This window comes from Heloderma suspectum, chromosome 7 (genome assembly GCF_057233095.1).
Source record: "Heloderma suspectum isolate Gila_16-S chromosome 7, 16-S_ref, whole genome shotgun sequence".
In the NCBI taxonomy this organism is placed as follows: domain Eukaryota; kingdom Metazoa; phylum Chordata; class Lepidosauria; order Squamata; family Helodermatidae; genus Heloderma; species Heloderma suspectum.
This window is the reverse complement of record NC_139464.1, coordinates 69,209,818-69,353,996: the sequence shown is the minus strand read 5'-3', so window position 1 is coordinate 69,353,996 and position 144,179 is coordinate 69,209,818. Positions and strand designations below refer to the sequence as shown.

General features: G+C 42.7%; 3 protein-coding genes across 16 annotated transcripts in view; all 3 read left to right on the top strand.

The window, feature by feature from the left end:
- Positions 1–23,012: 23,012 nt before the first annotated feature.
- RAP1B (RAP1B, member of RAS oncogene family) lies at positions 23,013–86,981 on the top strand. Of its 9 annotated transcripts, XM_084810546.1 has the most exons (11): positions 48,965–49,530; positions 67,866–67,922; positions 69,301–69,364; positions 71,810–71,996; positions 73,626–73,712; positions 76,142–76,210; positions 77,812–77,868; positions 80,251–80,391; positions 81,579–81,722; positions 83,089–83,204; positions 84,745–86,981. In XM_084810546.1, exons 5-10 carry the CDS (start codon positions 73,656–73,658, stop codon positions 83,173–83,175), a joined length of 555 nt encoding a protein of 184 aa, XP_084666672.1. In that variant the 5' UTR covers positions 48,965–49,530; positions 67,866–67,922; positions 69,301–69,364; positions 71,810–71,996; positions 73,626–73,655; the 3' UTR covers positions 83,176–83,204; positions 84,745–86,981. The 9 variants fall into 9 exon arrangements, 8 of the variants coding, with proteins under 8 accessions (XP_084666675.1, XP_084666670.1, XP_084666673.1 ...); XM_084810544.1 differs by lacking the exons at positions 48,965–49,530; positions 67,866–67,922 and adding an exon at positions 48,639–48,712; XM_084810547.1 differs by lacking the exons at positions 48,965–49,530; positions 67,866–67,922 and adding an exon at positions 48,639–48,785.
- Positions 86,982–90,413: 3,432 nt separating this feature from the next.
- On the top strand, positions 90,414–125,019 carry NUP107 (nucleoporin 107). Of its 6 annotated transcripts, none has more exons than XM_084810539.1 (29): positions 90,414–90,515; positions 91,132–91,180; positions 92,097–92,183; positions 92,477–92,592; positions 92,943–93,004; positions 95,818–95,950; positions 96,598–96,701; positions 97,493–97,620; positions 99,720–99,768; positions 100,166–100,237; positions 102,064–102,152; positions 105,377–105,455; positions 107,015–107,128; positions 108,248–108,338; positions 109,085–109,161; positions 110,422–110,481; positions 112,271–112,416; positions 112,523–112,571; positions 113,520–113,589; positions 113,988–114,106; positions 115,087–115,125; positions 115,480–115,630; positions 115,987–116,093; positions 118,141–118,243; positions 118,379–118,539; positions 119,082–119,207; positions 122,059–122,172; positions 122,624–122,791; positions 124,264–125,019. In XM_084810539.1, exons 6-29 carry the CDS (start codon positions 95,866–95,868, stop codon positions 124,369–124,371), a joined length of 2,409 nt encoding a protein of 802 aa, XP_084666665.1. In that variant the 5' UTR covers positions 90,414–90,515; positions 91,132–91,180; positions 92,097–92,183; positions 92,477–92,592; positions 92,943–93,004; positions 95,818–95,865; the 3' UTR covers positions 124,372–125,019. The 6 variants fall into 6 exon arrangements, 5 of the variants coding, with proteins under 5 accessions (XP_084666665.1, XP_084666664.1, XP_084666663.1 ...); XM_084810538.1 differs by having other exon boundaries at positions 91,101–91,180; XR_014784402.1 differs by lacking the exon at positions 92,943–93,004 and having other exon boundaries at positions 91,101–91,180; positions 118,379–118,568; positions 124,264–124,615.
- An 8,378-nt stretch (positions 125,020–133,397) lies between these two features.
- Positions 133,398–144,179, top strand: part of SLC35E3 (solute carrier family 35 member E3) — a 15,730-nt gene continuing 4,948 nt past the window's right edge. The window contains exons 1-4 of the mRNA XM_084810541.1: positions 133,398–133,920; positions 136,872–136,982; positions 139,441–139,599; positions 141,317–141,399. Coding sequence (XP_084666667.1) covers positions 133,531–133,920; positions 136,872–136,982; positions 139,441–139,599; positions 141,317–141,399 — 743 coding nt within the window. The 5' untranslated portion in view covers positions 133,398–133,530. The remainder of the gene's footprint in view (positions 133,921–136,871; positions 136,983–139,440; positions 139,600–141,316; positions 141,400–144,179) is intronic.

Genomic DNA, 144,179 nt, shown 5'->3' with positions numbered 1-144,179 from the left:
AATGTCGGAATATCAGCTATGGAGCTCACAATACAAGATGCAGTTCGGCTGTAAGTCTCACAGTTACAAATAAAACACTGTTGCATATAACATTACTAGTTATTTTTGTTTTTACTTTTAAAATTAGTAACAGTTTGCAGACATATTTATATGAATGAGCCTTCTAAAAATCTCTTATCAAAGTTCACCACAAAGGTTATTTCACTACAATTTTATAAAGAGGTCTGAACAGAGAAGGAAACCCCACTATTACTATTCTGAAGAGACACAGTGTTTGTGGAAATTTAATTTTAAATAATTGCACTTTTATCACTGATATTTTGAGCAGATCTTTAGAGAGTGCAAGACATTTAAGGCAGATTTGGCTTATTATACAAAGGAAGCCAAAATTAAGAATGCCGCTGTTGACAAAAGTGAAACCAGTCACAACCTAGGAATTGGACAGCACTTTTCTGGTGGTGGCCCTCAAAGGAACTTGCTTGATACCCAGACAGACAATGACCTGGTTCGCATGTAACAAGAAGCCACCATGGGTGAATTTCTCTGCAGAGTTCCTCATCACAGTGACAGCCACCATTTTGAATATTCAGGGCACGATGGCTGCACGCCGTAGTTTCTCGTTACATGTGAACCCATGAGCTGTTTTAAGGTTGCTGGTGGCTTGCCAACCACCCCAACAACCCACTTTCGCCAGGTTCTCACGTAATTAAAGCTACGGCATGCCCTCACCACACCCTGAACATTCAAAGTGGTGGCTGCCACCACAACAAAACCCCCACAGGGAAATTCACCCACAGTAGCTTCGTGTTATGTGCGAACCAGGCCCATTTGTCCATCTAGCCCACCATTGTCTACCATGTCTGGCAGTGGCTTTCCAGGATCTCAAATAGAGAAATCATGCAATCCTTTTGACCAGAAATCCCAGAGAATGAACCTGGGACCTTGTGCGTGAAAAAATGTGCTCTACAACTGAGCTACAGCTCCACCTAATCCATCGGAGATAATTAAGAAAAAAAAATAGAGAGGAAAGGAGAAATATGGAGTTAGGAAAAGCAAAGGAGAAAGAGAAGTCCACATCTCATCAGTTAATACATGTACTAAATAATAAACAGTAGTTAACAGTTAGATCAAGGCCCAGAACAGACATCATGTTTTTGATCACCTAACCATGGTTAGGAAATCAGGAGTGTGCCACCGGAAGAAAGGAACAGTTAAGACAACTAACACTTTCATTGAGCCATGCAGATATGGTGCAGCTATGCTTGAGGATGAAATATGATATCAACATTAATACCAGTAGCTCGATTTAAATTAATAATTGTCACATTGCTATAACTTCATTTCAGGGATTATCATCACTCTATAAAACAATTGTTTCTGACACATAAAATCCTTCAAGACAAGAGACTGCATTATGAAGTGATTGGCATAATTTGCAAGCAATAATGCTGAATAATTCATTTTAAAGTGACATGCTGATAATATATGGCGGTTGCAAATAAGTAGCAAGTAGACTTACACTTCCAAAACCAGGGTCAAAAATTTTTGAGCATCCTGTATTGTGTTTAATAGACAATATACATATAAGTATATGCAAGTGATAATATTAAGAATACAAGATTGTATTTCATATATAATTGTGTGCAATGGTTTTTGGAAGCATAGAATTTAGTTACAAGAAAGAGAAAAACTTGCAGTTCGAAATACTGTGTTGCAACATTGCACTAAAATGGAAAAACTCGTGTATATGCTATAGCTTTGCTTGCCTTCGGTTTTGAAAATAAAAGCCATAGTGATTTAATCAACCCCCTAAAATTATTAGTCTGAGATTTTTCTGCTCTAGGACACCAGGTTACCTGAACTTGCCTTATCAAATAGCTTAAACTGCAGCTATTATCAACTGATGATGATCTAGGAGAATGGAAGTACAAAGAATCTGGCATGCACATATTAAAGCTATTGTACCATACTAATTAATGAGGTGTAGAGACTGCAGAGAATAAATAATTAGGCAATAGCAAAGGCAGACAGTTCCTGTACTGTTTTACATGCCTTGGATCAAACTTTTTTAAAAAGGCCACAGGTCAGGCATTTTAACTAGAATGTCAAATAAATATATGCCATTTGAGCCAATGCACTAGGGTAATGCAGCAGCAATACCATAGCATTAATATTATTATGGTTTCATATCAGATTTCTGTGAATAGGAATAGAACTGGGGGTTACTTTAAGGCAATACCTGACCAGAGTCTTGGACTTGACAAAGGAATGAATAGTTTGAGATATTCAGGTGCTTTGTCTCCATGGGAGCTCATTGTTAGATGATTGCTTCTTGATACAAGACCACTCAAGAATGTTTTGAATAGGAACCAGAGAAAAGGGGAGGGAGCATATCTTTCCTCTACCTAGCTAAGGACTGTGGAATCTAAGTCTATCTGGATGTGTCTGGGGAAGGGAACAATATAAGCAGACTGCAGTTTTTGAGTGAGACAGGCTGGGTTGTTGGTGTCATTAACAAACCACCCACAACCCTAAAACAGCCTATGGGTTATAGATCATATAACTCATAGAATCATAGGGTTGGAAGGGGCCTACAAGGCCATCGAGTCCAATCCCCCGCCCAATGCAGGAAGCCTGATTCCCAGGCGGAATCCCATCCAAATACTAACCAGGGCTGACCCTGCTTAGTTTCCAAGATCAGACGAGATCGGACGTATCCAGCCCGTTGTTCTCTGTTGTGCATGGTTTATTAACCACACCAACAACCCACCCTTGCCATGTTCAGATATCAGTGGCTGGGTTCAGATGACATGCTAATCCACTGTGGGTCAGTTTGGAAGTGACCCATGAGAGGTTAGTGTGTCATGGGGGGGTAGCACTTGTCCTGGTTCCCTTACCCCTCCGCGCAGCATGGTTCCACTATCCCCCCCCCCATGATCATCTGAACAGGCCCACTATAAGCCATGGTGACTGGCCGCCGTGGTTTGAATATCCACCAGCATGCACTGAAGCCCACCATGGCTTAAATAAGCCATGGTGGGCTGCAGTAATCATGCCAACTGGATCAGAGAGAGCACTCTGTAAGGTGCTGGCCACCTCTGAGGAAATCTGATGTAGGCCAGTTGGTTAGGCTGTCTGTTGGACTGTTTAAGCTGTTTCACTGCTTGTGTTTAACCTGTGTAGTTATAAATAAACTCAAATATTACAAAATGTCATGAGCCTCCAGTGACCTCCTTCCAAAGGAAACCAAATCCAGATAAGCACTGCACCCCCAGGACCTCTCACCGCTCAGAGAAGTAGGGAAAGCATAACAGTGGGGCTGCTCACACAATACGCTAACCCACACTTAGTGGTTAAGTGTGGGCCGTTGTTGAACCATGGGTTATTTGTTGAACCATGGGTTAGCATGTTGTCTGAACCGAGAATGTTTTGCACAGGGTAACTTGTTAACCGCAGTATGGCTTGTTAGGTCTCAAGGTGGTTTGTTTGAGAAAAATAAGGCACACTGCATGGTTAACAAGCCACCCTGTGGAAAATGTCCTGGGTTCAACAAACAACCCACAGTTCAACAACAACCCACACTCGATCACTGAGTGTGGGTTAGCATGTTGTGTGAACCCAGTCAATGTTCAGAACACCAAATAGTGCTTGAGCCAGGAACTGGAGGACTGAGTAAAATCTATAGTGTTGGCTTCAAGCAGTTAGTCCAGCTGTCAACTGACAAACCAAAAGGACCACTACCACTGCTCTTCAGTGATCACATATTTGTTTCTGCTCATCGTTGATCTACTGCTGGTGGTAAAGACGGCAAAGGATCATGAACTGTCCAGGGTCCCATTGGCAGTAACAGCACAACTTGTCAGAGTACAAAAGTGACCCTTGCCTTGCAGAATACTATCCTCAAGAGTATTCCTCCCTTTTTTTTCTTTTTCTTTTTTTACAAATTAAGCACTCAAGGAGTATATCAACATTGGGTTGGATCAAAGTTCTCTTCCTCTGAAGAAGGAAGGCTCCTTTTGTCAGAAGAAGGGAATCCAACCCATTCACTTGAAGATGTTTGCACACCGCCTATGCCCTCTGCTCTCAGGAATGTGTGTAAAAGGAGTCTTCCACTACAGCCAGCAATTTGTATTGTGCCACTTGGACTAGTTTGCAGATGTCAGTTGCACAAGACCAATGTAACTGACACTCATAAAACCCTCTGCCTGGATATGTCCTTTGTGGTTCATTTCTAAAAGAGAAGAGCTTTGTACCAAGCTTGTCACATACCCTCTGACCTTGAAGCCCTTTTCTCCATTCTAGCAAGTGTGTGTGGACTGGGGAGGAGTAGTTTTGGTGACTCAGTAGCAAAGAAAATGCAGTCTGCACATACTCGAGGATATGTCTCCATTGTTTAGTCCATGAATGGATAGAAGGTAGATCTCCAGATGTTTTGGACTTCAACTCCCTTATGTCTTGAATGGCCAATGGGCAGGAATGATGAGAGTTGAAATCTAAAACATCTGGAGATCTATTTCCTGCCCACCCCTGGTTTAGACATTCTAAGGTGGAGCTCTAGCACTAAGAACAGATTCTAAAGTTGTGCATCTTTAGTTTTCTGGATCCTTTCTCCAGATCTTTTATTTTATTTTTATTTTCAATGAACACAAGTAGAAATAGGCTTTTCTCCTTTCAGCTAGCTCAGTTTATGTGTTATCTGAATAGGTGTTTTTTGATAACCTAGAAAAAGGCCTGCATATGCACAAATAATTGTGTTTGCCTCCCTTGAGAGTAGCACACAACACACACACACACACACACACACACACAGAGTGCACCAGGATGTGCTGTCTGCAACATGTTACTCATTGGAATGGGCACACATTGTTTGGTTCCTTTAATTATACCTTTAAGCTAGTTGTCTTTCACACTACACTGTGTAAGCTTACTAAAATTTAGCCTTTGCCACCGGCATCTTCTACTTTTTTTATATTAGTGTTTTATCACTTTTCCTTTGGGTGCTTGAGTTTCTACTGTCCTTTTCCTTGTACAGATGAAAATAGAAGGTGAGGAAGTTCACTGCAGCAAATGTACCTGTTTTCAAGCTTTTGAAAATGGTAGTGGGAATAGCCTCACAATGCTAAATTACTGATTGCTAAATTGGCTTAACTTTATAAAAAAAATATTGTTCAACGTTCTTATTATAAGACCATTTTAGCTTAAGTTTTTGTTGACATTGGAACCCCATCATTTCACATTTTAGCTTTGAAATTCAACCATCAGAAACTTTATTATATTGGCTTAGACCTAAAGAATCATGAGTAGAAAGAGAAAGTATATTAGCACTGATCCATGAACATTTGCACAAGCACCAGTGGAAAAGACTTACCACGGTGTATTGGGCATTGTGTTGCAGTATGTGAAACACAACTAATAAGGAAGACACAGAATGTAGCATATAAATGTGGTCAAGTATTAAAAGGTTGTGAAAGGGGCTTGTAGTAGACTGCACAAAAGGAAGAACTTCTCTAGATTTGGAGTCACTTTTCTCATGCAACACTATTCTGCTAGGTCAGAAAGAGCCCCTCTGTGAGAGAGAAATAGGCCTTCTGCTGGAGCTAGGCTGGGAAATGGGTGGCCTTCCAGAATTTGTTGGACTGTAACTCCCATCATCCATCACCTTGGCTATGCTGGCTGGGATTGATGGGAGTTGTAGGGTAAAACATCTGGAGGGCCACACATTCCCCACCTTTGTGCTAGAGACTAGAAGGGCACCTTGGGATCCAAGGTCTTGTTCAAGGATTTTAAGGAAATAATGTTAAGTACTAAATTACTAAAATCAGTACTTTAACTTCTTATATTTTGTATCATCCCGCAAGCTGTCCATGTACAGAGGGGATTTTGATCATTCATTCCACTTTTTATTCACCCTTCTTCCAAGAAATGTTTTTATCCTCACAACAGTCCTGTGAGGTAGGTTAGGCTGAGAGTAGGTGACTGGCCCGAGGTTAACCAGTGAATTTCATAGCTGAATTGGGATATGCATGTATGTTTCAAATATTCTAGCAGATATAGTCTAATTAGATATTAAGAAGATGAGAGAACTACAAGTTGGGAGAAAGAGCAAGGAAGTCCTAGAATTCTACCCTGGATTTCCAATAATTAACTATCTCTTCCAATGTACATCTCTTAAAGATGGTACACATCAAGTAATAATCTTTTCTTGACATGCATATGTTTAATTTTTGAAATGTTAATAGCAGTCATTGCATATATAGCACATGCAGAACATTATTTGTCTCAAGTGCATCTTCTTGCATTTGGATATGGATGGAGTCAGAGATTCCCAATGTTAAGCAAGTTTTCTAACACATCAATCTACAGACATATGTAAATTGGGCTGGCTAACAACATCTTATTATTTATAACTCATGTGTGGCTTATGATAGTTGAAAGTCTAGCATATATTGCTTTGTAGAATAAATACATCTCCATGATGCATACTTTGCTGCTCACAAGTGGATAGTGTCATCTTTATTTGGCACATCTTTATTTCTTAAGTTACTGCTGTAGAAAGATTCTTGTCATCATATCAGCAGGCAAGTTAATTGGTCATGAATCTGCATTTCTGGATGTCACTTAAATCCTGCCTTTAAGGACCATCAAGTCAGTCAAGCGACCCAATTCTCCTAAATAAGAAGAAACTCTTCATTGAATGATAAAGAAGATCTCTGGGTTTGAAATGGAAAACTCAAGCTAATCATGCTGTCCATATGGCAGAGGATAGAAGCCTTGTCATTTCCTTACAAGTTGTTTTGGCTGCATGTCATTATATTCAGTATGTGCCTAGAGATTATGGCTTCTTTCCTGACTTGACACTTCTCCTGGAATTAGAAAGGATATGGTTAAATGACTTGCAAGGAGAGGAATGTTTCTGATGCAGAATCATTGTCAAGTTTCATGTTGAGTTCCCACACACAAACATTCAAAATGCATTAGGTGTACCATTGATACTAACAAAGGAACCTACTCTTTAAACTCACAGTGTAATCATATAGCATAGAAAATAAGCTTTGGAGTAAATGTTTAATAAAATGAATTTATTGGGGCAGATTATACTTCACGTGACACACCAGAAAGAGTCCTGATCTGTGTTTATGACAATTCAGTTTAGGAACTCTTCACTGTACAATTGGGTGACGACTACTTTTATACTGGATGGATATGATGGGAATTGTAGTCCAAGACATCTGGAAAGCACCCTGTTGAGGAAGACCACACTAAAGTCTTTAAAAGCATGAGTGAGAGTCATACACAAACTCTTTTCTCTCTGAATGTTTGCCAGGCTGCTAATAACATTGTTTGGGCTGCAAATCCTAAACTTACTATGGATTCAGGCTGCAATCCTATGCTCTCTTACCTAGGAGTAACCCCATTGGCCTCAGTGGGGCTTCCTTCTGAGTAGTAAAGCAAAGGACTGCAGTGTCAGTCCCACTGAACTTATTGGGGCTTTACTACTTCTGAGTAAGCATTCATTTATTTATTTACTAATTTTGTATAGCCACCCCATAACACAGGTTCATGAACTTGAGCACACTCCGGGAGAGAGCGGAGGACAGGAAGGCCTGGTGTGCTATGGTCCATGGGGTCACGAAGAGTCGGACAAGACTTAACGACTGAACAACAACAAACACAGGTTCTAGGAGTGGCTCACAAAACAATTACAACAAATAAATACACATAGGATTGTACTGTTAGTACATTTAAGTGAAGAGAAATTCAATTGTGTTTTGCAAGCTCACCTAAAATCCTCTTGTCCTTGGCTTGTGAGAGAACCAGTGAGTTCTACATGGCATCTTTAGTGTCTTCATCAGACAGCACGGAACCTTGTTCTTGCCTCCACTCTGCTTTACTGCTTAGTTCAATTCACAGATGACCTCAAATTTATGTCTGGCTACTACAATTAAAAATCAAACACAGAGATCATTTTAAGAACAGAAGAGGAGTTCCAGCTTTGACCTATGGTTTTTCTCCAACAGGCGAGCCTCTTTGTGAGTACTTCATGTATATATTTCTAGTATTTATTAATTGCTTTTCCACTAAAAGTCTTCAAAGCAACCAACAATAAAAAGAACCACCAAAAATTAGAGCACTAGATAAAAAATGAAAACAATAAAATTTTAAAACCAGTTAGCACAACTAAAACAGATAGGAAAACAAATAAAGCAGCAGTCCATAAAACCGACAAAACCAGGAGGACAGTAGGAGCGTAAATCAAAGCAACTCTGTGTATGTATGAGTGAAAGTCATGATTGGGGTGGGGAATCTATGCTGTTGGACCACAACCCCCATCATCCCTGACCATTGGCCATGCTGGCTGGGGCTGATGGATGTTGGAGTCCAACAACATCTGGAGGACTCCGCCCTTGCTGTAAATTGTTTGGCATATAACTTTGAAGACAGGGAACTCAACACCAGTGGTGGCTGGTGGCTCCAATTTCGGTGGTGCTCTGAATCCATTCTGGGTTTCAGTCAGAACCAGCCAGAACTCCAAAGGAGCTATCCGAAGTTCTGAACCCTATCAGGTTCAGCACCTTGGATAGCTCCTTTAGAGTTCTGGCTGAAACCCAGAATAGATTAACAGCCCCACCACAATTGAGCCACCAGCCTACACTGCTTAACAGATGTCCGTGGCCTGAGGGAATAACGATGGAAGAGGAGCAACATGGGAAAACAGAGTTCTTTTTACATGTCCTGCACCACCAATGAGAAAAGGGGGAGGAGATTCTTCTATTGTAAGTAACTTGAAAACATTTCAACAAACAATATATAATATTTTTTAAAGGTCTTAACCTGGCACCTAAATGACAGTAATGTCGGTGCTTCATGAATCCGGCTGGGGAGAGTATTCCAAATACACTGAACAGGCATCATATTGATTAGCACTTACCTAATCTCTGAAAGCAGTGGCACTTGGAGAATACCCTCTGAAGTCGATCTTAAAGACTGGACAGGTTCATATAGGATTGGAGTGACAAACGTGTGGCCTTCCAGATGTTTTGGCCTACAGCTCCCATGATCCCTCACCATTGGCTATACTGGCTAGGGCTGATGGGAGTTGTAGGCTGAAAACATCTGGAGGGCCGTACAGTGCCCACCCCTGATATAGGAGAAGGTAGTTCTTTAAATGCCCAGGTCCCAAGCTGTTTGGGATTTTAAAGTTCAAGGCAGGAAATTGTGCCCAAAAACAAACTGGTAACCAGTAGAGATCAACCCATACTGGCAATATATGTTCAAGCCTGTGCAACATTTACTTCTATTTTATACTGTAGTTTTAAATTTTTAAACTTTTATATTGTATCTTATGTTGTATTTTGTGGTTTCAATTGTTGTGAACTGCCCAAAGAGCTTTGGCTATTGGGTGATATAGAAATGTTATTAATAATGTAGGGTGCAATCCTATTAAGGCGGCCGCCTCCGAACCTGGAGGCGACCACCTATCCTAAGCAAGGCAGGAGAGGCATGGGGGGGATGATTCCCTCCACGCCTCTCCTGCCTTGCTATTTTTCACTAGACAGCTGTTTTCAGCGGTCTAGCGGTGGGGGGGCCAACCAGGAGAGGAAGCTGCCGTATGACACATTGGATGTGTCATATGTGCAGCTCCACTCTCCTCGCCCCAGAACACCCCCTGGAACGCCCCTTTGCAGTCACTCCGCGCTCCTCTTATGAGCGTGGAGGATGGGGCTTCTCCGCACTGCCTCCGGGGGGGGGGGTCAGTTTCCCTGGAACCAACCACAGAGCACGGGCTCCGAGGTCGGTTCCCAGAAATGAGCATACCCTATGACCCTCTAGACAGTGTCTAGTGGCCATAGGATTGCTCCCCAAATAAATAAATATTCCGCTTAACTGTCTAGCTGCCTTATTTTATTTCTGCCTTACCCAGAAAACCTCCCTCATCCATGACATGATCCTGGATGAGGGTGCAGACCTGGCATGTATTACGGAGACTTGGCTGGCCGAGATTGCTGCTCCAACCCTTGCAGCCATGAGTCCAGCTGGATTTTTGTATGCACAGCAGCCGAGCGCTGGGGATCGGGGAGGGGGAGTGGCTGTTATTTACTGAGAGTCCTTGGTCTTCACCAGACCCCCTCTCTGGGAGACCAAGGTTGCTGAGTGCATGTACTGGAGGTTGGGCCCAAAGGGCAGTCTGGGGATTCTGCTTGTGTACCGTCCACCCCGCTGCACGACTGACTCCCTGGCCGAGGTGCTTGAGGTGGTCTCTGATGTGCGTGTACAGTCCCCTAACTTATTGGTGTTGGGGGACTTCAACGTACATTCGGAGGCCATCCTCACAGGAGCACCTCGGGACTTCATGGAGACCATGGCCTCCTGGGAGCTGCACCATATTCTAACTGGGCCCACCCATGTAGCCGGTCCGCCCCAGGCGTCTTATGGATCCAAATGGATTCCTGAACGCGCTTGGGGATTCTCTGGGGCACGCCAACGGCCACTCGGTCGAGACCCTGGTGGGTGGCTGGAATGCCGCAATCACTGGGGCATTAGATCAGGTGGCTCCGAAACGCCCTCTCCCCCTGAACAGGGCTCAGACTGCACCATGGTTCAATCCGCAGTTACGAGCTCTGAAACAGGAGGTGAGACGGCTAGAGCGCCGGTGGCGGAGGTCTCGCTCCAAAGACGATCAGACACAGGCTAGAGCTATATCTTCAGCCTATCACGTGGCGGTGAAGGCAGCAAAAAAGGAATATTATGCTGCCTCCATCACGTCTGCAGATTGCTGTCCCAGGAGGCTGTTCCAAGTGGTCCGGAGTCTGGTTGGTCCTGTGGCTCCGGAACCACTGGAGCATTCTAAGGCCTCCTGTGAGGCCTTGGCAAGGCACTTTGCAGATAAAATTGATCAGATTAGGTGTGTTACTCTGCACGCTGCAGATACAGTTAGTGAGCAAGAGGCGGCCTATGGCAAACCGGTTTTGTGGGATCGGTTTCAGCTTCTTCCTCCTGATGATGTGGACAAGGTGCTTTCATCTGTACGGCCGACCACCTGCTTACTTGATCCTTGCCCATCTTGGCTCATTATGGGCTGCAGAGAGAGACTGGGTGAGGGGATCAGGGCGGTGGTGAACGCCTCCCTTGAGGAGGGAGTGATGCCATCAGCCCTCAAGGAGGCAGTGATAAGACCACTCTTAAAGAAGCCCTCCTTGGATCCTCAAGTTCTGAATAACTTTCGCCCAGTCTCAAATCTGTCATTTTGGGGCAAGGTGATTGAGCGGGTGGTGGCGGTGCAGTTGAAGGCACACTTGGAAGAAACTGATTATCTAGACCCATTTCACTCGGGCTTCAGGCTTGGGCATGGGACAGAAACGGCCTTGGTCGCCTTGGTAGATGATATGAGGAGGGCTCTGGATAGGGGTGAATGCTCCTTCCTTGTTCTTCTCGACCTCTCAGCGGCTTTTGATACCGTTGACCACGGTATCCTCCTGGACCGCCTGGAGGGGTTGGGCATTGGAGACACTGTATTGCGGTGGTTCCGGTCCTTCCTCTCTGGCAGGTACCAGAGGGTAGCACTGGGAGAGGAGGTTTCGGACCTGTGGCCACTCACTTGTGGGGTGCCACAGGGTTCCATCCTCTCCCCGATGCTATTTAACATCTATGTGAAGCCGCTGGGGGCTATCATCAGGAGGTTTGGGGTGCAGTGTCATCAATATGCGGATGACACGCAGCTCTACCTCTCATTCAAATCTTCACCAAGGTTGGCCGTAGAATCCCTGTCCAAATGTCTGGAGACGGTGAGTGGCTGGATGGGGAGGAATAAGCTGAAGCTGAACCCTGACAAGACCGAGGTACTTTTGGTGGGAGACAAGAGGAGGCTAGGGGATGTTGACCTGGTGTTGAATGGGGTACGGTTACCCTTGAAAGACCAGGTCTGCAGCCTGGGGGTCATTTTGGACTCCCAGCTGTCCATGGAGGCTCAGGTGTCAGTTGTGAGCCGGACAGCGCTGTACCAACTCCATCTGATACGGCGGCTGCGCCCCTTCCTTCCCGACCATCTGCTCCCATCGGTAGTACATACCCTGGTCTCCTCTCGTTTAGACTACTGTAATGCGCTCTACGTGGGGTTACCCTTGAAGACGGTTCGGAAATTGCAGCTGGTACAGAACGCGGCGGCTCGCCTGATTAAAGGCAGCCGCCAGCGAGATCACATCACTCCAGTGCTGAAGGAGTTGCACTGGTTACTAGTTGTTTTCCGGGCCAAATTTAAGGTGTTGGTTTTGACCTTTAAAACCCTATATGGTTCCGGCCCAGCCTATCTTAAGGAGCGCCTCCAGCAGCACCAGACAGGCCACTTAACAAGATCAGCCTCAGATGGCCTTCTCTCTGTCCCATCAGCCAGGACAGCTAGACTGGTGGGGACGAGGGAGAGGGCCTTTTCTGTGGTGGCCCCCACTCTGTGGAACACCCTCCCTAGGGAACTCCGTCATGCCCCCTCTTTAATGAGCTTCCGTTGTGCATTAAAAACGTGGTTGTTCAGGCAGGCATTTGAGGTGGGTTAGGGTATTTTAGAAAATGTTTTTATGGTAGAATTTTATTGTTTTAAACTGTTTTATTTTATGTTGTACATCGCCCAGAGTGGCTGGGTGACCAGCCAGATGGGTGATTAATACATTTAATAATAATTATTATTATTATTATTTTGAACCAGCTGAAATTTTCAAACGTAAAGGCAGCCCCACGTACAGCAAACAAAAGTTGTCTCATGTGGATGTTACTAAGTATGGATAATGGTATGGACAGGCTCTCTCTGTCTAGGAAGGGCCTCAGCTGAATGTTCTGGAGTAAGCATTAATTCCAGCATGGTGGTTCTCAGCTGAGTAGCATTAGACGCTCCCATGCAGAGAATCATTATTGATTTAAAAAAAAACACAACAGACCTGTTACATTTGCATACACTTGGTGTTTCTCTTCTCTTATTATTATAAATTAAAAGAATGCTTCCTTCTAATTTGTGGAAGTGTGATGGTAAATCAAAGCATTGTCACAACGAGCAGAGAAATTCCTTAAGAAGTTGGGAGTTTTTGAAGATGTAAGGAAGAACACATAGAAAAAACATCAAAGCTAGCCGAATAAAAATAGCAGGGTGAGGAGGGAAACAGCCTTTTAAGCAAAGACTTGGATTCTACCAAATGATCCATGGGTTTGCAAAGAATAAGCGATAGCAAAGAACTTCAGGGGCTGCAAGGAAGCGCAGTGGATATGACTTAAGCATGAGAGGGCATTAATGCAATGCTAGCTACAAATACAGTTATGTAAGAATAGATGCTCAGGAAATGGCTGGAAATTGAGTAGTGTATGCCTTGTCTGTAGCAATGTTTGCTTGTCAGGAAACAGTGAATTAGGAATAAACATTTACAAGTGGGGCCCTTTCAGCAAAATGTTGCAATATGGAGTGCTTCTGTTCAGGGTTCCAGACACTCCATTCCATTCCATACCCCTTTCCCTTTTGTTCCTCCTCGCCACCTCCAATAGTCACTCAGCATTTCATGCCCACTGAGCATGCTCAGTCCTCATTGACCTCTTTTGGGGTTCCTTCTCGATTTTGGAGTTGGTGGTGGGGGTGGACACACATGTCCAGTCCCAGCTACATTTAATTATTTGATTTCTCCACGGATGTCTATAGGCAGCTCTCTGTTCCATTTTTTTTAGGACATTTTAAAATAGTAGGCCGGTTCGCATGACACACCCAGGACCTTGTGGGTTATTTAACTCATGATGACCAGTGCTGAGTGTGTGTGGCTGACATTTTGAATATGCAACCCCTAATCAGGGGCTGCACAATATTGTGCGAACCAAGCCACCATGGGTTATTTGAGGGTTAAACAACCCTTGCATAACCCTATTACTAATTAAGGGTTATGCGAGGGTTGTTTAACCCTTGAATAACCCATGGTGGCTAGGTTCGCACAACACAGTGTAACCCCAGATCGCCTCGATTGCAGGCTGCATATTCAAAATGGCAGCCGCACATGCCCAGCATGAACCACAGCTCATTATGGGTTATTTAACCCCAATAACTCACCGTGTTGTGCAAACTGTGTCGGTTTCTCAGTGTGAATCAGGAAGAGACCTATCTGGACAATGAGATCCTTTTAAATATCTATGTTTTATTGTCCCTTTGTATTCTATGTTTTAAATTACTGTCCAGAGAATGTCTGTTATTGGGCAGACTAAAAGTGTAATAAACAAACAAACAAATAAATAAATACAGGGTCTCTTTGTCTTTTAGTTGCAAAGGAGCTTAGAACCAAGAAAGAACTTGCTATTGTTTTATTATTATTTATATAGTGATTACAGTGTTTTCAGTATTTGAAGTGCTAAGTGCTCAGTAACATCTCAAAGTAAAGTTGTGTTCCACTAATTTTTCCCTATTGCAAATGACATCAAAGTGGAAATTGAATCAAGTACCAAGCAACCTGTATATCCTTGAAAGAAAGATTACAGACACTTGCTTTTTGCCACCTTAGCTCATTGCAGACAGTACATTCAAATAACACAGCCACTCAGCTCCACTTGGTGCCCCCTCAGCTCTGCTCAGCAACCCCCTGAACTCACCTTGGTGCCCCCCTCAGCTCAGAGCCCTAGGAAACCACCCAGCTCACCCACCCCTAAGGCTGGCCCTGAAGGTGGGGATACTGAAGGAAGGCCAAAAGAATGAGGGCATAGCAGGCTGCCTCCGGCCTGATGGGGTTTCCTGGTGGTCAAGTATGCTGAATTAGAAGCAGAAGAAATAGCTTCAAATAGCTCCTGTCTGGCTGCTAAATCTTGTTAGTTGGCTTAACACCTGGTTATTTGTTTGTTTGTTTATTTTATTCATACCCCACCTTTCTACCACAAAAGGCACTCAAGGGCTGGATCTACGCTTACTGCCTTTTTTCGCTTCCAATGAGGTTTCACCGCCCACCTTTCACACTACGCAGTAGCCGCCTCGAATTGGAACCAGAATTTCCCACTTCCGTGCTCCCGCTTTCAATACCCTAATATCCCGGTATTTCCCCTTAATATGCTCTGATTTTCCTCCTTCACTACCGTATCCTGTCGTAGTCCCCTCCCCCGCCTGTCCATATGCAGCAGTGTTTGTATTTCCCTCCTGTCCAATCACAGCTCTCGACGGCCCCATGTCTTCTTCCTGCTACTGATCACATACCTTCCTCAGCAGCCCCCGTTTCCTCAGCAACAAGCAAAGGGCTGGATGTGCACGCGCTTGTCTGATCTCAGAAGTTAAGCGGGGTCGGCCCCAGTCAGTAGTTGGATGGGCAACCAACAAGCTTCACAACTTTGAATCTTCGATGATCATGCCTGAATTAGAAAAAAAAAAAAAACATCGCGGAGAAGCCCCAATTCTGTGAGGATAACGCCTTAATTTAAAAAAAAAAACATCCGGAGCGGGGGATAGGAGGGGGTAAAACTTAGTCTCATTTGAAGGGATAGAATAACCCCCTGCTCAGTGCAGGAAGCCTGATTCCCAGGCGTTCACCCATCCAACTACTGACCGGGGCCGACCCTGCTTAGCATCCGATCAAACAAGCGCACGCAGGAAAACAGCATAGCGCTCGAGTGTGAACCGAGCTCGCGCATTCGCTGAAGCACTGCAATAAGGAAAATGGGTCAGTGTGAATAATCACGTTTTAATGCGAGAGCGTTTAACCCGACAGGACACTGAATTCATTGTGATGGCGGGCGCAATGTAGATTGGCCCAAGGTAGTTTACAGAACCAAGTAAAATGGACTAAAACAATCCTGCACCCACCAGCCCCCCGTCCTGCTGAAAATGTTCAACCTCACCATTCCCCACCCCCCATCAAGCTTGTTTCTGGTTTCAGAGCGTGGTGGTGGTGGGAAATTAAGAACTATCCGGAGTGATTTTTCAGGGAGTAACAGTAGGCTAGGGGGAAGGTTTGCCTTCCCACCCCACTTATTGATTCTCTCCTGTAAAGGTACCCCCAGCCCTACAACAGCTTTGCAAGGGAATATATGGGCTTGGGGATCCTATGCTTTCTTCAAAACATCTTGTTTGGCCCTCAAACATACATATGTAAATGCAGTTGTGTCTTTAACAGCACAGTTTATTCATGTTTACTTGGAAGTAATTCCCACTTATTTCAACGGGACACCCTCAACTCTAGTGAGAGTGCATAGGATTGAAGCCTAAGTATCTGCATTTTATCTCTCAGCCATTTTCATGTTCTTCCTTTGACCACAATAGTTTCAAGTGCACTGTTTCCCCTCTTTTTATTGCTGTTAAATTTGGGCACAATGTATTCCAGATATGAGTGAAGAGTAGAAGTGAGTTAAAAATCACCAGCGAGATAAAATCTTAAATCGTAGTACTCCCATTTGATCACATTTTCAGTCACACAAATGACTAAGAGTGTATTTTTGGTATTGTCCCTTTATGATGTATACATACAATTCAGAATCATCATGTGAAGGATGTCAGGAGCAGCCCTGAAGAATGATGGAGCTTCGCTACTGTTTGGAATTGGCTGTTTAAATTCTGCCTCTCTTTCTTTCATTATAAAGCCTAGATATATAGTTGCACTTCATATCCCAAGAAACAGATAGTTTAATGTTGTTGGTGCCTATAAACCCCTGCATTCTTTCATGCAGGAGAGGCTGGGAGATTTGGAGGATTAAGAATGGTAAAGTGGTACATGCAACACTAGACCAATACGCTAACTGAATATAGTTCTATGGTGCAACTAACATCTCTACTTTTGAACTGATTCTTCTCCAAGTCTGCCATGCATCAAAGATTTTATTGCACTTTTAAAACTCACACAGGTTTTATCATCCATAAGTGAAGCAAATAGTTCTCCAAGACTGATTAACCCAGACAATCAGGAAATTGTAACTTGGCATCATTGTCTAATCGGCCATCTTTATAGTAATTAAGGTCTGTGCTGCTCTCAGTAACAATTCAAGCTACTCCATATGCAGAAAGGAATCAGCATAAAACTGATGGTGGAGGCAGTTCTTGCCTCCCCAGACCTGCATGAAAATATATTTCATACAGTTTATTGCCACAAGTTATTTTCCCACAATTAAAACACACACAAAAATGAATACAGAAAACCTGCTACATCGGGGTGGGGAAAGCAGTTGTTTTATTTCATGCTTACATAGGAGTATGACTGGAAAACTGTATATGCCTGTCTATATATTAATTTTTATTCACAACAAAAATAGTCAAGTGCTTAAGGCCAAAGGGGCAACTACCTAAAACCAAACATTCAAACTTTGCTCTCCTTTATTCCTGAAACATAAATTGAACCAAATCTTTCCCATTTTTTTATATTTCCCTTTGAATTCTAGTCTCTACTTTTCTGCCCAACTCGGTACATGTATCAACCCTAATTACGTTTAAAGCATCCCTGACAGATGGCTGTCCAGTCTCTGCTTGAATGCCTCCAATGACAGACAGCCCACCACTTCCCTAGGGGTTGGTTCCATTGTCTGACTGCTCTGACCATTAGGAAGTTTTTGCTGATGTTCAACCAAATTCCGCCTTCCTGTAATTTATGCCCGTTATTTTGTGTCCTACAGTCTTGGATGATAAAGAACAGGTTGCAGCCCTCTTTTGTGTGACAATCCTTTAGGAACTTGAAAAAGTGTTATCATATCCCTTCTCAGTCTTCTCTGCTCAAGGCTAAACATACCCAGTTCCTTCTATCTTTCCTTGTAGGACTTCGTATCTAGTCCCCTGATCATCTTTGTTGACCTGTGAACTTTGCCATTTTATCTGAATCCTTCTTAAAGTGGGTGTCCAAAACTGGACAGAGCATTTGAGGTAAGGTCTGACCAGAGCGGAGTAGAGTGGAACTATCCCCGTGAGTTTGAAACTATACTTCAATTGATGCAATCTAAAACTGCATTTGTGGTTTTTACAGCTACATCATACTGCTGACTCATATTCACCTTGTGATTGACTACAACCCCAAGATCTTTTTCACACATACTACTGGGGTATCCTCCATTTCATACCTTTGCATTTGATTTCTTTTTTCAAAATGAAGAACTTAGCATTTTCTGTTATTTGCTGCCTAGTTTTCTAACCTATCAAGATCATTTTTAACTTCGTTTCTGTCTTCTAAGGTATTAGCTGTCCTACCTAATTTTGTGCCGTTTGCAAACTTGATAAGCATTCCTCCCATCTCTTCCTCCAAGTCATTAATAAAAATGTTGAAGAGTACAAGCAGCACCCCACTGAACACCTCCCTCCAGTTTGATGAGGAACCACTGATGAGCACTCTTGAGTATGGATCAGCCAGCCAGCTGTGGATCCACCTAGTAGTATTGCCATCCAGCCCACACTTAACTAGCTTGCTAATCAGGATATCATGGGGCCCTTTTCCAATACATTGCTGTAGTCAATATATATTTTGTCCACAGCAATTGCATGATCTAAGGAAGTTACTTGATAAAAAAAATGAAATAAGACTAATCTGGCAGGACTTATTCTTGACAAATCTATGTGGGCATCAAGGTGCATACAGATTGAGCACTTTATAATCTGCTCTAGAATCTTCCCAGGTATAGTTGTTAAAATGAGTGGTCTAAAATTCCCTGGATCTTCCTTTTTACCCTTTTCCAAGATAGGGACATTTGCCCTCCTCCAGTCTTCCAGCACTTCACCCATTCTCCATGATTTCTCAAAGATAATAGAGGTTCTGAGAGTCCATCCGCTAGCTCCTTCAATACCCTGGACCTGGGGACTTGAACTAATTTAAGGGTGCTATCCTATCAGGAGAGTTGGCCGCCCCCAAACTCGGAGGCAGCCAACTATCCAATGTAGGGTGAGCGGAGCATAGATGGGATCCTCTCCTCTGTGCTCCGGCCACCCTGAATTTGTGGCTAGACAACCAATTTTGGCTGTCTAGCTGGGGACTTCGGAGAGGGAGTAGGGGGAGGCTGCACAGTGCAAAGGAAGAGTCATAACAATGCTTCTGCGGTCTCCTCCCTTTCCTGCCCCCGGGAACACCCCCTTTTCTCCTGCTCCATGCTGCAGATATGAGCGCAGAGATGGGGAAGAACCATGCCGCCTACAAGGGGGCAGGGAGCACCGTTTCTAGGAACCGAGTTCAGAGCTCCGGCTCCGAGTTAAGTTCCCAGAAACTGAAAAATCCTATGGCCATCTAGATGCTGTCTAGTGGCCATAGGATTGCTCTCTAGGGGCCTTAGATATTCCCTGACCATCTTCTATCAACCTCAAGCTGCACTCCATAGGATATACTCTAGTGTATTAGCCAACGGGCAATTTCGACGGTGCTCAGAGTTTATTATTTATTTGGGAATAATTATTCCTAGAGATATATCTCAAATGATTAGTTTAAATGTAAACAAGTTGATTAATGATATTTCCTGATATATAGACAGATGGGCATCTTTAAAGCTGAGTTTATGGGGTAAGGTGAATACACTTAAGATTAATACTATACCCCGAATTATTTATGTTATATGAGGGATCCCTATCCTTATACCTGGAAAATATTTCCAAAAATGCAATGCTTTGTTTCATAAATGTGTTTGGGGTTCCTCTCCACCAAGAATATATTTAAAGAGGATGCAATTTCCAGTTAATGAAGGCGGGTTCAGTTTTCTGGATCTAGCTATGTACCATCAGGCCTATTTGCTGACCTCTACTAAATTTTGGACTTTTCCACTCAAATTAGATTTTCCTCCGTGGTCAGTCAGTATTGGAATCTTCTTGTCTGGAGCCTCTCTTTAAATGGATGGCATTAGGTTCTCGGCATATTAAGGTAGACAGAGCTCCTCCCTCAATTTTAGCAGTTAGGGAAGTCTGGCATATAATGTCACATCAATTATAGTTTAATCCATTTTCCCATGCTAAATTAACTTTATGGGGAAATCCAGATTTAAGAATTGGCAAGAAAATGTTTTTATGGCGGACCTGGACAGATAAGATGATCTTTACTTTAGATCAATTAGTGGGGGTTGATTATGAGTTTCTGGTATTTTCAATTTTGTGAGATCAATTTGATCTGCCGGCTTCAGCAGAATGGCAGTACTTGCAATTGAAATGTTTCTTGGTATCTAGATTCGGTCCTGCTGCTTTTACTGCCTTGGAGTCTCTTTCGTTATTGGAAATACTTATTGAAGTTGATCAGATATATCGACCTATGATTCATGTTTATAAATAATTTATTATCAATGAATAAATATGACACAAGTGGTTTACAGCAGGAATGGAACAGGGATTTGGAACGTCCTATTTTGCTTAATCAATGGACTGCCATTTTGGCATCTATATCGGATATTTCAGTGGATCTTCGGTTACGCCTTACTTAGCAATAGCTCTTGTTTCAGGTCTATTGGACACCACAACATCTTTTTAGTAAAGGATTGTCACATTCGGCTAATTGTTGGAGGTGTAATGCTGTCAATGCTTCTTTTATTCATATGGTTTGGAAAAGCTCAATGGCCACCTCCTTTTGGGAGGAAGTTATTGTATGGATAAATTTTGTATTGGAAAGCTTTTTAATATTTACTGATATAAATGTTCTTTTAAATTACTTACCTGCTTCTTGGAATGTAACACATGGTCAGCGTAAATTGACTTTTTGTGCCCTTTTGTTTGCTAAAAGACTGATACTACGATAGTGGAAGGATAAAAGCTCACCGCCTATAACGCAATGGATTGAAGACTTAACAACACTAGCAACATTTGAAATAGTGATATATAGGCGTAACTTACAAATGGACTTATGTGCAGACATTTGGTCTGCTTTCACTGAAGTTTATGTGCAATCCCCCCACACACACACTTTTTTTCTCAAATATTGTAATGTTAGAAACTGAGGATTTTGAACATGTTGTATTTTTATTTTTATTTCATTCTTTTTGTTTAGGTTTTGTAACGTGAGCAGTTTGTTTTGTTTTGTAAAAATTCACAATTTTATATATATATATATATATATATATATATATATATATATATATATAAAGCTGCACTCCTACTTTGGCCTGTTTCTCACATATGCCAGATGGGATGCAGTTCCTATTTTGGGAGAAGACTGAGCCAAAATAGGAGTTAAACAGCCTTGGGATTTTTTTGGTCAACCTGTCAGCATTTTGCCATCTTCACTGAGCAACTGGTCTACCATTACTTTTGTCATCCTTTTACTTTGGTTCCAATCTTAAACAATTCTAGAGAGAGCTCTTAATCCTGATGGGCTTGTGACACAATTGTCCATTAAATAACTTTTTTCCATGATAAGAAGTAGGTTTTAAAGGTCATCAGTTCCTTAATGGTGGACCAATGTGACACGCATGACTTCTTTGCCTGGCTAAGTAAAAGAAAAGCCTTTAGTCAAAATATGTTTTTGAAATAATACAGACGAGAGACCTAAGAAATTTTGGAAAGATGCTTGAATAAGAAAGGGGTGCAAAGAATTATGGTAGCTTTGGTTGATTCCACACAATGCGTTTAGTATGGAAAATAATGCCATGGTTCATTCACTTCCTTAAGGAGCATTTACATGACGTTGCCATCACATTGTTGTCTTCCTTATGTTTTTTCCATTTTTCCTCAGCCTACAGAAATCAAACATTTTGGGGGGAAAATAGAACAGTGGTGCAATCTCCCTCAGATGTGGATTGTTTGTTGAACTACTCTTCCATCTTTTCCAGCAGCATGGTTTTGATGTGTGCAGTGACATATCTGGGCAGTGGACTTATCGCCACTCAAGCGTACCTTCACTATTACTTTTCCAGTCCCTGCCATTTCATCACCATTTTAAATACTTGGGAATCTATCACAATTTATACATATAGGTGCACATTTAGAAATAATTACTATAATTTAAATAGAAATACAACATGACTCACTGTAGCCAAGACTGTGACCAGGTGACCTGGGTGCCTTCAAACAGAAGACTGTTCTTTATAATGTAGGATACATGGCCACCCTATCTCTGGGGGTTTAACCATTTTCCTCCCTACTTCCTCACTTATTTAGTATTTCATTCAATTTTCTCCCATCAGGATGCATAACATCTCAAAGTGCTTTTCAGTTAGACCTCAATACTCCTCTAAGATAAACGTGGCAGGGAATCATGGACGATTTCACGACTCATAAAACAGGTTGCTAGCCAGAGATTCTATCAGTTGCTGAGGTGCTTGTCTAAATACCATTCTCTCCAGCTGACTAGACATTTTTACTGTGCTTACAATATGATGCTCTTATCTCTTTATTGCAGGGCACAGCCAAAATCCTTCCCTTTTCACATCTCTTCATTTAGCAGCAGCAGGAAACCTGAGCTCCTGAAATGAACTGATCAAGGCCTGTAAACTTAAAGTCTGTTTTCTAAACCACGACAATTGTTTAAATGGTGCAGCTGTACAAACGCATTTGCATCATCCAGAGTTGCTGCACTGGACCATATCCTGGGTGTTTGGATGCATTATTGCAGTGCCGTAATGTATATATGTTGCAAAGGTACAACAGCTCTTGCATCCAATCATATTCGCTTTTCATATTGCCTAGAACTCTATAGGGGATGACCTGTTTGTGTTTAATTTCTTAGGGCCAAACTGCATGTTATATAAGTCATGTGAATACTTACAGGCTCCCAAACACATAACGCTCTGTGTTGACCTGGCATGTGGTTTTTGTTTGTTTGTTTTGCTCTGTATTAACATGCAAGATCTGCGCCTTTCCATACTTATCTTACTGTTTGACTGACAAGAACTGAAAAGTAGCTAATTTCAACTACTCTTTACATATATACAAATATTGAGCTCAATTCTCCAAATGCCAGTTGCTATGTAGCCAAAACAGCACCCTCTGCACAAAAGAGGGAGGTATCAGCAGGCTTGGGGAAAACACAAGTTTTGCAGAAGTACCAAAATAACAACAACAACAACAACAACTTCTAGAAAAATAACCCTAAGGTGGGGAAACTCCAAAACAGCTAAATGAGAAGGAAACATACTCAGTTGGCACAGAATGCTGACTCATTGTTGTGGGGAAAACCAGGAGGGAGAGGGATTGGAACGAAATAACCTGGAAAAGGGCATGGCTGGCCAACTGGAACACTGAACAGGAGTATTAAATATTAAGTAAGTATGCACATGCATTGTCACAGTGTGGCTAATATAATGATCTTTAACGTGAATGTTTTATTTAAAAATGTTTACTTATGTGTCTTATTGTCCTTTCTTCTACTGAAGAAGACCCAGATATATGGTACAGGGCTGAAACATGTTGGGCTACTTCATATTCAGCATCCTGAGACTTCGTCTCTTCATTCTCTTGGGTTATTTTGGATGTTCTCCAGTTTTGTTTGACCCTGTACTCCACACTGCAATATTTTATTTCAGGTTCCATTTGTCCTCTATACATTTCCAGGCTCAATTTAAAGTGCTGGTGGTTACCTTTAATGCCCTAGTCAGTTTGGGACCAGACAAGTTATTCAAAGGACCACCTGCACTCATATGAACCAGCCCAGGCCCTAAGATCGGCCACTTAATGACTGCTCATGGACCCACCATTAAGTAAGGCTAGATTGTCAGAGCTCCAGCCTGTTCCCCCATTAAGATGGCCACTTATGAACTGCCAAAAAAGAGGCCATGCATCACAAAAAAGAGGACAAAAGAGGATACTGATTTGCATAACATTCTACTAATTTATATGTACGGATGCAAATTCAGAAATAATTATTATATTTTAAATGAAACACAGTACATCTAACCATAGTGTAGAAGACTGTGTCCAGGTGATCTGTGTGCCTTGCGCAGTCTGCTGTCCAGGTGCTGTTGATGGGCAACTTCAAGGTCCTACCCTGCTCTTCCTTCTAGTGGTTCTTTATCTTGGAGTGGACAGTCCTTCCAACAGAGGATGTCTTTGAAATAAAGAACAGTCTTCAGGCAGCCCTTCAAATAGAGGATGTTCTTCTGTAAAAGAGGACACATGGCCACCCTATCACAGATTGCCCTCATCAGGTCAGGTTGATGAGGATCCCCCCAAAGTTCTAGATAGCTTTCTATATGTTCCACTCTGAAAACTAAAACAGTATGGCAATAATTGGATCTAATGTGACAGATACTTTATCTGATATCCTGACTATTAACTTCCCATATCACTTTTCAAGTAATTCTAAGTATTAAATTATACTTCAAATATATCAGTGCTCTAGTGTCTTCAATATTAGGGTTCCCATAGCAACCATAACTCACTATTCCTCAATCTCGGTTATAGTTTACATCAGAGTATATGAAATTCATTATAATCCCTTAACATTGTAATATCTTAAAATGTATGCGTCTGGGTTATAAATGCTGCCAGAAATACGTTTGGGATATTCTCATTCTAAGTTTGAATCAGCATTAGGGAAATAGTCCTGAGTTTAATCTTAAGACTCTGATTCTCACATGAAAGTACATCGCTCTGTGTATCACCACCCATTATTCAATTACGTACATCCAAACATGTGACCCTTTGGAAAGTGTTGAGTTTGGAATAATGTCCGCTGACATGAAAGCTCAGATTGCAGTGTCATTGGTTTCTTTATTTGTAAAATTAAAAAGTGGTTCACAATAAAGAATAAAATACAGTAAAAGAACAATAAAGAGTTTGCTGGCTGTTTTACATTCAGAAAAACAGCTCCCTCTTACTGAAGCTATTGAATGGTAAAAATAACCAGTGGATAAAAGTAGTAATTGGTTGCTTTTTGCGGTTTCCCAAAATTCTTATAGGTTTTTAATTTGGCATGGAATCAACTGTACTTTCCACAGTAATTTATCTATTTAGGGCACAATCCTATGCATGTTTAGATAGAAAAAAGTCCTACAACTCCCAGCATTCCCCAGCCAGTTTACTCAGTTATCCCGTAGCTATGTCCTTAAACTGTCCTTTTCACAAGATCACAGAGGCCACGTTTGGATGTCACACTAGCTATTGTTTAGCATGATGAGAACAAGCCACAGTGAGCCTCAGACTTATTCCCTCCCTGCTTCTCCTTTAGCATGGGTGCAAGGAGGCATTTAGAAGTGTTCACTTCCAGTTTAGATTAACCACAGCGTGTTGTGTCATCTGAACCAGACAAACTATGGTTAATGATAATAAGGTCAACTAATGACTGAAACAAGTCAACTTCAAACTGCAAGGTATGATGCTGGTTTGTTTAAACACATCATAGTTAACTTTAACTACAGTTTAGTGTTCAGATGACACACAAAACTGTGGTTAATGGAATTTGGAAGTGAAAGTTTCCAAACTCCTCCTCACAGCCATGCCAGAAAAAAAGGGGGGGATGTAAGACCCTTGGCTTGCTGTGCCTCATTCTCATCTCACTAAATCATGGTTTAGCATGATGTCTGAACAAAGTCAGTGTGAAGCAAAAGAAATTATAACCTCTGAAGTATTTTTTAAAGTTACATTTTCAGTAACGGTTGTTATTAATTAATGCAGTGGAGTAAATCTATAGGAAACAAAGAATAATTAAAATTAAAATGATTAAATACAAGAAAATACTCCCATTTTAATAATCATATTAGCAAGGTAGTCAGTGAGGATGGTCAAGCCAGTCCCTGGAGTAACACATGCTTATTAGATACTTTCTGGCCTGCTAATAGCTACTACAGGCTCTTCTCCTCATCCCTTCCAGGGCCCTGATGAATAGCAAAGAAATTTAATTCAATCTAGTTATACAAAACCATGACTTTTTAACACTAAAAAGTGCTTTCAAATCATTAGAATGAAAAAGAACACATTGCCTTCCAGTTTGTTATGAGGCAGCAGAACACACAATACCATAAAAATACATTTTAGGTTGCAGTCCTATTTGTTGCTTATTCGCTCAGTCGCTTCCGACTCTTCGTGACTTCATGGACCAGCCCACGCCAGAGCTTCCTGTCGGCCGTCACCACCTCCAGCTTCCCCAAGGTCAAGTCCGTCACCTCCAGAATATCATCCATCCATCTTGCCCTTGGTTGGCCCCTCTTCCTTTTGCCTTCCACTTTCCCTAGCATCAGCATCTTCTCCAGGGTATCCTGTCTTCTCATTACGTGGCCAAACTCCCAAGTAAATGGGTAGGCCCCACCGGACTCAGTGGCACTTACTTCAGTGTAGACATCTGTAGGATTGTATCGTTAACTAATTAGTATGTGTAAATTGGCAATAACAATACTCAGAAGCTATTCTATTGGACCCTACTTTTTGACAGCTAATAGCACTGTCGGTACTGTACTTGTGTGAAAATAGTTCTGTTAAAAGGTTTTAAATAATTTACCCTACACATTAGAATTGTGTTCTGAGTATACAGCCTTGTGTCAGTTTCTTAGGCAGCTTCCAGACAAGGCTTTTTATCACATTGCTCTGCCTCATTCATGGAATTTAAGGGGGGGGGGGGTTTCCCAGACCATATTGTCTTCAGCTTGTAACCATTCCATGTTTTCCCATCACTTCTTCCATCTTTTTTCTTACGGTTGAAAATCTATTAAAAAAGAAAAGATGGAATAGCTGCAGAATGTCTTTTAATGAGTAGTGCTAAGAGCCCTCTTAGGCTGCAGTCATATACACACTTACCTGGGAGTAAGTCCCATTGAACTCAGTGGGGCTTACTTTTGATTAGATAGGTATAGGATTGCACTGTTGTTCTGTCATTTTCAGAACGTTACTAAGGTTCCAATCCTACACTCACAGAACACAATGGGGTTTACTTCTGAGTAGACATGCACAAGGTTGCGCTGTTCATCTCTTTGGCTTTAGTTACCCCCACTTTGGAAATGTCATGCCATGCAATATGCAAGTATATAATATTTAGTACATAATATTTAGTACATGTGTCCTCGGCACACCATGGGAGGCTGCACTGCACCCATGGCCAACAGGCCCAACAGTGTCCCAAGTTGTACTAGCAGCAACCTAACCAAGAGGGAGAGCAAGAAGACAGGGGTGTGTGGCCTCATTGTTATGATGACAACAAAGATACTTCCTTCCCTGCCAGGAAGCCTGGATATGTCAGGAGGTGTGGTCAGGGGGTGGGGTTCCTGTCAAGCCCATAGCCAGCCACACACCTGCCAGGGAGGCTCAGTTCCAGAGCAATCTTGTACCCCAGAGAGAATGGGAGAGAGCCTGCAGAGATCAGAGAGAGATTCAGGGTACTTGTTGTGACTGAAGCCAGAGGAGGGATTCAGCCACAGCAGAAGTTGGGCCAGCTACTCCCGCTTCGCCACAGGGCTGTAACTAGGTAGCTTTGCTGTTGTAGTTGTCTTACCTCTTAAGATGATAATTTGAATGTACAAATGGCTCTGAACACTTCAGGACTCGATGGGTTGTATCCAAGATTAACAAGGTAAAGGTAAAGGTGTCCCCAGCCAGTTGTGTCCGACTCTAGGGTGCAGTGCTCATCCCCGTTTCTAAGCCGAAGAGCCAGCGCTGTCCAAAGATGCTTCCGTGGTCATGTGGCTGGCATGACTGGACACCGAGGCGCACGGAACGCTGTTACCTTTCCCGCCGAAGCGGTACCTATTTATCTACTTGCAATTTCTTGCTTTCGAACTGCTAGGTTGGCAGAAGCTGGGACTGAAGACGGGAGCTCACTCCGTCACACAGCACTCGGGTCTCGAACTGCTGTTGCCCACCTTCCAGTCTGCAGTTCAGCTTCTTAACCACTAAGCCACCGTGACTAATCCAAGATTAGTCTATCTTAAATCCCATTCATTTCAATGGGCCTACTCTAAGCAGGGCGAACACTGGATACATCCTGCTGATTAGCAAACTCATTCTCCAAGTGCCTATCCTTCTGTAGCCAGAATGGCAGAGTTAATACACAAGAAGGTATCAGGAGGCTTAGGGGAACCCAAAGGTTTTCAGAGTACAAAAAATTGTTATGTTAAAAGCAAGGGGAATTTAAAAAACCCAGCCTGATGACTGAGTATGCTTAGTGGTCATGGAATACTGACTGACTGGGGGTGGGGGGAATGGAAACTGGCAGAGAGGGGAAATGGAAGTATATCCTGGAAGAGGGCATAGCATGGCAGACTGGAACCCTGAATAGGAGCCCTCCATACTGTAATGTGTTGCTGCCCTTGTTTATTGTAATTTTTAATACTTGCTGTAGGAGGAAATGTCACGATCTGAGTTTTCAGCTTGAAAAAATATAATGGTCTTAAAGCAGAAAGCAAATATAACCTTGAAAAAAGGAGTTCCTGCCAAGTGGGGCCATATTGCTTGACAGACTCTGCAAGTAGCCCCAGACAGTGAGAGGTGTAACCTACTTTATCACCCTCAGCACTTTGCATACTCTGCAGAAAATATTCACAGAAACGTTTGCAATGTCATACTAGCTACTGAAAAATTATAGCCAGAAACCAGCAACAGTGAAGCAGGTAGGGGTGACCCCGATATTTCAGACCTAGCTGTGGTCTTCTCCAAAGTTTCACACACAGTTCTACTACCCCATTGCCACTACTCCTTCACAGCACAGCCATTAGTGTGAAGTCACCATCCTCTCACAACAGTGAGAATTTCTACAAGGAGCTTTAGTTTTACTGGTTTTTCATTGAAGGATAAGAGTTAAAATTGAGATCCCATTTACCCTGTAAATTGGGATTTGTGGCAAATAATCAGATTAATGTTACTATGGAATTTAGGCAGGTATTGTCATGGAAATATATCCCATTGTGCTGGGGAGTAAGGAGGCTGGCTGGCTTTTTGTTCCCTAGTTGTGTTGTAAACCCACATCAGAATCTGGATTTGGTTAATTTATGAATTTGGGAATATTAAATTCTGGCATTAAATCTGAAGCCCTGGTTTCTCTTTATTCTAATGTAGTTACTTATCATTACTTCCTACAGTCTGCAATAAGAGAAATATTCTCACCAGTAGCACAGTCATGCCTACCTATCTTCCCCTTTCTCTCTCTTTCTTTCTTTCTTTCTTTCTTTCTTTCTTTCTTTCATAGAGGCTGTCACTTACACCACTTCAGCAGATCTGAGTGCTGTGTAGATTTCTTCTCAAGCCAAGCTGGGCATATAATGGGAATCAATCATGCATTTTAGCTATTTCAAATAAACTATGTGCATTAAACATGTTTCTATTAATTTTCATCACACTCTGACAGCTGCCAGAATGGCAGAGTTTGCACACACACACACACACACACACATACACACACAATTACTGCAAAAATCCTTGAAAATGAATCATTAAAATACAAGAAACTGGTACTGGAGTTTTCAGTTACCTCCACGTTTAACAGCAGTAATAAGTAGATGCTAGGTGGGAAACACAGAAAATGGTTTAAACTACGGGAAACTATTTAACTATTTTATTGTATAAAAACTATTTTCATGGGTACACACTGTGACCTATTAACTATTAACTGGATGAAATGCTCTCTGAGCCTGCAATTCTGTACACACTTACCTGGAAGTAAGTCGCAGTAAACTCAGTGGGGCTTACTACTGAGTATACACGCATAAGACTGCCATGTTGAGGGGTGAATCCCCCTCTCAGATGGCAGATCTGGGAGGGCGACGGATCCTGCACACCCTGCCACTAGGAGAGCTGTGAGTCCTGATGCTGCTGCCGCTGCTCTCCAAATGAGGAATAGGATGAGCGGCCTCTCCGGAGAGCCCCACTTTCTGCTGTGGCAAATGCTGCAGCAGAAAAGCAGCTGTTGTGGCTCTCTGGAGCAGCTGCCACCACCCATCCTATGCCTCACTCCTGAGTAAGTCATGGGCAGGCCACTCTGAAGAGCCGCATCGGCCACTCCCTTGCTGTGTCAAAGGCTGCAGCAAGACAGTGCCTCCAGTACAGCTCCCCAGAGTGCCGCCCACCCAATGCCTTGCTCTGAGGACCCCTCAGAGCACGTCACTGAGGGATCAGATGGGTAGGCTCTCTGAGGAGACCACCTGGCCCAATTGCCTTGTTCTGCGGGGTCCTTTGTGAGAGTGAGGCATTGGCGGAGAGGTGGCCCTGGAGATTACCTGTGTTGTCACGCCACAGGTGGTCTCCAGGGCCACCTCCCCACCAAAGCTTTGCTCTCACAAAGGACCCCTCAGAGTGAGGTACTGACAGGAAGGCAGGTGGCGGCGGTAGGCAGGTAAGAAGGGGGAAGTGAGAAGAGTGGGAGGGTGGCAGCAGTGGATTGTGCCCCACCACAGCAGTGGCACACGTGGTCTTCTTCCTCCCCCCTCTGCATAGTAGCAGAGGTTCCTCACACTCCTGTCCTTCCCCCGCCTCCTGCACAGTAGCAGCAGCTCACGCTCTGAGCTGTCCTTCCCCTGCACAACAGTGGGAGGTTGTGGGAGGTCTTGTACTGGCCCAGAGTGTATCACCAGGGATGAGGTGTGAGTAGTGTAGGCACAGTGCACCGGCTAATTTTTCCTATAAATTTTCCTGTTTGCTGTTCCTTTTTTATCTTCTTATAACCATTTTACTGATTATTATAGTTTCACATTTTCACACTTACTGAACGTTTTCAATATGTCTTTTAGACATGCATAAGGGGAATAGGACTGTTAGAAGCTACTTAAGTTGAAAAGGAATAGTTTTATAACTAGATTTATGTGTTGCAATAATGCAGAGGAAACAGGAAGCGCAACTGCCTTTCACTTCCTGGCCTTTCACATTAGTTTGTATATTTGTTTGTGGGTATATGAGAAAAATGTATTTGTGATATTTATTTGCTTCCTTTCAGTTAAAAGAAAAAAACTTCCCAGGGCAGCTATATAACCAGCCTATAAGTAAAAGTACAAAATAAAATAAGAAAAACATACTGAATAAAAATACAAGAATAAAAAAGATCAAGCAGTATCAGTAAAATCCATACAAATGATTGGCTAAGAACAGCTAGATGACATACTGAAAGAGCAGGGTGCCAAAAAGCTGAGGGAGCAAATGACATCATGAGAATGACCCTTGGGAGTCATCCCTGGTTCTGGTGAAGGAGGTGTTCTGGAGTATATTCTGATGGATGAGACAGAATTTATAGGTGGGCAGTTGGAATCATGAAACCACTCTAACTGCAGGTTAGGCCAGGTTCTGTCCCCTCAGTGTCAGATGAGTGTAGGCTCCTGGGTGCTGAAAATGTCGTTCTTGGAGGGAGGAAGACCCTGGGTCAAACATGATGGTTTGTGGGACTCTCCGTTCGGTACCATTGGGATTCATGATGATCCTAAGATCTCCCTGGAAACTCACCAATAAACTTGTCCTCAGACATCTAATTAAGGAGCCAGGTTGTGACACATAGAGCCTGGCTCTTGAGCGTCACTGCGAGCATATCATTCAATCTCTACGTTTGTCAAGAAATAGAGAGGGCCAGTGCTGGACTCTCTTGGGTCCTCAGCATAGTGCTGCTGGAGGACTCCACCAGCACACCCCTGCTGGCAAAGACTGTTGTTGCTGCAGACCCCCGCCAGCCTGCCCCAGCCCCTCACCCACCCACCAACCCATCCACCCACTCGCTGCAGCCCCTCACCCACCCACTCCCCCTCTGCCGCCAAAGACCCCACCTGAATGCTGTCAAAGCCCCCACCCACCCACTTGCCGCCCCAGAATACCCACTTGCTGCAGCCCCTCGTCCTCCCGCAGCCACTGCCTCAAATGCCCACCACAACCCTGCAGCTCATCATGCTCATCCGGCTGGCCCCGCTCACATTTTTTTTTAACGTAAGTTTTGAGTAGCAGCTATCTGAACCAGTCAGCTACTGCCTTGAGGGGAGGGGGGGACTCAGCCAATGCAGGCACAGGAGCAACATAAAGACTGCTGTGTGCCCTCATTGGCCATACCGCCCCCCCCCCCAAGTCAGTGTCTAATTGGTGCAGATTGCTGCTACTCAAAACTTGAGAGGGTTTTTTTAGCTTTTAAAATTGTGCACCGCAGGGCTGGTCATGTAGACGAGGAGGATGAGGGTGGCAGTGGTAGTGACAGGGGCTCTTCTAAGCAGCTGCCCACCTATGCCAACCCCTGATGCTGGGCCTGGCAATAGATACCAAAAGACTCCAGTGCTGTTTCCTCTGACCTAGCTATCTTAAAATTTCCATCACTCAAGAAGGGGGTGGGGGTGGAAGAGAGAGAGAGAGAGAGAAAGAGAGGGAGAGAGAGAATGATATTTTGCTGACATGGATGCGACTGATTTTAATCTGTAACACCATCTTATGCCACAAATGGAAAGAACTATATGTGATGATTCAAAGGAGTGAAGGACAAATGGTTCTCGGTTTATTTGCCAAGACTCAGATCGTTATACAATGTGGTTTATGACCATTAGCTAATAAAATAGTACTTCTGGACTATGATGTGCAATAATGCAGATGAGCTAATGCTTTGGATTGTGAAGTGCTCCTGTGCAACTGTCTGGGATGAACAGACTGTTTGATATTTTTCCTCAAGGTATCGATGTGCACAAAATGTTATCCCAGATTGTTTGGTCCTATTAAATAAAAGGAATTGTTTTGTCTTCATTCAGCCAGGCTGGCACATCAGCTTTGTGTCAGAAATTCACCTACATGATCCCAGAATAATAGAGCTGGCTCCTTTGTACAGTAAAGCTTACTGCAGTGGTACTCTTTGCCAGTATCTTTTGTTATATTCTGCTTACCCTAATAATACTGGGTAACTTGATACATCTTTTGGGTGACATTTAAACTTTAAAAAACAAAAATAAAAAAACTGCTTGGCTTTACTTAAAAAAAAGACTTTTAGATTCCTAGTCTATTGATTATTTAACAAATGGAGCAAGCCTCTTTTCCCAAGAAAGCAGCATGGTGCTTTTAAAATACCATCATCCTGCTATGATTGATTTTAATGTTGCTCCACTGCTGACAGAGGGCCATCCGGAGAATGTGGTGTTTTGTCACAGACGATCAGCTCTGAGGTTTGGGCCCTACAGACCACTGAAGCGGCCTTTTCTCTCTTAATGTCACAGTGAGATCTTTATGATAGGCCTTACCAAGGGCCCAGAAGCCTTACAAATGCTTTGTCACAAGGAAGTTCCTGATGAAGTTACCTAGGAATTGTAGGGCTTCTGGGCCCTTCAATGCCCAGAGGTCTTTTAACTGGGAACTTCCAGTTGATAAGCTTTTTTGAGCCTAATGGAAGCCCGAGGACCAGCCCTTTCCCTTGCACCATGCAGTTGGGGCCCTGGCAGCTGCGGAAGGACTCCATTTGCTGACCCTGGCCCAGCACATGCATACCAATAGTTAGCAGTTAGTTAATATTCCGATTTGCCTTCTCTTTCTCTATTTCTCTTTGTGATTAATTTTTGGATATATCTTCTAGATTAGTAAAGGAAAATATAGTGAAGCTAAAAGAAGCATATTGTCGCTCTGCTTATTTAACTTATATGCAGAGTACATCATGAGAAACGCCGGGTTGGATGAATCACAGGTCGGAATTAAGATTGCCGGGACAATTATCAACAACCTCAGATACGCAGATGATACCACCCTAATGGCAGAAAGTGAAGAGGATCTAAAGAGCCTCTTGTTGAGGGTGAAAGAGGAGAGTGCAAAAGCTGGTTTGAAACTCAACATTAAAAAAACGAAGATCATGGCATCTGGCCCCATCACTTCCTGGCATATGGAAGGGGAAGAAATGGAAGCAGTGCCAGATTTTATTTTCTTGGGCTCCAAGATCACCGCAGACGGTGACTGTAGCCATGAAATTAAAAGACGCTTGCTCCTTGGGAGGAAAGCTATGGCAAACCTAGACAGCATAGTAAGAAGCAGAGACATCACCTTGCCGACAAAGGTCCGCATAATCAAAGCTATGGTTTTCCCAGTAGTAACGTATGGCTGTGAGAGCTGGACTATAAGGAAGGCTGAGCGCCGAAGAATTGATGCTTTCGAACTGTGGTGCTGGAGAAGACTCTTACGAGTCCCCTGGACTGCAAGGAGGTCAAATCAGTCAATCCTGAAGGAAATCAACCCTGAGTGCTCATTGGAAGGACAGATACTGAAGCTGAAGCTCAAATATTTTGGCCACCTAATGCGAAGAGAAAACTTTCTGGAAAAGACCCTGATGCTGGGAAAGACTGAAGGCAAAAGGAGAAGGGGACGGCAGAGGATGAGATGGCTAGATAGCATCACTGATGCAATGAATATGAACTTGAGCACGCTCCGGGAGAGAGCGCAGGACAGGAAGGCCTGGTGTGCTATGGTCCATGGGGTCACGAAGAGTCGGACACGACTTAACGATTGAACAACAAAAGAAGCATATACAGTCAGGGCCAGAAATATTGGAACAAGGATAACTGTTTTGGCACTTGGCCTCTGTACACCACCACATTGAATTTGAAAGGAAACACACCCAGATGGGAGCGAAGTCAGGACTTTCAGCTGTAATTCAAGGGGTTTGGCAAAAGTGGGGCACTAACCATTCAGGAAGTACAGCCAGTGGCATACCCACACACCCATCGTTGGTGGCTCATAAGTAATGGAACAAACCAACATCATTTCAAACTTAAGGATCGCCTTTAATACCTGGATGAAAATCCTTTGCAGTCAATGACTGCCTGAAGTCTGGAACCCATGGACATGACCAAATGCTGAGTTTCCTCCCTCAAGATGCTTTGCCAGGCCTTGACTGCAGCTGCCTTCAGCTGCTGCTTGTTTGTGGGTCGTTCTGCCTTCAGTCTTGTCTTCAGGAAGGGAAAAGCATGCTCTATTGGGTTGAGATCAGGTGACTGACTTGGCCATTGAAGAACATCCCACTTCTTTGCCTGGAGAAATTCTTGGGTAGCTTTTGCTGTATGTTTGGGGTCATTATCCATCTGCAATATGAAGCGGCGTCCTATCAGTTTGGCAGCATTCGGCTGAATCTCAGCAGAAACTGAAGCCCTATACACTTCAGAATTTGTTCTGCTGCTTTTATCAGCAGTCAGGTCATCAATAAACACCAGTGACCCGGTGCCATTGGCAGCTATACATGCCCATGCCATAACACTGCCTCTACCATGTTTGACAGATGATGTGGTATGCTTTGGATCATGAGCTGTTCCTTTCCTTCTCCATATTATTCTCTTCCCATCATTCTGGCACAAGTTAGTCTTGGTTTCATCAGTCCAAAGAATCTTATTCCAGAACTGGGCAGGCTTTTTAAGGTGTTTGCTGGCAAAGGCTAATCTGGCCTTTCGGTTCTTGAGCGTTACCAGGGGGTTGCACCTTGTTGTGAAGTCTCTATATTTACATTCATAAAGCCGTAGCTTGACTGTAGATGTTGTCAATGACATGCCTACCTTCTCAAGAATGTTCTTGACCCGGCTAGGTGTTGTGAAAGGGTTCCTCTTCACCATGAGCAGAATTCTGTGGTCATCCACTTTAGTTGTCTTCTGTGGTCTTCCAGGCCTTTTGCTGTTGCTGAGGTTGCCAGTTAATTCCTTCTTTTTCAGGATGTTCCAAACTGTTGTGTTGGCCACTCCCAATGCTTTTGCTATCTCTCTGATGGGTTTATTTTGTTTCCTCAGCCTAACGATGGCCTCCTTCACTCGCATGGACACCTCTGTGGACCTCATGTTGGGGGTTCCAGTGAACAGCTACCAGATGCAAATGTAACACTCAGAACCACCTCCAGGCCTTCTATCTGCTTGCTTGGTCATGGGCTACCCAGGAAACAGGCCACACCTGGCCATGCAGCTGCTTGTCAGCCATTCGTTCCATTACTTATGAGTCACCAACGATGGGTGTGTGTGTATGCCACTGGCTGTCCTTCCTGAATGGTTAGTGCCCCACTGTTGTCAAACCCCTTGAATTACATCTGAAAGTCCTGACTTCGCTCCCATCTGGGTGTGTTTCCTTTCAACTTCAATGTGGTGGTGTACAGAGGCCAAGTGCCAAAACAGTTATCCTTGTTCCAATATTTCTGGCCCTGACTGTATTAAGAACAAACGAAAGAAAGAAAGAAAGAAAGAAAGAAAGAAAGAAAGAAAGATTTTAAAACACCAGCCACTCAAACTAAATCTGATTTTTCAGTTTGAATTTTCAGAACGTTACTGCTGAGCCATCTGCTGGGCTCTTCGCACCTCTAACGTTGTGGAAATGGGCCTGTACAGCCTCCAGTGTGTGCAACATTAAATATATGGAAATTACGGAGGGCCCATCTTGCGTAAAAATGGCGGCTCAGAGCGAGCGGCTGCAGGGTGCTCCCGAACTGCTCGCCAAGCCCTCCGGAGCTCATGCAACCCAGCGAACAGGAGTGGCAACTTGGTGAGTGCCCAATGCTTGGTGGGCGCAGGTGAGTCCTTCCATTGCTACCTGGAAAACTTCGGCTATTGATCGGTATAGAAATGTAATAAACAAGCAAACAATGCTCCTGGGGTTTAAATTGTGTGACCTAAAAAGGATCTGCTCTCCAGTTGCTTGTCCCAGAGGAACCATTAGCCTACACTTCCCCAACATGGCACCCTCCAGATGTGCTGACCTACAATTCACATCATCCCCAGCCCGGATAGCCAGTGGCCACATCTGGAGGGTGCCAAGTTGGGGGTGGCCAATGTAGGCTACATAGCTTTTTAAAGCCTTTCCATTTTTGCAATACCCAGTAAGATACCAGAATTTACAACATGATAATCCTTCCTTATTTCAATGTTGCCATTGGAAGTAAGAGAACAAATAAAGTCCTGTTTATGAAGACTAGCAGAAAGTAAGCAATCCATTAGCCTTCAGGAATGAAACTGAAGGGCCCCAAATGTGCAATCATGCCCTTTTCACCTCTGGCCTTTAGATTCAGTATCATTCATGGCTACTCTTGTTTGAGCCACAAACACCCCACCATGCTCTTATTCCTTAAGCACTTACCAGACAATGTGCTGTTTCTAGGGGGACTGTGGCGTAGTTGCTAACTTTTCCAGCTACACTACATTGTCTCTTCAAGTGTTTCTGTGGCTGAGAAATCATGGTTCCCATCGACAGCAGCACTTACAGAAGCTGCTGGCAGGGCTAATGTGTGAGGCACACAATTATCCCCTACAGATTTCAGCTTCTACATGCTTGAATCATGTGGTATAGTTTCTATGTAATGACTGTACTATGTAAACTTCTAAAAATTTGTAGCAAAGGACTTTGAATCCTTTAAGGAATGAGCACTTCCTTAACTGATGAGTGCAGTTAGCATGAACAGTTCCTCCAAATTTCCCTTAAAAGTGCCTTAATAAGAGAATTTATTTATTTTATTTATTTATTTCATTTCTATACTGCCCAATAGCTGAAGCTCTCTGGGCGGTTCACAAAAATTTCTGGGCGGTTCACAAAAATTGTTAAGATGTTAAGGTTCAACCATTGGTAATCAAATACTTGATTTATCGGTACAGGAAACAATTTGAAAAGAGGATGAAACTAAATGAACTTTTGATGAACAAATTTGATTTCTGTCACTCTAGCATTCAGTTACCAGCCAGCCAATTCTAGTTTGGAAAAGTGAAGTTACCACAAATTGTCTTCGTTACAGGACCATCAGATAAGCAACATCTTTTGTCATTCTCTGTATACAAAAAGAAACTCAACACACACAAAGTATTTTAAGTAATTTTCCAATAGTAAACCTTAAACAACCATGATTTCTATGGGATAAAATATAAATTTTGCCTATCTTATTGAGGTTCCATTAACTGTAGTGAAGATATACTACTCCAGACCAGAGAAACTGAATATCAGGTTTACTACCCTTAGAAGCAATTTTGGTTGAAAAGCTGGCTAAGAGAACTTAGACCGAAAATCTGTCTTGAAAGGGATCTAACCTTTAGAAATCTAGAGTTTACAATTTTGTGCTAAATTGTAAAAGCAAATGAGCTTTAATGGTAACTTTAATCAGAGTGGGATACAAAATAGGAAAGGACCTTTCTATTTAGGGACTTTTCCTGTTTCTGTGAATTGAAGTTATTTGCATAGCAAGGATGTTAATATAGAAGAGAGTCAATTTTTCAACTAAAATCATGGAGATAGGGATAGGATCCATATAATTAATGTTATTGGCCAACTTGTCTATTTCAGAAATTTGAAGACTATGAATAACCATTCTTTAATTGTCATTGCCACTTTCCAGGATCAGACCAAGATTATTTTATCTGCAACCCAAAGATTGTCTAATGGTAGCTTCATGGCCAAATTTTGTTTGCCCTTAAAAACATAAAAGAGTGATGTTAAAAGTTCAAATTGTACAGTCTTCCACATTATTTGATAAATGATTTATACTACAACATTTCAAACAAAAGCTCCTTTCTTCTTTGAATCCAAGAATGTCTAGGACCTGGTTTGTTGGTTTGTTTTAATCTCTTCCCAGATTTGCTCCTGGTTACATCTTTTTATTAGACAACATCTACTATCAGTATTGATTCCACAGGAAGCAATGACAGGAGCTAATCCACACTGGATTATAAATAAACACCCTTTAGAGTCCATAGATGAACTTTAACCAGAGAAGTAGTTGTCTACTAAGCATCCTGCATATATTGACATTTAACTATTGTGGTTTCATCAGTTGTGTAAATACTTTAGAAAGCCATTGTAAGTCACTGTTAGTTGAAACGAGAGAGTAACACAGCATCCATTAGACTAAAATTACTTTACTGTCTATAAACCACAAATGAATGATGCCCATACACTAACAGGTTACATATACACAAGATTATTGAACAAGGATGCATTTAATTCTACATATTCATGGCCAGGCACCACAAAGTGTGGCGCAGAGTGGTAGGTGGCAGTATTGCAACCGAAACTCTCCCCACAACCTGAGTTCGATCCCAGCGGAAGTCAGGTCTCAGGTAGGCGGCTCAGGTCGACTCAGCCTTCCATCCTTCCGAGGTCAGTAAAATGAGTACCCAGTTTGCTGGGGGAAAGGTAGTCACAACTGGGGAAGGCAATGGCAAACCACCCCGCTATAGTCTGCCATGAAAACACCAGCGCAAGCGGCGTCCCTCTAGGGGTCAGTAATGACCTGGTGCTTGCACAGGAGGAAACTTTCCTTACATTCCATATTTAGGGTTGCCACCTTTCTTCTGACCTGTGTTTTATGCCTTCAAAGGCTGACTGACTGTCATGCAAAAATTCAACACACACAGCTTTTCCCATCACAAACCTCCAATATTGTGATGGAAAAGCTGTGTGCACTGAATTTTTGCATGTCAGTCAGCCTTTAAAGCCCCTTCATGGATCACTGCCTTGTTGTGGCGAAGGGGCTTGTGTAACTCAGTGAAGCCATAAGCTATGCCGTGCAGGGCCACCCAAGACGGACAGGTCATGGCAGAGAGTTCTGACAAAATGTGGTCCACTGGAGAAGGAAATGGCAACCCACTCCAGTATTCTTGCCAAGAAAACCCCATGGAACGTATCACAAGGCTAAAAGATATGACGCCGGAAGATGAGCCCCTCAGGTCGGAAGGTGTCCAATATGCTACTGGGGAAGAGCAGAGGGTATTTCCAAGTAGCGCCAGAAAGAGTGAAGCGGCTGGGCCAAACCCGAAAGGACACTCAGCTGTGGATGTGTCTGGTGGTGAAAAGAAAATCCGATGCTGTAAAGAACAATATTGTTTAGGAACCTGGAATGTCAGATCAATGAATCAAGGTAAGCTGGAGGTGGTCAAACATGAGATGGCAAGATTGAACATCGACATCTTGGGAATCAGCGAACTCAAATGGACAGGCATGGGCGAATTTAATTCAGGTGACCATCATATCTACTATTGTGGGCAAGAATCCCTTAGAAGAAATGGAGTAGCACTCATCGTCAACAAAAGGGTGGGAAAAGCAGTACTGGGGTACAATCTTAAAAATGATAGAATGATCTCAGTACGAATCCAAGGCAAACCATTCAACATCACAGTAATTCAAGTCTATGCCCCAACCACTGAGGCCGAAGAAGCTGAGGTTGATCGGTTCTATGAAGACCTACAACACCTTCTAGAACTAACACCAAAAAAAGATGTCCTCTTCATCATAGGGGATTGGAATGCTAAAGTAGGAAGTCAAGAAATCACCGGGATAACAGGCAGGCATGGCCTTGGTGTACAAAATGAAGCAGGACAAAAGCTAATAGAGTTTTGCCAAGAGAACACGCTGATCATAGCAAACACTCTTTTCCAACAGCACAAGAGGCGACTCTACACATGGACGTCACCAGATGGTCAATATCGAAATCAGATTGATTATGTCCTTTGCAGCCAAAGATGGAGAAGCTCCATACAGTCAGTAAAAACAAGACCTGGAGCTGACTGTGGCTCAGATCATGAGCTGCTTCTTGCAAAATTTCGGCTTAAATTGAAGAACGTCGGGAAAACCACTAAACCGTTCAGGTATGACCTAAATCATATCCCTGATGAATATACAGTGGAGGTGAGGAATAGATTTCAGGGATTAGACCTGATAGACAGAGTGCCTGAGGAACTATGGACGGAGGTCCGTAACATTGTTCAGGAGGCAGCAACGAAATCCATCCCAAAGAAAAAGAAATGCAAGAAAGCAAAGTGGCTGTCTGATGAGGCTTTACAAGTAGCTCACGAAAGAAGGGAAGTGAAAAGCAAGGGAGAAAGGGGAAGACATACCCAACTGAATGCAGAGTTCCAGAGAATAGCAAGGAGAGACAAGAAGGCCTTCTTAAATGAACAATGCAAAGAAATCGAGGAAAACAACAGAATGGGAAAGACTAGAGATCTCTTCAAGAAAATTGGAGATCTCAAGGGAACGTTTTGTGCAAAGACGGGCATGATAAAGGACAAAGAAGGCAGGGACCTAACAGAAGCAGATGAGATTTAGAAGAGGTGGCAAGAATACACAGAAGAACTATACAGGAAAGATCTGAATGTCCCTGATAGCCATGATAGTGCGCTCACTGAACTTGAGCCGGACATCCTCGAGAGTGAAGTCAAGTGGGCCTTAGGAAGCATTAGTAACAACAAAGCTAGCGGAGATGACAGTATTCCAGCCGAGCTATTTAAAATCCTAAAAGATGATGCTGTTAAAGTGCTGCATTCAATATGCCAACAAATCTGGAACACTCAACAGTGGCCACAAGACTGGAAAAGGTCAGTTTACATTCCAATTCCAAAGAAGGGCAACGCCAAAGAGTGTTCAAACTACCGCACCATTGCGCTCATTTCACATGCCAGCAAGGTGATGCTCAAAATCCTACAAGCTAGGCTTCAGCAGTATGCGAACCGAGAACTACCGGAAGTACAAGCTGGGTTTAGAAGAGGCAGAGGAACGAGAGATCAAATCGCCAACATTCGCTGCATCATGGAGAAAGCAAGAGAATTCCAGAAAAACGTCTATTTCTGCTTCATTGACTACGCTAAAGCCTTTGATTGTGTGGATCACAACAAATTGTGGCAAATTCTTAAAGTGATGGGAGTACCAGACCACCTTACCTGTCTCCTGAGAAACCTGTACGAGGGTCAAGAAGCAACAGTAAGAACCAGACATGGAACAACCGATTGGTTCAAAATTGGGAAAGGAGTACGACAAGGCTGCATATTGTCACCCTGCTTATTTAACTTATATGCAGAGTACATCATGAGAAATGCTGGGATGGATGAATCAGAGGTCGGAATTAAGATTGCTGGGAGAATTATCAACAACCTCCGATATGCAGACGATACCACCCTAATGGCAGAAAGCGAAGAGGATCTCAAGAGCCTCTTGTTGAGGGTGAAAGAAGAGAGTGCAAAAGCTGGTTTGAAACTCAACATTAACAAAACTAAGATCATGGCATCTGGCCCCATCACTTCCTGGCATATAGAAGGAGAAGAAATGGAAGCAGTGCCAGATTTTACTTTCTTGGGCTCCAAGATCACCGCAGACGGTGACTGTAGCCATGAAATTAAAAGACGCTTGCTCCTTGGGAGGAAAGCTATGGCCAACCTAGACAGCATAGTAAGAAGCAGAGTCATCACCTTGCCGACAAAGGTCCGTCTAATCAAAGCTATGGTTTTCCCAGTAGTAATGTATGGCTGTGAGAGCTGGACTATAAGGAAGGCTGAGCGCCGAAGAATTGATGCTTTCGAACTGTGGTGCTGGAGAAGACTCTTACGAGTCCCCTGGACTGCAAGGAGGTCAAATCAGTCCATCCTAAAGGAAATCAACCCTGAGTGCTCATTGGAAGGACAGATACTGAAGCTGAAGCTCCAATATTTTAGCCACCTAATGCGAAGAGAAAACTCCCTGGAAAAGACCCTGATGCTGGGAAAGACTGAAGGCAAAAGGAGAAGGGGACGGCAGAGGATGAGATGGCTAGATAGCATCACGGATGCAATGAATATGAACTTGAGCACACTCTGGGAGAGAGCGCAGGACAGGAAGGCCTGGCGTGCTATGGTCCATGGGGTCACGAAGAGTCGGACACGACTGAACGACTGAACAACAACAACAACAACAACAACAGCCTTTAAAGGCATAAGACAATATATAGCCATCATGATTAGTAGCCACTGATAGCCTTAGATCCTCCATTAATTTTTCTAATCCCCTTTTAAAGCCATCTAAATTGATGCCCATCATCAAGTCTTATGGTAGTGAATTTCACCAGGGGGAAAGATGTGTTTTGTGTGAAGAAGTACTTCTTTTTGTCTGTCCTGAATCTCACACCATTTAGCTTCATTGGATGATCCTAGGTTCTAGTATTAGGAGAAAGGAGAAAAAGGTCACCATATCCACTTCTCCACGCCATGCATCATTTTATGCATCCTTTACCCACCCTTTTTCTGAGGATAAAAGCCCAAATGTTGTAAGCTAGCTTTCCTTGTAAGGGACTTGCTCCAACCCCTTGATCATCTGGTTGCCCTTTTCTGCATCTTTTTTGTGCTCTACAATACCGTTGTTTGTTTGTTTTAGCAGGAAGGGTGGTGATGGATTGGTCACATAGGTTGCCATGGGGAGGGGTGGGCTGAAAAGGCTGGTTGGCCCATGCAGTGCTCCTTCTTATTGGCTCAGGTGTGCCTTTCCTACTGCGTGCGAGGTTGAACCCAGAACCAGGAATCTTCTGCACGTAAACAATAGGTTGTTCCATATGCCTAGGGCTCCTCTTGCAGCCCCTGTGCTCCTGCTATCTGTGCCTGAGTGTTGGGGACGGGTGGAGGAGAAAACAGGTGCCCTATGATGTTGATGCCTCTTTGCACCCGTGACTGAGTGGTTATGCCATTGCTCTGTGGAGCTGGCAGTGTGAGTTTGAGTCCTGAGAGCTCCCTCTCCTTTGCCCCAGCATGACTTTTTTTTTTTTTAGCAACGCATGCAAAGGGGAATGGGGTCCATTTCCCCCTTCACCCTTGGTGGGGCTCAAACTCCCATCTGCTTCCCACCTCCCTGCTGTGAGCCACTGGAAGTTGCTGCTGCTGCTGTCAGTGTGTGTCTGAGGCAGCCTGTGTTGTATGTCGTGGCCACCACTACCCCTTTGTGAAAAGAGTCTTTCCCTCTCCAGGTAGGTCTTGAACCCCTGCCCCAGGAGGAGTGGGTGAGCTCTCTGCCATTGCCCTGCAGAAGAAGTACTGGGTGCTGTGATGAGTGGACCCCCCTTCCTCCCATTTGTGTTGTGCTCCAAAACTGTGGTTGTGAAGAGCATACAGCAGACGGGCAGAACTTTTTTCAGCCCAAGGGCCACATTCCATTTTGGAGAAACCCTTGTGGGCTGCATTTCAGTGGTGGGTGGGGCCAAAGGCAAAAGGCGGGGGCAAACATGCCCCAAACACCAAGATATTGTAGCCTTTGAGTTCTCAGTGTCAGTAACTATGCCTTAGGAGAAGCATTTCAACCTTTGAAAATGGGGAACAACCTGCACACAAGCTGGGAAACCACAAAATGAGTGGTTCCTGGGTCTGGGAGATAGGCTAACTGCCTGTTCTGGATGGGGTTGCACTCCTCCTGAAAGATCAGGTCCATAGTTTGGGGATAGTTGCTGGAGGCCGAAGTGGCCGCGGCGACTCAGAGTACCTTTTACCGGCCTTGGCTGGTTTGCCAGCTATGGCCTCTCCTGGACAGGGATAGCTTGGCCACAGCGGTACAGGCATTAGTAACCTCAAGACTGGATTATTTCTTCAGTGCACCCTATTTGGGGCCGCTCTTGAGGCTGGTCTGGAAACTGGAGCTGGAAACTGGTCTGAAAACTGCAGAACGCAGTAGTTCGGCTGTTGTCAGGAGCTGCCCTTTTTCAGCACGTGACTCCTTTGCTGAGGGAACTGCACTGGCTGCCTATTTGCTACCAGGACAGGTTTAAGGTATAAGTACTAGTGTACAAAGCCCTAAACAACTTGGGACCGGGATACCTGTGAGAGCGCCTTCTTCTTTACCAACCTGCCTGGTCACTGAGGTCACCAGAGGGCTTGCTCCTGGTGGTTCCACATGGACCTATGGCCTGATTGAAGTCCACCCAGAGAAGAGCCTTCATTGTGGTGGCCCCCTTCCTGTAGAACTCTCTGCCTTTGGAGGTCAGGCAGGCACCAACTTTGTGTTGCTTTTGGCGCCTCCTGAAGACATTTTTTGAGAAGCCTTCTGTGAGTGACCAGCCACTGTTTATAAATTCATAATCTGTTTCTTTTAAACTGATTTAGGGAACAATCCTACGGCCGCTAGACAGCGGCTAGATGGCCATAGGATTGTTCAGTTTTTGGGAACTGACCTCAGAACCCATGTTCTGAAGTCAGTTCCTGGAAAACCACCTCCCTCCCCCCTTGCCTGCTGCCTCTTAGGCGGCGTGGATAGTCCCCAGGCTCCACACTTGGAAAAGCAGCACGGAGCAGGGCAAAGGGGGGCATTCCCAGGGGCAGGGAGTGTGGAAGGGCCAGTAGAATCATAGTAGGGTTGGAAGGGGCCTATAGGACCATCAAATCCAACCCCCTGCTCAGTGCAGGAATCCAAGTCAAAGCATCCCTGAAAGATGGCTGTCCAGTTTTGTCTTGAATGCTTCCAATGCACAGTCAGGCCTCTCTCTCCCCTGCTCCGAAGTCCCGTGGCTAGACAGCCGAAATCGGATATCTAGCTGCAAACGCAGGGCGGCCAGAGCACAGAGAAGATCCCCTCCACGCTCCACCCACCCTGCATTAGATAGGTGACCGCCTATCCCGATAGGCTTGCGCCCTTGTTTTAATAATTGTTGTTCACTGCTCTGAAATGTTAGATGTGGAGTGGTATAGAAATATTGTTAATTACTAAGTAAATAAATACATAAAATAAGTGATCAAGGGAAAGGCAGTAGGGGTAGGGGTGTGGCCATCTGGGGAACCCTGGAGGGCAAGACATACGGGGATTCAAACTCCTCCTTGGAGGGAAGCCTGGAGACTGGTAGTAACAAGGTCATTGTTGGCTGTAGCATTGGGCTGATGGACTGGGGACACTGTGACATTATCTTGGACGTGGTGTGTGCATTATGATGAAGTGGTGTGTGCTGGGGGTACATCCCCATCATCACAAATTCATTGGCTCCTTCTCTGTGTGTGTGTGTGAGGTGATGCCTGTTATTTGGATTTTTAAGGGATTTTACAGTAGTTGGGATTAAATGTTCGTCCAACATTGCAATGCTAAATATATTTTCAGATGAAAATGAAATGCCATTTCTGAATTTCTGGGATCTAGATTGAATTCTGAGTTCTAGAGATAGATGAACATTTTGCTGAGTTCATTTTTTTATAAGAATGTACCAAGATGTGCAAATTTCTTCCTTTCTTGCTGCTGCCAATCCAAAAGAAGTGAATGTAGGAGAAAGCAAAACTGGCAGATCTATCCATCTTAGCAGAGGGCTTTGAGTGCTTAGCTCTTAAAGGTCTGGGTTTGAATCCCTGGGTATTCAACCATGTTTGAGGTGCTAAATTAGGATTGTCACCTCTTGTTTCTGACAGGGCCCTCATCTTTAGCAGCAGGCAGATGCAGATGAGTGAGAATTTCATTTGGTTCATTTTTTATAAGACTTTAATAAAATTTGCAAAGTTTTTCATAAATGCAACGGAAAGAACTTGAGATTTAACAAATCACAAAGCAAAACTGACAGATATTTATGTATGTAATTATTTATTTCTATACTGCCCAATAGCCAAAGCTCTCTGGGCAGTTCACAAAAATTAAAACCACAGGGTGCAGCATAAAACAATATAAAATATGACAATATAACAGTTCAACCAGAATAAAACCTAGCAGCAATACAGAGATTTAAAATACAAATTTAAAACACCAGAGCTAAAAGATTATGAAGCTACAATCCTAAAATACTGGGAGAATAAAAAGGTCTTCACCTGGCTCCAGAAGGAGAACAATGTAGGTGCCAGGCAAACCTCTCTAGGGAGCTCATTCCACACCTGGCGGGCCACAGCAGAAAAGGCCCTCTTCAGGGTAGCCACCTGCCTCACTTCCTTTGGTAAAGGCTCCCAGAGAAGGACCCCTGAGGATGATCTTAGGGTCCGGCAGGCACATATGGGAGGAGGCGATCCTACAGATAACCTGGCCTCAAGCCACTAAGGGCTTTGAATGTTAATAATACCAGCTCTCTGAATAGACCCGGAAATGGACTGGCAGCCGATGCAGCTGGAAAAGTACTGATGTAATGTGATCTTGTTGGCCAGTCCCTGTTAACAATCTTGCTGCCCTATTTTGGACTAGCTGAATTTTCCGGACCATTTTCAAAGGCAGCCCCACATATAATGCATTGCAGTAATCCAGACAAGAGGTTATCAGAGCATGGATAACTGTAGCTAGGCTATCTCTGTCCAGAAAAGGGCGTAGTTGGTATATCAACCTAAGCTGATTAGTTCATCCCCAGTATACAATGAACTGTCTGTTTCAGAGAATTTGGGGGGGAGGGTGCTATTTCTACTCCTGGGAGTAGGAAAAACAATTTCTCTGCCTCTTAAGAGGCAGTATGTGGGACATGCCTTAACATTCTGTACTTCGTCTGGAGTGAAATCCCCTACTCAACCATGCAGTTTGAGTAGCTTTGGGCATGTCACCCTTTCAGCCTAGATATTACTGATTATAATAATCATATCACACAGGGTTATTTAATATAAAACTTTAAAACACGTAAAGCAGTTTGTATATGAACAGTCTGATCCCAACCAAGTTTGAAGAGAAGTATATTCACTGCTGTGTCCACGGGCAGCCATGTTTAGGGTCAGGCTGAAAAAATCTCCTATAAAGAATTAACGATAGCAAGACAATTTGGGAAAATGCAGCCTTTCTTCTTTTATTGCTAGTAACTGCCTTGCCCTTCCTCCACCACATCCTCTCCCTTTCCTTGGAACTTGTCATTGCAACTTCCTGTCAGTTTTACACAAGGCCAAGATCCACTAATGTTAGCCATGCCTAAGTCCCACTGACAGCAACACAGTAAGTTAGTTGTGATGAACTTAACAGCAGTCCTATGCACATGTACTCGGATGTTTACTCCCGAGTAAGCATGCACAGGATTACACTGATCAGACTTGAGTGGCAATCTTGTGCACTTACCTGGGAGTAAGCCCCACTGGACACAGTAGAATATACATCTGAGTAACACGCATGTGCTGTTAGCCAGGGCTAACTTTTGCTGGATTGGGGGCTGAGGAGATCAATTTTCTCCAAGGAATACTTCCAATACCTATTACTGGGGGCCAGGCGCAAGGGGGGAAGGGGGAGGTAGCTCTTAACAGCCTTGTCCAGGGCAGTTTGGTGCCCCTGAATAACCCCGCTGGTTTTAGTGCCTAACTGCATAGAGTAGGGGTGCACACAATCCTTTTATACAATGTAAGGTAATATAGTCCTCTTTTTCATCGGATGTAAGAAGGCCTTTTTTTTTTTTTTGTGCCAACAGTTGGGTGTAGGGCTGATCCTTCTCGAGAAGCCTATAGAAGGAATGGCATCCAAAAAGTGGGAGCTGGCACGGTTCGCAAAACTGGGCGGGGACGCCAGGAGAGCCTGCCTGGCTCTCTGGCAGGAACATTGCTCAGCCAGCCTTCTGATGAATTACGACAGTTCATCGAGTTTTGAATGGCACGGCCGGGCCCCGACCTCTTTGCTGGGAATTCAGCCGCACCAAGTTCAGTGCCCCCCCCCCCAGGAAAAAAATACGCTTAGAATTGCAGCCTTACAGTGCAATCCTATGGGTGTCTACTCAGAAGCAAGCAAGTCCTATTCAGCACAGTGGGACTTATTCCCAAGTAAGCGACCACAGGATGGCAGCCGAAGTCTATTGCAATTCTTACTCTCTCTCTCTCTCTCTCTCCCCGCCGTCGAAGAAGGCTGCGTGATCGAGCCTCTCTCGACGTGCTGCTGCGCTCGTTCTTCGCACACCACATCCTCCCCTCCCCTATTTTTGGGAGGCTGTGGGCTCGCGGGGCGCGGGCGCTCATCGCTGGGCTGGCCGCTCCGAGCGACCTCTCTTCCTCTCTCTCCCCGCGATGCTGAGCCCGCGGCAGGATGGGGCCCTGCGTAAGGTTGGGCGGGGGAAGCGAGAGGAGAGAGAGAAAGGAAGGAGAAGGGGGGCTGCGGTGTCTCCGGGCTGGGCCCTGCGCGTGCGCGCTCCGAGCGGAGCGGAGAGGTCACCCCCCCCCCATCTCCAGCGCCGCCGGACTGAGCGAAGGGAAACCAGAGCGAGGCTGGGCGTGCAGCGTCACAGCGACGGCTTCTAGCCTCGCCCAGCCAGCAGCAGCGGCGAGGAGGGAGTGCGCGCGCGGGCGGGGGGATAGAGGGCTCGGCCAGGGAGGCGGCGGCGGCGGCGGCGGACGACGCGGGGAGCGGCAGCGCCGTCCGGTAGGGAGAGGCCGCCATGGCAATGAGGCGGGCGAGGGGAGGCGGGGAAGCGGGGCCCGGCGTCGGGGGCGAGGTGGGGAGCGTGTCTGTGCCAGCGAGTGTGAGGGAGGACCTGTGCGGCACCGGGCGGGGTGGCGGCGAGTGTCTGACACAAGTGGGTCGGCGGGCAGAGCCTCCGAAGGGGGGCGAGGGCCGGGTGGGAAGGGGGCGGCGGCAGTGGCGGCGCTCTGCGGGCGGGACAAGGCTCTCGACATAGAACATGGCGGAGGCGGAACCGAGCCGACCGCTCCCCTCAGTGGAGAGAAGCCGGGCTAAGGCTGCTCCAGATCCTCGCGACCCCCCTCCCCCCGTTCTGTGGCCGCCTCCCCAGGAGAAGTTAGAGCGGAAGGGGAAAGTTAGAGCCCCTGAGCCGAGGCCGCGCCAGTACTTGGGACCCGCCGGGGAGGAGGAGGGCGGCGTAGGTGGTGGTGGTGGGGAGTAATTCCCACCCTGCGCGTAGCGGCGAAGAAAGTTCTCGCGGGCCGGTCGGACTCCAGTGGCGGCGGCGGCGGCCTCCGTCGAGAGCCGGAGCCCCGCCTAGTCCGGCTGGGTCGAAGCTGCTCACTATTTCCATTCTCCGCCCCAGCGGGAATCTGGACGGCCGCTCCTCGGGCTGCGATAGGCCTCTTCCGCTTCCCATTCTCCTGCCAGAATCTGTTTCCAGCCCCTAAAGAATGAGCAACATCGAAGGGGGAACGTACTCTGTGCGATTCCTCCGCTTAAGGGAGATTCGGCGCCTGGAGGACAGACTCGAGTTTGGGCCTCCTCCTGCTGTAGTAGTTGGGTTGAATTCAGACTTGCGTATCCGCGGGGGGGGGGGGAGGGAGGGAGGCAGTGCCCCTTCTGAAAGGTAATCGGCGAATTCTGTATTGATGACATATCTGTTAGTCGTGCTATTTGTCCCCGTTAGAGAAATGAAGAGATCAAATAGTAACGAGAAATCGGGAGTGGTGGAGAGAAACAAGGGTGGCTACAGGGCAACAACCCTGTGGTTCTTTCCTTTATGGTAGTCGCAGTAGGCACGAGGTATCTAAAGCCTTGGACCTCGATGCAGTGGTTGGTCGCAATCATCGCTAAAATCAATGGTTGTTAATTTCCATTAAATTGTACTTAAGACTGCAGACAAAGAGTGACTGCAGCATTTATGTTTAGTGAAATTAACTTTTCAAAATGGAAGTCCTTGCCACACACCACCTCCTTCTAAGTAATCATGTTTCTTAATTGTCCGAGGTTTTAGCAGCAGACTTTCTCCAGCTTCTTGTGCTGTTACCTTTGTTGAATGCCTATACAATTTCTAGTTGACCTGCCCTAAATCAGTATTTGAGTAACTTTATGTCTTAAGAAACTGAATCTAGTCAAGACTGAAATGATGATGATTGTCAGAGCTCCATGACTGGGAGGAAGGGTGGCTTTCCTGTTTGTATTGTGGACTTAGGGTGCTCTTGAAACTAATAGTGTCTAGAAAGTCAGGATGCGGTGGTGTCAGTTTGGAATTGCTGTTTGCCTGTTCTTTGTTTCAGTGATAATTCTGAGGTTTGGTTACTGTAATGATCTGCAGATTATCCTTGAAGACAGTGAAAGACTTCAGAAAGGTGTAGAATGTGGAGGCTTTGGAAGCTTCTTTCCCAATGGGAGGGGCCACAGAGATATACTGCATGTTCTGTACTAGCTTCCTGTCTGTTCTGGGCACACTTCCTTATGTTGACTTTTCCCTACAAAGCCCTTAATGGCTTGAGCCTTATGTAGCAAAGCAAACTATCTCCCTATGTCCAATCATGAACCAAGAGTGGCCCCAATATTAACTTGTGGGCCAGTTTTAAGTGGTAAAGATACATAGAGGTATGTTTGTATAACTGCTCCATAAACAGTGGGGGTCCTCTACCCCTAGGGTTTACCAAAGCCTAAAGTTCAACAGAAGCAGCGAGGGACCATTCTATTTCTGCTTAGCCTTTGTGACATGCAGTTAAGTCTGTAGAACAGAGGTGGGCAACTTGTAGGTCAAAACATCTGGAGGGCCACAACTCCCACCTGCCTTAGCCAATGGTGAGGGATCATGGGAGTTGTAGGCCAAAACCTTTGGAGGGCCACCAGTTTCCCACCCCTTTAGGAAAGTGTATTTGTAAGTATGTATTATCTGTCTTGGACTATGAGGATTAAACAGGACATAAACTTAGATCACAAATGAAACATGGGCTGCAATCTTGTACCCACTTATCAGGGAGTAAGCCCCATTGAACTCAGTAGGGCTTACTTTTGAGTTGACATGTATAAGATTGTACTGTTAGGGTGCAATCCTATGGATTGTGTCTTGGGTACACATAAGCCTCCAAACTCAGAGGCTGACATGTATCCAATGAAGAGCTGGAGGTGCCTGGCATCTCCCACGCTGTATTTAAGCTAGATGGAATCCCCCGTCTAGTGGAGACTTCAGGAAGTGGGAGGGAAGGAGGCTAGGGCGGCAGTAGGGAAAGATGTAAGCCAGCTGTCCCAGTCTCCTCCCCTCTCTGCCCCCAGGAACCCTCCCCCTTCCCCATCTCTACACTCCATTTTCCAAGAGCAGAGAGATAGCTGGTGCGATTCTCTGCGCCAGCTATGAGGGGGAGGGGGCAGGAAACATGGCTTCCTGGCTCCAAGCCCTGTCCAAGCTTGGATCCAGGACACCAAACAATCCTATGTCCCGCAGACATTGTCTAGGGGACGTAGGATTGCTCCCTAAGCATATTAAACAATTTTGCCAACATTAAAAGTGAATTTTAACTTCCTTTGAATGAATATATATATATATATATATTTCAAAACTTTGTACTGATGTTGTATCTTGGGTTTAGAATGATAGTATGGTGGCTTCTGAAATACTTACTAATTTTCTTGATGTATCCTGTTGTGAATTCTGATTTTCTACATATAACTCTTCTTTGGGCTTTCAAAAGTTCCAAGGTGGTATCACATGATCAGAAAAGGTCACTCCTCAAATCCTTTTTACACAATATTTGTTTTTCCAGTTATACATATGAAAGTTGACTGCTGCTTTGAGCAAACTCTGCCAAATAGAGCTATGCTACCTGGCCTTATATCAGTGATACAAGGCCAGGTAGCCCAGAGACCAGGTTCTCTGCGTAAGGTTGTATTTCTTACAGGTATCTAAATAATCGCTTGAGTAAATATTTGAATCTCCACAGCTTTCCAGTAAATACTGCAACGTGAGGAGTGAATTTTATTATTCTGAATGCTTTGGAGCAGGCTTTGTGCAGTATTACATATCCTCAAAATTAATGCATAGTTGTAAACTTTGGCATGGATCCTAAGTTTTCACTCTGTGAACGGAAGGAGCTTCTTACATGGAAAGATTTTTGCTTATGGAACAACTGCTTCTTCTGTGAATAGAAGGTTTATGGAGGGTGAAAATAGTATTTATTTGCAATGTTTGTGTACCACTCCAATACATAAACTTACCTGGAAGGCTTACAAAAAACTAAGCCATAGTATCCAAGACATAGTGGCCCTGTTCAGACATGCATGGGGGGAGGGTGGTTAGGATAACTATGGAGAGGGGGTTAGCGAAACCATGACACACGCATCCATCACATGATTAGGAACCACGCCATGTAGTTCCCGTAACCACCCCCCTCCATAGTTCCTGTAGCCATCCTCCCACCACTGGTGATCCCAGTGGCCCTCACTCCATGAAAATGTGCATGCTGGCTGCTCCATCTGTAGCGATGCAACGGCAACCACAGAGAAAGTCCACGCTGGCTAAAGCGTCACCGGAAGTGCAGGATGCCCTAGGCCTGCCATCTCAATGGTTGTGGCCGAGAAACCACCAGGAACCTGTTTTAACCACTGGAGTGCCCTCCACACATAACAGTAAGCCACGCCAGGGCCCCTTAACCCTGCTTCAGGGGGGTGGTTAGCCAGGGTGGTTTCAGAACCATGGTTAGTGGGTTTTTCTCCCTACACATGACGCACCAAGCCACCATGGTTAGCACAAATTCCCTGACCATCATGGCTTAGTGTTATGTGTGAACAGGGCCAGTATGTGACCTAAATTATATAGTTGGAAAGGACCTTATAGGTATTCTAGTCCAACCTCCTGCTTATTGGGGGATCTGCAATGCTTGGATGCAACTACAGCATCCCTGACAGATAGCCATTCAGCCTCTGCTTAAATGCCTACAGCAAAGGAGAGCCCACCATCTCCTGAGGCAGCCTGTTTCACTATCGAGCAGCTCTTACTTTTAGGAAGTTTCTCTTGATGTTCAGCTGAAATCTGCTTTCCTGTCATCTCCACCCATTGGTTCTAGTTCAGCCCTCTGGAGCAGACATCTCTTCTCCAGGCTATACGTACCCAGCTTTCAACAGTTCCTCATAGGCCTTGGTTTCCAGACCCCTCACTATCCTGACTTCCTTTTCTTAGAATATTAATTAACTGTTAGTTAGATCCCATTTAGCTAGTTAAATCCCATTGCCATCAGTAAAAGAACACACTTCTAGTTTTGATCAAGTATAAGCAAAAGGCTTTAACCTGAGTTAGTACTGTAGGAAGATAATGTTTCAGTAACTTTACGATTTTTTTTGTAGTTGTATTTGAAGTGTGATGTGATCTCATTAGTTCTTTAGTCATTCTTACTGATAAGAAAGAGGCTGAAGAAGTGCCCTGAATTTCTAGTTTGTGAAACAGGAAGGTAAAGAATGTGGGGAGGGGCTGTAGCTCAGTGGCCGAAGCACAAGCTTTGCATGGAGAATGTCCCCAAAAGGTTCAATCTCCAGCTTCTCCAGGTAGGGCTAGGAAAGAATCCGGCTTGAAATCACAGAGAGCCTTTGTCAGTCACTGTCGATAATACTGCACTAGGTGAATCAATGGTTTGACTTGGTATAAAGCAGCTTTCTATGTTTCTATCATGAAATTACTTGAAGTACAAATCGAACAAGGCATTCAAAGACGACTTTAATGTGGGCTTGTTGAATGCCACTGAGCCAAACTCCATATGAAGGAAAGTCCAAATTTTAAATTCACCTGTGTGCTGTGTTACCACATAGTGTGGGTAGCGGTAGGTAATTTTTGCATCAAAAGGAGCAGCTAATTGAGGGGAGTTGAGCCCTCCTGTGTGTTAACTCCCCATGCTTTGTCATTTCCCTCCCAGCTTTAATACCAGAAGTGAGCTGGAATGGAAGAAAAGTGCCTGAAATGATGAAGCAAGGTGAGAGCTTCTCAGTCACTGATGTAAAAAAATAAAAATAAAATCCCACCGAAACCCTCATGCCCTGCTTTGTATGAACAGGAATACATATGAATAAACATGGCTGTTCCCTATCATGTCTTGTTTGGGCCTTATTTGGGTGAAGTTAGTTCATTGAACTTACTCAAGAATTCTGCCAGTGACTTCAGCACCTAGTCTCTTCATAGAGTAGTATCTCCCAAACAGATATCTCTTTTATATATAAACATGTGAGGGACTAAAAACATTGGGGGAAAACCTTTTTTCTATCCCCTCCCTGCATTTTTTCGAGGGACTTGTTTGTTTAAATGAAAAAAAGGATTATAAAATTTTCTTTTAGAATAATGAATAAAATGTTTTAAGACAAGGCATTCCTATATCGCTACCTGGGCTTTACTTCCCGAAAACAATTTTTTTAAACTATGTAAAAGGTAGGCTTTTATGTAAGACGATGTAAAGTTTCAGATCATTACAATTCTTGTATGGTTAGGACAAGCAATACAGTACCACTCTCAAATGCAAGATGCATTTTTGTTTCCAAGGGCCACTGCCATTTTCACAAGAGAAGGAAAGAGGATTCAATGCCCTTTGCTTCTGGGCTTCCTCTTGTCATTTGATCAGATCAAGAAATAAATTGACATGTGAAAGGATAGAGAAGCTTGTCTCAATGCAGGCAAACATTCAGTTTTTAGAACTCCATGAAGATGATAAAATGAAGGATAAAAAGCAGAACCTGCTGATAGTGATTAGTTTCATGCCGCAAAACTAATATTAAATTAGTTGAGGCCTTGTTTTGCAGCTTTTTTTCTGAAAATGAGTGCTTTCTGGGTCTCCTTGATGCTGTGGAGAAGACGAAATTTAGAATACATAATAACTGCTGTTGTTGATGGTTTTACTGATGGTTTCTCCCGTTTTCAATTTTAACTTTTTGCCAGCTTCTCATAAATTGGCAAAAGCTAAGGAAGGCTAGATCCCTTAGTGTTCAGCAGCTTGTAGCACCATTTGTAAGAAAAAGAAACATTTAAAAGTAAATTCAGTAAATAATTGGTAATTATTGTCTGAATAAACTATATTTTTAAATTTAATATACCAAATTTCATATATCCTCCACAACTCTCGCCACCCTGCCCAATTTTTTTTTTTTTAAATTTCACATCTCTGTTTTCTCAGGCAATAAATATTTTGGGTTGTATCCAAAGTTCATCCTACTTAGAGTAGACTCATTGAAATGAATTGGACTTGTGTTACACTAGCATTGCAGTTTGCAAGGTATTGGAGCAGTTCCAAGTTTGTGTTGTTTTATTTTTTTTAATGGAAGATAGAAAAGTACTGTAATCTATTTAAGTAGTATCTAATTATCCCTACATATTTACATTTTGTAAAGATGATGTTTAAGTACCTGCTATGGCTTCTTTGTATAATAATGCCCATGTTTACACTTGGGTCCAAAAATGCTACCAGTATGCTTTGGACTGTTCAGTTGGTGAAATCTTAGAAAGTTTAAGAGAAATAGGTTTTCCAAAGAAAGGCCTTTTGGGTGCTAATTAGATACAATGAAAGTCGTGAAATATTTATTACTTTGATAAATCCCATAGAAATTAAGTAACGTATACTGAAATATAAGTATTGGTTTAAAAATAAATTGTGTGATAAAATAATTACCATACATTCTTAAAGGAATATGTCTGCCTAAATAAATGTCCTTATAGTTCATTGGTGTTAAAAAATAATAATTCCTGGGACAGAGAACTTTTAAACAGAATTTTGAATCCAGGGCAAGTGTTTGCCAAGTCAGCTGGCTTCTGAAGGCCTAGATAGTCTGCATTGAGGAAAACCAAAATTTTGGTTGACACGAATCAGGAAACTGACAGAAAACTGCAAGTATCTGTTTAAATAGGGGATTGGAAGCTTTTTCTGTCAAGAACCACATTCCCTTGGGGGGTGATCTGTTGGGGGCTGCATTCTTATAGTGTGCAGGCCACCCTCTTTTGCTGACCAGTTTGCTGCTGGGGGCAGAGGAAGAGATTGCTCTTGCCAGAGGTCTGAACCAATCCCTTGCAGAGGGATTGTGAAATTAGGGTGAGGGGGTTGCCCATCGTTTATTTAAATGAAGGCAGATCTACATATCATAAACTTAGACGTTCAGAGTCTGTTTAATAGGGTTGTGTATTAACATCTTATTTGTCTGTCTGTCTGTCTGTCTTTCTTTCTTTCTTTCTTTTGGCGCCTTTTAAAATTCTTCATTTAATGTTGAGCATTTGACCAGTCAAAAGAAGTTTTGGTCATCTGACTGGTCAAATATTTGTAAGTACTAATTTTATTAGAACAACAAAGATACATTAACAAAGATACAGTTTGATATTTTTGCTAATTACAAAAACATACTAATTTCACTATTTCACAATAACAATTTGAATATAATAGCAGCTTTTATAAATGTGCATTACTAATTAAATTTAATTACTAATTAAAGCTTCGGCTTTAGTCCTGGAACATCAGGGTCAGCCTACAGGTACAATATTTAAAAATAATAAAGAGTGCTCTATTTCACGGATGGCTGCTCTTGCACTGTTGGGAAATGCCTACAGTTTAGCCAGTTGAAGAAGCTTTGCTATGTTGCTGGGTTGGTCCCTGACTGCTGCAGAGCTACCTTCACCATTGCCCTTGCTAACAAATGAAACCATAATGGAGAAAAAAACACCATAAGCTGCCTTCTCTACAGTGGCATTCTTGGCTTCATGGAATTTTTGACCATATTTTCCTATGGTCAGATAGTAGATGATCATTTGACCAGCATACCATCTCTTACTCATTTTTGCCAAATTTCATGTCCTGCCTTTCTATTTAGGTTTCCAAGGTGGCTAGCCTCATTTATGCGTTCACAAGGTATTTTGCATTTCTACCCATTAACAACCACAGTTTGTGGGTGATGTAGGATTTGGAATAGGTTCTTATTCAAGTCTCTTAACTAGTCTATCAACTGGTCTATTAAAATGTGTTGGTACAACTGTAGGTAACAGTTGAATGCCTATTACTTGATATTAATCTAGAGTTTCTCTACTGTTTTGTCATTTTTTGCAACAACTTTGTACAAATACAATGCACCCAACACATTGGGCAATATATAAGTTGCACTAGAGCAGTCTATATAACAAGGTGCAATGCCCTTTTAATCTGCTATTGAGCAAGAGTATTCTGCTTTAAAAATCCATAAGGTGTGTTCTTAGCATCAGCAATGCAGACAGGATTTTGAGATCTCCCACTGAGAAATAGGGAAAGAATTGGAACACTGAGAATTGGGGAAAGGACATGACTAGGCTAAGTTTTGATTTTTATATGATGAGATATCAAGATAAAGGAAAACTGGTTGCAAGTCAGTAGTAAAGCTCAGATTGTGTTTGGCTGTTCTGTGTTACTACTGTAAGAAGTGTATCTACTGCAAGAGTGTTATGGCACCCGTTATCTTGTTTAGCTTTTCATAATTTGTTCCTTAGAAGTAAGTGAAACTTTTATGAAAACTGGTATGAGCATTGCATCTGATGAAGTAGAAGTGTTCACAAAAGCTTTTGCCAGAATAAACGTGTTAGTCTTTAAGGTGCCACAAGCCACTGTGTTGTAAGTGACCTACAGAATCATGCAAGCATATTAATGGTGGTGTCTGGGTAAAGAGAGACTCACTTGAACTGTGGATGTCAGGGAATAGTGAAGTATGTTTGTAGACATGGGGTTGATTGGGACAGTGGGCAGGATGAAGCACCATATAAGGTCAATAGTGCCATGTCAGTATTTCTTCTGGACCTATTGTAGTTCAGTGTTCAAAATAAAGGTTTTAGAGCACTTGCCTCCTTGTTCAGTATAGAGAACAGACTCCCTAGAATCATCAAGGACTGGAGAGGGCATTAACTGAAACCTGGCAAGAGTTAGTTCCTCCCTTAAACTGAGCTTTACCATTTTCAATGACTAGTCCTCTGGCCCTTCAATATATTGAACTAGATATACTAGGGGGATATCTTTACAGTGTTAAGAGATGCAAAATGTTCCTGCAAAAACACATCATTGGTACATAATTTAAACTCCTTTTTAGTGAGAACATGATCTTTCTGGAGGAAGAAAGTCTCTGAATAACAATATTTCTCTAGTAAACTCATCATATTCTGATACCAAGATTTTCCCCTTCATGAGCTGAAGCCCAGTTGGTTTAGGTAACATAATTTTGTTAAGTGATCTCTTATGTTTTAACCAAAAATGAAAAGTTAGCTGGCATATCATCATGGTCCAAACCTGAGATCCCTTTTCTAATTGTAGATACTGTCTTGTGGGATATCTGGGCCTGAAGAAGATGGTTCTTAAGATTCTATTGTGGATACAATCTAACTCACCTGAGACTTAAAAATCCCAGATCTTTGATCCATACAGTATTTGGGGCTGAATTTTTCATTTTATTAAATTCAGGATAGGAAGCTCCTGCCTATCCCCAGCAATATACCAAAATTTAACGATCCCAGTTGTAACCTGTTTGGCCTTGGGTTTTGCAGCCCTAATGTGTGGTTGTCATGAACACAAGGCAACAAATAATACACCCAAATAATAGTATGTGAGCATCTGCTCTATTTCATTTTGGTCAATGTTCCATTTATGTGTTTAAGCCACTTCTAAAGACTATCACTTTTGTCTTTTCATAGTTAATTTTTTTAATTTGTTGACTTGACCATATAAAGTAAGAGAGGGGTTTTCTTCCTGTAAATAATGGAGGGGGGAAATTGTCACTGTTCATATATTGAAAAAATTGATGAAAAAATTGAAGAGGTGACAATACTCATCCTTGTTTCACCCCTCTCAGCTGGAATTGATCCTGTGAGAGAACCTAAGGAAGATAATCTCCCCCTCAAGGAGATGGTAGTATAAAGTGCTTTAACAAGAAACAGGAGGTGCTGGTCATTGTTGCTACTAGATACCTTAAACCTCAAGTGCTCATGATCAGTGGTATCAAAAACAGCTTTCAGGTCTATGAATGATACAAATAGTTATCCTTTCCTAGGTCAAGTATATTTGTATGCTAGGTGGTTCAACACAAAGCACTTGTCCAGGGTGGAATTATTGTGAAACATTGAGATGCAACATACTAAACACAGCACCAAAAAGTTAGTAAACACCTTCTGGTACTGACTACTCTGCCAACTTCACTTGTAATTCAACTACTTCAATACAAAGGGAAATAACTTAACCTCTGATATACCTGGCAGATGTATATAATAAAATAGGTGCACAAGAGGACAGAGTCAAAACTATATAGTCATAGTCAGTTCAACTATCACTTCCTAATTTTGTACTTGTTTTTGCACATTCATATAGCTAGCTATTTGATTTATGAGGTTGCAGTGAAATAAATGGATGGACATAGATTGCATCCTTCTCCAATTCAGGTATATGGGACACTCACTGGGCCCATTCACATACATCTATATAGTGCCAAGAGAGCTAAAAGTGAGTGGAGAGGCAGTGTTCTGAAATTAGTGAAGGTATCAAGTTGAGTAGAAGGTTTGAAAATGGGTTTCAAATGTATGCTTCAAAAAACCCTTGTTTTTCAGATCAGCGCACTTTTCATATGCTGGACTTCTAAGTCAGGAAAGGGCAAAAGTTAAACTGTGATCCACTGTTGGGCCACTTGTCGATTTTTAGTGGAAGGGAGCACACTCAGCTATGCCTTAAATGTTAAGCGATCCTGACCTCTATAAATCGAAAACATTGGACCACAGGGATTCTGGAGGGATAGGGGAGTAGACAATGTAGTAGCAAGCATGTTTTCTTCTAAATGCTAACATGTCCAACAACAAAAGAACCACTCTGTTAACCAGAGTGTGCTTTATCAAAGCAGACTAGTAATTTGCCTTTTATGGCATTGTATATTGGTGACATGGTCTTAGGCAATCAAGATGATGCCATATCAGACACCATTTGAAGTCTCTAGATTGCATACAAGCTTCTAGGGAATTGAAGTTCATTTGGGAATGGAAGTTCAACATTGGGTCGTTCAATAAATCCTTTCCTTCTAAACATGGTGTGTGTCTTAACTCTGCCTCTATAAGGTCCTGCGGTTTCACAGCCTGATCAACTGGGAAATCATAGGTTTTGGTAGTGTGTCAGTTGATTTTGGTAACATCTTTTCTTTGTTAAATCACATCTGTTAAATTGTCATGTTAGAGCAAGAGCTGCATTATTATTTTTGTCCCACAGTAATAAAAATAGAAAAAGGGTAAAATAGGGTCTCCAACCTTTTGGGGCCTGTGGGCATATTGAACTATCTACAATCAGCCCCAGTGAAAAGTATAAACTGACTGGCAATTATGACTTGAACCTGATGCCCATGACTGCAATCTGCTGTGCTCACTTTCTGGGAGTTGTTGACAACATAATGACCAGGTTTGCACAATCACCATAGCCCACTATGGCTTATATAAGCCACGGTGGTTTGCAGCATGTGCCAGTGGCCATTTTGAATATTCAGCTCCCAGCAGGGGGTTGCCATGGTTTGTCGTGTTGTCTGAACCTGGGCGGCAGGGTTTTTTTGAGGGTTAAACATCCCTCAACCCATGGTCTGTTGTAGGGGGTTCAATATTCAAAATGGCTGCTGGCATGCACCATGACCCACTGTGGCTTAAATAAGCTATGGTGGGCTGCAGTGATTGTGCAAACTGCCCCAGTGTATGAAAAACATCCTTGTATCCCGTTCTTCATGGTCACAGCTTAGCTCTGACCAGGCTTCAACAGTTATGCTCACCATAGTGAATGTGCCACTACCCCCGATGAGTGAAAAGCCTTCCTCCTACCTTGAAGCTGCAGAAGTAGGTGAGGATCATCATAACAGCTTTGCAGTGATCCCCACCCACTCCCCAGCTCCAAGATTGGGAGTGGGAGAAAATTGGAGGATGTAAATGTGGAAGCACAGTCACTTCTTCTTACATGTGTGAAAGAGATGTGGGGAGGGACTGCTTGGAGAGAATTGCTTTTCTCTGTGGAGCAGAGGGGCAGAGCCAAGGGAGGAAGCTGTGAGTGATTGAGTCTTGCTGCCTTCTGAGCCTAGTCCTGCAGAGGCTTGCCCTGCTTACTTCTGAATATACATGCAGAAGCTTGTCCTGCTTGCTTGTGAGTAGACAGGCCGCTCATGCTTCCAAGTAGACATGCTTCCTACTAGAAGTTGGCAACAATTTAATGGGGGTGGAAATTTCAGTCCCACCCACTTTTGTCTGTGGCCCTGCCCACCACTGGAATGTGGCTCTCAAGAGCTTCTCAGAAATAGAATTTGGCCATTGGGCTGAAAAAGATTTGTCACCCCCAGCATAGAAATTTGGAAGCAGATTACAATTCTTATGTGAAAACATTCCTAGATGTACTATTGAATAACTTTTTATACTGGGGGTATGTCCAGGTAAAGTGTATGTGTTTAGCACATGCTACTCAAAGACCTAGATGGGTTGCCAACAGTCCACAAATGTACTTGTCATTGGCAAGTAGTTTTTTCCCTCTGGCAAGAGAATACCCTTCCATGTCTGGAAGAGTCTGAGGACTCTCTCTAAGGCTGTACTGACTGACTTCTGAAGCAAGGGCTTCAGAATAGCAAGGGATTTCCCTGATCCTGCAGTGAACATCAGATACTTGGAAAATCATGAGACTACTTGCTGCTTTCTGAGCATCTGAGGCTTAGCACAGTGAGAATGAGCTCCAATCCCTCTCCTCAGCTGCAAAGCTAGGACTCTCCCCTCACAGTTGTGCTGAGTCCCGAGCTTAGTGTAATGTCAAAAGACTGTCCCCTCTGAGAATAATTTTTCCTGACTGGCAAGACCAGCTAAGATCTGTTGACCCCGTAGTTTGCTCAAGTTTTAGCTGAAATGCTCCTTACTGTGAACTTTTGTATTAGTAGCGCCTCAGTTACTGGAATGTAATTAATAGCACATTTTGAATAGATACAGTTGCTTTGACTATTATGAAAACCTGCTTGCAGTGTGTGGTATTTTTGTATGCACCTTCTTTATGTATGCTTTCATAAAGTTTCCACAGAAAAGGTTACCTCAATAAGATGGCTGGGTTTGGGCCGGTTTGCATGTCTTATCCATAAGGAAGATATGTAAGACAAAGGGGTTTTTGAAATGTATGTTACACATTTTGCACCATTTATTCCTCTTTCTCACTCAGTTAGTCTAGTACATTGCAGATCCCCTTCAGTCATTTATAGTTCACTTGCCTCTAGACTGGGAACAAACTGAAAGTTATACAAATGTCAAGGTGCAAAAACTAAAGTGTGTTGGACCTTTTAAACACTCATTCTGATTATAAATTGCAAGAAATCTTGTGAAGAACTTAGTCCAATGTCAGTGAAGCAATTGATTGCATAAATCAATAGAGGAAAAAGTTCCCATAGTGTGGAACAAAACAATAGGGTTGTCCAGTGGCCCGATGGATAAAAAATGGATGTTTTGTTAAAAAAATTTAAAAATTGGATTTTTAAATATTTTTTAAAACATAATAAATAAAATATTAAATTTCTCCCTAACTTTAAAAATAATGTAGTTATAATTAAATTTAATAAAAACATGCTAAAGCTACACTTACAATCTCATATAAATGAAGTTACCTACCAATCAAACATGGGCATTAATTTCAGTTTTTCATCTCATGGAATGGCTCTGTCCAGCCTAATAGGTCTTGCTTCTTGAAAGTCCTGGGCTTTCAATTTCTCTGAATAAAGTCACATGCGCAAAGACACTGGCTACATAGCATTGTTCTGTGCTTATGTGGTGGTGGAGGTGCGCCAAACAAACCAGAGAAGTTAAGTAAGACAGAAAGACAAGATAGCAGGGTGGATAAAACTTGATGCTTAAAGTAAATGCACAAAATTGGATTTTAAAAATTAATTGTTTTTTTTTTCCTGCCCAATAGCTATCAAATCTTGCTTTGACCTATCACTCCTGGGCATTTCATTTTAGTTTGCTGTTGGGTTTTTTTTGGGGGGGGGTTGAGGGCAAGGCTTGGCCAAGACAGAGTGAAGCAGAAAGGAGCAACATTGCAAAGACAAAGAGATGACAAAATTGTCCAGCGTCCATCTTCCTGTATACTAACACTACAATCCTATACCCACTTAACTGGGAGTAAGCCCCATTGAACTCAATAGGAGACATGTATAGGATTGTGCTGTTAACCTCAAACTGTCATGGTGGCTGGTTATAAGAAGGACTCTATAAGTGAACATTTTAAACATTCCCTTTATAGATAAGAAGGAAAGCATGAAAACAATATACAGTGAGATAAAGAAATGTCAGTCCTGCTTGTAAGAATGCAACAGTGCAAATATTCTATTTAGTTGTAAATTGACACAGCTTACCGGCCAGGTTTCCACCATTGTTCAGGAAATATATGAAAACGTTTCAGTGGGAAACTTGATTTAAATCCGTAATTTAAATCAGCCTTTTTTCTTGCTGTTATTTAGATAGTGATCAATGGTTTAAATCAATTCACCCAGCCAGTGGCCTACTAGTATTCAGTCTTACAATCAAGTCATCAGCAGGAGCACTAGTCTGAGGCTTTGCAAGAAAGTCTTAAATACCTGCACATAATGCCATTGTACTTTTGGCATTAAGTACATTAATGACATTATGGAGAAACCAAAATTAGCCCCAGTCGTTCATACTCTCCAGTCACTTTCAGGTTAGTTTACTATAATGCAGTCTACCTGGGGCTGCCTTTGAAGACGATTCAGAAACTTCAGTTTGATTCAAAATGCAGCTGCTTGAGTTCTAATGAAGTCTGCCAGTTGGATTACATTACTCTGATTTTATACCAATGTTTGTTAGCCGTTTGTTGCCAACCATAATTCAATGTAATCTTGTCAATGTTTAAACCCTTAATAGCCTAGGACCAAGTGTTTCAAGAATTGCCTCCTCCCTTACAGACCTGCTCAAATGTTGTTGGCAGCATAGACTTTTCTATTTCAACAGGCCTTTTCAGATAGTGCTTCATAAATTATTATAAAAATCCTACTGTTACTGTGTTACCTGTGTGATTAGGATGACTAGACTTCTCTTATATTGGTAATATTTTGGATTTATTGTTGAAATCAAATTGTTTGCCTTGAATATCTCCAGTAGAAAGGTGTGGTATAAATGTTAGAAATAGAGACACACCAGAGCTTTCTTGTTGTTCATAGAAACCTTCACTTCAGTCCTTCGAAATCTGTTATTTTATAGCTAATTCAATGTTGTAGTTTGGGAAACTCATGGCCACTTAACATAAAAGCCAGCTGTTTTAATTAACACACCAGCGGCTTCCAGGCCTTGTTAAGGCCTATTATAAATAGGTGACAAGCTCATTTATAATATTAGTCTGATGTAAATAGTCAAAATAAGAAGAGGGAGCACACTTGATGGCGAAGATTGTTAGTTCATTTTGGGGGGTGGGAACAAGTCACTTGTGCTTGGTAGTGATGTGACATCTGATTGTTTTGCATAAAGGAACAAAAACACTTCAGTCACAATTGTATAGCATCAGAGTTCCTGAATTGGACAGAGCATCATCTAATGTCAATAAAGGCCATTCACATCAAGGGAATCCAACACAAAGGCTTTCTCGCACTGCGGGGAATCAATATCACAGGCTGGAACTGGCAATTAAATGATGTAGCATGCTTGCATCTAGCAGCTAGACGCTATTTGTTTCAGCATATAATAGTAAGCTTGCTCACTTTCTCTAGGAAAAAAGACCAATCTTGGCAAATGATCCACTTTCTCAAAAAATCAATGTGTCTGCTGCTTTTACTTTTTCTAGGACGAACATTCAAATTGTTCTGTTAAGGTCCCCTTAACTAATGTTATGTCTTTTCCTTGACTTCTGTGGAACTTGCGCAACAGGAAGGAGGCCTAATTATTGCTGAACTGTCACTTTGGTCTAGCTTAACTTTTTTCAGAAAGGAAGTTGGGTTATAACTTCTATTTCTAAATGTATAATTTATTTTTTACATGTTTGGCACTAGCTTTAAATTATCAGTGATTTGGTAAACCGTCTAAACTGATTTTTTTTTCTCTTTCAAGTTGCTTCCACACTTTGGGTGTCCAGGTTCTTATAAAAACATATTTTAACAACCAATAGTTGTTAAATTTTGCTTAAGTGAAAACCCAGAAACCTGGAACTGTATCCAGCTTACTTGGACTTCAGTTATATTTGAGTCTAGCTGAACTCAGTGAAGCATGGCGTCCAGTAAAGTTATGTATAGGAAATCACAAATTGCATTATCTGTATTACTTCATGAATCTGCAGTCTTCTGCAGTTCATCCTTGCAGGATGCTGTATGACTTTTTTTTCCTTTTCAGAATTCTTTATTCATGTTGTTAAAATGTGAAGCCCAAAATTACAGTGGCCTGATCCAGCGCAGCATGATTACCTTGACTGCATTCTCCACTTCACAGTCCTACTTCACAATCCTCCCTCTACCTCCCCCCTCCTGTGTTAAGCACATTCCTGTTGCTTTGTACTTCTGGAGTGAAGAAGAGGTGGCAGAACAAGTAGAGAAAGTATGCTTCTTGGGAGATAATGGATGTGAATGAAAAGGCTACTTAGTGGCAATAGCACTTTTGTTCTCAAGACTGAAGTTTCATTTGATTCAAGAATGCTTAGACACAGGATTATGCAACTGTGGAATTCATGTATCTAGGCACACATGAAAAATATTTTGTCTTTGCCTATCTCATACAAGTAAACATAAACAAATGCTTAGTTCTAGTTACTGGAATGCTTGGCAAATCTGAGTAATGAAGTGGTATTATGAAAGTAGAAAGTGTGTTCATATTTGTAGACAACTTCCTTGTGTCTAGTCAGTGTATATACCTATTTATTCAAATGAGGCACATGTGGTGAAAGATGGGATGAACTTAATTACAAAATGATTTTTAAAAACCTGGTGGTTTAAGACCAGAGTTAAGGCTACCTCATGTTGGGCTCAAGCTCCACAAATCTGGGAAATTGGAAGCTAAGGCTGATGTCTTAACAGATGTGCCCCATGATTGGAAATGATGTGCCATGTCACAAATTATGCTTGCTTACAGTAATAGCATTGGATAGCATTGAATAGCATTCACCTTTCCAAAGCCCTAACTGTTTGGGGCCAGGATATTTAAAGGGCTATATCTAGTCTTCAATGGCAGCCCTGCTCTCACTCCCACCACTGATAGCAGTGTAGCTGGCATAGGTACACAGAACAGGGCTGCCCTGGTTGTACCACTCAGGCTATGAAACTCTCCAGCCCAGGAGGCTTGTCTGTCCCTCTTTCTACTTGCATTCAAGCACCAAATAAAAACACTCATTATGCTGTGCCTTTTCCATGGCCTTGAACTGAAAATTGCCTCACCTTCTCTTTATGCTGCCCTGTTAGGCTGTTTTGGATTTGTTTGCGAATGCTTTTAGCATTTTAACTGTGGTGATACTTCATTATGTTTTTATGGTTTAACTGTTAGCCACATCAGTGGGTGGGTGTAGGGGGACATCTTTGGTGATGGAAAAGCAGGATAGAAATATTTTAATAAAATGATATTCCAGTTATATAGATATCCATAGCTTTCAGTATGACTGGTGATGCACAGCTCTTCCAGTACCACCAAGCTAACAGAGGGAGAAGGAGAATGAATCATCTTGCCCAAGTAGAGTGTACTTCAGCGCCTGCCTGCCTGCCTGCTTACTGGTGGCTTCTCCAGAGAGAGTCTTGGTGCCTAGACAGTTTAGCCTCCTAGTTGGGTCTAGGCCTAAGTCAGAATTTTCCAGCATCGCCTACCTGCTTACAGCAGGTTGCATCAGCTTCTTAGGGCTGGGGCTTAAAAGGAACACTGCCTTGCATGGTGGACCTGTCATTGACACGGTTGCCTTGTTGGGAGCACAAGGGTGTTATTTTTTTTACTGCGGTTTAACTAAATCACCCAGGCACATAATTTAATGTGGGGAGGGTGGCTGTCAGGGTGGTTATGGGAAGGGGTGGCAGTTTTGCTAAGCTGGGAGAAGGGAAGAGTGATTCAACATCTTAAGGTATCACCTGATCCCTAACTGGCCTGCTCTGTTGCTGCGCCCATCAGGAGATACCCTCCTGGTGGTACAAGACTTCAGAGGTTCAGTCCATTATGGCTTGGAATAGGGCCTTTAGTATCATAGTGCCCACTCTCTGGAACTCCCTAGCACTAGAACTTAGGCAGGTGCAAACCCTTCTGGGTTTTCAATGCTACATGAAAACATATCTTTTCCAACAGGCATTCCCAGGAAGGTAATCTTGTCCTCTGTAGGACAAAGCCTGATTTTGTTTATCAATTGGAAATGTCTTGAATATAAGCAATTAATAAATACCATTTAATAAATAAATAACATCTTACATCTGTTCTGTCTTCTGGTTGTTCCCCTGGCAGGAAGGTCCCTGGTTCTCTCTCTCTCTCCTCCCCCCCCCCATTGAATAAGGAGACTGACTTAGTCTGCCAACAAGACCTGGGGAGGGGAGGAGAGTTAGTCTTTCCCAGAGATGTCCACCTTGGTATTTAGTAGAACATCAGCATAGGCTGGTGGGTCAGGGTCTCTGTTCTTTCTAGATCCTCAGCATCTCACTGACTATTTGCAACGGTATGGATATGTGGGTACTAATTAGGAAGTGCTAGGAACCTTTTTCCTAAATACTTCACACAATAGTGACATAGTTCAGCTTGCTTGTTGTCTTTGTTAAGCTTTTCATGCCTAATTGGCTTGAATGTAACTGGTGGAGGAGGATTTTTTACAGCTTCATAGGACGAGATGGAGTTTGTAGGTTGGCACTAGTTGTTAGAAGAAAGAAAATTTGATATTCTGTGTGTTCACTTTTTCATTTTTTAATCTCTTCTGTTCAGGTATATCAGTAACTTTAAAACATCGTAGGCACCACACAATTTCTGTCTCCCACTATGGTATGTGCAGTTTGTAGGTGAGAACTATTAGAAGCACTGGATAGAGTAATTGACTTCTAAATCCAAATCTGTTTGTTGTGGTCCATGACCAGATTATAAAAGCAAGGTATACAAGATATATTTACAAAAACATATAGAGCAACAAAGTATATATACAAAGATACATAGAATAAAGTATCATCCATGCTGAGCAAATAAAAAACAAGTTAACTGAGCTGTCAACTTAAGTGCAGCAGAAATAAACTTAGCAACTTTTGCAGTCCGCTACAGGAATCATGTCAACTAAACAGTAAGATATATAAAACAGATTATCTCTGCCAGGAACTTAGATAATAAAGCTGCAATCAGATAGCATCACTGATGCAATGAATATAGACTTGAGCACACTCTGGGAGAGAGCGCAGGACAGGAAGGCCTGGTGTGCTATGGTCCATGGGGTCATCAAGAGTCGGACATGACTGAACAACAACAACAAAAACATATATTACAGTCACTAAATCCCCCAAACCGCAGGGACAACAAGGTTGTAATGAAGAATCCTTATTGAGTCTCATCTCTAGCATGGCAGATAAAGAGCATTCATACAGGCTGGTGTAATAAATGACTTCTAGGTTGGGGCACTGGAGTGTAGGGCGCCCAAGTAGAAGAGCAGACCAATGTTCTGCGTGTTGCAACTCCTTGACAGTGACAGGCCCCATGTGGCAAATGTTTAACAGAATGTTACGCTAGAGCCAGTTACACGTTCAATCCTGGATGGTGTCTCCATGTACCGTTTACTGATTTTGGAGAACACATTGTACCATGAAGTGAGATCATAGAAGATAATTGTATATGCAAGATTTACAGATAATCTGCTTCTTGGGATGCAGCAGAAGGATAAAAGGTAGAATATACTGTTTTGCTAAAGTTAGGGAATACCATTTTTGAATCCTTCTATTTGTGATTCAAATTGAGAAGCAAATAGAAAAGTATCAGCAGGGAATGGGCTGAGCTCGATGTGCTGACTTCCTGTTTGAGGGATTATTTATGTGGGGCAGCATTCAAAAGTGGCATCCCCCCCCCCAACCAGCTGTAGTCAGAAATGGTTCAGTTCATTCCCATACCTTATTCCCAGCTCATCTGCATGGTGTGTAGACTGCCAGTTTTTGCCTATTTCTGGCCACGTGTTATATGCAGCAGGATGGTTTGTGGTTCTTTGCAGTATGTCCACACAAGTCTGTGTTATTGCTGTGTTATTGTGTGAAGTAGCCCTTAGCTGTACAAGAGATTTGAAAGCATGCTTCTGCTCACTTAGTTTTCTGTTTGCTCAGGTTGTAACTATTTGTTACAGCCTACCCCAATTTTCAGATGCCCAACTGCTTCTTTTTCATTCCCTCAGCTGTTTTGCAGTGGATTTTACAGGGAAGAAACAGTAGGCAGGACAAGGAGTGATTTATGTTCAGGTGAGCAAAATGCAGGCTGCAAGCATGCAGCCCCCACCCCATCTCTGCCATTACTGCTACCCCCGCCTGGTGGGGGGGAAAGGTGTGGTCCCTGCAGAGTTCCAGAGTGGCCAGTGTGCCCCCTGAAGCCTCCAAATTTGCCCACCCCTGGCTTAATGCTTAATCTGCCCATTTCTTTTCTTCAGCTGGTTTTCAGACTCATGTTTCTGTTGCAAAAATGTAGTGTTTGTAACAGTAAAAAAACTACCTTGGTATTCAGTTATGCAAGATAATGAATACGGAACGTGTACACTTCATGTGAAATTGCAGTACCCTGCATTAGACCAACTGTGTTGGAAGAATTATAATTTTTGATAGAAAACTATAAAAATAGCTCTGTGTATGCAGTGTACTGGTAATTTGTGTAGTTAACAAAATGCATGCATCAGTATAGATCATATTGACCTGGTTCGCATGATCACAGCTTAAACAAGCTATGGGATCTTATTTAAGTTGTCACATGTTCCAGGCGCCATTTGCCTCATTACCTGGTCAGGCACGGCTTGCTGTGTCATGCACACCTGGGCAGCATGGTTTGTTTGAGGGGGAAACGACTGTCAAATAACCCTACTACAGGCCATGGGTTATTTGAGGGTTGTTTCCTTCTAAAACAAGCTACACTGCCCAGGTTCAGACAGTGTGACAAGCCACACTTGGGCAGGTAATTGGGCAAATAGCTCCCAGCTAGAGATGTGAAGGCCTGGGAAAAAACTGGGAAAAACTGGAAAAATTCAGAGAAAAACCAGTTTTTTCTGATTTTTTCCAAGGACTGTTTTTGCGTCTTTCTGAAAAATTGAACAGCTTTGGATTATGAAGTATTTTCTTTTAGAATTTAAGACAAGGTGTTTATGTATTGTTACCAAGACTTACCCCCCCCCCCAATGATTTCTAAAAACTGTTCAAACTGAAGATTTTAATAAAAAGACTAGAGATGTAAAATGTCTGGAAACAATGAAGCCATGGGGGAAAAAAAGTTTTAATCCTCTCTGTAAAATTCTCAACATAATTATTCCTTCAATTTCTTATTAAAATTATTGATCCAATGTATCTTTTACAGATAGATAGTTTGGGATACTCCAAGTCATGCTCAGCTTCCCAACATGTAAACAGAGTCACCATATCATAATATGGAAGAAAATGTGCATTCTTGACAATTTGGATTTTGTTCTACATAGTCCTGTGTTTCTGGACTTGTCTTCCTCTGCCTTCAGTTCTTCCTGCTTTCTCTGACTTCTAGGATGATTCAGATGTTTCAGGGACTACTTGCTGAATTTCCCTCTCATCCAGTATAAACTAGGAATCTAAAATATGTTATGTATACCTTCGTTTGCTCCTGAAATTAATCACATTTGGTATATTAAATTTTAAAGCATAGTTTATTCAGACAATAATTACAAAATGACTGAGTTCACTTTTTAAAGTTTTCAAATATAATGATAATTTTATGAGCAAATCACATTATACATAATATAACTTTAGGAACATAAAGTTCTTCAACCTGGTGCCCTACAGATGTTTTGGGCTACAATGGCCAGCATACCTGACCATTGGCCATCCTGCCTGAGGCTGATAGGAGCTGAAGTCCAAAATATCTGGAGGGTGCTGTGTCGGAAAGAGCTGTCCTAAAGCAACAAAGTGACTTTAGTTCTGTAAAGGGTACTTAAAAAATAAGTATGGCTTATTTTTCATGTTTTCCCCAAAATTCCACCCCCCCCCCCAAAGTAGGAAAAAACCCAGGAAATTTCTGGAAAAATTCTGGAAATTTTACATCACTATGCCCAGCACGCACTGCAGCTTAAACAAGCCACTGTCCAAACCATTTTCACTACCATTCTGGCAGTTGGGTGGAAATGGGAGTAGTTACTTACTACTTTCGGGGGGGGGGGGGAGCCAACAAGTAGTTAGTTTGGCAATGTATAACCATTTTCTCTCATACTCTCAACTTTTGCATTTTCCCCCCTTATCAGGCACATTTTAAACATTGAGCAGATTTGCATGATCAAAACAAGTCACCTGTGGCTTAAATAAGTGCAGCAGTGAATTTGCACACATCTCCCCAAAGGTTTTTTTTAATAAAGAAATAAATGAAGTTAAATTTGTACAAATCTCTCCAAAGCTGGGGAAAAACCTCTAAATATGCACAAATCTTCACAAAAGTGAAAAAACAACAACCCCATGTTAAATTTGTGCAGATCTCCTAAGGTGGTGGTGAGAGAAATAATGTTAAATATGCACAAATCTCTCCAAATATTACCAGGGTTGGGGGGAAGTGTCGCAGTCTAGGGAGGCGACGAATTGAAGGAGTAAATTGACTAGTGCCATTTCAAGATGTAATAGAGAGGGGATATTGCTATGAGATCATGAAGAGCAACGGGTTTTTTCACCATTCTTGCCTTTTCTCTGTAGCCTTTTCCAGCAAGCTATGCACAAGCCATGACACATCACAGCAAGCCACTCTGAAAACAAGCCACCCTGAACAACCCAACAACAAGCCATGTGTTCTCAGGGTGGCTTGTGCGTGGTTAACAAACCACACTGCGGGAACTGCACTGAGCTGACAACCCACCATGGATTGTTGTGTCGTGCGAACCAGGTCTGTGTCCATTCCTCACTTAAACAGCTGTCTGTGGTCAATTGTAGTTTTGCGTAGCTGGCAAGTGCTTGGATGACAGTGACTTTTTGGTATTTAAATTTTTGACTTTATTTACATTTTGGAGCACCACAGTTGTGCTGTTAAATAAATGTGTGTTCATAGTGTTCAAGTAAGGTATAAGTACAAACTCCAGTATGCTATAGCCAATTTTAATATCTATTTTGTTATACTATTTAGTTTGTCCAGATTGAGACCTGACCATTGAGAATGACTTGTTAGGGTTCAGCTCACAAATGTGCCCATTGCTCTTGACCTACTGATTTAGCAGATTGAAAATGAGATGAGATTTCATCATAATATTTCATCATTGGCTATGCTTTTTTAAAAAATTCAGTTGACATCTAGACATCCCATGAGAGGAAATAATGATTAGTATGAATTCTACAGCTGGTGACTACTTGTAGCTTGGGCAGACATTGTCTAGGGACTCTTCTTGGATTGTACATGTGCATATGTTCTGGCAGGCTAACCTATAACGTTTCTTCCGTGGAGGTGAGGGTCTGGGTAGGCTTAAGTCAGAGGATTTTTACTGGAAGGATTTTTCTAGTTGGAAGTAGAATATATAATGTTTATATTCAAAGTAAGAAGAAAGACACTTGCTCTTCCCTTCCTCATCCCAAATTGTAAAGTGCATGGATATAATGGGACTGCAAAATACACTGAATATTATCTCAACTGCCACTGACTTTATAGCAAACACCAGGACTGAATACTTGCTATATTACTTGCTTCATTTTCTTTCCACATTTTCTTTCTAAAATGCATATTCCATCTACCAATCATTGTACCTACAGGCTTTCATCCTTATAGCAATTAAAGTATAGATCCAAATAGAACCAATTAAAACAGTCCTGATCAACCAGTGACCAAATTTACAGTTGCCATCTGATTATGAAAAAAAAAAACCCATCAGCAAGAAAAGATTACTATCAACCTCTTCAAAGACCAGCCAATCAAATGGGCCTCTCTGAGGCAAGGCATTTCCACAAGGAGGGCACAACTATAGTGAAAGCCCTGTACCACCCATAATTTCTCATTGAAAGGGTACAGTTATTTGATCCTTGAATGTTTGTATTTATATTCGGTGATTCACCTGGGCCATGGAAAACTTGGAATGAGTCTTCTGGAGTAACATTGTGTTCCTTAATAGATCCTGAGAGTTCTAGATATACAGCTTGTTTCCTTTGACTTTATTGACTTTAACTTTTAAACCTTGTATTTATATGATTAATGGGTTGAAGTGAGGTAATGTGAATTTTACTGATGAAGTGTTTCTGGGTAAATCTTGGCTGTGTCTGAGTGTGCATCCACACATGTGGACTCTAATTAAATTATCAGGATAAGTGGTTAGAAAAGTGAAATCTTGACCTACTAAAGATCCCCAAACATATTTTTCAGGGCCTGTGGGATAGAAATAGTTACTAATTTTGGAACAAGATAGCTACATATTTTTAAATTAATTTAAAAAATAGTATGAACACTTCCTATTCTGTACATATTTGAGATAAGTTAATAAGCCAGATTTGAGACATACATTGCTGCAATGTAGCATATTCTTTTGTCTTGTAGATATTGAGGTGGTGAATCAACACTTGCACCATGCGTGAATATAAACTAGTGGTTCTTGGTTCGGGAGGTGTTGGAAAGTCTGCATTGGTAAGTAGAATTTCGCTGCCTCTTATGACTTTATCTTAAAGTATATAAAACTAGTATACTCCATCTGTAACTCAGTGAGAGGAGTCTGGATGTTTCAGTTGACGTCTGTGCATTGTAAAGTGTACAAGACCAGTTTTATGTAAAAGGCAGTTGGGGAGCCCTGTATGTGCATAATATGAATATCTGTGTGCATGTACTTAATACACACACATTTTATACAAATTTAATTTATCCCATTTTAACCTCACTACTTAAAAATGAACTTAATACAGTCAATGAGGCACTCCATTTCTTCTGTTTCTGGATGATCAGAGACTGTGAGTTTTGCTCTTAGGAAAATGTAAATGTTACAGTGAAAGGGGAATGAATGTGAAAATTGTTACTGTTGGAGAGCTGGACTTGGAAGTTGAAGTGCAAATGGAATCAAACTTCATTTCCTCTTAAATCTCCATTGAACAGTAGCAAATAGTTCAGTGGTCAACATCAATAGCTCATATTAAAGCTTAAACTAGAATTTGGAAACAACAGTATTAATGTGATAGAATGGAAAGCCTATAAATATAGTAAAGTTACTGTCGCATAGTAAAGTTTGGGCAATTTCCTGCTCTGGAAAACTACACTCTCCTCAGAGTTATTTGCCCTGGTTCTAGGATGCTGGTCAAAACAACTGCACTATTAGAAGGCCTGAAGTGCTTTTTATGCTCTCGCTACAAGTTCTAGATTTTGGTCTCCCTGTGTATATTTCATATTTACATGGGTACTAGAAATTGGCCGTTTTCATGTGAAAACTGATACAGTCATAGGATAAAACTGGTGACCATATACATTCAACTCAGCAATAAACCAAAGTAATAAATTCTAAATACTTTTTTTCTGGTTACGTTTTGGTGCTCAGGCCATGCAAAGTATTTGCTGGCCAGGACAGCGAGCAATGAGTTCAGTCGAAGTTGGAGGGAAATTTGGGGGCCTTAGAAGCTTGCCTCCTCTTTGAGGCAATTTTTAGGGGCTGATAAAAGTTGTTTATAGATCCTGAGTCAAAAGGACTTGGCAAGCCTAAGTCCATCTATAATTACCTGTAATTAATAAATAAAATAAGACTTTACCTGGTGCCTAAATGAAGGGATGCCTTCCTTCACATGATCCAGTCAACAGCATAGTCAGGCAAGTGTTGGGGCCTCAGAAGAGCCCACTCATCTATGCCTCTAGAACATTATATGAATCTAAAATAGACTTTACTCTTGGCTTCATTTTTTAAAATCAGTAATTTCAGCTGCTTCAAGGTTTTATAAATGTTGATACAACTTACTAATGCATCATAACAACCAGCGTGTATGACCCCCAGATACCTGGTGGAATTTATGTTGACCTAAGGATTAGGCAAAATAATACTCTTTCCTTCAAAATTTCCAGATTACATTTATCCTGTAAAATGTGGGTAAAATGTGCAAATATAATTTGAGTGAATGAACCAAATGATTGGGTTTTTTTAACTCACAAAATCAAATGGAACCCCAAATCTGGATTTTAAAATGAAAATACATTAAAACCCAACTCTTGGACTTGAGTTATTTATTTTACGATGGCAGTATTCTCAGTTTCCCTATTTGGGGATAAAGTGTGTCTGAAACATGGGGTTTGGATGCTTCAGAACAAATACTTCCAAATGATAAATGCCAGTTAGCCTTCTTCCTATTTTTGTAGGAATGCTCATGCAGCAAAGTAAGAGATGTCTCAATTTGTTTAGTGGTTTGGCTCTTTGCATTGTCTCACAATATGAGAAATGGATGGTGATAACACTATAGATAATGGTATGAATGATGAAGTTCATAAAGTAGCATAGAAATAGATACAAAATGCTCTATGCCAGGGCTATCCCAGTTATATAACTTATTGCTAAAATAATAGGCAGAGACATGAACACTGAAGTGTGTAATATATGTAGAGGAAGGTTCAGAAATCTTGTAAAACTTCAAAGTATAAAAACAAACTACAGGATGTGATGTCAGGTATGTAGGAGAAAGAGCACAAATTCAATAAAAATAAAAGTTTGAGTAGTTAGCCAGTATCCCTTGCCTGAAATTGTCTAACTTTCCTACCTTAAACACAGTTGTGGTAAGGGAAATGGTTTCAACACTTTATAAAAGGGTGTGTGCGCGCTGTGGTATTGCCTGAGCCAAGTATAGTGAGAGATGTGACTTACAACAGTTGAGTTGAGCAGCACTTTCATTCTTTAAGACTAAAGAGTTTCTCTCTGAAGCATTTTTCATAAATGCTTGCTGTTGCCTCTAAACAGACAAGCCAATTTTTGAATAAACTATTATAAATGCAGACAGCAACCTAAAAACAACTTGCTTTTTCTGAATGTGTTCTGAATTCTCCAAAATTGAATATAAATTGCGTGTATATGTAAACATTGTCTTTTATTGTAGACTGTACAGTTTGTTCAAGGAATATTTGTTGAAAAATACGATCCTACGATAGAAGACTCCTACAGAAAGGTATGTTAACTATTTTAAGCTGAAATATACATTTAACTGAACAGCATATTTGGTATTTTGCAAAACAATAGCCCACCATCTGAAGTTACTTTGTTAAGACAAACAAGAGATGTTGTCCCACAGCAGTAAAGGTTACCTCACCTGTTATGTTTTTTTTCTGTGGCCCCATGGCAAACCAGCCCAGCATGGAAAGGGAATGATACAGGCTTTTCTAGTCAGATGAGAATGGGTCCTTTTTTGAGGTGGCTTGAATCTTAGCCTAGCCTCCAGAATCCAAAAAGTACAAGTAGGACAGTGTGATGAGCTTCGGTCAGAAATGATGCAGGACTCTGTTTTGAACACTGAGCACTATTAACAACGCAACTATCCAAAAGTTACCAGCTTTCAAAGAATGCTCTCACTGTACCAAATCATGTATTAGCATGAAGCTAAGTGGATGCTGACAGGATTGGAGACAACAGGGAACCCCATGTTAGCTGCTCTGAGCTTTCCTAAAGGAAAAGTGGGGTAGAGTATAAATAAACATAAAAAGAAATAGTGTGTGGGCACACACAGAGAGAGCAAAATGTGCTAAAATCAGTCACACGGGTGGGGTGGGAGACTAATTAACAATCTTGTTATGCCAAGTGATAGTTGCCTTAAGCTCTAAAACATGCACATGTAACTGTTGCAAAGCACTATGTAATTTTGTGATAGTCACTGAATTCTATGGCAGTTACTGGATGAGTTGATGTGATATTGTAGAGTATTCATGGACTATCTCCTGAGAATAAAACTGCCAGCAGTAGAATGTTTGACATCTATTTCTGTAAAATGAAGGAAATTGTGAGTTTGGCTGAGGGGAAACCTCACAGGGAGCAAAGTGCGAAGAAGTTTCCAGAGTGATAGGAAAATGCAGAGGCATGGAGTCCAGAGGCAGTCTAAGTGAAGGAATGGGGCAGTGTGAGCAGTGGAATGAAAAATGGGAATTTGGGGAAATATAAAGACAAAACAAAGGCTGAGGAAAGGAGTTAATGAAAGGAGAGCGGAGGGGAATAACAGATTCTAAGAACAAGAGAGGCTGTATTCAATAGGGGGAGGAGATAACAGGGAGAGAGAGGAGTGCTGAAGAGGCATTGATGCTAGTCCAGAGTTGGGGACACCAGCCTTTGCTTTATTCTCATCAGCAATAATAAGCAAGGGGAGTACAGAGAGTGGTCCTGCTCAAGCCTTGCCTCTCTCAGGACCATTGACCACAGTCAGGCTGCAGTGGTGGACTTGGGCTCTAGTAGTAAAAATGGGTTTTGTCTTATTAGGAATTACTTTGAATAGTAACACGCACTATCTTTCCCACTGTTACCTTATTCTTCCTCTGCTTTTTCCTCCCAATTTAGTATTCAATTCTTGCTACACATAAACCCTAATCCAAGCAAAATTAACAAACTATTTTGCTATTTTATTATATAAACTCTTAAACTCTCTTTCAGCCTGCCAACTGCTTTGAATATGGTAAGGGACAAAACCTTGTGCATTGTGGGTATAAGTTGTAATAGCAAGCAATTGAGTATTTGAAGAATCATTATTTATACTTATGTGTAAATTTGCTTCTGTTCTTTTTACAGCAAGTTGAAGTAGATGCACAACAATGTATGCTTGAAATCTTAGACACAGCAGGAACGGTATGTACAATAAAGTAGGACAACTTTTACAAATAAAATGTGTTTACAGAGCAATAGATCGGGCTTCAAAACAAAGTAGTTTTTTGTCAGTTTTTCCTGACTGCAGTTAGCATGTCACTGTAGTTCTTCACTAAGCTACAAATAAACTACTGTTCTCCCTGTGCCCATTTGTCAGAAACATACAAGTAAAATTATTAGTAAGTAGATTGTCTAATTTAAATGAGAGAGGAGGAAATGAATGGATAGAGTTGTGTACTACAGAGAATTAGTTTTAAGAGTTTGAAAGGTAGACAAAGTTTTTAAGTGCTCACACAAGATCATACTGGCATCTTGCAGTTTGGTTGGTTCCAGTTTTAAAAGACTATATGGTCTACTTCAGCAGATACCTTAAAGCATGTAGTTAAGAGGCTTGCACACATAGAACAACTCTGTGCACTCAAACATGCACAAGATTCCATGCCCATGAGGAGAAACAGGGGGGTGATTTCTGGATCCACCATGTGTATTCTTAATCTAAATGTGACTGCACTATAATCTTGCAGAATTGCAGTTTTGTTTTTATAAATTTTTATTCCTACGATGAAATTTGCCTTTATCACTGCAGTGTTCACTGAGTTGACATTTTCAGTGAACTTTCCACCAGAGCCAGAAGATCTTTTCTAGGTAGTGTTAGCCAGTCGGTACAGACTCTATCACATATATGTGAAGACAGTGGCTTGTTAAGAATTTTTTGCTATGCAAAATTGATTGAGAACTGAGTAACCGTATTAATTTTATTCTATTAAACAAAACTAAAATTGTACCATGTTGATTTTATGGGCTCTATAAATACCTCAGAATTTTTTCCAGTAGCCAAAAGTAGTTTAGCTGAAAAAAAAATAATTGAAATGCACTTGGGGCGCAATCCTATGGCCACTAGTCAGCGGCTAGATGGCCATAGGATTGGTCGGTTCCCGGAAATCAGCTGTTCAGCCGTGAATGCAGGGTGGCTGAAGCATGGAGGGGACGATCTCCACCATGCTTCTCCTGCCCTACATTGGATAGGCAGTCGCCTCCGAGTTCATAGGTGGCCACCTATCCTGATAGGATTGCGCCCTTAAAGTGATTTAAATGTTATATTCAAAGCTTTACTTGGAAATTATTTTTGAATACTTGTAAGAAAAAAATCACATTTTCCTTACATTGTTTAGAGTTGAAGTGGGGGTAGGGATGAAGGCACTGAAAACTGACAACATACTAATTTTAACATGCCTAAAAAGCAGTGTATATAACTATATGTGGTTCCTAGGGATATCACCTGAAAAAGTTAATTACGACTTTGATTTTAGATTTGATTAGTATTGCATTCATTCTAATTCCAAAGTTGACTGGTATTGTATTCCTTCATTATCTTACTGAATCAATGCATTCTTAAAAACTGGAAATCTGTGGAAAAATAAAGCAGCAGAAAGTTTTACACCGCACATCACTGATGGAAGAAAGGATGTTTTGTTCCAATATGTGTTGCTCTGTGTTTACTTACTTTGTATCTCATTTACCATTTTGTTTCCTATTCCCCAAGTTTGAAGAAGGGTTGTTGCACAGTTATTTCTCATGTGCTGGAAGTTATGTGCAACATCTTGGTAAGCAAATTGCTAGACTGAGCTTTGTTAAGCTACACTTCAAAAGAACCAGTTCATGATTGTATGGAACAGAGCACTGACTGAAAAAAACAGGAACTGGAATAAAGATAGAAAAGTTAGCTTCTATCTATACATAATAATCATAGGATATATACTTGTACTTGTCAGGAAGTAACAAGGCTGGCTGTTTTGTTTCTATTCACATCTGCTCTGTGTATAAGCAGATAATGAGAAAAACACTGCCATCCTTGAGAGCCACTGTGTCATTAAATTCCATATTAAATTATCCACTTTTTATGTAAAACCAATTGTCAAAAAAGTCTTCACTTCTTTTCAGAACAGTTGTGTCCACTTACTTTTTATGCACTTACCAACTCTTAAAAAATGTGAAATACGTATAATTGAAGTATACGAGGATGAGGGGCATGACAGAATAAAAGTCAAATGACTGACTGAAGACTGTTCTCAAATTTTACTACAAATATCGCTGTTTTTAGTTCATGTCCATGTGGCTTGTGAAATGGATGTGATTTTCCATGTAAATTTAACTCGTGAGTCAATGTTCCCGGGTATTTCTGAAGAAACATTAATAGATACTTCTGTATGTCCACATCAGAGGCCAAGCCCATATTTGGAATATGAAATGGCAAGGAAAAAGTCAACTTGAGCTTTAAAAAAAGTTGCTTGTGTGACTAGTCCTCACACTTGGACAAGTCAGGCGGCTTTTGTTCTGAGTTGTCCATTTCTGTCTTTGTTACAGGAACAGTTTACAGCAATGAGAGACCTCTACATGAAAAATGGTCAAGGATTTGCTTTAGTATATTCCATCACAGCACAGTCCACATTTAATGATTTGCAGGATCTAAGAGAACAGATTCTTCGAGTCAAAGATACTGATGATGTAAGCAGGCTTCTACACATTTTGTGAAAGTAGCTAATGGAGATTCTTTATAAAAGTCACTTACTGTTCCTCTATAACCATCTGGTTCTCTTTTTGCAACACTGTGCAATGGGGGACATAATAAAATGTATGTATAGTAACTTACCTTGGGTAAAAATGGGCTCTTTGTAGTTTCTTTCTTGGATGAGGCCATTCAGAAAAAAGATACGTTGTTACTACTCATAACTGGTATAAATTGTAACTGAAGCAGCACAAATTCAGAAGCAAAGCTTTCAACAAGGAATAAGATAGAACCAAAAATATAAATAATATTCTTTAAGAAGTCCTTTTTAAAAGGACTATGGAAAATAAGTATATTGAAGCATGTCTAAGAAAACCAAATCAGGAATAACCATTATGGCTTGGATTGTAAGATAAGTTAAGGAAGTTCACAGAAGGGATGTTCCCCATCCCGTTCTCTCACCTGCACCTCCTGTTGGAGAGCCTCATGAATGGGGTAGGGTGCATGTGGCTGCAGGGTGAAAGGGAAGTCCCTTTCCATGAATTTAACGTAGTTTAGGATCCAAGCCTATATCTTTGGCTCTGTCAAGTGCACAGCTAGTTGAAAGGGATGTGGAAACTCTTCCTGTTCCTTCCCTGCCCCCCCCCCCCACTGGCTGGCTGCTGTGTACATCTCTTGATTAGTTGAGGGGGTAGAATACTGACCTGCACCCTCTTGCCCTATAGCACCAATGTTTCATGAAGCAGTGTTGTTCTTTGATGTTGCCAGAATCCTAGGGAAGAGTTCCCTATATCTTACTGGGGGTGGGTCCTTTAGTATTTAAAACTATGTCCTTCACCTGCCACCCATTCTGGTGTCTTGGATGTGAAGTATCAATTCTAACCATATTGTCATTGTTTTATCTTGTGCTGGGTGAAAATCACTATAGTTCTCCAAATCGAAGCCATTCTTTTATAGTGGCTTAATACTCAAATGATGATACTTTAAAATGACTTTAATGATTTCATGCATTTTAAATAATTTCCTTGTAATTACCACTTTTCTTGTTGGATACCTGTAAGTATTCAATTCACTTAAGTCTTCAAATGACGAACATAGCAGAAATGACTTTCTAACTCCTCACAAAAACAACCATTCAGGATACATATTAAATCTTTATGCATATACTTAATGTTTATCATCTTAGGTACCAATGATTCTGGTTGGCAACAAGTGTGATTTGGAAGATGAAAGAGTTGTGGGAAAGGAACAAGGACAGAACTTAGCAAGGCAATGGAATAACTGTGCATTCTTAGAGTCTTCTGCAAAATCAAAGATAAATGTTAATGAGGTAAAGACAAATACTTTTAATCTTTAATGTTTTTCATAGACAATAATCTACTTCATGCATAGGATGAAGTAAATGGTTGCATATGAAAATGCTTGCTAAACTACAGTAGTTGGTCTTGGTTACCATAGCAGTGTATTCTGCTGCTAAGGCTAAAACAGCTGTTCTTTTGAAGTCTGACTATATTAAAGATTAGAAATTAATATTTATTCCCCTTCTGGAAGTACTGCATAAAGAACAGGAATAGAATACATGATTGGGTGAGCATTTGTTGGCTTCTTTGTTTCAATGAAAATTGTGAAGATTTGTATGTGCGTAGTGATATGGGTAGTTCTATTAATTTCTAAATTATTAAAACAGTAATCTTGGGCCACAGTCAAGGAGCATGCACGTGACATTTGATTATGCATCAGAAGATTTCTGAGAGAATGACCTGGTTCGGATGTCACAATAAGCCAGTGTTCCAGTGAATCCTGGCTTATCAAAATTGAACAAGCTCGAGTCATAAACCTTAGTTTGTAGTTGGCTTATGCTTGGAGAGAGACAGGCCTGAATCATTGGTTCAGATGTCCCATTAAACAAACCACAGACAGAGGAGAAGCCAAATAGGAGCAATCAGGCAGTGTACACTAGCCTACTGCTCCATGCCAGTAAGCCAGGGTTCTCAGGAACCCTGACACTTATCATGACATCCAGATGACCAGCCCAATTTTTCTCTCAGAAGCCAGTTGTAGAAAAAACCTCCCTCCTCAATACTGTTTAAACTCCTTGGTTTTTTAAAAACAGTTTGGGAATTTGATGCAAGCACTCTTCAAAGAGAAAACATCACTTGCGTGCATGCAGTAATTTCCCCTTTTGGGAAAATGATTCACCAAATATTCATGCTGAAATGCATTAAAACCTTTAAATAAAAGTTTCCCTTAAAACTTGGTCATCTTTTGCAGCTTTATAGAAAAGATACACATTTATGTGGTTCACAGTGCAATCTTATGCATGTTTTCCTGGAAGCAAGTCTCACTGTGTTTTCAATGGGGCTTACTCCCTTGAAGGAGTTTTGGATTGCAACCTCAGTCTTGTGTGTTAGCCTCCTTGATGGAAATCAGTTTGTATGATTGGGAAGGCATTCATAAAAACGATTTGTACAAGAGGCTATGTCTGAAGAAACTAGGAAAATGTAGGAGTCATTTATTTCAAGAGTTAAAGAAGGCAGGATGGAAGCGCTACTAACACAAATCAAAGTTCCATTGTTTGAAACAATCAAATATGTGCAGTGGTACTTCAATTTTCATGTTTAAAAAGCTATGCAGTCTAAAAATGACTAAATTTGTTGAAAAACATTGAATATATGAAGCAAATTCTGTGTTTACAGATCTTTTATGACCTTGTGCGGCAAATTAACAGAAAAACTCCTGTGCCTGGAAAAGCACGCAAAAAGTCATCATGTCAGCTACTTTAATACATGTGTATACTGTAGCACTGAGCCAGGTAAGATTAAGAGTAAACCAAGTTCATGAAAGCCAGATCTAGTAGTGGTGTATTTTTAAACTACTAACCATTTGATTTTCTCAAATCTGTCATGGGTGAGGCACTGGACCCTCAGGAGCAGCTTTTCAGTGGCTGCAATGAGAAGAGGGAGACAGGAAAGTCCTGTTCTAAGAGCAGAACTCCACTTTTGGTAGGTGGGATTCAAGCCTCTCATTGGACTTCAGTAACTGGCTGAAAGCAAGAATATAAAATGAAAAATTCAAAAATAGGAAAATAAAAATTATAAAGGCTGAGAAACTTTGGCTTGGTAGATTATAAGTTATGCAATAAAAGGTAAAATCTGTTTTAGGATGCCTTAGCAGAAACTTTGCAGCCGTTACTCAAGAAATAAGTGACTAAGCATCAGCAAAAATACTCCTGCAATTCTGAGCAAATCATATATAAGCAAGTTGGAGAACATGTATAAAGGAAAGACTGTTTTGGCATCCCAATATGAGGAAATAGTCTTTATGTTAAGAGAAAATATAGCAGCAGCACTAATTTTAAAAAGCTTTGAAAAGGGGTGGTGACATCTCATCACCACCACAGTGGCTGGTTTGTGCAGATTGGTTTTGTTTTCAAATAGATGAGTTCATTCTTACTATTTCTGAAACCATGGATGGCCTTTGCACAATTCAGTACACAGTGTACTAGCATCAATCTAAATACCAGGTTTTCTTAAATTATAAGTAAACTTGCTTCATAAAAATTCAGCCCCTTGCTCTTTTAACCAATATGCCTGTTGCCACAAAACTCAGAACCATGTACCTCTATCATTTGTAGTCCTTGGTTTCTGTCCTTACACCTGTAGCTTCCATCTTTCAATTTGTACTATTTAGTTTTGTTCATCCTGTATGTCAGTTACCTCCCAATTCCATACCATCTTGTTCCTATTTTAATTTATTAATGTATTATTTCTTACATTTATATCCCACCTTTCATCCAAGGAGCCTAAGGCAGCTTACATGATCTTCCTCCTCACCATTTTATCCTCACAGTAGCCCTGGGAGGTAGGTTAAGCTGAGAGTCAGTGACTGTCCCAAAGTCACACAGTGAGCTTCATGGCCAAGTGGGGACTAGAACCTTGGTCTCTTGAGTCCAAGTCCAACATTCTAACCACTACACTACACTTGCTTTGTTGGCGTCTGTAAATAATTTTGATTTCACTATCTCTTTGGGTAAAGTTTTCACTTGTCAGCTGGAAGTAAAAAAAGATAAAGATGTGCATGGATTGTCTGCATATTTAAATCCACAATGTCTGTGGACTGCACAGAGCTGCTAGTTCAGATTTACTCTGGATCTGATCCTTATAATTTGAATCAAGTTTATTTGAAGACCACCATGTAACAAATAAGTTACACAACACATAAAATCAGAGGGCTGAGAATCCTAAAGCAGCCTACAACATAGTATATGAAACATCTTTTTATTTAAACACAAGGATTCTCCTTCATTGCTTAGATACCATCTAAGTGATAAATTCTGTTTTTCATTGTTCTAGGTCTGAAGAACTGTTGCTGACTACAACAGTGCCAGCATTCCAACTTTATTAAACCTACCAACATCTTAAATGGACTTTCCTGTGGTGGTACCCTTATGAAATGGATGACAGCTACTACATCAGTTTGCACATTCTAATCACTTTCCAGTGTCACGAGAGATTTTTACTTATAAATAATCTAAGTGTATGCAGCTGGTAAAACCAGAGCCTACATCCAGTATTACTGATAAGAGACATTGTTCATCCACCAATGTTGTACATGTATGAAAACTGTACTGTATACTGCAACAAACCCCATACTTCCTATTGGAGAGTACAATAATGTAAATCCTAAAAGCACCACTATTTTAGCGTAATAAAAGAAAGTCCAAAGAGCTCCTATATAGACTACTCCAGATAACTTTGCTTCATCGGTATTTGTAGCTTATTGTAACTTTTTTAAAAGAAATACAGGATCATCATTGTATTGTACAAAAGCGCTTTGATTAACACAACAGCTATATAGTTTTTTAATTTTAGGATAAAAAAAAACCTGTGGAGACAGTGATCTAGTCTTTAAAACGAGTCCTTTCAGTATAATGTCTGTCTAAAGACATTGCCTTTAATATCTGTTGGGAAGGAAATGTCCAGATTTTTCAACCTTTTATTGTATGTTTCCTTTTCCTTGTTTACATAGGGAACAATGTTTATAGTTGTGTGTACAGTGGGGGTCTACAACAAGAAGTGTATATTTTAAAACAATTTTTTAATGATTTAACAATTTTTTGTAAATCATTTTTGGGCTTCTGCAGCTGTAGATTCTCACTGTGAATTCCCTTGCTTGCTCATGCATAAGTGTATTTGCAATACCAAATATACAGGTTTAGTACTTTTGCCTGTTAGTGATTGTTTTACATGTGTAATGTTTTGGTTGAGATGTTAAATGGTGGACGAGTACTGTGGATGTGAATGTGGGAAGTAATTTTAATCATGTGTAATTGGTCCCAGGGCCTAAGTTGCAGTAATTACCTTTTGCCGATTTATTTAACAATGCCTTGTTGCTTTGTATGCAGTAACGTTTGGGTGTAAAGATTGCGTGTAAAATCCAACAGGGAGCCACAGTATTTAAATTGACCAACCTAATGTTACAACTGCTTTGAGGTGGCCAAATGTAAACTAAAAGCCTTAATTAAAAGTGGTGCAATTTTGTATGACTTAGCATCAGTAGTTCAATAAATTTGGATTGCCATGCAAGGGCTTGCATTACAACTACCTGTAAATGAATGTTTTGTGTAATGATCTCAGTAATAATGTGTAACTGTTCCTTGGACAAGTAAAATTTGGGACCACAAGGAACCATTATTTGTCCAACTTGTACAAGTTAGCCCAATTTTACCCATTATCATTGATAATCATGGCTGTGCTCTGAACCACTAATGTTCCAGCAACTTACTGGTGTCAATAGCAACTTTCCATGGTTGGGTGAGCCCCCACTGCAGAGTACCTATTTGAAGAAATGTAAATTCTTCAAATTTTGTCTTCTCATTGTGGGAAATGATAGAACATAATACCATTTCCCTTTTCCTTCTCTATCAGGTTTTTTAGGCCGAACAGCATTCCTGGAGTATTCAAAACCTAATGTTTACAAATACTTTAGCTTGAAAAGACATCAGCTGCCTAAATGGAGTAGTTAGCAGGCTGTTTATTTCTAGATCATTTGAACTTCTGTTATGCATTTTTAAAGAGAGCCTATGGAGTCTGCTTTTTCTATTGTATAGAATCAGGGTTGGAAGGAACCTAAGCCCTGCTGATGCAGCAAATGCCAGACTAATTGAGCCAGAAGCATTAAACATTAACAACTCATGAAGTAATGTGGGTCAGCTGAAATGTACAGGCAAAATGCCCCTTCCTAGATACTTACCATAATTCTCAAATGTGGATAATGCAATTTGCAGGTATGTGAGTGGCCCAACTACAAGTTCAGTCAATGTTTTATCTTGGCTACTGAAGGCCAATCACAATCTGGATCCACTATTTGCAGGATATGTCTATTTCAGAATTCTATCGCAACATTGGGATTTGTTTTTCTAATTCTGCCTCAATTGCTTGGCAAAATATCTAGTGATTAGCCTTCCATCTTGGGATAGAATTGTGAAGCAGATAGCACAGGCAGCAGGTTATTAATTGGGTGGTGATTTCTTGCATCTTGTCTAGTTTTGAGGACTGGATCTAAACAATATTAAAATAATTCTCATTGACAGAGTTGGATGATTTACTGGTGAAGCACTCTGCTCATTGATTTGCATAACTTGGGTGTGCTGAATTTATTGGTCGTCTGGACAGGCAGAGGATGTACCTTTGGTGAGAAAATCTCAGGAGAGAAATCACCCATGCCTTCATAACCTCAAGACTGGCTTAATGAAATGTGCAGTATGTGGGGCTGCCCTTAAAATGAACAGAGGCAATAGTTTGTCCAAAACATGTTTGGTTCACCATCTAACACCATACTTGTGCTCCAGAGCCAGCACTGGTTTTCTGTAGTCACCTGGGCACAAGTATCAGTATGTCACAGTTACCTAAATTGTTGTGACCTCTTCCTATAAAACAGGAGAGTATCCTTATATAGATTGTTCTCCCACTTGCTCCATTTTGCAGGATTATGCAAAACATCCTTGTGTACTCTGTTCTGGGTGGTAGAGAGCACTTTCTAGTTCTGGTCCTGTCCAAGGGAACAGGGCTCTGGTGGAGCTTTGCCAACTTTGAAGCAACTGGGTTTCTTCTCACCTTTTCTGGATTAAGTACATAGGGTGGGAAGGGAGTTGGCAGAGAAGTGGTTCAGCTACATTCAGATGGCGAGGTCAAATTGCCATGCATTAGTCTTGGCCCTGCAACTTGACTATTTCATTTTCCTTGGGAAATGGCCAAAGTATTTTCTAAGAGACCTTTCTATATATTATGAAGTATAATGCCAAACAATGGTGTATATCATACTCTTGATCACATGTCCCTGTATAATCCATTAGCTTTTGGATTTATGTCTTTTAAATATATTCACTGTAGAACAGTGCAAGCTGCAACATGTGAAGCAGCCCTGAGTGAGCATATATACCTATCGTAAGATTATGAAAATCTCATATGGGAAGCTTTACACGTATTTTTATTTCTAGCAAAAGAAACCCAGTTCTATTGGGGGGCCTTCAAATGTGCATTTTGTGGGAAACTCATGTAACACCTTAATTGTTTTAAAACTTTAAGTCTCAGACACTCAACGATCAAAAGAAAAAGCCATAGCCCCCTCTCCACCTCATTCCTCACTCTTTAGAGACTAAAATATCCAGGTAAGCACATACAACAGGTTCATTTTCAGACTCTTAATATAACCATAGTTTTGTATTCTGTTTATCCTAGTTCATAGGATTAAGTTCCAGGTAAGATAGCAATGGCCACCTGTCTTTTATAATGTACTTTGTCTCCTTTGCTAGCTTCTAAGTGGCTTGCTTATTCATGATTCAACATATGGAATCATATGGCAATGGTTCAACATATTTCCACTTGTGCTGTAGTTGAGGTCTACCACTCTCAGGACTATATCCAAATGAGTATTTTTACATTAAAAACCCTACTGGCAGAAGCAACCATCACTGTTTAGGGGAGCCTCACAAGATCAGAATTCCCACTGCTAAGCCAACCATCTAATGTTTCTACTTGCTGGGCAGTCTTTTCCATCCAGGTGAGAACTGGATTTGTGTGGAAAGGTACAAATCACAGGTGATCACCTCAGAACAGATTCTCAGAAATGACATCTAAAGCAGCAGTCTTGAAGAAGGTCTTCACGGTCTGCTTATAAGGCAGAATTGAAGGGCGAGGGCATAGGTTGATCAGAAGGGAGTTCCAAAGATTTGGAGCCACCACTAAGAAGGCTCTGTCTAGTACTGGCCAACTTTACTGATCATGAGGTTGAGAAATATCTAAGGTATCTTAGCACATGGGCACGATCACATGGGTGTAGCCAGTTTTTCAACTAATGGCTTTGGATGAGGTCATGGCCATTAGAGGTTAAGACCAGTACTTTCAATTGGGCCTGGAAACATACTAGTAGCCAATGCAGTGGCACAAGATTGGAGTTGTGTTCAGATTTTCTGGCACCTGTCAACATCCAGTGGTCACATTTTACACCAGCTAAAGTTTCTGGGTGGTCTTCAGAGGCAGCTCCGCATAAAATGCATTACAGCAGCCTATTTTGGAGGTAACCAGAGTATGGGTAATTGTGGCCAGGTCCAGAGGGCCACAGCAGGCTTGTCCAACTAGTGCATAGGCAATTGTTAATATAAATAGTAGTTTTAATGCAAACAATAGAAGTTGAATACAAGTCCTTTATTTAACTTGCCCATCCACATTCCTTGTGACAGAGAAACCTCTCACCACTTGCTCTCTTCACAACTCTTGCTCTGCAAGAGAACTGTTCCTTCTCACCCATGTCTTTTATAAAAGGTCAGCGTTTGGGAAGCTTAAACTGTAAATATTATTTCAATGCTAATAAAGGAAACAAACTTTTCCTTGACTACTTTTGTTCAGAAAGGCGTTTAGCTAGGGTTAGCAAGTCTAGTCATACTTTTAACAGTTGCACAGAATGGAGAATGCCACTGGTGGAAGGTTTTTCCAACAGCTGCAAGGAAGCAATGAGAAAAGCCACTAGTGCAGGAGTAGGCAACTCGTGGCCTTCTAGGTGTTCTAGCCTACAACTCCCATCAACCCTAGCCAGCATAGCCAACGGTGAAGAACGATGGGAGTTGTACGCCTGAACATCTGGAGGGCCACAGGTTGCTCACCCCTGCACTAATGAAATCCTCAGTTACGTACTTTGAAAGGTACGTAGCTAAGCCCTCCCACAGACAATACCGAGGCTGAGCCTCGACAGCTATGCTTGGAAGCCCTTTCCTCCTAACTCCAGACTTACAGAGATGGTTGTAGTTACTCAGATCTACTTATTTGGGTTCCGCGCAAGGGAGTTCACGCTGACACAGATAAAGTCCGTCTCCCCCTTGGTAGATTGAAAAATACAATGCTGCAACCTGCGGACACTCAACGTTTTTAAAACACCCGAAATTATAATCCGCCGTTTCGTGGCTTTTGCTGGGCTCCTGAGGCGCCAACTGCGCGCTCCCAGATCGAACAGAGGCGTCTCCTTCCCCGTCCGTTACTGCGACAGGAAGCTTTTCACCACGGCCCCTGCCACTGTTGAGAGACCGAGACTTGCTCCTCCTCGGTTGTAGGTGGCGCCCCACCTGCCTGCCAGCCCTTCCGTAGTTGCCATTCCGCGAAGAGGAGCCTTCTCTCGTCCAGACAAGAGAGATCTGCAGAGCTCTTTTCTGACCTCTATGTCAGGGATGGGCAGTTTCTGGCCTCCGGACACCTCGGCCTACAACTCCCACCAGCACAGCCAACGGCGAGGGATGATGGGAGTCGTAGGCCAAACGATCTAGAGGGCCACAAGTTGCGCACCTCTGCTGAAGGCGGAGTGCGAGGCTTCCCACGCATGTGGGTCTGTATAGCCTCCTTGCCCAGAGACTTGCGGTCTTCGCCTCAAGGGATCTCCTCTTCCTCTTTTACAGACGCTGATGCGAGCAACCTCTCGTCGACTTTTTCCCTTCACGCCTGGCTCTCGGGTTCACCTCCGGGTGACGTGACGCGCTTCCGGAGAGCGCGAAGCCTCGAGCAACAACCGGGAGGAGGGTGGGGAGTGAGCCGGAGCGGCCGGCCCTGCCACCGGCTTCTAACGCGGAGATGGACAGGTGAGCGCCTTTGGGAAGTGCCCCGCACGCGAGTGAGGCGGCCTAGAGGAGGAGAAGGGGGGGCCGCTCACAGTCTCGGTTTCTATGGAAAATGGGGGCGGGTTCGCCTTGCTTCAGCGTCGTCGGTGCTCCCGGGCGCTTGGCTGAGGAGAGCGGAGCCCCGAGCCACCCCGCCGCCTCTCGCGTCTCGCCTGGAACGAGCCTGGGCAGATTAGCTGGTGAGATGGGAAAAGCCTTTCACACGGTCCCGCGCCAGTTCGTGCAGCCGGCCCAATCCATTTTTCTGCATGAGGTGGAGCAGCGAATGGCGCCCACCCCCGCCGTCCTCCCCAAGCCAACGTGCGCAGTGTCTAAGCCAGCCTTCCCCAACTTGGTGCCCTCCAGATGTGTGGGGCTGCAACTCTCAGTATCCCCCAGTCAGGCTGAGGAAGGCTGGTTTAAGGCCACCCAAGTTATTTGGCATCTGAGGCCAACAGCCCCACAAATGCCCTTTTGCCCCCCTTGCCACTAAAAAATAAATAAATACATTCAGCAGTGCTACAGAGCAATTTGATTTTTTCATTCATTTCCTCTGTTCTCTTCCAGAAATGATTTTCAAAATATGCCTTCCCCACAGGAAATGACTCGGCCAGTTTGGAAGCGGAGTTCCCAAAAAAAAGTTTCTAGTATCCTTTTCTGTATGCCTTGGGCTCTTATTTAAGAGTATACTCAGGTAGTTTTGGCTCCTTCCTCTGGTCCCACCCCCAAGAGTATACTGGGAACCTGGGGGGAGGGCAGAGCATACTTGCTATAACAAGGGGATTCGTAATTGAGAGGGGGTGGTATGCTAAGTGCTGCTCCCACCCCATGTCCTCACCAGTGGGGTAAAGCACTGAGTGGGAGAAGGAGCAGGGTGGAGAAGCCCCATCAGGGAGATGTGCCGTGGGCAAAGCAGAGGGACTTCACCCGCATTACATCTTCCCCTACTGGGGAGGACACAGTATGGGCAAAGCGGCCCTGAATGGGGAGCGATGCAGTCGGGGAGTGTGGCCATGCCCCTGATATTATCTAGCTCATGGAGGGCTGGGTGTGGAGTCATTCCCCCCCATCCCATCCGGAATCAGTGCCCCTGTTTTAGATAAATTTATATTACTTGGGGAAGAGGATAGTGCAATCCTGTGCATGTTTAATCAGCAGTAAGATCCATTGGCGTCTATGGGCTGATTTCCCCCTGAAACAAATACCTTCATAAAAGGGGTTTTCCTCAGGACTACAGCAGGGGAAGAAAGGTTAAGTTTCACCTCTGTGTCTGCTCTGACCCAGTTAATTATCAGTCCTCCCCCACTCCACCCTTTGCAATTTCCATTTAAAAAAAACCCTGCATGTATGTCACTTCACATAAGGGCAAAGTAAGTAGTTTAGCAATAGGCTTTTGGAAAAGGTGGGTTTGAGGAAGGATTTGAAGGAAGAGAGGAACAGAAAGAGAGATGGTGCCACATTCGCGGTCTGTTTATCAAATTTGTTCTTTAAGTTGGCCAGAGATATCTACAAACTGAGACAGAACTTTGAAACCTATTTTCTTAGCTTGCTCCCTTTTCTTAGTCCTTGCTTCCCTGGATGACAGTTTAAGTGGCATGACAGCGAGAGGACTAATGGTTCCAAGGACTCCAGGACTGCTTCCTCGACCTTGTAAGGTCCTTTATACTTAATGCCTTGTTTTATGTATGCTTTAAATTATTGTATTGAAGAATGTTATTAATATTCAAAATGTTTGCATCCAGTATTCTTTTTTTTCAACATTGTTCAGTCAAAATTAATTAAGATAGCATCTTTTAAGGGTAAAGTTTTGAGCACAAGGAAACAGTTACTCACTGCTCTTTCTGCTGTGCTTAATAAATGTATTAGTCTTAGTAGGGAAACTACTAACACGTTTCATGGCCTGCTCTTTTTCCTCTTCAAAAAAAGTGGGGTTTTTTTTTCAGTTACTCCACAGAGTCGGAGTTCCACAAAGCAATCAAATATGTCTACTATCTTGAGCACAGGAGGAAAATCTCCTTATCTTCTGCATACTCCCGGGCACCTTGGAAATGTGTCTATGGTAAGAACATACAAAATAGGAATGGGGAGCATGTAGTGTAGGACACCTAACTTCACCCACTTCAAAGGATGGTTATGCAATATTAAGAGTGCAGTCCTATGTATGTTTACTCAGAAGTACGTCCCACTGTATTTAGTGGGGTATGCTCCCAGGTAAGTGTACGTAAGACTGCAGACTAAGTTTCTTTTTCTATTTTTCCTTCCTAAAGTGAGTTTTATAAACCTCATGTCTATGGAGACACATGTGAAGGTGTAACTGTACATTTCTAGAAAATAAACAATAGTACAAGTGGGACCTGCAATAAAGTGTTGCAGTATAGCCTTCCTCCTAACAAGAGTTCTCCTTTTCAGGATTCCAGGCAGCCATTCTCACCAAGCAGGGCATTCCACTCCCCAATTTTCTTTTCCAACTGGTATGCAACATTCTATACCTACTGAGTGTGCAAAGTCCTCATTGGACTGTTTTGGGGGGTTCCTATTTAAGTGTTTTTTAATATATATATTTTTGTACTTCTGCAAATCTTGGGGTTACTCCAAGCATGCTGATACCTCTCTCTGGTTCTCAGTGGCCCTGCTTTGGCTACATAATCATTAGCACTCACCTCTTGAGTTTGCTATTAGAAAGAGTGAGCAACCCAAATTAGTTACTTTTTAGTTTTTATGAAACCAAATATCCAAAGCTTTTTAGGGCTCCTCTGATTTTAATTGTTCCTCGTTTTAAGACCGCAGTCTCGAAATAAGAATATTGTGTAGTATTCATAAACCCATTATTTGGTCAGTAGCTAGAGGAACAAGAATTACCACTGTAGTTGCTATAGTTTTCATTAAAGTATGCCCTCTGGAAACTAAGGAGACTGAAAATGCTCCCCTATTATGTGATTATGACATCGATGGTTTGTTGCTGTAGCTATTGCTAAGTAAAGCTACTGCTATTGAACTAGACCATCACAGTCTCCCCTGCTGCCAAGTCTTGTCAGGCCTTTAAGGTAAGAAGATTTCAGTCTTTGGGCAGATGGAAGATGGGGGTTCTGTATCTCTCTACTGCTACTGAAGCTGGGTTCTTGCTCACTTTCTTGATTTGCTGTCATTTACAACATTCTGTAAAATTTTGCCTTGACACAGCAAGCCTTTAAAGGTAATATGCAACTTGTGTTTAACACCCCTCCCTCAAAAAAAAAGTTGGTCTTGAGTTTCTTGCTACTAAAAAAGGAATTCTTTCAGCTGCATTTTACTGTGTTATATTTTAAATATTGCATTGTATTTTATTCTCAGTTCTGAGAGCTGCCCAGATAACATATTTTGATGGGTGGCTGTATAAATATGGTAAATGCATAATATGTAGTATTTAGGTGGGTAGAAGATCCTGGGCATGGACGAACTCTTTCTCCCTCCAGCAACCCCCACACCCATTGTTAGGGATGCTAGAAATGTATGGGATGAGTGTGTGCTGGTGGGGTGTGAAAACCAGGAGAGAGCATCTAGAGGGAGAGAGATGGCTGGTTTTGAGCAAAAGGAGAGAATAGTCTGTAGGGAAGACTATTGTGGCATCTTCCCACGCCTGCTGCCAGGGTGGCCAGGGTGGGGGCCATTAGGATCTGAGGCTTAATGAGCTTCCCAGAGAGGTTCACCTGGCGCCCACCGTGTGCTTTTTTCAGCTCCAGATGAAGACCTTTTTATGCTCCCAGGCATTTTAGTTTTTTAATTGGTTTTATATCTGGTATTGTACTTTAAATATTTGCACTGCTGCTAGCTTCTGTTTGGTTATTTTTACTTTTATATTGTAGTTTAAAACCTTTAGAGTTACTGTATTTTATTGTCTTGTATTTTATAGTTTTAATAATTGTGAACCACCCAGAGAGCTTCAGCTATTGGATGGTATAAAAATGTAATAAATACATAAACTTCCATTGACATAATTACCCATGCTGCAGCACAGGTTGGCATGTTGTCGGAATGTGGCACAGCTGGCTTCGTACCCACCCTACAACCTCTAGTGCACATCGTGGGATATAGGGTGGGTATGAAGCCGCTGTGCTAGGTTTGGACAACGCGCCAACCCACGCTGCAGTACAGGTAATTATGTAGATGGTGCTTGTGCACATGGCACACGTGGGGATGGGGGGAGAAGCCACGATGGCTGCTTCTCCCTAAGCAATCATCTGAACCCAGTCTCTGTGTGGATGTGTAGGAAGGGGGATAATTGTTAATTGCCCTTGGTGCAGAAGGAATCCCCCTGGGTTGGGGGCCAGGACGTGCGATCAGAGGAGATGACTCATTCCTCTTTAGAAGAAAAATCAGAACCAAAGTTCAGTCATCCCCTCCCCAGTCTGTCTAGTAGCTCTTTTAGATTCTAACTGAACTGCCCAAAGTTGAAGGCAAGATCCCTGAGGCTGAGCCAGCAAGTGAAAGGAGCTTCAATCCATCCACTGTCTCCCTCTCCCCATAGGCAGCCTCTCTTCTCTTATTCAATCTCCTGACCGCCCCACCCTCAATCTAGGGAGATTCATTCTGTAACAAGAGAGGCTTTGTTCCTATAACAAATAGAGCAAAGGAGGAAGACACCTAAAACACACCTTCCATGTCTCTTTCAAATCCAGCAATCCCTCCCCACTTGAGGGTCTCTCCTGCCTTTTGCTTCTCATGGCTCACCTTCCTCCTAGGCATTCCTAGGGTTCTTAAGGATATAAGGGAAATTAAGAGAGTTCTTCCACATCCCTCACTTTCTAGCCACCTAAGACTGTAGTCCTTTCGTCCTGAAAGGCAGCCCTCAAATGACAGCCAGACACACTTGTGAGATACCTCCTCAATAGCAGTAGCCCCAGCACCTGAAGGAACAGACGAGTGATGTCATAATAATGACCATTAATGTCATAATAGTGAAGTGTTATAGGCTCCCTGAAACTTCCAGGCTTGCAGTTTTTAGCCAAAGTACACATACATGAAAATTATAATAACTACAACAATTATTCTTACTTCTCTTGCTATAACTAAGTAATTGATGACTGACATTTCAATCTGAGTTTTAGAGGAAAATTCCTGTTCCTACTCCATGATCTCTGTCTTACATTGGGCTGCCTTTAGAGAGCAAATTCACTTCGTTTTACTAGAATTGCTTTGTTCCCAAACGGAAAAGAAAATATATAATACACAATCGTAATGTAAGACCACTGATATGCAATGCAGTGCTATTAGTCAGTTTTTATTCTTTGCATCATGTGTGTTTTAGTTAGATGACAGTGACTGGACAACTGCACTCACACCTCCACATTCAGTAATGTTCACAAATTTAGAATACAGTGCAGCAGAAGATGTCACTAAGAGTTCAGTTCTACTGAATGAGGATGATCCTGGGGAAGCAGGTGAGAGATCACTTTTTATCTCTGTGCTTTCTTTACATATCTATTGACACAGCATTGGTACTCTAGCGGGGAGAAGGGTTAATGCGTAGTTTGTGGGTTTAATGCATAGTGGAACGTGCTGTAGGGCAGGGAGCTAGATTAGATTTTCTTCCTCCTATCGAACTTGTGTCATAATCATAGTAAAATAATTACTTTGAGGGAAGTCATAAAGAAGTCTAATGCTAAATGTGTCCTATATAAAATAAATACACTTTAGGAAATCAGGCAAACTGCATTGGACATTTCTACAGGCTTCGGGGTTTTGTGTTTTTGTATATCTTGGGTATGTTTTTTTGCTTTATGACTTCAGAATTGCGGTGCTGAGAATTCAATTACTACGTAGCAACATTTCTTTCTCATACATGTAGACTTGTGACTTTTTTTCCTATAATGCATGCTTGGGTTATGTCAGTATCATCCTATAGCGACACGCATTTTACTGTTCTAAAGAACATCTGCAAAAGATATTTTATTATAAAATGTGCTTTGAAGCATGGCACTTACTGTGTGCTGTTGTAAAAAGTCTAATTTAAAAGTGAACATGTATCAAGCTAAATCATTTGAAGGCAGGCCATTCTAATGAGCCCTTTTTTCTTCTGGGATTCTAGCTACTAGGAGCATGTACTCTGATTTTCTGCATTCCCTGTTAAAGCACACTTCAACTACCATCTTTGAACTTATAGAGGAGTATGAAGATACTTGCAATAACCAGGTATGTTCAGTTATATTCTTTTACTCATTCATTCCTGGCTTAATCAAAATAATTTCCCTTTATTGAATAAAGGTAGAACTTTTGTAGTGAATGTGGCATCCAATAAATGCTGCAGTATATATATGCAGTATATACGGTAGTGCAAGGCTTAGTACTAGAGAGCTACCAGACTGATTGTGCTCATTTTTATTTCAAACTGAAGCTTGAGCAGTGCAGATGTGCAGAAATTTTTGAAACTTCGAAAAAGCTCAAGGTTTGGCAGCTCAGAGAGGGAGAGAGATGAGGCAAAGAGGAGGTTAATGTATATGCCCCACACTGTGCATGTAATGTAACATGTGACACAGTGTGTCTATGTACGTGTAATAATGCTTACTCCTGTGAGCTGTTAGACTGCTGGGCCAATGAAAGGACAGGTACAGAATTTTGGGAAAGGGGCTGAATTAAAGTCAGTTGGTGATAATTAGAGGACGAGGAGGAGGAAGAGAAGCTGAGGAGAAAGAGCTGAAAGGACACCAGAGGGAGAAGAGAGAGAAAAATCTTACATCATGTGTTTTTGACCTCAAACTTCAAGAAACAGTAAACGAGTTTTTTAAAAAACATCTTTTTTGGTTTTCACCTTTGCCAGTTTATTTGTAGTACATCTATTTTAAAAGTGTAAAGTTGTTCCATTTGAGAGGGAAACAGGCATACTTATTTTTATACAATCATTCTCAGACAACTAGCCCCTATGATGACGAAGGATTTACGCTAGTAATTAAAATAAAGGTGTTTATTTTTTTTAAAAAAATCAGGTAAACATTCTTCAAAAAATAGTGTACCGAGCAACTCCTGGACAGCAGAAGTTTTCAAAAACTGCCAGTGTGTTGTGGCTTCTCAAGCAAGAGATGGTAACCTGGAGATTATTGTCCTCAATTTACAGGTAACTCCTGAAAGGGTGTTTGATTCCTTTTTCAGCTCATTAATTTACTGTATTATGTTTTGTTAGATTGTAGACCTGGGCACTGAAAGAAGAATAAATATATATTGCTTGCATAAATCACATACAGTATATATTATGAAACATACTTTATAAAATAGTACTGAATAAATTAATGTGAAATAGTAAGAAAACAGAAATAGACATTTCCTAATGAGGTGAATGGCTTCTCCCAAGTTGGTTTGTCTATTCATTTTTATCCTATTCCGTCTTGGGGTGTTGGGTAATGTTTCCACTATAAAATACTATGCAATAAAATTAATACCAGTCACTGAAAGGTAACATTTTTTATATTGCCTTTTATGTCCCCTGTTGCTCCAGGGGTCTTTGGTGGGGAGTGCACTTCTTGACCCACACGCCCCCCAGCCATTTTTCACTCCCTATGTAAGCGTATGGAGCAATTCCTCAGTCTTGTATAGGGAGCGAAAAAGCCGCCCTGCTTAAAGCCAGCTTGAAGGAGAGTCGAAGTTCACCCTCAGCCAAGGACTCTGCTTCCCCAGCTTGAGCAAAAATAGCTTGGCGGATGCCTTAACCTGGGCTTGTGGATATAATGGCACCCACGGGCACTGTTTTGGAGACCCTTGTGCTTGGAAGACACACACGAACTAGTACTGGATGTGGTTGTTGAATGAATGTTGTAATGTCACTTGTATGATGCATTGTCAAAGATAACATTTGAAAATATAAAGGCATGATCCACCTGTACTCTTGAAAGACCTTAGCAGAACTTGTAGCATAAATAACTTGAAAGACATGAAGGAGGAGACCTGTATGGGGATTTGGGAGATGCACACAGGTTTCGCAATTTCGCTAACGTCATATATGTATGGGTGGGGGCAAGGGGATACCAGGCCATCAGGATCTGTGCATGAGCACTGTACCCATAGTGAAAGTGAATCATGCCATAAACACAGTGGATTTCCCAGAAAATTTTGCATTAGAAAATTTTCTGGAAAACTTCCTAGTGTAAATTAGATTGATTTGCATAGGGTCGTTAGTTTTCAGTTCATGTCAGAAAATGTTCTGATGTCCTACAAGATCTAATTTAGAATGTTTATTTTACTTGTATTTAATAAAGCTAAAATAAAGTACCCCATGTTAATTTTTTGTCCCACACGTATTTGACCTGAAATATTTGAGGGGGAAAATTAAAGCACACAAGGTGATTTAAATGTTAAATTATGTAGAATTTTTACTTGGAATATTTATAAAATATGATTAACACAGTCATTGTAGGCTAAACAAGCCATGGTACAATTTGCATAATCACCCACCCTGCTGGCTTGTCATGTCATCCAAACCCGGGTGGCTTGTTTAAGGGGAATCCAACACTCAACTCATAGGCTGTTGTTGGGTTATTTGAGGATTGTTTCCCCCTCAAACAAGTCATGCCACCTGGGTTCAGATGACACAACAAGGCACAGTGGGGTGGGTGATTATGCAAATCGTGCCCAACAAATGCCACAGCTTAATCAAGCCACTGTGGCTTGTTTAGCCTATCATAATTGTGCAAACCAAGTCAGTAGCACAAACTTCCCTTACATTGTTTAAATTTAAGAGAAACTCAAAGGTACTGAAAACTTACACACAAATTCATTTTAACAATCCAAAGAAGTGTGCATCATTATATGTTGACAACCGCTTGTCTATTTCAGCAGAGTTAAACTCTCTTCTACTAAGGTTGTTGGGGCACCTTCAGTTTTTCTGTCACTATTTATTTGTTCCATTCATTCTGAAATATGTATGTATTTCAATGACATATATGTATGCTACTTGAAAAACATTCATTTCAACATTGAAATTGCCAAACCTGCCCAATATTTTATTTGTAAATTAATTTTTACTAATGAACTTAGGAAATGGAATTTTTCCGCAGAAGTTAAAGCACTGGACAAATTTCTGTTTTGGACAATTTTATGCCCAGCATCACTGCCTAAACATTTCAATTAGCATTATGTATACTTATGGATTCACTAAGATATGTGTAGGTATTTCATGTTAATCCTCAGTATTGTTTTTGTTCTGCTTTGCTTTAAATTCAGGGATAGAATACAGTCTGCTTTCGAAGATGAAACCATGTTTGACATTGCAGTAAGTTTTGTCACAGCCATTTTCTATTAAGGAATAACTCAAGTCTAAAGATACCCACATTGCTTTTTACCCTAGTGTTGTAGAAACAAAAACAAAGCTATGGAACAACATATTTAAATAACTTTAAAATGGTCAAATATTATATAAATGTCCAAAAAGTTTAGAGGGTGACATCCAACATTGCATGAGCAGACTTCAACTCACACGATGGAACGTTCCCTTGTCCTCCTCCCCCTTGCAGCCTCCTATGCCCCTTGAACAGGAGGACTTTAGGTGGGAGTGGAAATCTGTTCTACTGATCGATGCTGTTCTGTTGGTGGATCAACACAATTGGATACAATCCAATTTTTTTTTAACCATATTTCAGTTGTTTGAAGATGGACTTTTCCCCCCATAGGTTATAAATGCTAGTGAAAAGACTGCTGTTAACAACCTGTTCCAGAGAGATTCATTGGTTCGACAAAGCCAGGTATGACTTAAAGATTTTTCAAGAGTTAGGCTGCAGTCCTAAGCGAGCTTACTTGAGATTAACTCCCATGAAACCCGGTGAAATTTGCTTCTATGGTTTTGTTGTAAGCAGAATGTTTTTGCTTTCTTCCTAGTTTAGTGGAGGACACTTCTGTTTAAAACAGCTGCTTCTTTGTTTACAAGAGTGTCCATCTAGATAAGATATATAATTATGCTATGAGAGTTGCAAGATACATTTATTTTTAAAAAATTCTAAATCATCCTTCATCCTTCGGATATCAGGGAGGTGGACAAAAGCCGTACGAAATAAAAACTGACAATGACCACATGTAGTCACACGAAATACACTTAAAACAGTACAGAATTTAATCGTAACACAATTGAAGAGCAGCTAAAACTAGAACAAGTCTATCGAAACTAAAATGCCTGGGCAACTCCTTTCTTTACCTGGCCCCAAAAAGATTGCAGTGTTGGTCGTACCTCCGTGAGAAGGGTATTCCACAGTCAGGGCACCACTGCAGAAAAGGCTGTCTCCCTCTTCATTCCACAATGCACCTCCCCTAGTGGGGGTACACACAGAATGGCTTTCCTTGAATACCTTGAGGCAAAGGCAGGTTGGCATTGGGAGAGATGCTCTTTCAAGTAATTGGGTCCTAAGCCATTTAGGGCTTTAAAAGTTAGCACTAGCATCTTGAATGGGGCTTGGAAGTGAATAGGCAACCAATGTGATTCCCTTGTTGCATTTGTTGCCAGTACCAGAATCAGTGTTATGCGATTCTATCTGGTTGCACCATTTAAAATACTGGCAGCTGCATTTTGCACTAGTGGAAGCTTCCAGGTTGTCTTCAAGAGAAGTTCCATGTATAATGCAGTATAGTAACCAGTCTGGTGGTTACCAGAGCGTGGCCCACCTTGGCCAGTCTATCCCTGTCCGGGAACAGTCATGGCTGGAGAACCAAGCAAAGCTGGTCAAAGGTACTCCAAGGCACTGAGGCCACCTGGGCCTCAAATGACGATGCTGTATTAGAGAGTACCCTCAAGCTATGTACCTGCTCTTTCAGAAGGAGTGAAACCCCATCTAGAGTAGTCTGCATATCAGTTTCCTGTACATCAGAACTACCTACCCACAGTGCCTCAATCTTGTCAGAATTCAACCTCTGTCTATTGGATCTCATTCAGCATGTTACCAAATCCAGATACTGGTTCAGTACTTGCATAACCTCAGAGAATAAACAGAGCTCCAAACCTTCAGATGACCTCAGCCAGTTTCATATAGATGTTTAAAAAAAAAACATGGGGGATAAGAGAGAACCTTGCAGGACCCCGTATGTGCCCTGGAGTTGAGCAGAAACGTCCCCAAAACTACTTTCTGGAACTGATCCTACAGATAGGAGTGGAACCACCATGTCCCTGACAACCAACCTACAGCGCTGGTCCAGCAAGATAGCATGGTTGATGGCATCAAACGCCACTGAGAGGGCCAAGGAGAATCGGCAGGGTTGCTCTCTCCCTGTATCTCTAGGCAGAGGCCATCCATGAAGGCTGTTCCTGTGCCAAACCTGGCTCTGAATCCAGATTGAAATGAATGGATGATTGTTATGCATACAGCTTGAGACACTGAGGAAGGAACCTGACTTAGGCTGCAGTCCTATGACCGTGTTCTTTGGAGCCAATGCCATTGAACCTAGTAGAACTTGCCTCTAAACAAATCTATACAGGTTTGGGCTGAGACATGTTTTGATTGCCGTACGGTTGAAGAGGTGGGGAGGGGATTAGAAGAAAGTATTTCATCGTATTTTGTGTTTATTTCTAACTTTTATTTTTCAGTTGGTAGTAGACTGGCTAGAGAGCATTGCCAAGGATGAAATTGGAGACTTCTCAGATAATATTGAGTTTTATGCAAAGTCTGTATATTGGTAAGTAACTGACCAACTACTGAGCACTCATGACGTTGGTGTGCTGCTAGTACTTTGTATCACATTATTCATAAACATTTCAAGCAATTGTTTTTTCACAATTGTTGATAGACAAAACCCCTAAGTACTGGAAGTGTGGAGAAACTGTGTTCTGTATACTAAGCAAGTGTTGTGATGAATTCGTGAATGCATGATGAAAAAAATATGTTTTAAAAAATAACCTATTTACTTTGAGGTTTAATTTATAATATTTATATGTATATAGTAAATCTGTTAAACTAATTAACAGGGTTTATGGAAGCATTAAAAGTGATGCTGATCTTTGCATTCTTAGACCACAGAATTGGTGAAAACTATTAGTTTAAATGCCTGAAGACAGAATCTGTTAAAACCTTAAACTAGCTTTCCCCAGCTGCTGCCCTCCAGATTGACCATGCTGGTTGGAGATGATGGGAGTTGCAGTCCAACACATCTGGAGGGTATAAGGTTGGAGAAAGCTACCCTGCACAACTTTTGCCAGCAGCTGTCTGTTTAAAAAACACAGTTAATTTCACTGATTTGTTAAGGCTACAGTCCTATGCACACTTATTTGGAATAAGTATCCTTGAACCCGATGGGACTTATGCCTCAGTGACATGTACCTGTAAGTAACTTAATATGGGATACGAAAAGGCAGATCTTCAGTGTATGGATTAATAAGGAAGAAGGAAAGGATGAGATCTCATGGAGTTGATCTGGTCATACAATTAAAATCAGAGTTTTGCAGTTTATAGCAAGCTCCAGGATTACATGTGCCCTCTATCCATCTCCCTTGCTCCCCCTGTAACAAGTCTGTTGTAATTTTAGAGGGTACCAGCCATTCTAGCCAGTGTTCCATATTAGGGGTGGGTAACCTTTTCTGGCCCAAGGGCAAGCACATTAGGGGCTGCATGCCAGCAGTGGGCAGGGCAGTTTCCAAAGTGGGGAAGGCCCCCACTGCTGTCATGCCCCCCCAAGATGACTGCACAAATCCCATTCACACACATACATACCCATACTTTCTCTCTTTCAGAAAGAGGGAGGCAGGCATGCACGCACTTCTAAAAATGCCATCCTATTAGGTTTTTAATAATGGGTTTTTTAAAAGAAAGTTGAGGTTTTAATAAGCTTTAAAGCAGGGGTCTCCAACCTTTTTGAATCCATGGACACATTTGGGAATTTGAGAAACTGCTGTGGATACCACCACAAAATGGCTTCCATGGAGGATGTGGTAGTCACATAATGGCTGGTGTGGCTGCCTGGGTAGTCAAAAGGGGTGGTGGTGGGGAAATAGCAAGGCTAGAGGCTGGTGGGAGGGGGAAATGGAAAGAGTTGCTTCCTGGCCTGCCCAATCTTCTTCCATCCACACAGACCTTGCCCCTTTGTGTGCACTCTCTCCACTCCCAGCCTCTAGCCTTGCTATTTCTCTCCCGTTTTCTCTCCCTTCCTCATCCCTAGCCTTCTTTCTCTCCCTTCCTAGCCTTGCTCTTTCTTTCCCACTCACCCCTTTATCTTCCAGTTTCTTTTGTCCCTCTACTCTCAGCCTCTAGCCTCATTCTTTCCCCCCATCCTCTTTACCTCATTGTGTCTCCCCACTCCTAGCCTCGCTCTTTCTCACCCGTCTACCCCTTTGCCTTGCTTTCTCTTCCTGTCCACTTAACAGCTGATCAGTGGCAGGTCCAGGAACAGGAAAGAGAACCTGGTGCCCTGATGTTTTTCAGTTATTTATGAAAAGTTGTTGAAGGGGGCAGGGAGTGAAGAGCTGTGCGGGTGCCATTGGAGGTGCCTGCAGTCACCGCATTGGGGACCTTTGCTTTAAAGCATAATTGCTGGGTGTGTCTGTGATATTTCTGAAGGGGGATTGTAGCGTTCTGGGAAGGTTAGCCCTTCCCTCACCAACAGCTGTCCGACCACCGAATGCATCCTGCACAGCAATTAGGCTTTTCAAAGGCTTCTATTGGCATTGATTAGGCTTTTAAAAATCCTAAATGCAACACGGCAGGATGCAGCAGGGAAAACCTCGTATTTCTGATTAGCTGCTGATTGGAGATAACAGGCAGTATCCAACAGGATGCTTATATTCCCACCAGTTCCCTTGCGCCCCACCAATTTCCATCCTCAGGTGGTGCCCACTGCTTGCAGAACAGAGATATAGCACTTCTGAGGGCAACCAGAAATGAGCAAAAACACTAATTTCTGGAATGGGGCAGGTCAGTGGAGCTTGCATAAGGGAGCTGTGCCGACCTTCCCCAATCTAGTAAGCATTTCTGGTCATTTTGGAGCTTCCTCTGGGAAGTATTAAATCTCTTTTGTGCAAGCGGTGGATCCCACTTGCACAACAGAATTTGTGGGATCCACTGCTTGTGCAACAGAATCTGCGGGTTGCAGGAGAATTGGCGGGGGCAAAAGCTCCCCGTTGGATCCAGCCCTACAGATTTTTTCTGCCTTAGGGGAGGGGATGGTGCATTAAGAAGAAGCTGGTGGGCCAGATGGAGAACCTCTGCATGCCGGAGCTCCCCGTGCTTTTTCTATAGCTTATAGAGATTGCAGTAACGTTGGAGCTGCTGAGTCTCCTAATGTTTCTGAGCTGAATTTGGAAGGGCACAGAGCTTGCATTGAGAGTGCTGCTTTTGAGCCATCAGGCTGCAATCCTATGCAAACTAATCAGGGAGTAAATCCAACTGAACTTGGTGGAGTTTACTTACGAGACATGCATAGGATTGTGCAGTCAGTTGCTCAGATTTAGGTTTGTTTTGAGCACCTCCAAGATGCTTTGGTTGCCATGGGGCTGCAGAAGTGGGAGAAGAAATTCTGGCCTCTGCAACTGGCCAGAGGAACAAAGGCCACTGGAAGGTTACACCCCCCTCCTTCCCAGGAAACATACCATGGTAAGAAGAAAACCAGCCTGGCTTCAACCATCGGCCACAGAACAAGCTGCTGCAAGGAGCCTGCTTCCATCTCTGTTCTAAGTGTCAATTGCCTTGGGATTGCAGAAGTGAGGTGAATGATGCTGACTTCTGCCACTTGCCAGAGGATCAAGGACTCTGGGTATTTTTTGCATTGTTATAATATGTCAGTGGCCACCTCGAAGATCATTGAGCAAAGGTGGGATAAAATTGTTACATCAATACATAAGAGTTTTAGCGATGGAATATTAAATTTAGTAGCCACTGCTGATGAAATAATGGCATACTTTGTGTTTTCAGGGAGAATACTCTGCACATCCTGAAGCAGCGGCAGTTAAACACATTTTCTGGGAGCTCACGGCCTCTAGTGACTGAACTAGTAAGTGTGATTTACTAATTTCAGGCTTTACATGTCTAAACTAAGATGAGGGAGCAATTAGTGGTTTCCTGTGTTTGATGAAACATCCTCAAAATTCAGGGATTTAAAAAAAAAAAAATAGAGAAGCACTACGTTACTTTACCAGGCTGTAGTCCAGTTCCAGCAAATTCAATCTCCCATAACTACAGCATGTCCTGCTTATATGGGATTTGCCTATACAATGGCTTTTTATGTAGGGTTAGCAGTTCATTGATCAAATATTGACCAAACAATGTCATGTAATGGTCAAGTATTTTTTAAAGCCTTGACTTTATTAGAACAGAAAAGATAATTTAATTAACAGGTTCAATACTTATGCTAATTATGTAAACACATTAGTTATCCAATATTGTGAAACAATAAAACACACTTTTTACAAATGTAGTGAATTATTAGTTTTAGCAATGTTAGGAAAGGTTTGCATAAATGTGAAGAATTCACTTACTTTTTATTATAGACCATACCAGGGTTAGCCTTCAGTTGTAAATACTTTAAAAAAATAAAATTGAAACAAATAAATAGACAAGTCAATTCTTCAAGCTTATGGAATATTTGACAATATTTCACCATGGTAAAATAGCAGGTGGCAATTGGCATAACTGACTAATCTGCCCACTATATTTCAGACTCTGTATTATGGTAAGATGAATTAAAAATATAGCAGAAAAAATGAAATACTGTATGTGTATTCACATTTTTGCAGCAGTATCTGTCATGAAAGCTTTTACATTTTCTCAAACAATCTTGTCCAATAGTACATTGTTTTGCTTTGCTATCTCAGTGCTTTTCTAATATTCTGTCCTTGGGGATTGTTTTTCCACCCTTTCTGTCTTTGGGGGAGTAATAGAAGAATGAGTGGAGGAATGATTGACAGCAGCAACCAGAATGGAATGATGGGTGAAGTTAGTCAGTTTAAGAGGTCAGTTAGAAGGAGGAGTGGGAATAGACTGTTGGTTAAAAGATAGAGTTGGTTGAGTTAGGATGGAGAGAGACAGTGACCAGGTTCAGATGACACACCATGGCTCGTGGGTTATTTAACCCATGATGATCCACACCACCCACAGGCACCATGTTACATATTCACATCCCACTCAGGGGTTGTCATGGCATGCAAACGTGGCAAGCATAACCCATGCTCACCAGGTTCACATGACACAACAACCCCCAGGCAGGGGGTTGGTAGTCTGGGCTAAGTGGATCTTTAAGTGAAAAAGAAGGCAGTTTTAAGACAGAGTTTTTTGGGAAGGTCTAGCGATGAAATGGAATACTTGAGTTTCAGGTAGAGATATACAGAAGCAGAGATTGTAACTGGTAAATAGGCTGGTGACAAGAATTTAAAAAGTATTATGACTTCTCCAGAGATGTAGAAGAAGAGCAGAATGATATGGCAGAACAGGAAATAAAGAAGAGCCTGCAACAAGAACTTATTATAATTTTCAGTTACTTTAGCTTAAAGCCAGTATTGGAGGGGAAAATGTGCATTCACAATCCAGAAGAATCAGTGCTATTTTTATATTTAGGATCCAGATGCTCCAATAAGGCAGAAAATGCCACTTGATGATCTGGATCGGGAAGATGATGCACGGTTGCTCAAGTTTCTTTTTACTCTTATTAGAGCTGGAATGACAGATGAGGTGAGTCACTGAAACCTTAGTCTTTCTCCCTTTCTTTAAAGATGTACATGTATGAGCTGACTGCATCTGCTGGGCTTCAGCTAGTTTAAAAATAGGTTAGGTAGCATTATTGTAGCACCATGCATATGTTGTAATTACTATTGGTTTACAATGTAAATGAATTAATGGCATAACCAATATGCATGTGCACCGTTTACAGTTACCCCATTTTACGCTACTGTCTTTTAAGTTCTCACTAACTTGCTTAACAGTAATACTGTCAGTATGGAAGTGTTTAAACTTCTAGGGAGATTTTTCCTAGGTACTATGCATCTCTTTTACTCATGTATTCCAAATTTGTTCCTGTCTAATATAGTGTTCTATTTTTCAGATGTGTGTAAATGCTTGGACACACACAGAGTGGAACCACTATAGGATGGGAACACTTGTGCATAGTCCTTTGATCCATAAAATGCCTCTTAAGTACCTTATAAAGTACCTTATTAGTCAAGGAGGTATGAATTATGATCAGTTTGGAAGTAAAAGTACAAAAATAGAATAAAAAGATGGCTGAATCTGCAATATGATACACACTTTCCTAGGAGCAAGTCCCATTGAACTCAGTGGGGCTTGCTTCTGAGTAGACAAGGATAAGATTCCAAGACAGAATATTAATGGATTATTTTGCCTAAAATGAACAATTATTTAAACAGAATGCGGATACTCACTTTGCACATGCAAAAGGCTCTACTGCTATATAACAGTTTGGTTACAAGAACAAACTGTGGTGAGCCTTGGGCTTGCATGTTTCCTCCTTTATGCATGAGTGAAGGAGTTTGAAAGCTTTTCTTCTTTTTCTAAACCACAGATTCCCATCACATCTGAGATCAGGAAATTTATTCTAATTGTGGTTAGTTAGCAAACAATGGTTTGATCCTGATTTGTTTGAACCAACCATCCAAGCCCTGAAGGCTCCTGTTCCAAACTGGCTGGAACCCTGAACAAGAACACTCCTTCTCGGGGCTGGGGTTATGCTATTGCATTTTGTCTCAGGTCCCCACATGTCACGTAATTTAAAAATGAGTGGAATATGAGTGCTTTTCTGTTAAAACTAGCTGACTCTCCTTGGTTATTTTACAGGCCCAGCGACTGTGCAAAAGATGTGGACAGGCTTGGAGAGCTGCAACTCTTGAAGGGTGGAAGCTGTATCATGATCCTAATATAAATGGAGGTAACACAAAAAACGACATAAGCATGGAAATAAGGTGCAGGGTTCTGCTTGTACATTTCACCTTACCAAGTTTTCCCCAAACTGTTCCAGAACTGCATGTATTTTGGAAAGGGAAAGGGTTTCCATCTTAATGCAATGTGAAGTGCATCCTCCAACATACTTAGACACTACCCACTTCATTTTAATACTTGTTTATTATCTAGCAGTAATAGGAAAGGGCGAGCCACTACAGTCTATCCCTGTCTGGGAATTTTCTCTGAAAGAAGGGTCAAGATTTCTTGGATATAATATGCCTAATACTGATCTTCATGATCTTCAGACACTGGCTGCATCCAGACTTAACATTTCTGTAAGAATCCCTGTGCTGCCATACTTCCTCCTTTCCTCACACACTTGACATCATGGATAAACTCCAGGTTCGACCATATCATAGTTTGCCATTACATCTGAACTGACAGACTGTAGTTCGACTGAGGCCCTGAAATCAGTACTGCAAGGCAGGATTAAACCATGGTTGCAATCCTGGGTGCTCATTCATCCCAGTCTGATCGTTCAGATGCAACCACAAACTATGACTTGATCAAATCAGGAGGCTTTCCATTAAGATATTCAAGAAATCTGGACCATTATTCCAGAAGTTTCAGAGAAACTGAAATTGGAACATTTGATGGGACAGCACAGTTCACCTTAATTATTAAATTCTAAAATGTCATGTTATTTGCTTATAAAATTACTCTTTACGATAGGGACAGAGCTGGAGCCAGTGGAGGGGAATCCATACAGATGCATTTGGAAAATAAGTTGTTGGCGATTAGCAGAAAAGGTAAGAAATGTGTAGCTGCAGTAGATTCTGTTAAACAAAAATCTTCTGTCGTTTGCTTCCAATATATAGTTGTATTTATTTTATTTAATAGATTTATGTGCTGCTGATTACTTAAAAATATCTCTAAGCAGTTTTTGCCACTAACATTTTAAGAGTATTATTAATAGTTACTGTAAGGATGTGACATATATGATGTTGAGATAAATGGTTAATTTATGAATAACTAAAGAATGGGACAAGACATGGCTTTTGGTACTGTAGACCGATGCAACATTTTAAATGGTTAGTCTTGTATCTTGTTTACTTCAATAAAATATTGCCTAACTAATTATACTGGTGGTGACTGAATTAGATGGTTAACTAACCAATGGTATACATGGGTGTTCTCGGATATTTTTCCAAAGTAGGGAAGGGACACAATGTATATACATATTACTAGCATCAGATCTGGTGACTGATCAGTGGGGAGGCCTAAGCACCGGGGATACTGAGCTAGGTATATCTGGCTTCTGAGAAACTCACTCTTAATCCCTCCTTCCATGCAAAGTGGATATAACACTAGGCTACTTTACAGGGCTGGCATAACCTACAGTGTCTCAGCCATAGGCTCACTCTATGCAATATGGGTATAATAATAATTTATCTGCATTGGCAGGATAATGTTTTAAATTTTTATAAGCCCAGAAAAAAATCAATTTTTGTATGAAATAAGACATGACTTAGAAAGATCGTGGATTCCTGCCTTTGTTGCCACTTTTTGTTTTTGGGTAGAGACCCTGTTGCCCAGTCACAGCTATACTTAAAGCCCGGATTTCTGAATTGTTTCGTGTGGCCAGTAATCATTTCTCTACCAGGGAAGACTATTTCAGTCTGGGTTCAGGCTTGATTATGGACAGACTGCTTTGGTTACCTTGGTAGGACAATCTACACTGGGAACTGGAGTGGAGGAATGTCTTCCTGTTGGTTCTGCTGGACCTCTTGGTGGCTTTTGATACCATTGACTATGATACCTTTCAATAATGCTTGCAAATTTTGATGCCTAGAGTTCTGTGAGGACAAGACACTTGCTTGTTTATTTAAAATGAAAGCTAGGAAGAACCACTACCCCTCTGTGAACACTCATGATGCTGCAGGATCAGAACTGTCTTCTGATCCTTTCAAAAGCTACTGAATAGTGAAGTAGTATGTAGACATTTCTTGTGTCTATAGAATCGAATAAAATGACCACAAACAGACTGTTTTTGAACTGAATATTTTTAGGAGCAGTTTGACAAGTATGAGAGAGCAATCTATGCAGCACTCAGTGGGAACCTTAAACAGGTATGAAATGCTTTATAAAATAATTTCTTGTTGAGAGAGCTTAACAGGGTAAACTTAGAATAGCCAACACGCAGGCTGCTGTCCTTCTGGGGCGGTTGTTGTATAGTGGAGCTGCGACTAGGAGTCCCTGAATGTGAAGAGTATCATAGTTCTGGCTATTCCGAGGTTTCACAAGCAGGTAGATATGTGATATTGTCTTTTTGAGGAGGGTCTGATCCCCAGGGCTGGATTTCCCTCTTTGATCTTCCTTCCCACTATTCCCCCCTTTAATAGCACTCGGATCTTACCAGAACTACACTTGTGCTCACTTGAAATGACAGGCAATAAGCTGTTCCTGAATAGTCAGTTTTCTGTGCAACTTCACAAACAAGTTAAGATAAGCTTTATTCATGCTCAAAAACTGTTTATTTTAATGAGAATTTGGACATGGTTCTCCTGGATTTCCTCTCAACATTTGATATTGAGAACAACAGTGATTTCATAAAGGTATAGATACAATACCTTGAAGACTTCTCCGCCAAGGAAAATTTTTCTCATGTTTTAGAATATAAATGTAGTTGTGTACTTGATTATTAAGCTGCTTATGTTATAGGAAGTACGAAGTTTTTTGAAACTCAGTTTGCACACATACATAGTGACATGACAAGCATCTTGACATGCATCTGCATGCAGGCAGCTCCACATAGCAAGTCATTGTGTGAAGCAGCCCCCTATACAGCTCAGGCATTTTTAACCGGGCCAGTACAAATTGTGAAGAAAAGGAATTGTGTTGGTATTCAGAAAACTGCCTAAACTGTACAGGGAACCCTACTAACAAATAGCTTTTTGCATGGAGTTCCTCCATGCCGATGTTTTTGAAGTGACTTACTACATACACGTGTGCACATATGCATGTGCCCTTAGTAAAATGTCTTGTGGGTAAAGTGTTTTATAACATGGTTATATCAGGCCCAGTGTGAGTATCACACCAAACTATGGTTTAACATGATGGGAATGACCCTAGCCTCTCCCCATACTTGCATGGTCTTCCTTCCCCTCTCCAGCCTAGCCATGAGGAGGAGTTCAGAAGCTTCCTCTTATTAACTCCAATTGCTGTGTCATCCAAACCAGGTAAGCTGAGGCTAATATTAACTACGTTAGTTTCAAACAAGCCAGCTTCGTAAACCACGATTTAAAGTTGTCTTCTTTGAAAGTAACCATAATTAACATTATCCACAGTTTGCCAGTTTCAGATGACTCAGTAAATTGTGGTAAGCAAAAGCTTCCAAACTCTTCCTCATGGCCATGTCAGAGGGGAGGGAGGGGTGTGCAAGCCTGAGGCTCGCTGCAACTGGTTCCTGTATCAATAAATTGTGGTTTATTGTGACATCCTTATACAACTAATGACATGATTTGTATGATCAAAATAAGCCATCATAGGCTAAACAAGCCAGGGTGGCTTGTTTTAATCCTCGGCATGTGCCATTTCCCTAATTATCCACCTGTGCGCCGTTGACTTGTTTGTGGGGGAAACAACCCTAGGATTATTTCAGGATTGTTTTCCCCTCAAACAAGCCTTGCTGCCTGGAATAGGATAACACGACAAGCTGTACCTGGGCAGGTAATTAGGGAAATAGCACCCAGCATGCTCCAGGAATTAAAGTGAGCCACTGTAGCTTGTTTGACTATGTGAACTGGCCCACTGTGTTTTAGCTACACAAAGGCTAACTCAGTCTTTTTTTTTTTTTAAAGCACCACACTTGCTCCAGATTTATTCCTTTTGGCTATTTTTTTCTTTGTAAACCTAAAGCTTCTTCCAGTTTGTGACACCTGGGAAGATGCAGTTTGGGCGTATTTCAGGGTCATGGTAGACACGCTTGTTGAACAGGAAATTCGTTCATCAGTGATGACCACAGAGGAGACCGAAGAACTCCCTAGAGAGTATTTAGAAACAAAGTGAGTTGTTTATTTGATAAATAGCCATTAAGTAATATTGGGAACTATCCCTATTAACTGCTGTTTCTCTTCTGTCTTTGCACTTTTCCCCCTTCATATTTTGAAGCTGGACTTTAGAGAAGGTGTTTGAAGAACTTCAAGCAACAGAAAAAAAGGTAATTTTGTGGCTGACTCAAAAGAGAGGGAGGTTGGACTTCGAACTTTCAGTAGATACTCATCCAGGTTAAAATCGGAATGTGTTAGACTGCAAGGAAAGAGTGACCAGCAGGCTAGATTACCATCAAAGAGCAGAAAACCGGGGCAAGTTGCTGACAGCCTCTGACACACAGGAGAGGTTAAGTGACATCAGTGCAATCTCAAGGATCTTTCTTAGGGTCATTTGGGAAGCATAGTTCTGTCACCTTAATTCCTGCAGTAATGCTAAAGTCCTATAGAGAATCAGGAGGGAAGGGATGAATCTGCTAACACTGTTGTCAAAAGGCAGAACAACATTTGGTCTGTGTGTGTCAGGTGGTGTGGAGTGCTCGGAGGTGTATGTCAGTAATGTTATGGAGTAGGGATGCTGCTATAGCACTTGCTATGGTAACAGAGCCCATAGACCTCAGAGTAGAATACATGTTCCCCAGTCAGCAGCAATAAAAAGATAGGGTGAATGGTTTATATCCGGGTTGAATTATGCTGAGCCAAAAAAGGGTATGGCTTGACTGTGCCTGCGTTGGCTACCACAGGTGGATTTGCTAACCTCTTGTGTACTGAGAAATCCTCATTGTTTGTGAATGATTTTGTGCTCCTGGGAAAGGAGGAAGGAAAAATGAAAGGGAACCCTCACAAATCTGGTTAAGATACACTTCCCCCTTTTCAGTACCTACACACATGTCTTTCCTCCCCAAGTCCTGAGCAAAGACAAGAGCCACTCCAGTTTGTTTCAATACTCTGTGCATATAGTTTAAAAGATAATAAGTATGCTTGTTTACTGCAAAGAAATATTGTCCTTCAACATAACTGGTGCAGCATAATCTTTTTCAAACCTAAAATGAATGCCTTGAATGAGTTATTTTTTGTGACTATACAACATGTCATCGCAAACTTATAAAATCTTTCAGAGAGTTTTGGAAGAGAATCAAGAGCATTATCATGTGATTCAAAAGTTTGTTATCCTGGGAGATGTGGATGGTAAGTTTGCTTTGGGTGGGTTTTTTTTTCCCCATATCCCAGTTTACTGCATGTCTTATACTAGCCCTGTGATAGCTCAGATGTGTAAGCACTTTCTGTTTTCAGTGGGAGACAGCAGTGATGGAGTTTTAAGGAAATGATTATTTATACTCTATAGGAGAGTTGTGTGGGGGAGAAGGGATATGTAGCTATTTCAAGTATTCATAAATTATACATCAAGACTGGGATTGCAGTTGATACATAGCAGGATGCATCTGTGCCCCCCACTTGCCTTATGAAGCATGGCACTATATACTGTATGATTGCTATGCAGGCACGGTACAAGTAATGTAACCTGCAGAGAAGACCACTTTAAATATTTCTCATGCTAAAGCAAATTGGGACTTTTATTTTCTCAGGTTTGATGGAAGAATTTAACAAATGGCTCTCCAAAGACAGAAACACGCTCCCAGGGCACCTCCTTCGGTTCATGACTCATCTCATTTTATTTTTCCGCACTTTGGGACTACAAACCAAAGTAAGTTCATTTTATGAAGGCTTATTCAGCTGTCCTGAGGCTAGAGTATATGAATAAGCAAAGGAATCCTCTCCTCTTGCTTGTGTACTCTAGTCATTCCCTTCCTTCCAAACTAGTGAGCTGGGCTTAGGAGCTAGAGGGAAAGCAGAGCATGTGAACAAGAAGAATGTTCTTGCTGATGAACTCTGTGGTAATTTCCTCCCGTCTTCAGTTTGCTAGTAGATAAGTAAAAAAGTGAGCCACATTCTATTACTACAAGCAGTTGCAGTTTAATGAAAGCAGTTGTTGTTCAGTCGTTGTGTCCGACTCTTCGTGACCCCGTGGACCATAGCACGCCAGGCCTTTTTGTCCTCCGCTCTCTCCCGGAGTGTGCTCAAGTTCATAATGAAAGCAGAGCAAGCATCACATATAAATATGAGGGAATGGTGGTAAACGTTGCTATATTTTTGCTTACAGTGTAATCTGCAAAGCTACAGTGGGAGCGCTCCATTAATTAAGGAAATGTCAGGTTCTGTAATACAAGTAAAAGTCCAGAAGATAAGAACTCATTCATTTTATCTATAAATAAACCCTATGTTTGGGCATGAGCTCGCTTCAATATCCTGACAGTATTCCCTTTTTCTACTGTGTCTGAAATGAGGCAGCCTAATATAACAAATGGTGCAGCTTTTGCTGACAATAACAAACTATTTTCCCTCCAAGGTAGAGGTAATGGAATGATTGATAATCAAAGATCACATGAATGCTGTCACCTGTTGAGAAATGGCTTGCATCTTTGTCCCTGGTGATACAGGCATGAACAATGCTCATTTGTAATCCTTTAGGTTCTCATTTGGGCTTAGTCTTATGTCTTAAAAGTAACATGAAAAATGGCTACAACTAGTCTTTCTATGCGATCTGAAAATGGCAACAAAATGACAGAGAATTTTAGTTGGTGTTAGGTAATTGTATTAAACTGAATACCTGTTTTTCCTCTAAAGGAGGAAGTGTCAGTTGACGTTCTGAAAACCTACATTCAGGTAAGTCTCTAGAGTCATCATATACCCTATGAGTTAGCTTTAAAAGTACTAGAACAGTTTTCTTTCTCCAAATAGAAATGCAGACAGTTCATAAAGAGCAAAGAGCTGAAATGTTGTGACTGTTTTCAGCACACCTGCATAATGGCGATCAGCGTCTGTAGGATTAGCCAATGAGTGGGCCTCTTAGTGCAGTGTGTCATCAAAGTAACTGTTAAAAGACACATGCAGAGAGATGTATTCTGATTCTCTCTCACAGTCATGTGAGTGCATATGTACATGGATGAAATATAGAATGGGTTCTATAATAAAGCAAACATATAATACTGTGTGTTTTAACTTTTTTTTATGTTCCAGCGGTTAATATGTGAGAAGCACACAGATCTTATAGCATTTTATGTCAGCCACTTGCCTCAAGATGTAGCTATTGCTCAATATGCTGTATTCTTGGAAGATGTCACTGAGACTGAACAACGTCATCACTGCCTGGAGCTAGCAAAGGAGGCAGGTAAGGAAAATTGAGATTAATTTATTGAGGAGTAGCATTCTCTTAGGTAACATTTAATTAACTCTTCGGGGTTGGGAAATATTTTAAGGAGCTGCATCTTAGTTACAGTACTTCTATACAATTGTAGCTTTAACTTTGATCAAGATTGGAATGATTTCTGTAACACCTGTCCTTGAAAAATACCAATTTAACCAAACTAAGAGTATCTGTCAACATTTCTGATTAGTCTTATTAATAGTCGATGTGCTCTTTTTTCTTTTCTTTCTCTTGTGACTATTTGGAGCCAAATGTTCTTCGTGTAAATCCCACCTGTTTTCTTATAAATAACTGCTGTATATTTTTCCTTTCAAATACAGGTCTGGAAGTTGCAACTATAACAAAAACGGTTGTTGAAAATATTCGCAGAAAAGATGCTAGTGAGTTCACTCATCATGATCTTGCAATAGACACAGGCACAACAGAGGTGAGTAAGCAGTGGTGCTAAATGTGTTTTGCTGTAATACAAACATTGCTAGATAGAAAATTCAAGCATCAAGATTCCTTGCCTGTAAGTTCTGATCACTTTTTTCCAAACAAAGGTGACGGGGGGCGGCGGGGGGGCAATCAACAGTAGATGCACAGTAATGATTTTAAAATTACATCCTTCTATCATCACTTTAATATGACCCTAAATACTACTTGTGTGATAATTAGTCAGTGTAAGAAGTTATCTGGAGGGGGAAAGGGTTCTCGGCTTAGCAAAATTAAAATGCATCTTGAGATCTTATCACTAGGAAAGGATGCAGCTGAACTGTACTTATAACTGCCAAAAGCAGTACAAGAACCCAAGGAGACATCCCCAAGGTTTTCTAGTCAGATTGCTGGAACTGAGACAAAAAATCCTTTTTGCCCCACAAGAAGCAATTTCTGGCCTACAGTATGACCCTCACCCTTGTACAAAACATGCTGCTCCATTCCATTCTTACATGACTGCAGAATGATATATGATGCAGCCTTATTCAATTGACAGACAGGTCACAGATGATATCTTATCTGAAAAATTGAACACAGTTGTCAGTAATGAAACAGCAGAAATGGGGAAACAGGACCCCCACCGCCCCACACACACACACAGCTCAAGCATACATATCGCTATGTCATATATGCATACATATGGTCAAATATGTGTCTGGAGACTGCTGTTTGTAATGAGCTGCACATTTAAATACAGAAAGGGGAGTAAGGTACTCGGTCCACTGAAGAATTGATGGGATGGACTTGAACTTCCCATTTTGAAGTATTTCTCTTTTTTGCTTCCATGAGTTCTCTCAAAATCCATTTTCCACTCTCTGATGACTTGTGTAAACTTAGTCATGTCTAGTAATTGTTTATATCGCCAAATTGTAGACTTGTTAATGTGTGGTAAGGAAATCTTACCACAGTAATGGGCTGCTGATGGGCCAAAAATAGTAGCTGGCAGTTAACATTTGTAATATAACTTTGAATAGAGCAGAAAATCTCCATCTGCTCCTAGGAGTTGATCCAAGGCATATTATTTGGAGGAAAGCCTGCTTTGCCTTGGGTAGCACCAGAACTGAACTGAAGCAGCCCGATTCTCCTCGGGCTTCATCCACATCCAGTGCACGTCCCTAGTAATTAGAGTCTGTTTTAATTTCCTGTTACTGTACTGTCTCCCTTAAGTTCTGCCTTTTACTGATGGTTAATATTTTCTCCCCCTTTAAATAAAAGCCAGGTCGAACTGTCAATGAAAGGGGGAAAGAAGCAGAATCCAGTTGAACTGGAGTTCTGTGATGGTTGTACTCTGTTAGGTCTCTGTTTACCATTGGAGTGGTTCTGGATAAATAAAAAAGGTTGTTTTCATATCTCCCTAGACTGGAGTGTGCCATGAAATATTGGTATGAAGTAGACATGAAATCAGGCCAAAGCAGTGCCAAAAATATATGGAGAGCTGTGTTGTGGTTAAGATCAGGGTTCTACTCTCATTTAGCAATTCTTAAGAGGGGAAAATTGCAATTATACCTCAGCCAAAAAAGTTATATTCAGAAGGAATTGTAAGTGACTCTGGGTAATGGTGAACTGCTAGTACTTCTAGTTTTGTATTTGAACCTCTCTAGAAAGATTTTGATGCCTTGTCATATATTGTCTGAAGTTGACTACATAGGTAACTTTTCACATACATTTTATGTTAATAATTCCATGGCCACAATCCAGAAAGCTACCTTGGGCATCCCAAAGAGTTGTTGCATGCCCAATGGGACTCTTTGAACAGCAACCCCATGACATATTTACAAACAGAGTTCTTTTTGAACTCTGAAGATTCAAAAGCATTTTGTTATTTGAGACACATCCTCTTACATACACACAAGACCAATGCACTGCTGGGCATGCAGACCTAGTCACAAACTTCTCTAGATTTTGACCGGTGTCTTCACCTTCTGTTGTATCCTCAAAAGCTGACTGTAGTAAATTTGTTTATTATATATACTGACTACAGTTCGTTTGTTTTTCAGGATGATCGCTTGAAGATTGATGTGATTGACTGGCTGGTATTCAATCCTGATCAGAGAGCTGAAGCACTTAAGCAAAGCAATGCTATAATGAGGAAATTCTTGGGTACTGCAGTGTTATCAGTTTGAAACTAGGGCAAAAATGGATAAAGCATAATGAGTCTGAAATCAATAACTCTTTTAGTATTTAATTGATCAAAATGATAATTTCCTGATATTCTTTAAATATTATCTTTTACAGCATCAAAAAAATACGAAGCAGCCAAAGATGTGTTTATAAAGATTCCACAAGACTCTATAGCAGAAATATATAATCAGTGGGAAGAGCAAGGAATGGATACTCCACTTCCAGCTGAAGATGACAATGCTATTAGAGAACATTTATGTATTAGAGCATACCTGGTGAGATTGTGACTAAGTTCCAAAGAGAGGTACCTGGAAGACCTGTCTCCTAATCCCAGATATGTGGGGGTGGGCTAATATTACTCAGACATGAGAGAGAGAGAGGCACTCTGTTCATGCATATAGACTCCTTTTCAAAATTACCTGATCTAGTAGAGCTAAGCCTTATTACCATAAACGAAACTAATTCTGGGACTGAGCGTTGTCTCAGATTAAGCCTTGCTAAAAGTCAATCCCAGCCTTTTGGGTTTTTGTGAATTTTTAGCTGGTCTGTCTTGTTTAGATATGTATCTTTGAAATATCTCCTCTTAAATGTAGTTGAGAAGTTAGTTTTGATAGTGTTAGCTTTCTAGATCATATTTTGATAAAGTATTGAGAAACGAGGAACACAAATTATCTGAATTGGCCAGATATTCAAAATGTTTAATTACAGTTGGGGATCAAGATGTCAGAGCACACCATCAACCACAGACATCCTTTACATATAACTGTTCTTCCAGTGACCTATGAGAAAATGACTGAATACCTCTAATCCAATGTAGGAAGCCCATGAAGCTTTCAACGAGTGGTTTAAACACATGAATTCAGTGCCACAGAAGCCTGGTCAGCTTGCACAAGCAAGTTTCACTGAAAAAGTAGCCCATGAACTTAAAGAGAAGAAATATGAGGTAAATAGACACAAAAAGTAAGTTTTTTTTTTACTGATGACTAAAAGATACTGAAATATAAATTCTTAGCCCCAGATGTCATCTCATCCAACTGGCCTATAATTCAGTGTTCTCCTATCTGGTGTCCTCCAGATGTGTTAAACTACAACACCCATCATCCCCAGCCAGCATGGCCAGTGGAATGACATGTGGGTTATCCCAGCTGTGTCACCAAATATAGAAAAACCACATAGGTTTTCCCATCACTGTTCCCCACCCCCTTTTTTTTGAAACTTGGAGACATGGGTCTATGGAACTCCCTGGCAAAAGGTTTTTATCAACTGTAGTCTCAATTATAAAACCTGTAACTGCTGCTCTGTACTTCTTTATTTCTGTGATATAGGCATGGCTTGACACCACAACTAGAGACGAGATGAACAAAACCAATATGTTTAAGGGAATTGTTTACACAAGACAATAAACTATTGCTCTTTAAATAATAGATGAAGATTGCTTGTTGTTGTTGTTCAGTCGTTAAGTCATGTCCGACTCTTTAAATATATTTGGTTACCATTCCTAATAGGTAAGAGAGTCTTTCCTAGCTAATAAGTTATCAGTAGCGTTTCCTTCAGACCAGATTTCCCTAAACCCCACCCCAGTCGGTCCCTCAGAATCAGGGATTGATGCTGTAGAGCAGTTTTCCTGTTGTCCTGGCCTCTGGGATAGGATTTCAGCTTCAGAGACTACTTGATGAAGTTCCATTTTCCTGAAACCTTCTGGTGCTGGGCTTTGCTGCCTTCTTGAAGCTTCACCACAGTCTCACGGGACAGCTTCCTGCCTTCCTCAGCAACTAGTTTCAGTCTTCCAGTAGGTTCTCACAGACTGACTCCAAGGCTTTCTCCTTCCTCCACTCTACTCTCTTCAGCCATCAACTGTCTTCCCAATTGTCTCTAACTGACTCTTTCTTTAAACCTCCTGGCCAGAAGCTCTGGGCATTCATAGAATCATAGAATAGTAGGGTTGGAAGGGGCCTACAAGGCCATCCAGTCCAACCCCCTGCTCAATGCAGGAATCCAAGTCAGAGCATCCCTGACAGATGGCTGTCCAGCCTTGTCTTGAACGCCTCCAGTGTGGGAGAGCCCACTACCTCCCTAGGTAATTGGTTCCATTGTCGTATTGCTCTTACAGTCAGGAAGTTTTTCCTGATGTTCAGCCGGAATCTGGCTTCCTGTAACTTGAGCCCATGATTCCGTGTCCTGCACTCTGGGATGATCGAGAAGAGATGCTGGCCTTCCTCTCCGTGACAACCTTTCAAGGACTTGAAGAGCGCTATCATATCTCCCCTCAGTCTTCTCTTCTCAAGGCTAAACATGCCCAGTTCTTTCAGTCTCTCTTCATAGGGCTTTGTTTCCAGTCCCCTGATCACCTTTGTTGCCCTCCTCTGAACCCTCTCCAGTTTGTCTGCATCCTTCTTAAAGTGTGGTGCCCAGAACTGGACACAGTACTCCAAATGAGGCCTAACCAGTGCTGAGTAGAGGGGAACTAGGACTTCCCGGGATTTGGAAGCGATGCTTCTATGAATGCAGCCCAAAATAGCATTGGCCTTTTTTGCAGCCACATCACATTGTTGGCTCATATTCAGCTTGTGATCGACAACAATGTTCATGTTCCTTATAGTGCTTCTAACTGACAAATACATTTATTGACCCCTCCAATGGCCAAACCAACGTAGCTTCTCCCTCTAGTCATTTTCAAACTCAGCTTGAAGCCTTCCTTCTATAGGAACTGTAACTAAGGCAGACACAACTGACTGAGGTCCCATGCAGAGTAGCAAAGCTAGGCTTCTGGCCTACTATGTTACATTAACCCTACTCAGAGGTTACTCAGAATATACAAACATAACAAAACATAAACAAACAGATATAAATACTAGTGCTATGCTGCTTGCCCCCTATTTTTGAGATTTTTTTTCTCTCCCTGTGAAAGAGACATTGTTTTTTTTCCCTGTTTCACAGGGGGATAATTCTTCTTTTCTTCTTGGGGAGGTGGACTGGGTTTCCACATACCTTTTTACATTTGGGAGGTGACTGAAGGATCTTCTTTCTATGGTTTTGGTTTTTTTACTTGAAAAATGCCCCCAGCATGAGACTCTTTACAGACAGGCTTCTCCAGCCTGGCAGCACTTCTTGAACTCCCATGGGACCATGTGACCTCACCCTCTCCTATAGGCATTCAGGAAGAACTCCCAGGCTGCAGAAGCTTCTTTGCAAAGAGTCCCGGGCTCCTGCAAACAAGAACAAATAGGACTTTTGGAGCTTTAGAAAAACTCTTATCTTGTTTGCTCTGTGTTATTGCAGGGAAAAACAGAGCTTTCCTAAAACTCTAAAACCCCCATTTGCTTTTGCTTTGCAGGGAAGCTTCTGCAGCCCTGGAGCGCTTCCTAAATACCTGTAGGAGAGGGCGAGATCTCATGGTCTCGTGGGAGTTCAGAAAATGCTGCCAGGCTGGAGAAGCTTCTCTTAAGAGTCCTGGGCTGCTCAAAGTGCAGGGGGTGTTTTTAAAGTAAAAAAAAAAAAAAAAGACTCCTCAGCCACCGCCTACACTTAAAAAGGTACATGGAAATCCTGTCCTCCTCCCGAAGGAGAAATGTATTCGAAATTCTCACCTCCCCAGCCTCTTTTGCTATAGTTTTTCGCCCTCCCATGCCAAAGATGGAATAATAGAAATATTCGGCACAGCGCTAATAATTATGGTGTTTCTTCACACTCCCCCTTTGGGATTATTCACATATTAATGCAGTAAAACACAGTTTAAAAAATAAAAGTGTAGTGTGTCATTTTTTGGATGATTTACTTTGTCTTTCCTTTTTAAGGTAGATTACAGTATTTGGAAAGGTCTTTTGGATGCCCTTACAGCTGATGTGAAAGAAAAAATGTATAATGTCTTACTGTTTGTTGATGGAGGATGGATGGTGGATGTCAGAGAGGTAATACATACATATTTCTGTTAGACTTGTAAAGGTAGACCTACCGAGAAATAGCTTGGAAACAAGTGCTACTATTCTAACTTGCTGCTACACAATTGCTCAAGTTTTTACTTATGGATAGATTGGCTCTAAGCATAGGAATACCTACCACGTAAATACTGCCTATACAGAGAGTGACATGAAGTAACTCAAAAGACCATGAGTCCTCTGGTTTTCAAGTGCAGCAGTTAGTATCTTACATTACACTGAAAAGCCAAATTTGAGTATTTGCAAGACCTTTTATTGGACTAACTTTTGGTGGTCATGGCTGAATTAAAATGGATATAAGGTTATATAAGCATTTGTCATGTTTTATTATTTGTTTGCATATGGTTTTACAATATTGGAATAGGGTGGGATACAATTGTACTGGGCATTTTTTATTAAAATTAATCCACACTTTCTAATCAAGGATGCTGAAGATGACCCTGAGCGTACTCATCAGATGATCTTGCTGCGAAAACTCTGCTTGCCAATGATGTGCTTCCTCCTTCATACAGTTCTACACAACACGGGACAGTATCAGGAAGACCTGAGGCTTGCTGATTTGATTGCGTCAGATCGGCACAAACTTTACACGGTAAATTAAGACTAGGGAGCTCTAGGATATTATATGGTTTGTGTTTTTAATTGCTCTGCCTTTAGATGAGAGAGTCCAGACTGCAACAAGCATTTCTTTGGTGTCATTGGCCCTGTTCAGACATAACACTAAGCCATGATGGTTAAGCATTTTGAGCTATGATGGCTTAGCATGTTGTCTGTGGGGTGTTTTTCCTAACCACGGTGGCACAAAACCACCATGCTGCAGTAGGGTTCGCAGCCCCTACTGTGGCTTAGCGTGTTGTCTGCCAGGCCCCTGTGGTTAACCAAGCGCTACTATAGGGCTCCATGGCAAAAGCAGCTGAAAACGGCCCTGCCGCTCCTGCCAGTGTGTGCAAGATCTCCAAGGTTGAAATCTGCCTAGCAACACTTGACACCGTAGCTGAGAGCCAGCCTCCTTGCTCTCCTTCCCTGCCCACAGTATGAAATTGGAGAAGCGCGCAGGGAACAAAGATGGTTTTAATCCCATGCAGCGGTTACCAGCACAGCGAACTTGAGCGCTGTACGCTGCCAGGCACAATCACCTGCGGCTGCTGTGGAAAGTGAGAACATCCTCAGCCAATGGCCAAGCAGTGTCATCCCTGCCTCAAACTGTGCTCCCCCCAAAGCTGCAGCCCCCACTGCCAGTAAGGCCAAGCCCCAGTATGCGCCTGGGCCCCAGGTGCCGCAGCTCATTGGGGATGTGGTGGCTGCAGTGCAAGCCACAAGATGACTGCCTGTGGTGGCCACAAGATGGCCGCTTGATTGGCTGAGGCCGCTGGGATGTGTGGCGGCCTGGCCAGAGGACTGCAGGGTTTTGCAGGATGGGGGTGGGTAGGTTAATCACCTGCAGGCTATGGTTCTACGCACATGTGGCAGGAGCACACAGCGCGTTTAGTGGTGACCACCATGCACTGTGGTTAGCCTAACTACCCTTTCCCAAGTTATGTCTGAACAGGGCTGTTGTCTGTATGTATTGTATCAAAAATCCCAAAAAACCTAAGACAGCTGCCAGAATATCAAGAAGTATTAATATATTATGTAAAGTTCGTAGGAAGAAAGGGTCATTTGGTTGTTGTTTTTTGTGTTGCGGGGGTGGGGGAGAGGTAGAACAGGGAACATTGTGAAGGAGGGCTGGAATAATGTAGGGCATTGGTAGCTGACAGCATGAATGAACTGAATTAGCTGCTATTAGCATCTATGAGAGCTAAGAATCCCTATGACTTGGTTGAATTATTTTCTCTATAGATGCCAGCTTTCCAGGCAGCGAAGGCACTCGGGAGGGGAGGAGGATAGGTTTTTAAAAAGCTCTCTTGAACTAGATGCCAACAAAAACCCAAGCCCTGTGTTTTGGGATTATTGTAGATTAATAGCAAGACTTTCCCGTACTTTAACTGTTCATATCGCTTCTCATATAATATTTATAAAGCTACCTCTGATTTAAGTGATGCTTATCCTTTTCTCTTCCTTCAGGTATTTTCTAAGGATGAACTCCGGAAACTGTTACAGAAGCTGAGGGAGTCTTCCCTCATGCTTTTGGATCAGGGTCTTGATCCTCTCGGATATGAAATTCAGTCTTAGAGTGATGCACTAAGTGATAAAATCTTATTTGAATGGTGGTGCAAGTAAATATAAGGCTGGATTCAAAGTTTCCCTTCGTCCAACAGAAGGCGGAAAAGAACCTTTGGATATAATGCCACAATGTTTGGTCTGGAAATGTTTTTAAAGATGTTCCAGTGCACTGATTCTAGTAAAATTTTTGTATATGTACAATGACAAACTGCTTAGTAATGTTTGTATTTTCCTCAATAAAATTGCAAATTACAATTTGGTTTAATATGAAAAATGTTTAGCACTTAAATGTATAAAATAGTCACTTCAGGTAAGATGCCTGTGATTAGGCAGGTTGGGGGGGTTGGACTCACAGTTGTCTGCACAAATATGGGTCCGTGCAGTGCTACAGCAGAAGAAAATATTCTGGCTAAAATCCTGTCTTCTGTGTACCCTTTCACAGGACAAGAGCCCTGTCTTCCATGTTCAGTCTGGCAACCTTATTTGGATATTTCAGTATTAGCAAGTAAATGTTAAGCTACTGGGAAGTCTGAACAAAAGCTATTAGTGGGAGTGACAAAGGGTCAAATTACATTTTTTTTATTACATTTATTAATCGCCCATTTGGCTGGTCACCCAGCCACTCTGGGCGATGTACAACATACAATAAAACAGTTTAAAACAATAAAATTCTACAATAAAAACATTTTCTAAAATACCCTAACCCACCCCAAATGCCTGCCTGAACAACCACGTTTTTAATGCACGATGGAAGCTCATTAAAGAGGGGGCATGGCGGAGTTCCCTAGGGAGGGAGTTCCACAGAGTGGGGGCCACCACAGAAAAGGCCCTCTCCCTCGTCCCCACCAGTCTAGCTGTCCTGGCTGATCTTGTTGAGCGGCCTGTCTGGTGCTGCTGGAGGCGCTCCTTAAGATAGGCTGGGCCGGAGCCATATAGGGTTTTAAAGGTCAAAACCAACACCTTGAATTTGGCCCGGAAAACAACTGGTAACCAGTGCAACTCCTTCAGCACTGGAGTGATGTGATCTCGCAGGCGGTTGCCTTTAATCAGGCGAGCCGCCGCGTTCTGTACCAGCTGCAGCTTCCGAACGGTCTTCAAGGGTAACCCCACATAGAGCGCATTACAGTAGTCTAAACGAGAGGAGACCAGGGCATGTACTACCGATGGGAGCAGATGGTCGGGAAGGAAGGGGCGCAGCCGCTGTATCAGAGGGAGTTGGTACAGCGCTGTCCGGCTCACAGCTGACACCTGAGCCTCTATGGACAGCTGGGAGTCCAAAATGACCCCCAGGCTGCGGACCAGGTCTTTCAAGGGTAGCCGTACCCCATTCAACACCAGGTCAACATCCCCTAGCCTCCTCTTGTCTCCCACCAAAAGTACCTCAGTCTTGTCAGGGTTCAGCTTATTCCTCCCCATCCAGCCACTCACCATCTACAGACATTTGGACAGGGATTCTACGGCTAACCTTGGTGAAGATTTGAATGAGAGGTAGAGCTGCGTGTCATCCGCATACTGATGACACTGCACCCCAAACCTTCTGATGATAGCCCCCAGCGGCTTCACATAGATGTTAAATAGCATCGGGGAGAGGATGGAACCCTGTGGCACCCCACAAGTGAGTGGCCACGGGGCCGAAACCTCCTCTCCCAGTGCTACCCTCTGGTACCTGCTGGAGAGGAAGGACCGGAACCACCGCAATACGGTGTCTCCAATGCCCAACCCCTCCAGGCGGTCCAGGAGGATACCGGGGTCAACGGTATCAAAAGCCGCTGAGAGGTCGAGGAGAACAAGGAAGGAGCATTCACCCCTATCCAGAGCCCTCCTCATATCATCTACCAAAGCCGTTTCTGTCCCATGCCCAAGCCTGAAGCCCGACTGAAATGGGTCTAGATAATCAGTTTCTTCCAAGTGTGCCTTCAACTGCACTGCCACCACCCGCTCAATCACCTTGCCCAAAACTGGCAGATTTGAGACTGGGCGAAAGTTGTTCAGAACTTGAGGATCCAAGGAGGGCTTCTTTAAGAGCGGTCTTATCACTGCCTCCTTGAGGGCTGATGGCATCACTCCCTCCTCAAGGGAGGCATTCACCACCGCCCTGATCCCCTCACCCAGTCTCTCTGCAGCCCATAATGAGCCAAGATGGGCAAGGATCAAGTAAGCAGGTGGTCGGCCTTACAGATGAAAGCACCTTGTCCACTTCATCAGGAGGAAGAAGCTGGAACCGATCCCACAAAACCGGTTTGCCACAGGCCGCCTCTTGCTCACTAACCGTATCCGCAGCGTGCAGAGTAACACACCTAATCTGATCAATGTTATCTGCAAAGTGCCTTGCCAAGTCCTCATAGGAGGCCTTAGAATGCTCCAGTGGTTCCAGAGCCACAGGACTGACCAGGCTCCGGACCACTTGGAACAGCCTCCTGGGACAGCACTCTGCAGACACGATAGAGGCAGCATAATATTCCTTTTTTGCTGCCTTCACTGCCACGTGATAGGCTGAAGATACAGCTCTAGCCTGTGTCTGATCGTCTTTGGAGCGAGACTTCCGCCACCGGCGCTCTAGCCGTCTCACCTCCTGTTTCAGAGCTCGTAACCGCAGATTGAACCATGGTGCAGTCCGAGCCCTGTTCAGGGGGAGAGGGCGTTTCGGAGCCACCTGATCTAATGCCCCAGTGATTGCGGCATTCCAGCCACCCACCAGGGTCTCGAACGAGTGGCCGTTGGCGTGCCCCAGAGAATCCCCAAGCGCGTTCAGGAATCCATTTGGATCCATAAGACGTCTGGGGCGGACCATTTTAATGGGTCCTCCACCCCTGCGGAGGGGTTGTGGAACCGAGAAGTCCAACGTTACCAGATAGTGATCTGACCATGACAAGGGGGTGGTGGATGTACCCCCGACTTCCAGATCACTCCCCGCTTCTCCAGAAACAAACACAAGGTCTAGTGCATGACCGGCTACATGGGTGGGCCCAGTTAGAATATGGTGCAGCTCCCAGGAGGTTTCCATGAAGTCCCGAGGTGCTCCTGTGAGGATGGCCTCAGAATGTACGTTGAAGTCCCCCAACACTATTAAGTTAGGGGACTGTACGCGCACATCAGAGACCACCTCAAGCACCTCGGCCAGGGAGTCAGTTGTGCAGCGGGGTGGACAGTACACGAGCAGAATCCCCAGACTGCCCTTTGGGCCCAACCTCCAGTACATGCACTCAGCAACCTTGGTCTCCCAGAGAGGGGGTCTGGTGAAGACCAAGGACTCTCGGTAGATAACAGCCACTCCCCCTCCCCGATCCCCAGCCCTTGGCTGCTGTGCATAGGAAAATCCAGCTGGACACATGGCTGCAAGGGTTGGAGCAGCAGCCTCGGCCAGCCAGGTCTCCGTAATACGTGCCAGGTCTGCACCCTCATCCAGGATCATGTCATGGATGAGGGAGGTTTTCTGGGTAACAAACCTGGCACTGCAGAGCAGCAAACGAAGGCCAGAAGAGGGGGTCATGCCTCCCCCAACCATCCTTTGGCTCTGGACAGGCCCGGAGCAGGGGACAGATATTACACATCTCTCCCTTGTTCCTCTTACCTGGCATGGCCTGCCCCTAGCGCTCCGCCAGCGCCTGCCGCCCAGCCTCGGTATGTTCTGGCCCCCAACACTCCCCCCACTGCCTCCATGAGGTGGACACATGCCCCCTCACTTCCTCCTATCAGGCAGGCTACCCACCCCTAAAAACACAACAAAATCCCCCAGAAAAAAAACAAAAACAAACAAAAACAATTAAAAATCCCCTTAAAAATAATGCCAGGCAGGAGTCCACAGGGAAGGCCTGGCGGCGGCGGCAGCGGCGGCAGCGGCGGCAGCGGCGGCAGCAGGCATGCCTCTTCCACAGTGGTGGTGGTGGCTACTCCTGCAGGCCCTGGCTCTCCCAGGCCACCTCAGCCAGCCAGCTTATGTAGCCCCTCCAGGGAGGGGCAGGTGGAGCAGCACAGCTGGCTCGGTACCTGGGGGCCTGGTCCTGCAGGGACTAGCGGTCTGCCAGGCAGAAGTCTACAGGGGAGGCCTGGTGGTGGTGGTGGTGGCGGCGGCAGGCCCAGCAGCAGCAGGCACGCCTCTTCCCCGGTGGTGGTGGTGGCTTCTCCTGCAGGCCCTGGCTCTCATTACATGTCCTTGTTGAAGTGCTAAAGAAGAATATTCTGCTGTTGAAAGCAGTATTTTGTAACAAATAGAAAATATTCTGATATTTTAACCTTTTGGTGCAGTTATCAAAGGCTTAAAGGTAAAGGTAAAGGTGTCCCCAACCAGTCGTGTCCGACTCTAGGGTGCGGTGCTCATCCCCGTTTCAAAGCCGAAGAGCCAGCGCTGTCCGAAGACGCTTCCATGGTCATGTGGCCGGCATGACTGAACACCGAGGTGCACGGAACGCTGTTGCCTTTCCCGCCGAGGCGGTACCTATTTATCTACTTGCAATTTCTTGCTTTCAAACTGCTAGGTTGGCAGAAGCTGGGACTGAAGACGGGAGCTCACTCCGTCACGCAGCACTCGGGTCTTGAACTGCTGACCTGCCGACCTTCCAGTTTGCAGTTCAGCGTCTTAACCGTCTTAACCACTAAGCCACCGCGGCCCCTATCAAAGGCTTATGAGGAGGTAAAAGTGCAGTGATCTGGGTACTGCACAATCATAAGTATGTCAAATGGATTTCTCTATTTTCTACAAGCAATGCTTGCTTCTACTCCAGGGGACTGGGAGGAAGATGTCTAAACAAGTCAGACTCACATTCTGTTTTTCGATTAAGTCTGTGTTTGAGAGATGGAATGGTGTCAGCTGAAATGTGTCCCTTGAAGTGGGAGGAATATGGAGGGAGGAGGGAGGAGGAATTCACCTGCAAGCCCCTAACAGTTTATAGTAAGAGGAGGGCGGTTGGGGTTAGCAGAAGATGTGAGGTTAAAAGCTCTCCCCATCCCTGCCGCTGCACTAAATAGGGATGTTTCAGGAAGGAAAAAGGACGCCTTTTCTATTACCTATTCTCCAGAGCCTCATATTTAGATAATATAGATAGATAAAAGTGTGTGTGAAAAATATCTACACAACAATGAAATCCAGTTCATGGTTTTACAAACCAGAGTTCTCTTACCACTGTAGCATAGCGAGAGGGAGGGAGATGTACTTCTCTTCCTTTGAGGCTGGGACTATAAGGCTGCAGAACAGAACAGAAGCACTTCTCTTAGAGCATGGGGAACACATTGCATCATTTTGTTGCAGGCCCCGCTTATTTTCTCTGGCGCATGGCCACTTTTTGCAACTGGTAAGGCCAGGAAATGGGACTTCTCACTGACCAGGTAGAAGTTTTTGTATTATTGGACTGCCCGGGTATGTAGAAAACTATTTAAAAAATCCTCCTGCTGCACTTGTGTGGTGTATGGGCTTGAATTTCCCTATCCCTGTTCAGCAAAGATAGCAAGTGACTGGAAATTAAAGGGGAGAAAATGTGCCCAGACAGCTGCGGGAGAAGGGAAGATTACACTCCCTCCCCTGTGCTGCTCAGGTCTGCAGCTATACAGCTAGCTCCAAAACTTGCCCCATTCTATAACACTATAATGCCTGGCTGTGGACCCAGCCTCATGCTCTCTGGGACAGCAGAGGAGGGAGCTTTAAATCCCTATCTGTACTGATCAGGGTAAGGGCTGGTTAAGCAGTTTGTTCTAAAGGCAGCCGCAAAGCAACCACCCCCTCTATAGCGATGTGCTCAGATTTGGGGCTGGCAATGTAGTAAGGGAGGAATTTTTTTAATAAAAACCCTTCCCTGCACAGCACCATTCAGGTTTAGTGCATATCCTCGCTTTGTTGTTGTTTAATCGTTAAGTCGTGTCCAACTCTTCGTGACCCCATGGACCATAGCACGCCAGGCCTTCCTGTCCTCTGCGCTCTCCCGGAGTGTGCTCAAATTAATGTTCATTGCATCAGTGATGATATCTAGCCATCTCATCCTCTGCCGTCCCCTTCTCCTTTTGCCTTCAATCTTTTCCAGCACCAGGGTCTTTTCCAGTGACTTTTCTCTTCGCATTAGGTGGCCAAAATATTTGAGCTTCAGCTTCAGTATCTGTCCTTCCAATGAGCACGCAGGGTTGATTTCCTTTAGGATGGACTGATTTGACCTCCTTGCAGTCCAGGGGACTTGTAAGAGTCTTCTCCAGCACCACAGTTCGAAAGCATCAATTCTTCGGCGCTCAGCCTTCCTTATAGTCCAGCTCTCACAGCCATACGTTACTACTGGGAAAACGATAGCTTTGATTAGACGGACGTTTGTTGGCAAGGTGATGTCTCTGCTTCTTACTATGCTGTCTAGGTTTGCCATAGCTTTCCTCCCAAGGAGCAAGCGTCTTTTAATTTCATGGCTACAGTCACCGTCTGCGGTGATCTTGGAGCCCAAGAAAATAAAATCCGTCACTGCTTCCATTTCTTCCCCTTCTATATGCCAGGAAGAGTTGGGGCCAGATGCCATGATCTTAGTTTTTTTAATGTTGAGTTTCAAACCAGCTTTTGCACTCTCCACTTTCACCCTCCCAATTATCAGTTTAGGTGAGAATGGAGTCTCCCACCTACCTTGCTAGTCATTGCAGGTCTCCAACTTGTTAATTTATCAATATATCACATATAGGCTACCTGAACAAATTTCAGGGAGTTCTTTAGAATTTGTCTCCCAAAGCTATTCTTGTTCTGCTCCCTGCAATGTTTTGATGCTATGCACCCACTTAAAATTCAGCCATCCCAAAGTTAGTAATTTAGGAAACAAAGTGCTACATGAACACTTCTTTTCTCTCACAACTGAGCAATTCCAATGTACACACACAGTCTCACTCAGAAAGAGAGACCTCTTACCCCCTTGCCAAATAGAAGGTCTCCCATGAAGGGTGGAAGACCATGTTTTAAATAAATGAATGGGCCACACTTCTGGTAGTGTCGTGTACAACTGCAGCATAGTCCTTCCCCTACCCAAATAGCTTTTGCTCCAATAAGGTTTTGGCAACTTCTCCCTGCCCCCACTAATTTCATCCCTCAGTTTTAATTTGTGCCTTGCCCAAGTCTTCAAATGTGATATACGGATAAAGGAAGCACTCTCTAAGCATGGGCCAATTGCCTTTCCATCACCATTTAACAGCTGCATCAGCCTGGTGGTCCCACACATCTACAATTAAGAGGAGCAGGTTCAGTTCCAGGTCAGATGGTATAGTTCAGCCTTCCCCAACCTGGCACCCTCTGGGTGTTTTGGTCGACAACTCACAGCATTCCTTGCCATTAGCCATGCTGGCTGGGGCTGATGGGAGTTAAACTTCTGGAAGGTATCAGGCTGAGGAAGAGCTAACTGAGCTCATTCCCTGCCACACACATGCAATCCATTCCACTTTTCTCTCATTACCCTTTAATAACAGATCCTCTCAATGGAACCTGTTTAAAGAAAAACACTGTGTAAGGGGAGACATGATAGAGGTGTACAAAATTATGCATGGTGTGAAGAAAGTGGATATGGAGACATTTTTCTCCCTCTCTCAAAATACTAAAACATGGGGTCATCCCACGAAGCTGATTGGTGGGAGATCCAGGACAGATAAAACGAAGGACTTCACAAATAGTGCATAGCTAAACTATGGAATTTGCTAGCTGAAGATACAGTGATGGCCACCAATTTGGATGGCTTTAAAAGGGAGTTAGATAAATACCTGGAGGAGGCCATCAATGGCTACTAGTCCAGATGGTTATGTGCTACTTCCAGTACCAGAGGTAGTAAGCTTATGTACACCACTTAGTTGCTGGTGCATATGGGTGGGAGGGTGCTGTTGCACTCATGCCCTGTTTGTGGGTTCCTGGTCGACAGCTGGTTGGCAGCTATGTGAGCGGGATGCTGGACTAGATGAACCCTTGGTCTGATCCGGCAGGGCTCTTCTTATGAAGGGGAGAGGCGGATGTGGTGTGTATGTGTCTTACCAAGCCCTTTCCCTCTCATCTATGCCCTTTTCTCCTCCGGGAGACTTTGGGCTTCTCTTTCTCCCTGCCGCAGGTTTAACGCGCAGTCTTCATTTATGGGAACAGCAGATCTACGGCAGGCAGCAGGGAGACACCCAGCCCCCACGGTTATGTTCCGTTCCCTCTGAAGTCACGGGGCATCTCTCCTTGGGGAAGAAGGGAGGAGGGTGAGAGTAAGGGCAAGCAAGCCCCCCATGGAAGACCGTGGCAGATGCGTTCCAGGCTCAGGCTCCTACCAATCCCCATTGCCCCTCAGATCGAACGAAGGTCCGCGTATTACTTTCTGATGTATTTTAAATATTGCATTGCATGCGCATTCTCAGCTTTGCAAGCAACCCAGAGAACGGATGTTGACGGGCGGCAATAGAACGACGATAAAGAACAGCGCAGCCCCATCCATGAAGTACTCAGAAGTCTGTCCTACCGCGTTCAGTGGACCTTGCTTCCAGGTAAGTGGATACTGGATTGCAGCTCAGCGCCGCTGCACACCCCAATAGCTGGGCGGGGCCGCCTCTCCGAAAGGAACCCGAAGCCCTCTGCTGAGCCAGGGGGCCCCGGACTCGTGCTCCAAAGTCCGGGCCTGTTTGCTCTGTGTTTACGAAGATCAGAGCTGGAGACGCCGGGTTGGATCCAGACTGAGTTACGCCTAGAACAGGCCCGTGGAAATCCATGGCACTTAAGACAGTCGCGGCTTGCTTGCCCCATTGATTTCAGTGGGTCTTCTCTAAGCGTGACTCAGTCTGGACCCAACCACATTTGCAGCAGCGCCTGCGAGAGCAGGGCAAGGCAGGACAGCCTTCCCCACCCAGCCCGGTGCCCTCCAGGCATGTTGGACTGCAGCTCCTCCTATGTCGGCCGGGAATGATGGGAGCTGCAGGCCAACCCACCTGGCGGGCACCGCGTTGGGCGGCTGCTGCGGGGCCGGGGAAAGGGCTCTCCTCCCGAGCTCCGGAGTTCCATCGCCTGGGCGGAGCTGCCCGCGCGTGACACCGGAAGATCCTGCGCCCAGCCACGTGGCCGGGCACTGGGCGGGCAACGAGGAGGGGGAGGAGGCGGTGGCGGCGGCGACTGCCGGTGCCGCCGCCGCCCAGCACCCAGGAGCAGTGGCTGCCCCGGCCCCGGCCCCGCTTGTTCCGGGCGAGGCGCTGGGCCCGGGGTCCGGCATGGGCTGGCTCCCGGAGCGGGGCCGGCTGGCGGCGGGGCTGCTGGCGAACCTGGCGGCCTCCATCTGCATCGTCTTCCTGAACAAGTGGCTGTACGTGCGGATGGGCTTCCCCAACCTGAGCCTGACGCTGGTGCACTTCGCCGTCACCTGGCTGGGGCTGCACGCGTGCCAGGCGCTGGGCGTCTTCGCGCCCAAGAGCCTGCGGCCCCGCCAGGTGCTGCCGCTGGCGCTCAGCTTCTGCGGCTTCGTGGTCTTCACCAACCTGTCCCTGCAGAACAACACCATCGGCACCTACCAGCTGGCCAAGGCCATGACCACGCCGGTCATCGTGCTCATCCAGAGCCTGGCGTACGGGAAGACGTTTCCCGCCCGCATCAAGCTCACCCTGGTGAGGAGACGGAACGGGCGGGCGGGCCGTGCAGAAGCGGGGGGGGGCCGTGCAGAAGCGGGGGGGGGGCCCTGAGCCTCTTCCTCAGCCAGGGGGAGCTGCCCTCGCAGGTACGCGCCCAAGCCTGGGGGCCTCCGGACGGGTTGGACCACAGGGCCCGTCATCCCCAGCCAGCATGTCACTGTGGGGCCAGGGGCTGTAGTCCAGTACATCTGGAGGGCCCCAGGTCGGGGAAGGCTGTGCTAATGGTTCCCCAAGGAATATCTGCTTCTACCCACCAACGGCACGTTACCGCCTAAGAGGAGAGGTGCTGGGGAGTCCCAGGAAGCCTCTCGCTCACTGTGTCTGGAAAGCCCTTTTCCTTGATGCCTTCTCCAACCTGAAGCCCTGCAGATACATTGGACTACAGCTAGCCACTGGCCATGGTGGCTGTGGATGATGGCAGTAGTAGGCTCCAGGTTTGGAAGGCTGCATGTGTGAGGGTAAGTAAAGGTCATTATCTCTGTCCAGGGTCAGAGGTACTTATTATGCATCCTGGGTATGCCCCCAGTGCTAAGAACTGGTTCTGAAAGCAGGTTCTGGGGTTTGATGCCTTGCACAAAGCAAATTTAAGCCCTCACAGTTTTTTCTGTTTATGGGGGGAGCAGATGCTGCCTTTCTACCTAAGAGAATAGGATTGCTTTATTTAAAATGCAGAGAAGTTATGTCCTATTAATAATAAGATCCAACTCTTATCAAATAAGGGGAATAAGGCCCAACTTTTATCAAATAAGGGGAAACTGGGGACTTACTACCACCACCATCCCACACACTTTCTCAAAAATCATACACTGGCTTCTGAAGCTACTGGAGAAGTAATAAGACACACCAACTGATTTTGAGAGTGCTGCCAGATCCTAAATGTTAAAAGAAAGTGATGGGTGAGTCCTGGACAAGTGTCTTAATCTTTCTGGGCTAACTCTCCTGTTATTGCACAGCCTTCTGGTTCTGGTTTATATAAGAGAAGATACTCAGAAAAGTTGCTACTTTAACACTGGTGCAGTTTATCAAGGAATTGGAAGAGGTTGATTGTTCTGAAACTCACTGCAGCATAAAGCCAGCATCAGTAACGTAAATGTAACCCTTGCAGTTTGTGCTCAGTTTGTTTTTGTTGGGAGTGAACTGTTCCCCCCCCCCCCCGCCGTTTCTGTAATGTTTCTTCATTGTACAAAGTGTTTCACAGCCTCTTTCTTGTTTATAAATTTGTCAACCTTGTGAGGTAGGTTAGCTTGGGAATAGCGACTTGACCAAGACTGCCTACTGAGCTTCATAGCTAACCTGGGGGTTTGAACCTAGATTTCCCACAGACATGAATAGATGCAGGTTTCTAATTTTAGCTGCAAGCCCCCATTTTTCATCATACAATGATACTCTGATGCTGTATGTTTGGCATTTCTGCAAGTAAACTGATAGAGGCACTTCTGAGCAGTATTTTGAGTGGGAAGATGGGATATAATTTTAATAAATAAGAATCAACCAGTCACCATGTCAGAAATTTGAGCAGGCTGCAGCTGGCATCTGTGTGAACTGTATGAGGTAAGAACCTAAGAAAAGCCATGCTGAAATCATACCAGAGTCATACCTAGTTCAGCATTCTGTTGCTAAAGTGGCCAACGAGACACCTATGGGAAACCCACAAGCAGAACATGAATGCAACAGCATCCACCCACATATGTTCCCCATACCTGATATACAGAGGTATACTGCCCCGATGCTGGAGGTAATCTATAGCCATCATGACTAGTAGCCATTGATAGCCTTTTCCTCCAGGAATTTATCTAACCCCCTTTTAAGGCCCAGCAAGCTGGTGGCCATCAACATCTTGTGGTAGTGAATTCCACAGTTTAACTCTGTGCTGTGTGAAGAAGTGCTTCCTTCTATCTGCCCTGAAACTCCCCCCATTCAGCTCCATGAATGACCCCAGGTTCTAGTATTATGGGAGATGAAGAAGTTTCTCTACACCATGCCAGCCACTGCCACAGCAAAATTTTGCAAACAGGTGGTTCTGGGTGAAAGCCAGTGTCACATCCTTTCCTCCTCTGTACAGCCACCCCCCGATCTACTCCAGAGGGTCCCCCAACCCTCCAGAGCAGGTTTGAGGGTGCGCAGGGACTTAATTGGATGCAGCCCTCTCCTCTTAGCATCTTGTTCTCTAAGCTACCATCTTGTGTGCCTGTCAAGCCCCACTGCTGGCTTTTCTTGAATAAAATCTTGTACCCTCATTAAACCTGCCCACATTTTGGATGGAAGCATTGTGCAATTACACTATTACATATCCCTTCTTTAATTTCATCTAACCTTTATGTGGAAGTGGTGGTGGCTTAGTTCTATCAAATTTTTTAATTAATACAGAGGAGCTGCTCACACAACATGCTAACCCACACTCAGTAGTTGAGTGTGTGTTGTTTTGAACTGTGGGTTGTTGGTTGAACCGTGGGTTAGCGTGTTGTCTGAACGCAGCATATTTTCCGCAAGGTGAGTTATTGTGTTGTATGAACGCGGCCAGGGTGGCTAGTTAACCATGCAGTATGGCTTGTTAACCACCTTGAACAACCAAACAACAAACCATGGGTTCTCAAGGTGGCTAGTTCAAGAAAATAAGCCAGACTGCATGGTTAACAAGCCACCCTGGCTGCCTTCAGACAACATGCTAACCTGCAGTTCAACAAACAATCCACAGTTCAAAATGACCCACACTCAGCCACAGTCCCAGTGTGTTAGCAACATCTCTTAATGAAAGCATAGAAGTCTTTTGGTTTTTTTCAGCACTTTGGATAAAACACTGGATAAAAGTCTTGCTGGTCTACGACCATAATAAAATTGAATTGAATTGTGGATAAGAGTTACGTTCTGCTAAACTGTCGTGGCAGCAAATGCATAGAAAATTTAACATCAATTTTTCTCTCTTACAGATTCCTATAACTTTAGGTGTTTTCCTAAATTCCTATTATGATGTTAAATTTAACTTGCTTGGAATGGTATTTGCTTCTCTCGGTGTTTTAGTTACATCTCTTTATCAAGTGGTGAGTAAAAATGGCCTTTTACCATATACAGTTTTAGAGTCAAACCATTTTGATTGATTGATTGATTGCATTTATACCCCGCCCTTTTTCCTCTTGCAAGGAAACCCAAGGCGGCTTACTTTATCCTCCTCCTCTCCATTTTATCCTCACAACAACAACCCTGTGAGGTGGGTTGGGCTGAGAGTCTGTGACTGGCCCAAAGTCACCCAGTGAGCTTCCATGGCCGAGTGGGGACTAGAACCCGGATCACCCAGCTCCTAGTCCAACACTCTTGCCACTACACCACACTGGCTCTCATTTTGAAGTAATGCTTGTAAGTCTCATCCTCTCCCTCTCCCTTTGTCCTGTCTATCTCTGGTGGTCAGCTGTTTAGGTAGGGGCTGTAAAACTCGTATATTCTTGTAGTATGTAGCACTCGGGCAAATCTGTTGTGTTTATACGTGCTACGTTTTTCATTTTGGGGTATAATGTGCACCCTTTACTGTTTAAGGAAGTACTCTAGGATTGTTGTGCAATAGTCTCCATAGTTATGAAACTGCAGCTACGCTTCCTTTCTTTTGTATTTCACCCACATATTCCAGCTGTGTGTGCACATAGGCATGAAGGACGTTGATAATACCCGTAATAAAATATTGCACTGCAGTATTGCAGAATGTCCTTTCTCTGAATGGCCTGTTTGGTCAAAGTCACAGTACATCCTCTCCATTTTAGGCTTACCTTATCTCAGTTTATTTTTGTTTTCATTTTCATTTTCTCCTATAATAGCTTTTGTGCAGGAGATGGATGATATTACCATATTTACCAAATGGGAAATGAAATGAAAAGACTTCTGCAAAACCACTGCCCCATGACTAAGGATGTTTTAATCCAGGCCAGCACAGGATGGATAAAAATCTATTTAAAAAAAAGTTAAAAGCCATTTTTTAAACGATTCTTGGTGTGTGTGTGTGTGTGTGTATATGTGTCTTTCTTTAAAAAAAATTCAAAATGAAATCTGGGTTTCAACGTGAACGTGTTAAAGCCTACACTTGCTTCCCTTCTCTCCCTCTGCTGCAGCAAGTTAAAATCTCTCAAAACTGCATCATGACTATCTCTTAAACTCATTGAATTAAAGACTGCTGTTCTATGTAAAAGGGAATTCTGGGGAAAATATCTGACTGCGAAGGTTGCAATCCTAAAGATACTTACTCGGTAGCAAGACGTGTAGGATTCAGTGGAATATGGATAGGAATGGGCTGCAAGTCAATTCATATGGGATAGGATAGGATATTACCCATTTGGGCTGTGTGGATGATTCTAGTGATATATAGAATGGCATCTCCTGGACTATAGCACCTGTGAGGAATCCCATAATACGAATCCCACAATATTGCATTTCCTGGGAGTAGCAGGTTCTCACTGGTGCTATGGTCTATGACGGGGGTAGGCAGAAGGTAGGCCTCCAGATGTTTTGTACATTCAACTCCCAGAAGCCCCTACCGGCATGGCCAATGATCAGGAATGCTGGGAGCTGAGGACCAAAACATTTGGAGATGTACTTTCTGCTCACTCCTGATCTAGGATATGTTATTCTGTATATCTCTAGAATCATCCATAGAGCCCCTATGGGTGATATTAAACTCTTCTTTATACTCTCCAACTCTCTGAGCTCTGCAGTGTGTTCACTTCTCAAATTATGAATATTTATGATTCTACTAGCCAAACATGGGTATTTACTTTCCATCTCATTGAGAAACACCATTTCCCCCAATAAACTGGACAGATACAGCCTAGTTCTATGCATGTTTACTTAGAAATAAGTCCCACTTCATATGCACAGGATTGCAACCTTAGCCTCATAGTAAGCTGTCTTGCTTAGCGTCTTTGCATGTGTATAGTGAGATCCAAAGGTAGGCAGATTAATGATTTCTACATTCAGTTATGCAGCCCATATGAACTGCAGGATAAAAGGCTTTGGATTACGCTCCTAGGTAGTATAAAACTCTATTAAGTGGAGTATATAGTAATTGTTATAGCAACCAGTTCATACACATGCTTGTTCAGGAAATGATTTGAATCTGTGGTTTAAACTGGTCATGTTTCTTGGTAATTTAATTCAATCCACCCTGAACCTCTTGGGTCCAAACCTAGCCCTTTCTTAGCTAGATCACAGAGGTTTTTAATGTCATGGTAAATCTCTGCAGGCAGAAAGTGCATTTATTCAAACTTCTAATTTCTAAATGCTTTAGCTGTCCTCCCAAGTAATTTGGATAAATGAGGCCTTGTAGGCCCCTTCCAACCCTACTATTCTATGATTCTATAGGATTCTATGAGGCTGTGCTGTTCTGTCCTAGACAGACTTTAATTAAAGTACATATCAATACACTAATTTAGTAGAATGCACATAAGGTTACATGTAACTTCTTTTTGAATTAGAGCTGGATGTCACAGATGATTAATGTATTCTTCTTGGTTTCAGTGGGTAGGAGCAAAGCAACATGAGCTACAGGTAAACTCTATGCAGTTGCTGTACTATCAAGCCCCAATGTCTTGCGGTATGCTGTTGTGTGTCGTACCCTTCTTTGAACCAGTATTTGGGGAAGGTGGAATTTTTGGTCCCTGGACATTTTCTGCTGTGGTAAGGTTTTTTTCATTTTTATTTTGTTTTCAAATCCTCTTAAAATGTGGCCATGTGTATTTGATTAGCATTGTCGAGATGAAACAAGTAGCAATTGTGGCACTCAAAGTGGGACCTCCTCAGCCAAATATAACTTCTGGAGCAACCACTTCAAATATCGGAGAAGAAAGAAATCCAAGCTTGGAACACACTGGGTACATTGGCTGACATGTTCTGAACTAAATTGGTGTATCCATACATCAATTTATTAACCACTGGGTTTTGCAAGCACCAAATGGGGAAACATGGGGAATTGCATGAAGGGGACCCAACTAATTAATGGATTCTAATGCTAACACTTATTGGATGTTCTGAGAATAATTAGTCCAGCAAGCGATGGCTGGGAGAGTGTTTTGTTTGTTGTACTTTTTCAGGGATTGGCCTGAAGGCACGTGAAGTTAGCAGGCTTGCTGAGCAGATCAGAGTCTGGTCGGTGCCTTGATGGGAAGGAACCCTTTCTACACCAGTTTAAGTTCCATTGAAGAAAAGCGGGATATAAATGCGGTTAATGAATATGTTCAGACAGTTCTCATCACTTGTATCACAAAAGGAAATACCAGCATGTGAGAGCGCACTGGCTTTTTGACTCCATCTTGTTTTATGCCATGCCCTAGGTCAGGGGAACAACTTGTGGTCCTCCAGGTATTTTGGCTTGCAACTTCTATCAGCCTTAGCCAGCATAGCCAATAGTGAGGGATCATGGGAGTTATAGGCCAAAACATCTGGAGGGCCACAAGTTCCTCCCCCCTTCCCGAGGGCTTCTGAAATACTACCTTAATCTCAGGGTAGGGGAATGCACACTTACCTGGGAGTAAGCCCCACTGAATATAATCAGAGCTTACTTCTGAGTAAACATGCCTAGGATTGGGCCGTATGCTGCCTCATGCTATAAGCTGGCTCATTTGATGGTGTTTCCCTGTTTCAGGGAGCTGGTGTTTCAAAGAGACAAAGCAAGGTCATGCAGACCCATTAAAAAAAAACCAAACCCTCACATAAAAACAAAAAAAGCACTTTATTTTACTGAAACATGTATATCCTACTTTTCTTTTTGAAATTAAAATGCTCAAGGCAGCTAACATCAACATCATATGAGCGCTCCTACTGAAAAGAAAACATAAAAAACTGACAGGAGGAGCACCAGATAAAACTGGTAATAAGGACAGGAATGCTAATCGGGTCAAAACCCTGTCGGAACAAAAATGGTTTTCAGCTGGCATCGGGAAGCCAGATGGATCTCCTGGGGCAGGGAATTCCACAGCCTCAGTGCCACAACGGAAACAGCCTTTTCATAGGTTCTGCTAGGATTCCTCCCGTGGTTCCAAATGCTGTTAGTCCGCACAATGTGTGTGCTTAGAAGGTAAAGGCTTTTTATGCTCATGTGGAGTGATTGGGAAGGGAAGAATGGTGCTGTGCCTTCTGACCCAGTCAAGATGCACAAACTGGACTGGGAGGGGTCACAAAGAATCCAGGCTGCCTTTAGCAACTGTTTATTCCACTTTAAGGAGGATCACGGTACACTTCGAAAATCAGTTTGGAGGTTTGTTGTTTCAGAATCCATATTTGGCTTGCCTGCTTGCTTTGTTCTGTTGCGTAGTGCCATAGCAATTCAGCATTTTTAAAGTTGCAGTGCCTTGAAATGTGTTGGAGTGCTCATGCTTTCTGTTTTATTATTCCACAGTTTATGGTGTTGCTGTCTGGAATCATAGCCTTTATGGTGAACTTGTCTATTTACTGGATCATTGGGAATACTTCACCAGTCACGTATCCTTTTTCCTCTCATTTCTCTTGTTTTCAGTTGAACAAATATTTCTGTATACTATAAAGTAAAGAAAATAGGATGCAAGGCAGCTAATAATTAATAATTGCATTGTCCTGAATACAGGACTGCAAAAACACAATCGCTTGGAGCCAACAACCGTGCTCATTTGTGTGTATAGATCACCAATTCTCTCCCCTCCCTGGGCTGCCCCGCCCTCATGTATCACCCTAAATGTTGCTATCTAGGGGTAGAGCTGTGGCTCAGTGGTGGAGTACCTGGCTTGCATGCAGAATGACCCAGATTTAATCCTTGGCATCTCTGGGTAAGGCTGGAAAAATTCCTGCCTGAAGCCCTGGAGAGCCGCTGCCAGTCAGTGTTGACAGTACTGGGCTAGATGGACCCATGGTCTGACTCACTATAAGGCACCTTCCTATATTCCTGTGCTAGGGAGAATCTTCCAACTCCCTGGCCATATGAGGCTGAGTTATACTAAGTCAAGATCTTGGGCCCATCGAGCCCAGCATTGTGTGTTCTGATTGCCAGCAGCTCTCCCATATTTCAGGCTTTTCTCCATCCTGGTACCAGAGATCCTCTTTAACTGGTGATGCAGGGGATTGAACCTGGTTCTATTTGCATGCTGTTCTTTGTCACTCACCTGTTTCTTCTTGGGGGAGGGAGAAGTCGGTGACACCCTGCACAGCTGGAGGTGACTTCCACTCACAGGGGGGGAATCTTTGAATCCAAGATTTTCCCATCCTTCTCTCCTAAGCGTATGGGATTTCAGTCACAATCCAACACAGTTAAGGGCACAGTCCTATGGCGATGCCCATAAGCCTCCAAACTCAGAGACTTACGGGCACCCTATGTAAAGCGGGAAGGGTGGTGTGCTCCTCCCACTCCGCATTTCAGCCGGTTGGGCTTCTTTGCCTGTCTAACTCGGGCTCTGTGGAACAGGAAGGAAGGAGGCTGGGGAGGCCTGGAGATATGCTGTATCCCAACTTCCCCAGTCTGCTCCCATCTCCATCCATTGGCGCGACCTTGGAAAGGCAGCCAGCGGGGTTCTCTCCACACTGGCTGCAAGGAGGAGGGGGCAGGGAGCGCAGATTCCTGTATCTGTGGTCAGAGTGCTGTCTCCGAACTCCGATCCAGGAATTTGAATTATCCTATGGACCCCAGACTCTGTCTAGGGGTCATAGGATTACTCCCTAAGTGTGTTTATCAGATAAAGATCATTGTCTGGAATAGGTGTATGAGTGCTTTATTTTGTGCTGGGTTGTGACTAGTATGTGTTGAGCTTAGGTTTAAAATGTAAGTGTGTTTAATCAAAGTTATGCTAGCAGAATTCAGTACAATTGCTTAACTGGCTGATATTGGATTAGTGCAAAAAAAAAAAAAAAAAAAAGACCCAAGAATTTCCAAGGTTGGAACCAATGTGAAGAACTTTATAAATTCATTAATGGTTATAGTGAAAGAAATTTGTACTACTAGTTTAGGTATCAGGAACAGGTAAGTCTACAACAAAGACAGAACTACATTGGTGGGTATCTTCAGCTTAAAAAAAAAGGAACTGTGGAAACATGTACTTGTGGATTCAGGCAACATGGTTTATGATGATTTTCCAAATAGCAAATTATTTGTTAAACCAATTAAAAATAATACTAAAACATAATTGGGTGTGGTTACTAGCTGTTGCATATAACTATAATCATAATTTGCTAATTACATTCCATGTCATCCTAAATTATTTAAACCATGTTAATTGGTTGAAAGAAGGATGAAAACATAATAAGAATGTCAGCCAGTTAAGCAATTGTACTGAATTCTGCTAGCATGACTTTTCCGTGGTCAAGTGCTTGGATGTACTTTTATCGCTCCATAGTAGTCAGCTGATGATAATGAAATTCCAGTTTGTAGAGAAGGTAGGGTGCTTCCAGATGAATTGCCTTACCTCATTCACGGAATTTTACAGGGGGTTCAGACAGCAGCATCTTCCAGTGTTTTTCCACCACTTCTTGTGTCTTTTTTCTGTCCAGAAAAAAAAAAATGTTGAGGAGGAAAACAAAATAGCTACGCAGTGCCTTTGGATTGATAGCGCTAGAATTCCTCCATCTGGAAACACCCATATACTGAATGACTATTGTTACATAAACTGTGTAAATTTTATATTGTATTATAATAGTAGAAATCTCTCTGAAAACCAAAAAACCTGGGTTAATGGCATGCAGTCTAGCTAGCAAGCATGGGATTGCAAACTTGTGCACCACTGGGCTGCTTAATTTGTCCAATCAAGCAGGATACAGAGGTTGCCCAAATTCACTTTACGTTGCAGAGTTCACACAGAAGTACACCTACCACATAGGCCTCCCACAACATTGTTTTCTTCTGTCACCTACATAATGTCCCCAAATTTCAGTCTGTTATCACTGTTTTCTTGCTGGGGAAAAACCTGGCATAAAATGTCCCCAGAATCTATTGATTTTGCCCTTCGCGTGTCCCAAAACCAAGGAGCGTACCAGGGTGTAAAAATGTGCCGTGGCTTTTTCCAAAGAAAACTGATTTAGGGAAGCAGGTTTACATACTCCGGGTATCAGTAGGTTTGTACAAACCATGGTATTTCCTTGGGGAATACTTACCTCACTAGAGGTAAGGTATGGGGTTAGAAAAATTCCCCACAATACCAAAGTCATTCTTATTAATAATAAAATTTTACCTAAAGTTTTACTTTGACAATTTGATCCTTTTCTAATATTTTGAGTTTAGAACATCTGACACCACAGACATG

Coding starts and splice junctions, on each gene's coding strand:
- RAP1B (XM_084810549.1), top strand. CDS start 73,656: ATGCGTGAATATAAACTAGTGGTTCTTGGTTCGGGAGGTGTTGGAAAG. Junction 73,713..76,141: donor GTGTTGGAAAGTCTGCATTG/GTAAGTAGAATT, acceptor CTTTTATTGTAG/ACTGTACAGTTTGTTCAAGG. Junction 81,723..83,088: donor CAAAGATAAATGTTAATGAG/GTAAAGACAAAT, acceptor CTGTGTTTACAG/ATCTTTTATGACCTTGTGCG.
- NUP107 (XM_084810536.1), top strand. Junction 116,094..118,140: donor TAGACACAGGCACAACAGAG/GTGAGTAAGCAG, acceptor TTTGTTTTTCAG/GATGATCGCTTGAAGATTGA. Junction 118,540..119,081: donor TATGTATTAGAGCATACCTG/GTGAGATTGTGA, acceptor AATCCAATGTAG/GAAGCCCATGAAGCTTTCAA.